Source organism: Bubalus kerabau, chromosome 20 (assembly GCF_029407905.1).
Source record: "Bubalus kerabau isolate K-KA32 ecotype Philippines breed swamp buffalo chromosome 20, PCC_UOA_SB_1v2, whole genome shotgun sequence".
NCBI classification, from domain to species: Eukaryota; Metazoa; Chordata; class Mammalia; order Artiodactyla; family Bovidae; genus Bubalus; species Bubalus kerabau.
Genome location: NC_073643.1, coordinates 41,795,980 through 41,940,158, shown reverse-complemented (window position 1 = coordinate 41,940,158; position 144,179 = coordinate 41,795,980). Strand labels below are relative to the sequence as shown.

Sequence of the window (144,179 nt, the reverse complement as noted above, 5' to 3'; positions counted from 1 at the left end):
GTACGTGTGTGTACATTGGAGAAGAAAAATAATTCCTTACGCTCTTTGGGTATCTGGAGGGGCCTAAGGATTAAACTGACATAAGATGTATCAGTAGAATAAAATAAAATTTCAATAAGATATAAACTTTACTGAATTTTTACATGTATGTGGGAGTCTTCACAAGAGAACGAAGACCTGAAGAAATGGCCAGGGCAAAAAACTTTTATACCTTTGACAAAGAAAAAATAAATTTGTGAAGAACTGAAAAGACAAAGGGATTTGGGCTATGGGGAGTTAATGGTGAAGGGATAATTAGGAAGATATAGGCTAGATTAACAAGGTTTGTTTATACAGCCTTCAAGGCCTTAAATTCCCTATAGCTAATGATAAGGATGTCTTCTATCCCAGTACAGGGAGGGTATCTTTCACCTGGGAGATTTATCTCCTGCTTTCAGGAGGACAAAGGAGGGTCAGAATGTCCTTCTTCTTGCACTGGCTATTTCCTAAGTACCTTTCCTTTTAAACAACCAACATGCCAAAGAGGCATGTCTTGGAGTGACAAGTTCTGAACCCCTTCTATCTATACATCCAGGACAAATGCTAATGTGGACAAGATGCAGGCAACTGATATAAATCCTAAGAAAATTCAGATCCTAGTCCTAGCAAACTGGGTATTCTAGTCGTGTCACCTCCCTCTCCAATGGACTTAACAAGGTGCTGTCTCAGTCCTTTTGCTCACTCAATAATTTCTGAAAGACTTCGATATGTTGAGCATTGTCCAGACATAGCAGCTACAATGGTAAATGAACCTCACCATCCCCAAACCAATCGTACCTTTAATCTGTCAGAGAAGCTAGCCAAGGAACAAGATGCTACAAGTGTGCTAAGTGTGATGGAAAATGCAGAGCCTTCTGAAAGGCTTTTACATGCTAGTTCTCAAGGGGTTGACACCGTCCCATGAGATGACTTCTTGGAATCATGAGGGACTGATTCTCATCAATGTGGAATATAACTAGTATTTTCTCAAGGGCTCCAGAGATGCCAACATGTTCTTCAACGTGCAGGAGAGGCCCACACAGCGCAAGACGGTCCTGTATCCCTCATGACTTTCAAACATCCCACTATACATTCACATAAATGAAAAAAAAAAAAAAAAGATTATGCTTATCTCTTTTATATATCAGCCCAATGTATATTTTACAAATTTAATTTTCATTGAATTTTTCAAGAATGAAACTAGCACATTAAACTGAAGAAAGTTTGTACCTTGTTTTGTTCAACCAACAGTTCACTATTTCAGAAAACCCCATCACTGACAGCAATAGGGCTTATGATACTCAGTCTACCAATATATCTACCTAAAGAAACAAAAGACCTATATACAGAAAACTATAAAACACTGATGAAAGAAATCAAAGAGGACACAAATAGATGGAGAAATATACCATGTTCATGGATTGGAAGAATCAATATAATGAAAATGAGTATACTACCCAAAGTAATCTATCGATTCAATGCAATTCCTATCAAGCTACCAATGGTATTTTTCACAGAACTAGAACAAATAATTTCACAATTTGTATGGAAATACAAAAAACCTCAAATAGCCAAAGCAATCTTGAGAAAGAAGAATGGAACTGGAGTCAACCTGCCTGACTTCAGGCTCTACTACAAAGCCACAGTCATCAAGACAGTATGGTACTGGCACAAAGACAGAAATATAGATCAATGGAACGAAATAGAAAGCCCAGAGATAAAGCCACGCACCTATGGACACCTTATCTTTGACAAAGGAGGCGAGAATATACAATGGAGAAAAGACAATCTCTTTAACAAGTGATGCTGGGAAAACTGGTCAACCACTTGTAAAAGAATGAAACTAGAGCACTTTCTAACACCATACACAAAAATAAATTCAAAATGGATTAAAGATCTAAACGTAAGACCAGAAACTATAAAACTCCTAGAGGAAAACATAAGCAAAATATTCTCCAACATAAATCACAGCAGGATCCTCTATGACCCACCACCCAGAATATTGGAAATAAAAGCAAAAATAAACAAATGGGACCTAATAAAACTTAAAAGCTTTTGTACAACGAAGGAAACTATAAGGAAGGTGAAAAGACAGCCTTCAGAATGGGAGAAAATAATACCAAATGAAGCAACTGACAAAGAATTAATCTCAAAATTATACAAGCAGCTCCTGCATCTCAATTCCAGAAAAATAAACAACCCAATCAAAAAATGGGCCAAAGAACTAAACAGACATTTCTCCAAAGAAGACATACAGATGGCCAACACACACATGAAAAGATGCTCAACATCATTCATTATCAGGGAAATGCAAATCAAAACCACAATGAGGTACCATCTCACAACGGTCAGAATGGCTGCTATCCAGAAGTCTACAAACAATAAATGCTGGAGAGGGTGTAGAGAAAAGGGAACCCTCTTACACTGTTGGTGGGAATGCAAACTAATACAGCCACTATGGAGAACAGTGTGGAAATTCCTTAAAACACTGGAAATAGAACTGCCATATAACCCAGCAATCCCACTGCTGGGCTTACACACTGAGGAAACCAGAATTGAAAGAGACACGTGTACCCCAGTGTTCATCACAGCACTGTTTATAATAGCCAGGACATGGAAGCAACCTAGATGTCCATCAGCAGACGAATGGATGAGAAAGCTGTGGTACATGTACGCAACAGAGTATTACTCAGCCATGAAAAAGAATACATTTGAATCAGTTCTAATGAGGTGGATGAAACTGGAGCCTATTATACAGGGTGAAGTAAGCCAGAAAGAAAAACACCAACACAGTAACTAACGCATACATATGGAATTTAGAAAGATGGTAACAATAACCCTATATGCAAGACAGCAAAAGAGACACAGATGTATAGAACAGTCTTTTGGACTTTGTGGGAGAAGGTAAGGGTGGGATGATTTGAGAGAATAGCATTGAAACATGTATATTATCATATGTGAAAAAGATTGCCAGTTCAGGTTAGATGCATGAGACAGGATGTCAGGGCTGGTGCACTGGGATGACCCAGAGGGATGGGATGGGGAGGGAGGTGGGAGGGGGGTTCAGGACGGGGAACACATGTACACCTATGGCTGATTCATGTCAATGTATGGCAAAAACCACTACAATATTGTAAAGTAATTAGCCTCCAATTAAATAAATAAAATAAAAAGGAAAAAAAAACATAAAAAAAAACAACAACTGCATTATATGTGATATATATATGTGAGAGAGAAATAAGTTTAGCACCAAATACTATTAAATCAGCTGTGACACATGACACTCAGGGATATCACCAAACTGCATTCATGGAGAGTATCTTTAAATATTTCATCTTCTGGCTGTAATATATACCTTTTAAAAATTCTGCAGCATGATGAAAAGTGTATACTGTAGCAACTACTGAATAAAATTATTTACTTATTTTGGATTTTCTCCTTTTTTCTCAGTCTTACACTGAAACTGTCCCTAGAGGTCTCCCACACAATTTCTTTATGACTTATATTACTCCATTCCCTGTTCCCTGTGGCCTACTGAAGGGCATTCTAAGAACAAGAAACAAAATATATGCCTAAACCTGAGGGAGGATTTCAAGATTACAGGTATTTTCCGTGGGATTCTTCAATACCATCCAGTCCCTTATCATAACATAGGGAATTATTTTGCAACTATCCATACAAATAAGTCCAATTCATTTCTAGGAATGGCATACTTGCTTATGTTTTCTACTTCCAAATTGTGTAATTAATCTTAAAATGTTAGCCTTATTTCAACTAAGATTATTTCTCTTTTTTTCTCATCATATACATTATTATTTGTCCTAACACTAGTTTTTTATTCTAATGTCCCCCATACCTCTTAATTCTGTACTCCTTCCACAGAATGGTTTCTGATCTTAAATCTAATTTATTAAGATGAAGTAGATATCAGCATTGGCAGTTGTGTCAGTATTAACACTGAAATACTTATTTTATTGTAAGTTACTTCCCTTCTCTTATGCCTTCACATTACAAGTTAAGTCATTAAATCATTTTTTAAAAGTATGTGGCAGATAAGTAATATTATCACTGAATTTCATTTTATGATAAGAAAGACGACATAAAATATTTCTTGTAAAAAAAAGGTAGTGTACCTGATGGGATTAAACAGTTGAATCGAATCTGGAGCAGTGGTTGTTTCAGCTGAAATTTAGAGGATGGGTAAGAACTAACTGAAGAAGGAGAGATTAGGGAAGACAGGAAGAGAGGCCAAACCATCTAAAGAGAATTTCCTTTTGGGAAAAACAATGATAAAAAAGAGAGCAGAGAAATTGAGTTGGAAAAATGGTTGCTAAAAGGTGATGAGTAAAGCACTGAAGGCACAGAGATGGTTTTTGCTGATAAAAACCAAAAACACTAAATTTTACATTTTAATAGATTCAACTGTAAAAAGGCTGTTTAATTTTAATAAGTTCAAGTGTTTTGAAATACATATTGGAAGAATACTTGTTTCCAGTTAGGGGGATAAAACAAAGTTACCTTTTAAAATACAATTTAAGTTTAAAAAAAGTTTTCTTTCTCTTTTAGTAAATATTAGTATAGGTAGGACAAAAATACAATAAATATATAGCTTCTGAATGACTGAATTTGGGGATGCCCTAAGTACAGCATAGAGGTCAAGGGAAGGGAGACGATTTGAGACAAGATAGGCAAAGGAAGCCAAGTCCTGCAGACCGAAGTAGTATTTCAGGTCTTTATCTTAGAAGCAATGGAAGGCCCTTAAAGGAGTTTAAACTGAGGAATGACAAGATAGTATCTGTGCTTTTACGAGATCAGTATAGCATCAATGTGGGAAACAGACTGGGAGTAGACTAGATGGCTGTGAGTCATCCACTGAGACAGTTGCTGCCATTGTCTAAATAAGAGACAGTGGTGGCTCAAACCAGGTGATAACAACAGAGATGAAAAGGAATTTGAAAGGATCTAAAATGCCATGAATTGGAAGACCATTGGCTTAATGAGAGCTTTTCAAGCATGGAGACATGACATTAAATGAGCACATCAATGGGAAGATATCATTATTTCAGAAACAGTAAAATATGGAAAATCATTATTTCAGAAACAGTAAAATATGAAGGATATATAATTTTTAGGGGCTAGAAAATGGGGTGTGGAGACCAATCAAATGACTGATGATAGCAAACAACCTGTTGGAAAAAGTTGAAATTGTCAGGCTTCCCTGTCCTCAGAATTTCAAACATCAAGCAATTTGGCTTTATTTGCTTTCTGTCTTTAATTGACATGACAGATGGTTTTGGTGATGGGGATGGAGTCTAAAATTGAGACGGTCACTGGAGAAAATAAGAACAAGAAATCTCTTCTCAAGTAAAGATACATTTGGGAAAGGAATGCTGACCTGCTGGCCTTCTAATATCAGAGGCCTAAAACTTGTAAGTTGAAGTTTACTTCCAGGAAGCAATGTTCACAGCACTCTGAAAGTCAAGGCCTGGTTGTTGCTATTATTAAGACGATGATTTATAGCCAATGCCCATGAGCTAGGCCTCGAGGTTTGTTTACAATTTACAGGAAGAAGAGTGTAGCCTTAAATTATGGTGAGCAACCCTTGAAGTGAAAAAAAAAAAAAAGATTATGTAAATATATACATATTACCTTTTAAGTTTATTGCTTAGGGCCCAAGGGGGAAAAACACATTGTAGAACTATACACATCTCCTCTGTGCAAAGCTGTTTCTCAAGATATTCTCAATATATTCTTTGACTCTGCTCCAATCATTAGAAAATTTCAATTACTCTATTTGTTTTGTAACTGCCCATCATCTTAAAAATCCCAAACTGGTTTGATTTAAAAAATTAAATACAGTGCATTTTCATGGGGGCAGTGGGGTGGATCATCAGGCTCATATGAGGCAGATCCATCTAGCCAGGAATACCTGGTTATTCACGAAAGCCATTTCTCATCAGGTCCAAAGAAACCTCCCAGAACAGTAGGACCGTTTACACTAGATATTACTGGAGTAGCAACTGACATTAAGAAGTATATTAGAGCTTCCTGGGACAATATCACAGAAAATCTCTGGATGACAGATGACATGATAATGTAGAAGGAGGAACCTTCAGAATCAGAGTAAGAGTGAGTAAAAGTCACTCATTCTTGTCCTACTCTATGCGACACCATGGGTTGTAGCCCACCAGGCTCCTCTGTCCATGGAATTTTCCAGGCATGAATACTGAGTGGTTTGCCATTCCCTTCTCCAGGGGATCTTTCCGACCAAGGGATCGAACCCAGGTCTCCTGCACTGCAGGCAGATTCTTTACCGTCTAGGCCACCAGGGAAGAAGGGAGAGGTAAAGCCCCTCTTTCAACAGTTTTAAAAGTATATAAAGAGGAAATCATATGTACAGTAAAGCCTTGAAAAGCTGAGAAATTTTGTTATTTTTTCCTCTGCCTGCAGTAGCCTTCTGGTGTTAGTACTGCAGTGCATTTGCTTGCCCGTAATATTCTCAACACTAACAAGATCAGAGGAAATGATTTATTCCACCCCCTCTCCTGCTACTTCTGAACGGCTGCGGGTGTCCTTGGGGACACGGGATTTCTGAATTGCTTTTGGCCATCTGATATTGGAGCTCTGCAGCCTTCCCTTAGAATGAGCCAGGAAAAAAATCAAAATAATTACATTAATGCTGGGAATCAAAGTTTATTGACTCTCCCTTGAGGTGAAAAAACCAAAAAGCTGGTTACAAAAGTTGCCAGCTTATTTAATGATACCACTGCCTCCTCCCCGGTCTTGTCAAAACAGCTTTTGAGAGCATTTTCAAATAAAGCCACCTCTGATGTGCTCCAATTCGATAGCTTATCTATTCCCTTTTAAATAAAAGCTAGCACCCATCATCTCTCTTCCACATTCAGATCTCCTCAAAGGGAAGGCCCGACAGGCTCTCTTCCCCTGCCAAGACACTGCCAAAGGCAATTCTCCAGGGCAATCTCCCTGTCATCATTTCCGCTCCCCTCAGGAAGGTTCTGCCTCATTGAATATTCTTCTAAGTCAATGAGAGAACCGCATGCCTCCCCAAAGTAGCAGTCTGCATCTATTGCAGAATTCATGGCTGCTAGTGAAACTTGGAGCAGCTGGTTTCCTTCACTTGCCCACAATTCTTTGCAACCCCTAAAGAATTGGAGGGAACTCAAGTGCACCCATTTCATAGATAAGCCCACAAACCCAAAGATTAAGCATCTTGTTGATATTCATACCCTTCACAGTATATAGCTAAGGCTCTGACAAATAACAGATACTAAATAAAAGATTTCTTGGCCAATAAGGATCAATATTTTCCTCCATTTGTTTCATTTATCTTCTCCTTTTATTTCTTTGTTCAAATATTTTCAAACAAGGCCAGAACATCACAGCATTTCATCCCAGATTTCTTCAGGCAGTATGCTGTGCAGGAAGAAGTCAACACCGCAGGCCTGAGGCTGCTATCCTTAGGAAAGTCCTGCTCTCAAAGTTGACTCTTGGCTGGCATGTAAGAACCTGGATTTCAGAAGGCCACCACCATTCCCAGGACTGATCAGAGTGGCTCATTTGACCTAAACTGTTTGTGGAAACAATATATATATTTTAATATTTATTTATTTGGCTTTGCTAGGTCTTAGTTGTTGCACACAGGATCTTTGTTGTATCACAAGGGATCTTTTGTTGAGGTGCACGGACTCTCTAGTTGTGGTGAGCAGCCTCAGCAGTTGTGGCATGAGGGCTCAGCTGCTCCTCGCCATGTGGGATCCTATTATTACAATAGCTCCCTGACCAGGGATCCAACCCACACCCCTGGCATTGCAAGGCAGACTCCCCACTGGACCACCAGGGTCCCCAGTATACTTTTAGGATATACTTCCTTCCCTTTTGGGAGTCTGGAGTTGTGGACCAGCCCGCAGAGAAACTGCTGGTGACTGAAGCGTCCTGTCAGACGCTTCCCCTGTTGTCACAGTTAGCACCATCCCTGAGTGACCCCTTTGGGAGACACACACTGAACCTAGTGCCTGTCTCCTCAGACTTCACTCCGTATGGCTTTTCCTTTGGCTGATTTTGCTTTCCTTCATTCTGCTATAATAAATCGTAGCCACAAGTAGACGACATACCGAGTCCTGTGAGTATTCCTAGCAAATCACTGACTCTGGGGGAGGTCTTGGGACCCCGACCCATTTGCTTACCATTCAACTTAAAGTTCACTTCTTCACAGAAACTTCGCTGACCATGGAGAGATACCAAACTAGGGGAGACTCCTGTTGCCCACTATCATTGCAGCCTGAGTGTCTCCATCACAGCATTTATCAAAACGGTCCCAAATATTGTAGAATTTATTTATGTATGGTTAATCTCCCCACCCAAGTATCTAAGCTCCCTAAAAGCAACAACTCTGTTTGGTTCACTATGGTATCCTTAGTAATGAGTGTTGATCGTATGAAATTTGAAAAGATCCAGGAAAATACCAAGCCCTCCCTCCCAGTAAGATTTAAGAGCCACAGTTTCGGTTTAAGAGGTATATTTTCTGGGACTTCCCTGGTGGTCCAGTGGCTAAGACTCCTCACTCCCAATACAGGAGGCCAAGGTTCAGTCCCTGGTCAGGGAACTAGATCCCACAAGCCTCAACTAAGAGTTTGCATGGCACAACTAAGACTTGGCATAGCCAATAAATAAGCTTTTTTTTTTAAGAAGTATATTTTCTATGATGTCCCCTGTATTTTACTCATTCATTTACCAAATACCACACACTTATTTATGTAATCCTTATTATGTCTAATCCAGGTTAATATCTACTTCATTACCATAATTTTATAATTAGCAAGATAATCCCAATGCTTCATCTTCTAGAAATGGGGGCACATATCTATATAGGGGCTCCCCTCTTGAAACTGGTGACTAATACAATTATTTGCAACACTATGTAGGACCCTCTTTTTCACTCGAGAATCCTCTGGGGGTTTTAATTCAAACAGAGGCTCTTGTGATGATTCTTATGTGTTCACTTAAGTTTGAGAACCACTGACCTGGGTTACTCTCAAAAGTAGGACACCTATAAGTAAGAAAACACACAGACATAACTCTTCTGCTGAATTTTTTAAAAGATGCATGTACCACAGGCTAAAATGTGAAGCAAATTATGCTAAGCACATTCCACTATTGAAACACCACATGACAACAGATAGAATAAATATATATTCCTTTAAAGAAAAGAAGTGAGCTGCTTGTATGGTGTAAGGGAGACATCTATATATATACAGACTGTCTTGTGCATTTAATGTGTGTGCAGAAATGGGTCAAGTAGACTTTTTTTTTCATGGTAGATGAAAATAAAATGTGATGGGACATACTTAGATAGCAACTGGCAAGCTTTTTTTTTTAAGTTTGAGCATTCACATACTCTATCTCAACTGGCAGATTCACTTCTAGGTATATATTAATACCCATGAGAAACTTCAGCACATATGTCAAAGTCCATCAGAGAAAGGCCACTAGCAATACACTGGTAGTCCAAGTTAAGTGTTTCAACTTACTACAGCAAAGGAGAAGGCACCCCAGAGGAATCTTGGGAGCATCTCCACAATGGGAAGTTACTGGGACCTTCTAGGAGCTGAGAGATCACGGTAGACTGTAGTTGGCCTGGAAGTAGTGACCACGATCACTCAGAGAAAGGCAGTGAAAGTCAGAAGAGAGGGACATTTAGCAGGCCATGTTTACTTTCCTACATATGTACCAGGAAATGTGTGTAAGAACTTTCAGAGTGGTACCATTCATACCAGAAAAAAAGAAAGGAAAAGAAAAACAAGCAGATCAAATGGGGTAAAGAATCCGCCTGCCAATGCAGGAGATGCAGGTTCGATTCCTGGGTTGGGAAGATCTCCTGGAGAAGGAAATCCACTGGAGTGGCAACTCACTCCAGTATTAATGCCTGGAGAAATCCCATGGACAGAGGAGCCAGGCAAGCTACAGTGCATGGGATCACAAAAGAGTCAGATATGACTTAGTGACTAAACAGCAACATATATAAAAACTTTAATTAAAATAAAAAAGCAAGGAATGATAGAAGGTTAGGTTATGTCATAGAAGGAGGAAGAGATAGGATTAAAAAAAGGCACACATTTGGATATCAATTATTGATATATTTGTTCTTAGGTTTATGACTATGCGTTAAGTATGAAATCAATCAATCCATCAGAATAAGGTTAATTCATGAACCAAGGATCACAGTGCAAAATGAACCTAGGACTATAATTAATCTATCTCTGTGACCAGAGATCCAAATTGCTTTTAAAACCAAAAAGATCACAAGGTAGTCATTCTTACCACCTTTTCTTCTCAGGCACATATTCTCCACTTAGCATTTTCAGCCATGACACACTAGGTGCCAGTTGTGTTTGTACAGCAGCTACAATAAACACGACTTTTTATTAAATGCAAATGTCACCACAAAGCAGAATCAACTATTGACTCTGTGCAACCTCTCATCAACAGAACCATCAATATGCCAAGCAAGGCACAGGATTTATTATCTATCCACATCTTTCAGAAAGCTTCCTGAAACACAACTCATTTTCATAATTGGTAACCAAATAAAACCCCAGGCATCCAGAAGAACACAAGACTTTTCAGGTAACTGAAAATTAAAGAGCGATGTCTAATTAAGTCCATAGTGATACACACACATGGGCATTTCATCTCTTGTTCCTTGATGAAGGCAATCCTTGCTACCTTCTCCATTTTACAAATACGGCATCACCTCTGACATAAAGGCCAGGATACTTCACACAGTCTTCATTTGCTCACTCCTTTTACCTTTTCCATATCATTAATCACTTTAGAAATGTCTTTATCTTCAATGATATTTTATTTTGAGGACATTTTATAAAATAGCAATAACAGGTCGAAGTTCAATATAGCAATAACATACATAAGAATTAAAAGAATGAGTGCTTTTTAGCAAATATGAACAGAGTCAAATGATCCCTATTTTTAAAAGGCTCTATAAGCTGTGTCAGGGGTGGGGTTGGAGGATGAGGGAATCTCACTGTCAGATACCATGAAACAACATAAAATTAAACTCGAGCAATCTACTAGATGACCTAACAATTGTGATGGTTGAATGGCTAAAAAAATGTAAACTAGGAAACGTCTGTTGATATTGGACACCAATTCAACATTGCTGCTAATTTTTTAGACCCAAGTGTGACTGCCCAACACGAACTATTACCCCTTAAGGGGGAAAAAAACAAATTCAGATTTCATCAATCCTGGATAGAGTTCCTAAATCTTCAGCTTTTTTCAAGTGCCTCATGTGATTCCATCTGGTTGGAGAACCAAGCTTTGAGAAATGAGTCGTGATCCACCATCAGGCAGGAATCGCACACATGGGATTCATCTACTCAAGGTAAAAAAAATGAGCGATATCTATTCCTTTGTAAAGACAGGACTTATGAGGCACAAGGAAATTAGGAAGCCCATTTTTTTCAGTAATCACTGTTACATGACAGTCCTTGTAGCATGTTAAGATGGCTATTATTGATGACTCTTATTACCTTCTCCTATGCAGTAAAACATAGGAATGTACAGTGGAGGAGATAAAAATATTCAAAAACAAAAAATGAAAAGAAAAATAATAGTAGTCATGTCCACTTATTATTTATGTAGATTGACTACCATAAGGAATGGTGAAATGCCTTTTTCAAAGAAACACTGTGGCTTTAAATTGGGTTAACTCAATGATTGCAGCCATGAAACAAGTGACTATAGAGATGTAAAGGACAGGACACTTTCCTACATTTCTCTTTTGCCTTTTATTTTCCCTACGGTCTTAAATGCTTTTTCTCCTTGGAATGGATGAAGTTATAAAGTTTGCCTTACATAAAAGCTTTGCCTGAAAGATTGGTAATCATGCACTTTGCTACTGAATTGTCCAGTCTATTCAATCTAAAAAAGGCTCTTCTCTTTTGTTCAGGCAGGATTATCTCCTTTGCAGAGTATAACAGAAATATCTGGATATAAAATTGAAAAATTGTTCATAAACATTATGGAAGGCTTTTTGAGCTATTTACTATTAGAGGTCTGATTTACCAAAGAGTAAGATGCCTTTTTCTGGGTTGGGGATTTTTTTTTTTAACTTTTTTCTTTTAACTAAATCACCCATAGTTTAAAAAAAATGATACACATTTCACAGCACTTTCACCCATGATTACAGGCAGAAAGAAACAAATTGCTATTTTCAAAAGATATTTCTAATATCTTCTACTACATTTGGAGAAAAAAAAAATATATATATATATATATATCAGCAGCACTATCTTCTGTAGGTAACTTACTTACTTTGCAATTTCTGTATTTAAGTCTTTATGCTGAACCAGCCAGTGAAATACATTATTCCACTGGTAGAAGTTCTCTAGCAGAAACAAAACTAGAAATAGCACGTATTACTGAGAAGTCAGACACATTAATGCTAATCCAAAAAAAAGAAACAAAAAACAAACCAAGACTCTCAAGCTAGAGGTTAATAACACAACTCAATCAAAACCAGTGACATTTTTTATCAAACATTTGTGAAATTGCAGTTTTGAACTCTGACCTGCTACAAATTAAATTAAAAGGTGCTGTTCTAATTCCATCTCCTGGTACAATGCAGCACTGATACAGAAAACAGGGAGCCTACACTGAACACACCCGGTTTACAATGGAAAAAGGAGGGTGATGCTTCCATTCTCCATAAGGAAGTTTTTAACACATGGTTCCTGAGTGGATTTGTCAATTAAAGGGTTACAGTAGCTGTCAATGCTGGTTTAACATTTCAATAAAGCAAATCATCAATTTAAACTCACCCGCACCAGTCTTCCTGTTAATTGACTAAATGATTATCCCTCTCCTGGTCAAGGGTCCACCTGACACACTTGAAGAAATTCTTCTTTGTTGTGAACCATCTGCAGGCTGTGCCAGACCTCAACTTGGCAAAACTACTTTGGTTTTTCAGGTTCACTGGAAAGGTGTCTGTCTTTGTTCTCAGAGGGGCTCCTGAATGAAAGCCAAGTTCTACTCTCACTTTCTGAGCGCCTTCTCTCAAAGAGTTTTTTTCCTTGCTTTCCACCAGAAAAGAACAAGTCCTATAGAACATTCATTAGACCTGTGTTTAAAGGGATTTAGCAAGGGGTGACAGGCTGGACATGCATCGTGGTGTGTCATAGTCAACGTGGAGTATAAATGGTCTGGCAGTAAATTTTGGGGTGTCCAAAATACAAGCCAGAAGCCTTTTGAGATCAAATCCAGCTAGCCCTAAATAATAAAAGTATATTCATGACCAAAGCACTTGCAGGGAAAAATAAATATGTTTCCATGGAAAACTATGCATTATCTAGATTATAAAGGAGACCTCCTCCCAGCTATCAGAGTCTTATTCACTGAGAGTTATTTTACAACTCTGTAAATTATAGATAACTGAAAGCAATGCAAGGTAATTCTTGTCTCTGATTCTTGTACTGTAAATTCTGCCCTGCCCATTGGATGTTCAGGTTACTCCACTCCCATTACTAGAAACCACTTTGCCTACATTTGTAAATTCACTTCAGTATTTCTGATCTGCAAAAGTGTCCTTCTGGCTTCTTTTGGGACTGGTTATAACATTGACTAGCTTTCTCACTCTCAATCAAATACAATTTTTAATAAACATTCATTTTATATTAGTATGAGAGTCATGATCTCACATTTTTTTTTTTAGAATTACCCTTTAATTCATGTGTTGATCTTAGAATAGAGATATCCAATTTAGAATATTAAGTTTTATCACTATGTTATGTCCCTTCTTCTGGTAGCCTCTGCACATGCCATTCCTGTGCCTGGATTGTTCTTTCCTCATCCCCAGTCTAGCCTCTGTATCTACTTAATTCCTCATTTTCCATCAGATTTTGGCTCACTCGTTATTCCCACAAACAAGCTTTCCTTGACCATCCCTCCTCTCCAAACAGGTTAAACTGCCACCCATCCCACCCCCGCCCCATTACATGCTCTTCTGGCACCATGTACCTCTTCTTGGTAGAACTGACCTTTATTTATCTGAGTTTTCTAATATTTGTTTTCCCCACTAGAATAAATATTCCCTGATGGCAGAGAGGTAGCACTAGTGGTAAAGAACCCATTTGTCAATACAGGAGACACAAGTTCGATCTCTGGGTCAGGAAGATCCCCTGGAGGATGAAATAGCAACCTACTCCAGTATTCTTGCCTGGAGAATCCCATGGATAGAGGAGCCTGGTGGGCTACAGTTCAGAGTCACAAAGAGTAGAATCAACTGAGCAACTAAACATACACTCACATACACAGATGGCAGAGACTGTATCTGGTTTTACATACCACTGTGCCCCCCAGGGTCACTCAGGTGCCTGGCACATATGGGGCTCAAATATAGGCAGAAAATGTATGCAAAAAATTTCTGTATGCATCAGTGAGGCAATATATCCAGGGATTAGTGAATGGAATGGGCTATGAAGACTTCTGTTACAATTCAGAAGAACAGATCTGGACCAAAGCCAACCAAAGAGAAGTAAAAAGGAGATACTATACTGTGATGTTAGTGCCAGTGATTTGGAAAACCATGGAGACAACTCATTAGGATAGCCCAGTGGTACTCCTTTGGAGTTTAGAAAGGACCTACATGAAATGAGAACCTCTCTGATATTCCTCTCCTCTCCTCCAAAGAGTTCTAAAATCCAAGAAAACCTGAGAATTCCTGGGTATTTCGAAACAGAATAAAGGCAAAGAATAAAAAGGGACCAGCTTGAGTCTGTGATGGAACAGAAAGCAGCAGCAGGGTAGAGAAGAACGGTTCTTAAAACATGGTCCTTACACTACCAATATCACTTGGAAATTCCCAGGCCTCACCTCAGGCCTACTAAAATCTGCAGTCTTGGAGGAAGAGGTAACTATCACCCATAGCTAAGCCCTACAGGTAAAAGTTAGAGAACCACTATCAAAGTTAAGAGAACCACTGGCACAGAATAAACATAAGCCCCAGAGTCACCCACTCGCCTCTCATTATAGCTATGAGACCCTGGGCAAGTGGCTTAAAGTCTCTAAGCCTGAGTTTATTCAGCAGGAAGTGTTAGTTGCTCAGTCGAATCCAACTCTTCCCAACCCCATGGACCGTAGGCTGCCAGGCTCCTCTGCCCATGCAATTCTCCAGGCAAGAATACTGGAGTGGGTTGCCATGCTCTTCTCCAGGGTATCTTACTGATCCAGGGATCAAACCTGGGTGTCCTGTATTGCAGGCAGATTCTTTACCGTTTGAGCTACCAGGGAAGCCCACTCAGCAGGATAATAATAGCAAAATGAATCTCATAGGATTGTCATGACAATATTTAAGTAATATTTATAAACTGCATACCAATGTGACTGACAAAATATGGATACTAATTAAATGATAGCTGCTATTGTATATTCCCATTAATGTCATCATTATGATTCTTAAGGCCTAGAAACTCAGAGAAGGAAAAAGCTGTGTAGTCCTTTGACCTAGTACAATCAACAGGGCTTGCACTGGGATCTTAGAAATGGGCCAGAAAGGATTCAAAACTGGGTACTATATCTGTCTTCTAGTTGATACCATCATTTTTTGGGTCAGCGATTCATGACAAAATATACAACTTAAATGGGTACAGTGCTTATGAGGTTACACAGCCGCTGGCACACACACACTATTTGATCTTCATAGAAAATCTGAAAGCTGTTATTTCATTCAAACAAGTTAGTGGACTTACCCAAGGTCACATTGTAGTACTCCAAGTCATCTGCATACCTAGAACTTCAAACCAGATATTCTGACTTGAAATTCAGTGCTTTTTTCCCTCTACTCCTCACAGCCTACCCTTCTGTCTGTGTTCATATCACTTTCCCAAGGAACACACTCACTAGACACACTGTAGAAAAAAATGAGACTGACATGCTTTAGAGAGCTTCCTGGACCCTGGCATATGGTTCTTCTGATTGTCTTCACTTATAAGCTTCACACTAAAAGTTCAGTTCAGTCGCTCAGTCGTGTCTGACTCTTTGAGACCCCATGAACCGCAGCACACAAGGCCTCCCTGTCCATCACCAACTCCCGGAGTCCACCCAAACCCATGTCCACTGTGTCAGTGATGCCATCCAGTCATCTTATCCTCTGTCGTCCCCTACTCCTCCTGCCCTCAGTCTTTCCCAGCATCAGGGTCTTTTCAAATGAGTCAGCTCTCAGCATCAAGTGGCCAAAGTACTGGAGTTTTAGCTTCAACATCAGTCCCTAAAATGAACACCCAGGGCTGATCTCCTTCAGAATGGACTGGTTGGATCTCCTTGCAGTCCAAGGGACTCTCAAGAGTCTTCTCCAAAACCACAGTTCAAAAGCATCCATTCTTTGGTGCTCAGCTTTCTTCACAGTCCGACTCTCACATCCATACATGACTACTGGAAAAACCATAGCCTTGACTAGATGGACCTTTGTTGGCAAAGTGATGTCTCTGCTTTTCAATATGCTGTCTAGGTTGGTCATAACTTTCCTTCTAAGGAGCAAGCATCTTTTAATTTAATGGCTGCAATCACCATCTGCAGTGATTTTGGAGCCCAGAAAAATAAAGTCAGCCACTGTTTCCACTGTTTCCCCATCTATTTGCCATGAAGTGATGGGACCAGATGCCATGATCTTAGTTTTCTGAATGTTGAGCTTTAAGCCAACTTTTTCACTCTCCTCTTTCATTTTCATCAAGAGGGTCTTCAGTTCTTCTTCACTTTCTGCCATAAGGGTGGTGTCATCTGCATATCTGAGGTTACTGATATTTCTCCCAGCAATCCTGATTCTAGCTTGTGCTTCCTCCAGCCAAGTGTTTCTCATGATGTACTCTGCATAGAAGTTAAATAAACAGGGTGACAATATACAGCCTTGATGTACTCCTTTTCCTATTTAGAACCAGTCTGTTGTTCCATGTCCAGTTCTAACTGTTGCTTCCTGACCTGCATATAGGTTTCTCTAGATGCAGGTCAGGTGGTCTGTATTCCCATCGCTTTCAGGATTTTCCACAGTTTATTGTAATCCACACAGTCAAAGGCTTTGGCATAGTCAATAAAGCAGAAAGAGATGCTTTTCTGGAACTCTCTTGCTTTTTCCATGATCCAACAGATGTTGGCAATTTGATCTCTGGTTCCTCTGCCTTTTCTAAAACCAGCTCAAACATCTGGAAGTTCACAGTTCGCATATTCCTGAAGACTTGCTTGGAGAATTTTGAGCATTACTTTACTAGCAGGTGAGATGAGTGTAATTGTGTGGTAGTTTGAGCATTCTTTGTTGTTACCTTTGGGATTGGGATGAAAACTGACCTTTTCCAGTCCTGTGGCCACTGCTGAGTTTTCCAAATGTGCTGGCATATTGAGTGCATCACATTCACAGCATCATCTTTCAGGATTTGAAAGAGCTCAACTGGAATTCCATCACTTCCACTAGCTTTGTTCGTAGTGATGCTTCTTAAGGCCCATCTGACTTCACATTCCAGGATGTCCGGCTCTAGGTGAATGTGAGTGATCACACCTTTGTGATTATCTGGGTCATGAAGATCTTTTTTGTATAGTTCTGTGTATTCTTGCCACCTCTCTTAATATCTTCTGCTTCTGTTAGGTCCATACCATTTCTGTCCTTTATTGAGCCCATCTTTGCATGAAATGTTCCTTTGGTATCTCTAATTTTCTTGAAGAGATCTCTAGTCTTTCCCATTCTCTTGTTTTCCTCTATTTCTTCGCATTGATCTCTGAGGAAGGCTTTCTTATCTCTCCTTGCTATTCTTTGGAACTCTGCATTCAAATGGGTATATCTTTCCTTTTCTCCTTTGCTTTTCACTTCTCTTCTTTTCACAGCTATCTGTAAGGCCTCCTCGGACAGCCATTTGGTTTTTTGCATTTCTTTTTCTTGGATATGGTCTTGCTCCCTGTCTCCTGTACAATGTCATGAACCTCTGTCCGGCGCATGAGCACGGCGGCTGCGACAGCACAAGAGCGGAGCCGAGAGGAGCTACCCCACGTCCACAGTAAGGAGCAGTGGCTGCACTTTGCTGGAGAGGCAGTGAAGAGATACCCGACGTCCAAGGTAAGAGAAACCCAAGTAAGATGGTAGGCACTGAAAGAGGGCGTCAGAGGGCAGACACACTGAAACCACAATCACAGACAACTACCCAATCTGATCACACTGACCACAGCCTTGTCTATCTCAATGAAACTAAGCCATGCCCTGTGGGGCCACCCAAGACAGACGGGTCATGGCAGAGAGGTCTGACAGAATGTGGTCCACTAGAGAAGGGAATGGCAAACCACTTCTGTGTTCTTGTCTCAAGAACCCCATGAACAGTATGAAAAGGCAAAAAGATAGGACACTGAAAAATGAATTCCCCAGGTCAGTAGGTGCCCAACATGCTACTGGAGATCAGTGGAGAAATAACTCCAGAAAGAATGAAGGGATGGAGCCAAAGCAAAAACAACACCCAGTTGTGGATGGGACTGGTGATAGAAGCAAGATTCAATGCTGTAAAGAAAGAGCAATATTGCATAGGAACCTGGAATGTTAGGTTCATGAATCAAGGCAAATTGGAAGTGGCCAAACAGGAGACGGCAAGAGTGAACATCGACATTCTAGGAATCAGCTAACTAAGATAGACTGGAATGGGTGAATTTAACTCAGATGACCATTATATCTACTACTGAGGGCAGGAATCCCTTAGAAGAAATGGAGTGGCCATCATAGTCAACAACAGAGTCTGAAATGCAGCACTTGGATGCAATCTCAAAACCGACAAAATGATCTTTGTTCGTTTCCAAGGCAAACCGTTCAATATCATGGTAATCCAAGCCTATGCCCCAACCAGTAATGCTGAAGAAGCTGAATTTGAATGGTTCTACGAAGACCTACAAGACCTTCTAGAACTAACACCCAAAAAAGATGTCCTTTTCATTATAGGGACTGGAATGCAAAAGTAGGAAGTCAAGAAATACCTGGAGTAACAGACAAATTTGGTCTTGGAGTGCAGAATGAAGCAGGGCAAAGGCTAACAAAGTTCTGGCAAGAGAACGCACTGGTCATAGCAAACACCCTCTTCCAACAACACAAGAGAAGAGTCTACACATGGACATCACCAGATGGTCAACACTGAAATCAGATTGATTATTCTTTGCAGCCAAAGATGGAGAAGCTCTATACAGTCAGCAAAAATAAGACCGGTAGTGGACTGTGGCTCAGATCATGAACTCCTTATTGCCAAATTCAGACTTAAATTGAAGAAAGTGGGGAAAACCACTAGACTATTCACATTGAAAGGAGCAGTCCATATTTTTAAACTCCTTAGTAGCAATCATTGGTCCCCTCTGCTATATGTTTTATTTTTAATACAGACACTTACTTCATGCTGTACTCAAATTGATTTGACACCAGCCTTTTAAAAGCTGAATTTGCCAAAGATACACTGTATTACAGAAAGCTATGGAGCATCTTCTCTGCTCCTAAAATATGGTCATTTTAAAAACTGTGATCTATTCATTCTGACAATGATTATTCATAAAGCACCTCCACCTTGCCTGGCACTGTATGAGGAGACACTGGACACACAACAATGAATTTTCAAGCAGATGTGCTGCTCACCATCCTGAGAGAGTACAGGAATCAGACAGTAAGCCAACAAGCAAAGTATAAGAGCCTCAGATTGTGGTAGGTGCCCAGTGTGAAGCAACAACAGCCAAATGATAAAGAAGTGGCCACCTACATGTCTGGAGAAAGCCAAGAAAGCAACTCTGGATATCGTGGTCAGAAAAACCCCGTTACAAGAAAAAAAAGAGAAATACTATGGCTTCCCTGGTGGTCCAGTGGCTAAGACTCTGCATTCCCAATGCAGGGGGCCCAGTTTCCATCCCAGGTCAGGGAATTAGATCCCACATGCCACAACTAAAGATTCTGCATGCCGCAACTAAGGCCCAATGCAACCAAATAAATAAATAAAAAAATTTTAAAGGATATTAAAGTATATCTTGACACAGAAAGCCTATGGTGGAAATCCATGGAATATGACCTGAGAGGACGGATGAGTTAGGGGTGGTTTGTCTGGTTAACATGAGGATTCAATCCAGAGGCTTTCTTGAACAGACTCTCCTAGTATGAGTATAATTTATATCCCTAACTTTATCAAATATACTTTATACTTATTTAATATAAATATAAAAGTTGGATGTTTGTGAATATTCAATTCATAATATAATGAAACAGCTATTGCCCCCAAACCTGCTTGTATACACACTAAAAGAAATAAGGTACCATGAGGTAGACCTGAACAGAGGGGAGAAATAAACAGTTATTTGGTGCTTTTTGTGTGAAACTTCATGTTTTGACATAATTTATTTAGTCCATAAAAAGTTCTGAGTTTAGGTACCATCACATTTTAAAAGGAAGAAATCTGACTTCAGTGAGGTAAGCTTATTTGCCCAAGCTCTCTCAACAAATAAATGACAGAACAGAAAAACTGATAAAATATAAGGTAAACATAAAGATCTGACATACATCCAGCAACTGTGTCGTGTCCATTCTGCAAAGCCAGGCTCAGCCAACTAGGGCTCAAGGACCAAATTTGGGCTGAAACAAACGGAGATTGGTATTTATATTTTTAAATGATTGAAAAGAAAATTTGAAAGAAGAATAATATAGGTACTTCTCTAGTGCCCTATGGGTGTAGTTCGATCGCTAGTCAGAGAGGTAAGACACAAGATGCTTCACAGCCAAAATAGCAAAACAGAAGCAATGTTATAACAAATTTAACAAAGACTTGAAAAATGGCCCAGATCAAAAAAAAAAAAAAAACTTAACAAAAATAATATATCATGACATGTGAAAGTTGCATAAAATTAAAATTAAGTGCCCATAAATTAAATTTCACTGGAACACAGTCACACTACCTCTTGTCTTAATTGCTTTCATTCTACAAGTAGAGTTGTGCAATTGAAAGGACATGTTGAGTCCCAAAGCCTAAAATATTAACTGTCTGGCCCTTTATTGAAACAGTTTGCAAACCCCTGAGATAGAAAAGAATCCACAGAAATAAAAGTAACAAACACACTTGGAAATGTTAATTCAAGTATGACTATAAAAACATATGCAAATAATGACTATAAAACATCTCTAAAGGAATTTAACCTAATGGCAGTTGTCTGAGGCACCATACACTCTCCCAGCTTCACTGGGAGGTTCATTTTTCCAGCCTCAAGTAGGCAGTGGTAAGTCAATCTCATCACAGGGATTTATCACATCTCAACTTGAGCAGCTGCCTTCCAACTCACATTCACAGAAAGGAAGCAACACAACGTGTCCACTCCATATTCATTTGCACAACTTGGTTCTTAAACAATAGGAGTTTAGTTCCAGCCATGGTTTCAAACCGTTTCTGTTCATTTCCAACTATATTGTCTTCTCTAAATATTTTCTGGTTCAAGTATTTTCTGGTTCAGATGCTATTTATGAAAATGAATTCTTGTAAATAGCCCAATCTGGATAGATAATCAATTCACACCATCAAGTTCAATTTTTACAGTACAGGGGAAAATATTACTTTTCCTTTCCAGTCTTCAGGCTACAAGGTTGAAGGCTAGAGGCCACATGCTATATAAAACACCTCCAGTTTTTCAAATGTCTTGTGACAATACCTAATACTGATCTCCATGCTTCTTTGTCACTTACTTGTGTACTGTCATCCTCAAATATTGGGTCATTTTAGACTTTTCAAAGATTTAAGTCACAAGGTAATACTTAGGGCATACACCTTAAGTTGAAGATGGCCTTCATCTTGTAAGATTAAAAAAAAAAAAAAAAATGTTGCACTTCAGTAGAAAACTAGGCATCATCTGTAGCATACCCTTCCCAGCTGTCTGATTCTAGCCCTGTTCATGACCTCTGAACTACACTGCACCACTTTGTAAGTTGTAAGTGACTGATAGATAGATAAATTTTGTTCTGACAGTTAAGTGTTTTAATTTAATTTTGTTCTGACAGTTAAGAAGGATCCACAGGTAAATAACTTCTTCAAAGAAAAATGTAAAATAAGTCAAAAGCTGTTTCAAGCTTTGTGGAAAACCAGTTTTATCTTGATCTGCGACTCACCTCAATATTGGTTTACTCTATAAACATTTGTTCTATTATAATTTTTCCTTTAATCCAGTTATAACACCTGCCCAGTTTCCTCATACCGTATAAGCAAAATAAAATCTTTAGCACATCCTCACTTTTATACCTACATGAGAATATGTTTACCTTTTTCTGAAAATTATTTTTTAACAACCTAAAAGGTTGGTGCAAACTCAGATTCATTTCAAATGCTATTTTTAAAAACTTCAAATTTTGAGTGATATTCACCTTGAAGGTGAATTTAGTTGTAATATTAAATTAGTTAAAACCACACAGAAAAGTGAAATGTAATGAGGAATGTCTTTTTTGTCCCTTTCTAATGCTTTTGATGGAGAAGGATATGGCAACCCACTCCAGTAATCTTGCCTCAGAAATCCCATGGACAGAGGAGCCTGGCAGGCTATGTAGTCCATGGGGTGGCAAAAGAGTCGGACATGACTTAGTTTTTTATGGGCTTCCCAGGTGGCTCAGTGGTAAAGAATCTGCCTGTCAATGCATAAGACGTGGGTTCAATCCCTGGGCAGGAAGATCCCCTGGAGAAGGATATGGGAATCCACTCCAGTAGTCTTGCCTGGGAAATCCCATGGACAGAGGAGCCTGGTGGGCTACAGTCCATGGGGTTGCAAAAGAGTTGGATACAACTTGGTGACTAAACAATAAAAAATATCAGCTTTTGAACTGATACAAAGTGAAAATTATGCAGAAGGGCAAGAAACAGGTGTTAAACAACAATTATTCTGACATTTCTTACAACAAGGGAGACTTTATGCAGGACTACTGCAGTACAGGAGAGAAACCAGGCTCAACTCCAAATACAGCAACGACAGCTGGAGATTATAGCCAAGGAGCAAAGTGAGGAGCTCAGCATGTAGAAAACCAGCAGTAGGAAACATCAAGAGTAGGGAGATTCTTGCTAAACTGGCTTAACAACATTCATGATTAGGATAGGCCAAAGACCTAGATATCAAAGGTGGGAGATGAGAATCATCGAATATCACTTAGCAGGATTCTTCCTAAAACTGGCTAGGTAGGTCAAAGACAGGATGGGGGCCATGACCAAGAAGGCAGCTGAGAGGATCCTCACTGAAGTCTAGTCAAGGAGAGAGTCTTCATCACAGGCAATTTTATAAGAGAACAATTTAACAATTTTTGTACTCAAGGAATTTACAGTGTAACAAAAGAGAGAAATAAATCACCTAACTTGGCCATACTACCTTGGCTTTAATTTGAAATTAATTTATTCCCAGAAGGATCCACAGGTAAATAACTTCTTCAAAGAAAAATGTAAAATAAGTCAAAAGCTGTTTCAAGCTCTGTAATCTTAAAGACTAAAATAATAATTCGATAGTATGCTAGCTGATAGACAGCATCACTGACTCATTGGACATAAATTTGAGTAAACTCCAGGAGATAGTGGAGGACAGAGGAGCCTGGCATGCTACAATCTGTGGGGTCACAAAGAGTTAGACATGACTTAGTGACTAAAGAACAACAACAAAAATGCCAACTTAAGTACATTATATGTCTAACCAAGGGTTTGATAAAATATACTGAAACAAAAACAAAGCATATGTTATTTATCCTACTTTTCATATAGGCCAAAAATAACACTGTTGGCCACCAAATTCACCATCCCTGCCTGAAGAACAGGGTGGTTGTGGATATTTGTGAAACACAAACAACACTGTATCTATGAAATCAAACAACACTACACACTTTATTTATACAGAATGGCAATAGAGTTCTACAAGTTTTGTTTCTCAAAGTGTGCTCTGCCCCTGCAACCTGGGAGACTGCTAGGAATGCTAAATCAGAATCTGCACTGTAACAAGATCCCCAGATAAGTTTTATGCACATTAAAGTTTGAGAAACACTGACCTGGAACTGTGGGATAACATATCTAGCCCTAAAATTGCTACTGTTAGCACATGCCATTAATTGTCCCTTTTTTATATAGGTGACATCTTTTGAGACAAAGGAAGAGTAAGAAAAAAATTTTTCAGGTAGCCTGCATTCTTAGCCTGAGGATGGAAGTTTCATGTTGATCACCTGGTCTTATAAAATCCAAGTCATGAGGAAAAGGGAGAAGTTGCAAACACAGGTAGATTATGCACTCTTAGAATTTTATTAGTGGAAGATTGAAAATATCTAAATTACACATACAGTGTATATACTCAGTAGAGTAATGGTTAAGTAAGTTTGGACACAACTATACAAGAGAACATAATGAAAGCATTAAAAAGAATAAGATTGTTCTTGTACCATTACACAATGATCTAAGACGTGCAATATGCTAAGGTAATCTTAGCTTTGAAAATCCAAAGGAAAACAGTGCAAGGGCAGCACAGCATATACAGTGAGTTATCCTTCATGTAAGGAAAATATCTAAGTGTGCACATACATAGAACATTTCTGGAAAAACGTAAGAGCACAGGGTCTGCCTCCTAAAAAGCTGAGGCATGAGAGACAGAAGTGGAGGTGGACTGACTTCCCATTGGGCATCTTACAACACTTTTTTTAAATTACGTGACTATATTACTCAATTAAAAAAATATATTTATTCTGAGCATTGACGAATTCCTTAAAGGAGACACAGTCCAATTCCTAAGGGAACACAGGAATCCTTCCCTCAGTTTCCCAGATAGGTGGTCATCTGTGTCCAAACACTTTCAGTGACAAAATCAAAGTATCTAGAATTCATTCTGACACTGAGCTAATGCCCTAGAATGCTGGCCCGCCACCCCACGTCCCTATCCCTAACCCCTCTCCACCCTGTGCTGATGATAGTTCTCTGTAATACAGAGTAAGGTTCTTCCTCTGTCAGCTCCTAACAACATGTGCATGAAGTTTTTGTAGTTTTCCTGAATAAGAGGTCACAAATAAGAGCTGGCAGGGCAGGCAGGCAATGCAAATGAGTAAATCAGGGCTAGGCAAGACAACACAGGCAGTGCACCCCTTCACATGGAGACAAGGACGTGATGGGAGTGAGCATCATGGCCAGGAGACTGGGAGAGGCAGCAACAGTTCTTCTCCAAGGAAAATAATGCCATGGAAGAAAGATGCCCAGTGTTGCCATATCTTCCCAGGACTTTAGAAACAAAAAATGTATTTTAAATACCTCAACTTTTAAATATTGACAACTAAACTAATTATTCACAACACTGTGCAAACCAAACAAAATATATGTGCACTTGTGGCCTGCGGGCCACCACTTTACCATGCATTCTGCCATCTCCCCTCCAGGTAGCACAAGAACTTCTCTTTTCATTATATTCTGGTTGGATTTTATGGAAAACAAAATAATCTCTTTTCAAAAAAATGTTGTCAGTTGTACTTTGATTTGGTTTGGCAATTTACTAGTCCAGCTAGATAGTTCAGTTGCCAGTAACTGCTTGCCTAAGGATTGAAAACAAACACTGTTTGTGTGTGTGTGTGTGTGTGTGTGTGTGGATTGTTCTAAAGACCTTTGATATTTATTATTGTCTTTGGTGTCAGGAACTGCAAGGTATTTTCCATGGACAGTATTTCACAGTTGAATATATGTGTACAGAGCCCATTATACTGCTGGGGTTTATTTGCAAAACATGATTTTCATTTCCCAACAAGCTTTCAGTGGAAGAACATTTCATAGAGGAAATACAAATTTCCTACCACTCTACCCAGTGAAAACCTAAAGAGACTATTAGGCTATAAAAAAGGAAATTGAGGGATAAATTTAACACTTAAAAGTGACTCTTGTAGCAGGAGGTTTGGGCACCCAGCCAGGTTAAGGAGAAGTAGCTTTACACACACATCACAATGGCAGCCACATCTCTGATATTCACTACTCCTTGTTGAAGCCCAGTAACCACGGAGTCTTCACAGCCAGTGTGTCCCTCCTAACTTGCCATCTACTTATTGTCACAGTGCCCTCGACTCTTAACTGTAAAACTGTTTCCTCTAAACGAACGGCAATGGAAAACAGGACCCTAGCGGTTGAATCCTGACCAGCACCATTTGAGGGGGACCCCACAACCCTTGCATAAAGTTGATGGAGGTTGAGGTGGGACCCACTACCAAAGGCTGGATGCAGATAAGTGGCTAAAGGAAACTGCATTTGCTAGAAAAGGTACCAATGTACACCTTTCCCCAAAGATCCATGGACTCAGGACTGCATTGTTTATACTTCCTACTCTCCTTTAAGTAACATAAAAACATATTAGGAAACTCTAGATCTCATGGTACATATGAAATATGCTTATACTGACTGTGACCTAACTCAAAAGTAAATACAACTAACAACTCTCTCAGAGTCTCAAAGCCAAGAATTACCATGATAAAACAATTAAATTGCAATTCTGAGGAAGGAGACATTTAATTATAGATATAATTTATGTAAGTAAATATAATCCCTTTAAATTTCTAAACAAATAGGCATGTCATTAAATATAAAGCATCAGGAAAGGATTTCAGAACCTGTACAATTGTGTACATTGGCAAATATGAGCTATAGAGAGTTTGCTCCCAGGGGGAAAAAAAACCTCAAGATTCTATCTTTACAGCCCAATGTTGGTTAACTTCCAAATGAAAACACTTGATTTGGCATGTATTGTCTGTACAAAGTGGATTTTTCACATGATACAGTCACGCCAAATTTTGTGTTCTGTTAAGACACTGGTATATCTTTCAATCTTTTCTACTTGTTAATTTCAGGAGGTGATTTGCAAACATTTCTCAGAATATTTTGGTATTTTAAACATCTTGTAAATGTTATGTCTATATAAATTAAGTGAACAATTAGGATGTCACCATACAATTCTATGCACCTACTTACAAAGGGATGCCTGAGAGGGTCCCGTTATCCAAAGTGGCCTATGTATCAGTTTTTCTAAAGCATTAGAGGTGGGAGTCAGACAGCTCCCTCCAAGTCCTGATGGAAAGCAGTCTATGATCTTACAAAAACCACAAAAGCACATCTTTCTGTGTTTCATTTCCTTATCTGTGAAATGTAACCTAGCAGACCCAGATCCTAGCAGGCTGCTGTGAAACCCACAAGAAAGAATGACAAAACAATAAAGAACATGACAAAGATAAGATTACCTACTGTTACTGTGGGAGGAAGGCGAAAGAAAAACAAACCACTAAGGCATATAGAAACCTTATAGTCTCTTACACAAAGCACATCTTAAAAATGCAAGCAAAATAATTAAATGCAGTTCAAGCAACTTAAACGTATATTCTCTCTTCAAAAAGTGTCACATGGGTAAAATACATTCCTAACCCAGCACAAACTCTCCTAAAACCTCTCTCTGCCCCTCTCTGGCACTCTCATATCTTCCATCTAGATAGTCGCTTGACCCTTCCCTCGAAGTCATTGAACAGTTCTAAAATTTTTTAATTATTAAATAACGAACACATAACAGGTACTATCAACTCAGTTTGATCTTACAACATAGGTAACTAATTAATCTACATTCCCAAACTAATGTGTTTGTGACATCCCTTGAAAAAGCAGTAGCCAAAGTCTCTCTTCATCTTTGTAAAAGCCAATTGGAGTTGACAAATACCAGTATCTCGCAGTGTTCAACAAAATGACTGGCAGGCAATAAATGTTTAGATAAGTGACAGAAGTACAGAATGAAAAAGATTGACTTTAGTTTTAGATTTCCTTAAATCTCGGGACATTCTTGACCAAGGACTCAAACTCCTACCTGAACAGCTATCTCCAGAGTCTGAGCCACTGAGATCCATGGTGATAAAAAGTGTAGTTGAACTCATCAAATAACAGATCAGCAACTCATGCCCCACTGATGATGGGTCAATGCTGCAATCATCTTATTCCAAAGATAGCATAAAGATTTACACAGATGTCAAGGCTACACGTTGCTCTGCTGCCAGGGAGCTTCCTGTGTGAGTCATACAAAGAAATCAACACCTCGGGAAACACAGCTTTCTGGAAAACATCAATACCTCTTCTTTTCATTAAAACATTTTTTAATGGCTCTTTCACTGCAAAGACTTATTTTTAGAGGCCATGAATCCTGAAATTATTCTTTTTAAGAACAACCTTGAACGCTTTATCTTTTATAAAACGTTCTTTTTGTCCAGTTCACTTAAGAATCTGTAGTATGGGCTTCCCTGGTGGCTCAGTGGTAAAGACTCTGCCTTCCAGTGCAGAAGACATGGGTTTGATCCTTGATCTGGGAAGATCTCACATGCCATGAAGCAACAAAGCCCACGTAACACAACTACTGAAGCCTGCATGCCTAGAGCCCGTGCTTCACAAGAGAAGCCACCACATGAGAAGCCTGCACACCGCAACTAGAAAGTAGCCCCTGCTCGCCACAACTAGAGAAAGCCCACACAGCAACGAAGACCCAGGACAGCCAAAATAAAAAAATTTTTAAAACGACTCTGTAGTATCGACATTCTTGAAACTTGATTCCACAGCTTATTCCAACTAGATGTCTTCTTTAGCTTTCCAGATATCATCTAACCAGTAATATTCTCAGTGACCCAGCAGCATATTTGGAATAGTTGGAGAAAGACTGACATGATGCTGATGAAGCTTTATCTTCAGGGCTCCAACTGCATGGATGCCAGGAATGCTGGGAGTCAGTGGTCTAGGTGGCAGGAGATACGAAGAAGCATTTTTATGCAAGCATTTCTGGTAAAGAGATCATGACAGAAACGGAACCAAATCATCTAACTGAACCACTGAAACAAGTACCTTTGTGTCTAATTTTGTATTCCTAATTTGTTTTTCCTTGAATACATGTATATGTATGGCTGAGTCCCTTTGCTATCTACCTGAAACTATTACAACATTGTTAAATGGCTATACTCCAATACAAAATAAAATGGATTTTAAAAATAAATTCTTTTTTTATCTTTGTTTTCCAAATAATAATAGTTCTTCTTTTTCTTGAAGAAGATTCTACAAACTATACAAGCATCTGATCCCACAAAACCTGAATCTGCCCTATACAGAAGAGGGAATATAAAAGTACTTCTCTATTTAGTACTCTCCATTGCTCAATCTATAAAGAAAATCCTGATCTTCAAAACTGAAAAAATAAATAAATAAATAAAGGCAAGGGGATGGGGAAAGGTGATTTTAAATGTACATCTTTAAGACTGCTGACTTCACTATGTATTTTCCAATACCAAAATATAAAATAAACCTAAATCTGCAGATCTTGGTCCCTTTGACATTTCTCCCCAACAGCCTAAAACTTCCAGATTGATGGGTCATCTGGGTTCTGAAAAGGACTATGCATTATTACTGTTCCCCACAACATCAAGCCTAAGTGATTTCTTTTATGTTTAGACTCATGAACATAAAAAGTAAACATTTCTCACATGACTGATAGGTTTGCCTTTAACAAAAACAGCCCTGGACCCAAATTATTACAAAACAGATCAGCAGCCCCACTGGACTCTGAAGCAATGTATTTAGGTAGTCCAACACTACATTTTGTCAAAAAACTCTGACAACCTAATAACCAGATTGTCATCAGACAGACATTGAAAAATGATGCTGGTTTTGTTTCAGCATTAAAATTCTACTGCTTCCTGGAGCTTTTCTTTGCTTCAAAAAAAAAATTTTTTTTTTAATCTGTGAGGGTTGCTTCCCATTGATCTGGATGGTGTTTAAATGGTCCTGTTGTGCTTGAGGGATGGAGGAGGGAGTTTTGTTTTTATTTAAAGTTTAAGAAAGAACTGTATAGAGGACCACCGGCTTGATTTGAATTATTTAAATTCTATGTGTTATAAGGAATGGTACAAAAGGCAATGCTTGTAACAGTACTAACTAGTATCTATTAAGCATTTAGGTGCTGCTAGACACCGTGTTCATTCTCTGTCTTACCGGACTTCTTCCAACAACCATCAGTGAGAGGTGCAGGAGCTCATGGAGGCTACAGAAGCCAGACTTCACCCCAATCTGGGTCTTAGCCACGGCAGTGTACTGCTGAGAAGAAAGGGTTTCACTTGGTTTTTCTTTTAAACTTGGTTTTGATGAGAGTAGAGAGGGGTGCTAGGGTTGAGAGATGTTCTTTTCAAGAAAATTATTATATAATTGACTTCCCAAAAGAAGGTTATCCAGTGCACAGTCTGAGATGTAAACCAGTCCACACAACCCATAATATGACACTGAAAGAGAAAATGTTATAGATTCTTCACACAGATAAGCAATTAAAAAGAAATATTAAGATATAGCCCTAGGTTTCAAAATACTATAGCTTCCATTTAATTAGTCAATTATAAGAAGTTATCCACTAACCTGTACAAGAATAAACCTTAGGGAGAACATTTCTTAGATGACCTTTGGAACCTTAATACCCAAAAAAATCTTACAGTTTTATCTATTAGGATATAAATGTGTTATTCCATGTAAATTACTATCAAATTTGCACGTGCAAACTGTGTGACTAAACTAGTCAGTAATAATTAAATGACACCAATTTTTTTCACAATGTATGAAAATACCCCAGACAATTTAAATACCCAGTCAACCAATCCAGCATTATAATTCTATGGAGCTTTAAATTTTCCAAAGTATTTTTCCATCATATGGTTTCATGTGATACCCATGAGCCTATATTCTTTCCTAAGCATGAAAAAAAATTATTCCAAATTTATGAACATACATTGGAGAAGGAAATGGCAACCCACTCCACTGTTCTTGCCTGGAGAATCCCAGGGACGAGGGAGCCTGGTGGGCTGCTGTCTATGGGGTCGCACAGAGTCGGACACGACTGAAGCAACTTAGCAGCAGCATGAACATACATGTTAAGCAAAAGAAGCCATTACACAAAGAAGTCCATACTGTATGATTCCATTCCTATAAAATTCAAAACCATGGCAAAACCAAATTGTGATGTCAGTCAAGATAGTGTTGGCATGGTTGGAAGCAAGGAAGTAACTGGAAGATGGCATGTGAGGGTCATGTTCTACATCTTATTCTGAACGCTAGTTCCTTAAGTGTGATCACTGTGAAAATTCATGAAGATATATACTCTGGATTTGCAAGTATATAAATCCCGTGTGTTATATTTCTGTAAAAGGTTGACATGAAACAATCACACTCTCTTCCTTCAGCAGCTTGTCAGCCAGAAGAACAAACACACCAGGCAAGAAGGTGAGCAGTCTGAAAACACGTAGAAGTTTGACTTTGCTGACTACGGAGCTGCTGCCAGAAAGCTAAAACCTCTTAGCATTCCTTTCCCATGCAGTGTCAAACAGTTCATACAGCAATCCCGTGTATTAATTCCTGTGACTGAAAGTGAGAAGAGGCCCATAGTCAATTACACCTATGTTTGCTAAGATTTAGGCCTTTAATGGCTCAGTGGGCAACTCATAGCAATGAAGTGAACTTTGAAGTAACAGCTCACTAACAATTGCGTTTAAATATAAACACTTTACATTTTTAGAAACACCAGGGCTGATTAGGTTTATTTTACTTTAAAGTCATAGATAAGAAGATAAACAGATTTTTCATTTTTTTCTCTGTCAAAAGTCAATTCATTAAATAGTAGGTTAAAACTCGCTTTGTTTTCTTTTTCCATAAATATGAAATACAAAGACAATGGGAATCCTACTTCCATTTCTCTTATCCAAATCAGATTTCAGTTTTTAGGGAACACGGTTCTGAGCTCTGTTTTGCATGTCTTCCAAGACTAAATATCAAGGCTATGCTTAAATAGCTATCTAGAGAAATCCAACGCTATTCCAAGAAGTTACAATTGATCTGGTCAGAAAAGTACCAAGCAATCTATTAGTTGATTCAGTTGCCCTGTTTTTACTTAAAGCATGGCTTCCAAGGTGGCTCAGCAGTAAAGAATCCTCCTGTCTATGCAGGAGATGCAGGTTCAATCCCTGGGTTTGGAAAAATCTCTAGGAGAAGGAAATGACAATCCACTCCAGTACTCTTGCCTGGGAAATTCTATGGACAGAAAGAGCCTGACAGGCTACAGTCCATGGGGTCGCAAAAAGTCAGACTGACTGAGCATGCACGCAGGGAGACCACAAGAACTACGGAACAGGGACCTTATCAATAATGTTAACAGCTGTATGCCCAGCAGAACTGCAGAACTGATACTGCATGATTCCATTCACCAGGCTTGATGCCAAGTGAAGGGTAATGAGTTACCATTTTAGGCTTAAGTTCCTTTAAGTTATCTGTGTAATATTTTTATAAGATATATGATTTTCAAGTAAGTTTATTTCCACAATTTTTCAGTAATTTGGATTATTTTCCCTTACTCAAACATCCCTTACTCAAAAATAAGTGAACAATACTAAGTTAAAGTAATATTCTTAGCTCTACCAAACACCTTTTGGTGACACAGCTGCCTAAATTATCTGAAAGTAATTAATTGTTCTTTGCCAACAGAAAGGATTTGGCCCCCAAACTTTATAAAACCCCAACCAAGTAATGACTAAGAATGTTGATAATAATAACTCTATCTACCTTTCCTTTTTTTTCTTTCTGTCTCTTGCTCATCAACTATCAGGAATCTTTAACAAATAAATAAACAAATACATACTGTGGAAATGTCAATGTTTATCTCTACAAAAAGAGTAAAGAATTACTTTGTGTAGTAATAACCTCTCCCCTAGATTAGGAAAAAATGTTAAAACAGACCTTCAGGAATGAGCAATCTTTCTGATGCTTCCAGGAAGACCCGATCAAATAAATATCTTGTGGGACTGGAAAATCCAGAATCACAGGGCTGAAAGGAGCCCACAATTTTACCTGACCAATCCTGTGCAGAACATCAGCAAGTTTCATTTAATTCCACTATTTTTTTCATTAAAAAAAAAAAAAAACTGAAGTATAGTTGATTTATAATGCTCTACTAGCTTCAGGTATACAACAAAGTGATTCAGGATATATATATGCATATATATGTGTAAATATGTACACACACATATATATTCTTTTTCAAATTCTTTTCCATTATAAGTTATTACAAGATATTGAATATTGTTCCCTGTGCTATACAGTAGGCCCTTGTTTATCTATTTTATATATAGTAGTATGTATATGCTAATACAAAATTCATAATTTATCCCCCATTTCCTATTCTGTTTGGTAATCACAAATTTGTTTTCTATGTTTGTGAGTCTATGTTTTGTAAATAAGTTCATTTGTATCATTTTTTAAGATTCCACATATAAGTGATATCATATGATATTTGTCTTTCTCTAAGCTGCTTCACTTAGTATGATAATCTCTAGGTCCATCCATGTTGCTGTAAATGGCATTATTTCATTCTTTTTGATGGCCAAGTAATATTCTACTGTGTGTATATGTGTGTGTGTGTGTGACATATACCATGTCTTCTTATCCATTTATCTGTCGATGTACATTTAGGTTACCTACACACACACACACACACACACACACACATTACTCAGCCATCAAAAAGAATTAAATAAATGCCATTTGCAGCAAGATGGATGAACCTAGAGATTATCATACTAAGTGAAGCAACTTAGCCATATTTTCGCTAATATAAATAGTGCTGCTTATGAATACGGGGATGCATGTATTTTTTTGAATTAGAGTTTTGGTCTTTTCTGGATATATGCCCAGGAGTGGAATTGTTGGATCATATGGTAACTCTATTTTTAGTATTCTAAGGAACCGCTATACTGTTCTCCATAGTGGCTGCACTAATTTACTTTTCCACCAACAGTGTAAGGGGTTCCCTTTTCTCCACACCATCTCCAGCATTTATTGTCTGTGGACTTTTTCATGATAATTCCACCATTTAAGGTTGCTCTTATTCCCGAGTTCCCCACTCTGAGCTCTGCCTTAAGACAGACCCACTCAAACACCAAAAACCCTACCAAGTAGTCTAATGCTAGCAAGCCCCTGAATCCCACCATATTGGGTCCATTACAAATTACAGTCATTTGTTCTCTATCATGGCTTAGTTGTTATTTCAGAGAAAAATCTCTGTTTGGGCAATTTTTCCTGTCATTCAGAAAAAAAGTTCAGGAATAAACTCAGGTACTACTTTGGATACATGAAATAAACATTCTATTTCTATTCTATAATTTTATGGTTAGATGGTTTCTACTATTCATTCTGCTGCTTTAGATACCATGTCTATTTTGTATACTCAAACCAGCATTGGTCCATGCACACATGAGCATTTAATGAAGAATCTTGTGACTACAAGCCTCATAGCTACACCAAAATGAATGCTACAGAGAAGGAATCACTTTCTCTGAAATGTAATCATTAAGAGAAAAGCCTGGAGTGACACAAGTGATCTGTAACACAGGTGAATTATAATCCTGTAGTATGAAGCACGGAGAAGGCAATGGCACCCCAGTCCAGCACACTTGCCTGGATAATCCCATGGACGGAGGAGCCTGGTAGGCTGCAGTCCATGGGGTCACTAAGAGTTGGACACAGCTGAGTGACTTCCCTTTCACTTTTCACTTTCATGCATTGGAGAAGGAAATGGCAACCCACTCCACTGCTCTTGCCTGGAGAATCCCAGGGACGGGGGAGCCTGGTGGGCTGCCGTCTGTGGGGTCGCACAGAGTCGGACACGACTGAAGTGACTTAGCAGCAGCATGAACCAAGTGGCCACCTAGAAGTGAGACTTCAGGGGTGTTCTCTCCACCCTGATCAATGCAGCTCTCTTCCTATGAGTTAAAGTCTGAAATGCAAATACAGCCAGGGAACCTGTTCTAAAACTTCAGTCATTCACATACTCCTTTTGTGATGCTTACATGACCTGTGAACCAATATTCTGTCATTAATACTATATTTTTCTTTTAATCAATTTGATTTTGCCAAGCTCATTTTTTTGAAAGACAGCTTCATATCGCCAGTGTAAACATCCAGCATCACTTGTGTTTAGTCAATATCACTTGCCATAAATGGAAGAAAATCTAAGAAAAAGTAATGCAACCAATCAAAAATGTGTCCACTCACATACTATGTAAAATCATCTCATGTATCACATGAAATACTGTAATAAATTGGTCTAAATTCGCACTAAAGAGTAAACGAGTGATATCAGTGTTGTCAACACCCCTCTATCTTGCTTCTGATTAACAGAAGACAGACCACCAAAAAGAGGTAGGAAGGGTGCTGAGAATTCGAAGGAGAATGGGTGAAGGTTGACTGCTTGGGGAAGAGTGGGGTGAATGCCACAAGCTATGAGAAGTAAAGGGACAAACAAGCAGGCTGTTTCCCACTCCATAAGTATTTATTTCTGGGGCTGTCCCTGAATGTGTCATAAAGGAAGTCTGCTGTAGTATTTGATATGAAGGTCCTTCCTCCACTTCTATGCACCATCTCTTTTAGACATACAAGTCTGAGCTCTCAAATCACCCATCACAAAGAAATCGCATGCTGTTAATAGGTTTCTTCATTGTGGCTGACAATGCAGAACAAATGCCCATCCCTGTGCTAAAACCAAATTTCTGGAATACTAACAGGGGTTCCCAATAGGAGAAGACACATTAGCTAGAGGTCACCCCAATAACTCCGAGAGCAAGCTCCTGAATTCTGCTGCTTCTTGCCACGTTCACCACAAAGGGCCGTATATTCTTACTCTGCCTGGATAGCCTCCTCTCCAATCAAATTCTCAATTCTCTGATTATTTTTCTGTTACTTTTAACACCTAACTCTCATTAAAGTAGATGTCAATCTACAGAAAAATAAAGGGCATGAATCTGAATGAATCAATCATAATGAGTGAATAAAAGAATGCATGACTATAGACCAGCTTTGCAGAAAAGAACACTGCCTAAGACCTGTCACCAAATTATCTCAGCTTTGTCCAAAGTTACCAGGAAAAGAGCATGAAATCCATCAGTATGCCTTTTCAGAGAAAAGACAAGTTCTCCTTCCCTTACCCTAACTGGACAAAGATATACTGCAGTTTCTCTCTTTTAAAGTCCTTTTGGGACTTTCCTGATGGTCCAGTGGTTAGGACTTCCGGTTTACACTGCAGGGGACACAGGCTTGATACCTTTTTGAGGAACTAAGATCCCTCCTGCTGCACAGTGTGGCCAAAAAGTAAAAAAAAAAATATATATATATATATATATATATTTTTTTTTTTTTAATAAAGTGCCTCCTTTTCACAAGTTGTACAATTTTGGTCAAGCTACTTAACTTCTCTGATCTTCCATTCCTTCACCCATTAAATTCTGAAGAATAGTATCTGCCCCATGAATTGCAGTAAAGATTAAATAAGAGAATTCAAGAAAAGTGACCTCCACATTGCCTGGAGTATATTGTAAGCTTAAATATGCTGACTACATTTTCGGACTATATCACAATACCATGATAAATATCAATGTAAATATCAATATCAATGGTGTGATGATTCCATGTTGTTACAATGTAATACCCATATGCTTTCATTTACTGTCCTAGTATTAATATCTTCCCTGTTTGTCAGCATCAGTGTTTTTAATGTTTATATGGAGAATGAAACAGGGTAGCAGTCTTATTGGTATGACGGGCACCAAATCATATGCCAAGAGTTCTTCATGAATACACCTGTCTTACAAATTATTTATCTATTTGGCTGCTTTGGGCCTTAGTTGTGGCATGCAAACTCTTAGTTGCAGCATGTGGGATCTAGTTCCCTGACCCAGGGACTGAACCTGGACCCCTGTTGGAAGCATGGCGTCTTAGCCACTGGACCTCCAAAGAAGTCCCCATGAATGCATCTTAACCAATATGTCCTGGGTTGATGATGACCACAATGTATTCCCATTTTGAAGGCCCCTGCATTTTTTACCTCTTTCTTGCTCTGAATCTCCTACCCGTCTAATACTCATAGAACTTCCGTCATTTAAAATCAGAGGCATGAGCAACTGCAGCCACAGAAGGGGAGGTTTAGGATCTAACGCCTGTAGTATTTTTCAGACAAAAAACACTCTCCCAATGCTTCTACCCAGGAGATGGTAAACTACTCTGACATCTCAGCTGTTGCCCCTCCAAGCAGATTCACACACCTCTCGGCTAACACCCCCATTGGGTAGGCATCTTATTACGTTTACAGTTATTCATTATGACTGACTATACACAAGTAGTGCCTTTGGTGTCAAACCGAATGGCCCTGAAGACCCCCAGTCCAAGACAGCTGGAAGATACAGACACACATTAAATAAGACACAGGCAGGAGAATCACATTCACTTCTTGGAGATGGAGAGAGACTGAAGCGACCTGCTAAAGACCTCCAGAGCTCCCGGGTGGGGACACCCACAGCTAGCAGAGTGGGATCAAAAATCTAAGGTGCTTCACGGTTAGACAGCTTGCCAGAACAGCTTCCGTGGGTGTCTGCAAGCAAGTATTGGCATGGAAATATACATGAACTGTTTTGCAGGGGAATCATCTCAAACCAGAAGGATCAATATGCAATCTAAGTGCCAGGGCACATTCTTGAACCTCTGAGCTAATGCACACCTATGGCGACTGCAGATACCTCTCTGGAAGATTCTTTCCAAGAACACAAAGGAGAAAAGTGCCCTTCACCATCTGTGATCATCTGAATCAAGAGTCTTTGTGTGTGTGGGGTGGGGGGTGGGATGTATTGGGGAGGGAATAATGACCTGAAGAGATGACCTCTAGTCCTCAGAATCCACCATAACGAACACTCTGTGTTTAAAGGGGAACTTGCATTTCCTCAAAAGGCATTTAGACAGAGTCACGTACTTGGGAGTGAATCTAAGAACTCTAGAAAGAGCAGCACATTTCCCCACTGACGCAGCTGTACTGAAAAATCAACCCGTGGCTCAAGGGGAAATGAGAAAACACAACTGGTGATTTCAAGCACGGCATCCAATCTTCATTTTTGTGATCCCTCAATTCTCGGTTCAAGTATACACAGACTTTTTTCTTTCCCTGAAGTAGGAAAAGGATTAAGTAGGCAGGACACTTTCAGAGTTCTGTGTAGCACATGTTCACAAGCTATCCTTCTGTAGCATTTGTGGATTCATTCTGTCCCGGGGACCAGCCCCGGCTGATCCAGGGTATTCGAAGGAGAGACGGCTAGGTGAGGGTCAGGGAATAACTGCTTAATTACACTTTAATTAAGGATACAAAGAGTAATAGAATAAGGATAGCTCAGTGAGGAAATTCAGTGGAGAAAAGTGGCTGAAATAAGGATAGCTCAGTAGGAAAATTCAGTGGAGAAAAGAAACTGAGTGGCTTGGTTTACGCGGAAAATCAATATAACCCGTGACACCAGGTTAGCTCTGACCACGGAGGCCGCAGGCGCCCTCTCGAATAGCGGAAGGTGCCCCACCTTAGACACCTTCTCGAGTGGGTCTTAGAAGCCCAGGCAAATAAATGGTCGCAGAGGACATCCACGCTCCAGATGGACGCTCAGCCGGAAGTTAAAGGGAAGAATGACATGGGGAGACCAAGTTTCAGTGAACAAGGCCCGCAGTTTATTTTCCAAAGTAGTTTTTATACCTAAAGTTGTGCATAGAGGATAATGGGGGAAGGGGTGGAGTCATGCAAGGACAGCAGTTCCTGGTCCTAATCGAAGCCAGGCTTTCAAACTTATCATATGCAAAAGTTCAGGTGATTGACATCATCTTCTTGCCCGGAGGCCTGTTAACATTTTAAGAAACTTATTTTTCTCTAAAGGTGATTATTCCAAAGTCAGGCACCAGCCTTCCAAAAAGCATTGGACAAAGCTGCATTTTACATTTCTATTCACCCATTATATCAATCAATACACTGCCAAAGACACAGTAGGTAAGGAGTATGGAGACTTAGCAGCAAACATTGGCCCAACAAGTGAAAAACCCTTCACCAATACATTTTCTAATCAATCTTTTAACTACTCAAAGGAATCTGTGTTTAGGCAGTTTAGAACATCTCCTGCCTCTCACAGTTGGGAGGCTCTGAACAATCACATGTGGCCGGAAAAACCTATTCAGGCAGGCTAGAGGATTTCCAAAGGAGTTTGTAGGTTAAACACTGTCACACCCAGGAATTATTAACTGGAGCTGTGAGCTAACTCTTTTTTCAGAGAGAGGTAGTGGGGGACAGCCCCCCGTAAAGTCAGAGGTGTAGGTGAAAGCACAAAGCAGAAAGTAGGCAGACTCTGGTTTTGGGGGTAGATGCTCGAGAATTTCCAGGGGGACTCCTGAGGCTCGATCCCGCCTTTGCGTATGCCGAGCCTCCTTCCTCATGACCTTTGTCATGGGCGGAGTGCCTCACGCTGGCTCCCGGCAGTGATAGAATTCCAGTTGAGCTATTCCAGATCCTCACTCAATATGCAATATGCCGGCTCCCAGCAATTCTGGAGTAGGGTTAAGCCGGAGCAAAGTAATTTGGCATGCTTGCATTTGCTTTATCAGGAGGAGCAAGTTCCAGTCTGCAGGGGCTGCCCTGACCTGAGTGGCAGAGAAGCTTCCTGGAACCCTGAGGGGGAATGCTGATTATTTTCCTTAAAAAGGATGCTCAAGCTGAGCCCTCTTCCCTGCAAAACAGGAAATGAGCTTCACACAAATCATCCTCAGGAAAGTGGTGGCCTGGGGAAAAGGAGTGATTATTATCATACAAACTTAATTTCTGACCAACTTCAACAATCACCTTGCAGTATCTGCCCTGCTACACAACCTTGGGGTTGGCATTCCAATCCAGCCCAGCCTAAAGACTGCATCCAGCAGCAGATGGGCTTTCCAAATCTGTATATCCACTTCTTTTTTAAAAACAATTTATTTATTTTGGCTGGGCTGGAACTTCGTTGCTGCTTGGGCTTTTCTCTAGTTGCACCGAGCAGGAGCTACTTTCTAGATGCAGTGCATGGCTTCTCATTGACGTGCCTTCTCTTTTTTCAAAGCAGAGGCTCTTGGGCTGCAGGCTCAGTAGTTGAGGTTCCTAGGCCCTGGAGCACAGGCTCAATAGTTGTGGTGCACAGGCTTAGTTGCTTTGCACCATGTGGGATCTTCCCAGATCTGGGAATGAACTGGTGTCTCCTGCATTGGCAGGTGGATTCTTTACCACTGAGCCACCAGAGAAGCCCTGTACATCCACTTCTATATGCTCTATCAACATGCGGGAATACAGTGCAGTCCTTAAGGATGATGTGGTAGAAGAATTTTTATCGTTCACAATACAATATTAAGTGGAAAAAGCAGCATGTACAGTTTTTCTAAAAGATGTATCTACATGGAGAACTGATTGGAAAGAAATATTCACAAATACCATAGGTGTACACCTCCGAGCAGAAGGGTTATAAGAAGTTTCTATTTTCTTCTGTTTTGCTGATATGTTTTCCCAAATATTCTAAAATGTAAATGTATTACCTTTATAATATGAATAAAGTAACTATAAGGTGATTTAAAGATATATTAATAGACTAGTGAGGGTGACATCACCAAGATGGCAACATAGGTTGTTCATGACATTGCTCTGCTGGTAAAGCAGAGGGTGGGACAGGGTGGAGGTGGGAGGGAGGCATAAGAGGGGATGGACCTGTGTATGCATTCATGTTGTTTCATGGCAGAAACCAACACAACATTGCAAAGCAATTATCCTCCAATAAAACATTTTAAAAAGAACAACTAACAACTATTCAAGAATAAGACACCACTCAGAGAATCCTAGAACTTGACAGGGATGAGGCTGAAGCATACTCCATGTACCACAGAGACCAATAGAGATTGCATAAGAAGGTAAGAGAAGTAGCTACACGTTGACCACACTGCCCCTCCCCTAGGCCAGCATAGCATCACATGGAGAGGTCTCCCCTGAGTTTCCAGTTCCTCCAGTGGGAAGGTGAACACAGTGGGTACAACCAGCATCCTAAGCATTGTGGATCACTTTACAAGAGCTCCTACTCAACCTCACACCATGGAGACTGCAGGGGAATCTTCAGGGCTCAGTCAGTGGGAACCTGACTGTGATAGAGATGGAAGAGGGGCTTGTAACAACCAGCACAGAGATCTTGGCAGACCAAGTTCATACCTGCAATGCCCAAGTAGTAAATCCAGAGGCTCTGCCCATGTGCAGAACCAAGCAGAGAGCACACCCTGATCAGGGAACTCCCACAGAGTACAGATCTGTTGATCTTCAAATGAGGAATTCTACTAGCCCTAAAGCCCAGTTTGCCCACACCCAGACAAAGAACTGAATCACAGCCCCATCCACTGTGGAGAGCATCTTCTGGTCTCATCTGACCAGAAGGGCTGGAGAAAACTGCAAGCTGAGCAGCCCAGCTGTGCTCAAGCCAAGAGGCAGGCAAGCAGAACTGACTGACCTCAGAAAAAGCTAATACCAGGCACAAAGAATTACCATGCTATGGACAAGCAGGAGGGTTAACTCACAGCCAAGGCTGAGGGTAGCTCACTGCCCCTCCCAGCCAAAGAGCTGGTTTAGGAAACTGAGAGAAGCCTGGAGTGATCCCCTCCTGCTTCAAATCAGGCAAGGGATTTTGGCCACTTTGGAACATGGTATTCTGCTAAATCTGATCAGAAGAGCTAGAGGTAACTCTTGGAAGCTATGTAGCCCAGTAGCACTTGAACCAAGAGGTAGGTAGAGCCAATAGTTTGCAGAGCAAAGCCAGTGGCCCTGTTCAGTCAGAGAACTTGGGGTGCAAGTTAGCTCGAATTAACATAACAAAGAGCTCTAGCAGCTTTAGAGCTGCTTCCCCCACTGCACCCAGGCAGGAACTCTGATTCATAGCTCTGCTCCTTGCTGAACACAGCCATTAGCCTCTCCAATCAGGGAATCTACCCAGAGCACACAGGAAGATGCAGAGCCCATTCAATAGCCCCACGAATACTGGTGTTAGCACAGCCCTTGGCACCCCCCCATCTGCAGAGCAAAACTGGGGGCTTAACCTGACCAAGGCTATATTTCACACTCTGGACTGATTCAGATCCCCAAACAATGAGCTGTACAGGCACTGGGTCCTATCCTGCTACCCTGCCAGAGCAAGGAAGCTAATTCACAGCCCTGTGAATTAGGGCACAACTATTCAATAGTTGTGCCAACCATCAATCTAGTAAGCCTGACCAGTGAGTCCAGGCAACAGTGGAGACAAGCAGATAGCCTCACTCCTAAGCCAGCAGTCCTATCCAACTGTTCTCAACCAGTTGTTCTCAGCTCATCCCCATTCCCATCCTCAGAGGTCAAACAGTTGCCCTGCCCAAAAACAGATCATAATAGTAGGTCCAAAATGCCCAAGGACATCACTTGCAGACATACTCAGAAACCCAAATGGAGCTGACTGGTGAAAAACCATCTGTGCCAAATCAAGCCTGTAAAGTCCAGAAAAGGAGTCTGATTACTCAAATAAGCAGATACTGACATAAAGAATTAAGGATCAAGAAACCCAAATAAATATGACACCACCAGAATAATTTAAAAATAGCAAGATAAAAGAGAGAAGTTACATACAAAGGAACTTTCAAAAGATTATGGGCAGATTTATCAACAGAAAATTTTAGACCAACAAAAAAAATGGGATCACAAAATCAAAATATTGAAAGAAAATAATTGTCAACCAGGAATTCTATGTCCAATGAAGCTGTCCTTCACAAAGGAGAGATAAACACTTCATAACAAATAAAAGTTCATTACCACTAAACCTGCCTTACAAGAAATGCTAAAAGTAGTTCATTGAGTGCAAGTAAAAGAACACTAATTAACATTATAAAAACAAAGAAAGGTGGTATGAATCTCACTGGTGATGATAAATATACAGTCACAGATTCTGTAAGTGATAGTGGTGCATAATTCATTTAAAAACCTTAATTTAAAAGTTTTCCTTTAAGGCAGCAAAAATAACCAAAAGCATAATAAGCTGTTATTAGTTAGTATATAAAATGTGAAGGGGAAGAGAAGTAAAAGTGTAAAGTTTATGAATTCTACTCAGGTTAAAATGTTATCAGTTTAAAATAGGGTGCTATTTGTTTAAGATATTTTATCTAAGCCTCAAGGTAGTCACAAGGGAAAATCCTATAATAATCATAAAAAGGAACACAATAAAGAACTTAAAACATACTGATATCAAAAGACATTAAAGATTAAAAAAAAATCAGAATAAGAAACAAGGAAAAATGAATCTACAAACCAACCAGAAAATACTGAACAAAATGGCAATAGGTCCTTCAGTTCTGTTCAGTTCAGTCACGCAGTCGTATCCGATTCTTTGCGACCCCATGAATCGCAGCATGCCAGGCCTCCCTGTCAATCACCAACTCCTGGAGTTCACTCAAACTCATGTCCATCGAGTCGGTGATGCCATCCAGCCATCTCATCCTCTGTCGTCCCCTTCTCCTCCTGCCCCCAATCTCTCCCAGCATCAGGGTCTTTTCTAATGAGTCAACTCTTCACATGAGGTGGCCAAAGTATTGGAGTTTCAACCTCAGCATCAGTCCTTCCAGTGAACACCCAGGACAGATTTCCTTTAGAATGGACTGGTTGGATCTCCTTACAGTCCAAGGGACTCTCAAGAGTCTTCTCCAACACCACAGTTCAAAAGAATCAATTCTTCAGCGCTCAGCTTTCTTTATAGTCCAACTCTCACATCTATACATGACCACTGAAAAACCATAGCCCTAACTAGATGGCCCTTTGTTGGCAAAGTAATGTCTCTGCTTTTGAATATGCTATCTAGGTTGGTCATAACTTTCCTTCCAAGGAGTAGCGTCTTCTAATCTCATGGCTGCAATCACCATCTGCAGTGATTTTGGAGCCCAAAAAATTAAGTCTGTTACTGTTTCCCCATCTATTTCCCATGAACTGATGGGACCAGATGCCGTGATCTTAGTTTTCTGAATGTTGAGCTTTAAGCCAACTTTTTCACTCTCCTCTTTCACTTTCATCAACAGGCTTTTTAGTTCCTCTTTGCTTTCTGCCATAAGGGTGGGTGTCATCTGCATATCTGAGGTTATTGATATTTCTCCTGGCAATCCTGATTCCAGCTTGTGCTTCTTCGAGCCCCACGTTTCTCACGATGTGATCACTCACCTAGAGCCAGACATCTTAGAATGCATATAAGTTAAATAAGCAGGGTGACACTATACAGCCTTGATGAACTCCTTTTCCTATTTGGAACCAGTCTGTAGTTCCATGTCCAGTTCTAACTATTGTTTCCTGATCTGCATACAGATTTCTCAAGATGCAGGTCAGGTGGTCTGGTATTCCCATTTCTTGAAGAATTCTCCACAGTTTATTGTGATCCACACAGTCAAAGGCTTTGGCATAGTCAATAAAGCAGAAATAGATGATTTTCTGGAACTCTCTTGCTTTTTCTATGATCCAATGGATGTTGGCAATTTGATTTCTGGTTCCTCTGCCTTTTCTAAAACCAGCTTGAACATCTGGAAATTCATGGTTCACAAACTGCTGAAGCCTGGCTTGGAGAATTTTGAGCATTATTTTACTAGAGTGTGAGATAAGTGCAATTGTGTGGTAGTTTGAGCATTCTTTGGCATTGCCTTTCTTTGGGATTAGAATGAAAACTGACCTTCTCCAGTCCTGTGGCCACTGCTGAGTTTTCCAAATTTGCTGGCATATTGAGTGCAGCATTTTCACAGCATTGTCTTCCAGGATTTGAAATAGCTCAACTGGAATGCCATCACCTCCACTAGCTTTGTTCATAGTGATGCTTTCTAAGGCCCACCTGACTTCACATTCCAAGATGTCTGGCTCTAGGTGAGTGATCACACCATCGTGATTATCTGGGTCATGAAGATCTTTTTTGTACAGTTCTGTGTATTCCTGCCACCTCTTCTTAATATCTTCTGCTTCTGTTAGGTCCATACCATTTCTGTCCTTTATCGAGCCCATCTTTGAATGAAATGTTCCCTTGGTATCTCTGATTTTCTTGAAGAGATCTCTAGTCTTTCCCATTCTGTTGTTTTCCTCTATTTCTTTGCATTGATCGCTGAGGAAGGGCTTTTTTATGTCTCCTTGCTATTCTTTGGAACTCTGCATTCAGATGTTTATATCTTTCCTTTTCTCCTTTGCTTTTCGCTTCTCTTCTTTTCACAGCTATTTGTAAGGCCTCCTCAGACAGCCATTTTGCTTTTTTGCATTTCTTTTCCATAGGGATGATCTTGATCCCTGTCTCCTGTACAATGTCATGAGCCTCATTCCATAGTTCATCAGGCACTCTATCTAGTCCCGTAAATCTTCCACTTCCACTATATAATCATAAGCGATTTGATTTAGGTCATACCTGAATGGTCTAGTGGTTTTCCCCACTTTCTTCAATTTAAGTCTGAATTTGGCAATAAGGAGCTCATGATCTGAGCCACAGTCAGCTCCTGGTCTTGTTTTTGTTGACTGTATAGAGCTTCTCCATCTTTGGCTACAAAGAGTATAATCAATCTGATTTCGGTGTTGACCATTTGGTGATGTCCATGTATAGAGTCTTCTCTTGTGTTGTTGGAAGAGGGTCCTTGCTATGACCAGTGCATTCTCTTGGCAAAATTCTATTAGCCTCTGCCCTGCTTCATTCCGTATTCCAAGGCCTAATTTGCCTGTTAGCCCAGGCAAATAGGTCCTTACTTATCAACAATTACTTTAAACATAAATGAATTAAATTCTCCAGTTAAAAGATACAGAATGGCTGAATGGATAAAAAACAAGATTTAACAATATGATGCTTTCAAGAGGCTCACTTTAGCCTTTAAAATATTCACAGACTAAGAGTGGGGGGAAAAAAAAACAGAAAAAACATTTCAAGAAACTGGTAACTATAAAAAAGCAAAACAAAACAGAGATAGTTATACAGCTGTCCCTCAGTATCCACAAGGAATTGTGTTTAGGACACTTGCAAGGATATCAAAATCCAAGGACACTGAAGTTCCTTATATAAAATGGCTTCAGTTCAGTCACTCAGCCGTGTCCAACTCTTTGCAACCCCATGGACTGCAGCACGCCAGGCCTCCCCATCCATCACCAACTCCCAGAGTTCACCCAAACTCATGTCCATGAGTCAGTGATGCCATCCAACCATCTCATCCTCTGTCGTCCCCTGATCCCCCTGCCTTCAATCTTTCCCAGCATCAGGGTCCTTTCAAATGAGTCAGTTCTTCACATCAGGTAGCCAAAGTATTGGAGTTTCAGCTTCAACATCAGTCCTTCCAATGAATATTCAAGACTGATTTCCTTCAGGATGGACTGGTTGGATCTCCTTGCAGTACAAGGAACTCTCAAGAATCTTCTCCAACATCACAGTCCAAAAGCATCAATTCTTTGGCATAAATAAAAATAACCCATTGTAAAATGGGTTAATAAAATGGCATAGTATTTGCATATTACCTACACACATATTCCCATATATTGATACTTTAAATCAATTCTAGATTATTTAAAATACCTAATACAATGTAAATGCTATGTAAATAATTGCTGCCACACAGCAAATTCCTTCCTGATTTCAAGCTATACTATACAGCTAAAGTCATTAAAACAGTTGTTTTTATGGTATTGGCCATAAAAGTAGACCAATGGAGAAGAATTGAGAGCCCAGAAATAAATCCAAGCATATATGGAAAACTAATATTGATATTTGACAAGGGAGCCAAAAATACTCAATGGAAAAGACAGTCTCTTCGATAAATGCTGCCAGGATAATGCACATGTATAAGAATGAAACTGAACCCGTATCTTATACAATCCACAAAAGTCAACTCAAAATGGACTTAAGACTTAGATGTAAAACCTGAAATAATGAAACTGCTAGAAAAAAATATAAGAACAAAACTCCTTGACACAGGTTGTATTAGTGATTTTTTTAGATATGAAACCTAACGTATAAGCAACAAAATAAAAAATAAGCACGTGAGAATACATCAAACAAAAATGTTTCTGCACAGCAAAAGAAACCATCAAGAAAAAGAAAGACAACCTACTGAATGGGAAAAACTATTCACAAACCATATATCTGCTTAGGTTTAATATCCAAAATATATAAAAGAATTCATATAATTCAATTGCAAAAAGTCAAACAAACCAATTAAAAAATGGGCAAAGTAACTGAACAGATATTTCTCCAAAGAAGATATACAAAAGGCCAATGGGTACTTGAAAAGATGTATGGTATTACTAGTCATTGCTGCTGCTGCTAAGTCACTTTAGTCGTGTCCGACTCTGTGCGACCCCATAGACAGCAGCCCAGCAGGCTCCCTCGTCCCTGGGATTCTCCAGGCAAGAACACTGGAGTGGTTTGCCATTTCCTTCTCCAATGCATGAAAGTGAAAAGTGAAAGTGAAATCGCTCAGTCGTGTCTGACTCTTCACGACCCCATGGACTGCAGCCTACCAGGCTCCTCCGTCCATGGGATTTTCCAGGCAAGAGTACTGGAGTGGGGTGCCATTACTAGTCATTAGGAAAATGCAAATTAAAACCATGAGACATCACCTCACACATGTTAGAATGGACATTGTCAAAAAGATGAACAATAACACATGCTGACATGCATGTAGAAAAACAGGGTACACTTGGGTACTACTGGTGGGATTTGAAATTGGTATAACCATTATACAAAACAGTATGAAGAAGACTGAAAAAAAATTAAAATTGACCTACTATGATGCAGGAATATTACTTTTAGAAATATATCCAAAGGAAACAAAAATACTAACTTGAAAATATATCTTCACCCTCATTTTCATACCAGCATTATTTATAATACCCAAGACATGGTAACAATTTAAGTGCCCATCCATGTATATATGGTATATTTATACAATAAAATATTATTCAGTCATAAAAAAAATAGAAAATCCTACCATTTGCAACACCATGGATAGACCTTGAAGGCATTATTGCTAATGAAATAAGTCAGAGAGAGAAATAAAAATGCTGTATGATTTCACTTATATGTGCAATCTTAAAAAAAATAAAACTCATAGAAATAGGGACCGGACTTGTGACTATTAGAGGTGACGGATTAGGGGAGAGGAGGAATTGGAGGATGATGGTCAAAGGTACAAACTTCCAGTTATAAGTTAGTACTAGAGATACAACATACAACATGATGAATAGAGATAACGCTGCTGTACAATACATGGGAAAATTAAGAGAGTAAATCTTAAAGTTCTCATCACAAGGAGAATTTTTTCTTTTTTTCTTTTTATTGAGAAGATATGTGTTACTGAACCTATTGTGATAATCATTTCAAAATATATGTACATCAAACCATCCTGCTTTATGCCTTAAACTTATCTGTGATGTCAATTATTTTTAAATAAAACCGGGGAGGGGGGGAAGATACAGATTGGCATTCTAAAAAGTGTTTTTTATTCACAAAACAAAGAAGCATTCTCATTAAAATAATATAATTGGCTTACACCATTGAGAAAAAGCTCTCATATATATTATCACTACTGCTAACTATCGGGTTACCATGTGAATGTAGAGTTCCAAAGAATAGCAAGGAGAGATAAGAAAGCCTTCCTCAGTGATTAGTGCAAATAAAGGGAAACAATAGAATGGGAAAGACTAGAGATCTCCTCAAGAAAATTAGAGATACCAAGGGAACATTTCATGCAAAGAGGGCACAATAAAGGACAGAAATGGTATGGACCTAACAGAAGCAGAAGATATTAAGAAGAGGTGGCAAGAATACACAGAAGAACTGTACGAAAAAGATCTTCACAACCCAGGTAATCACGATGGTGTGATCACTCACCTAGAGCCAGACATCCTGGAATGCGAAGTCAAGTGGGCCTTAGGAAGCATCTCTACGAACAAAGCTAATGGAGGTGATGGAATTCCAGTTGAGCTATTTCAAATACTGGAAGACAATGCTGTGAAAATGCTGCACTCAATATGCCAGCAAATTTGGAAAACTCAGCAGTGGCCACAGGGCTAGAAAAGGTCAGTTTTCATTCCAATCCCAAAGAAAGGCAATGCCAAAGAATGCTCAAACTACCACACAATTGCACTTATCTCACACTCTAGTAAAATAATGCTCAAAATTCTCCAAGCCAGGCTTCAGCAGTTTGTGAACCATGAACTTCCAGATGTTCAAGCTGGTTTTAGAAAAGGCAGAGGAACCAGAAATCAAATTGCCAACATCCACTGGATCATAGAAAAAGCAAGAGTTCCAGAAAAATATCTGTTTCTGCTTTATTGACTATGCCAAAGCCTTTGACTGTGTGAATCATAATAAACTGTGGAAGATTCTTCAAGAGATGGGAATACCAGACCACCTGACCTGCCTCTTGAGAAATGCAGGTCAAGAAGCTACAGTTAGAACTGGACATGGAACAACAGACTGGTTCCAAATAGGGAAAGGAGTACGTCAAGGCTGTATATTGTCACCTTGCTTATTTAACTTATATGCAGAGTACATCATGAGAAATGCTGGACTGGATGAAGCACCAGCTGGAATCAAGATTGCTAGGAGAAATATCAATAACCTCAGATATGCAGAGAACCCCACCCTTATGGCAGAAAGTAAAGAGGAACTAAAAAGCCTCTTGATGAAAGTGAAAGAGGAGAGGGAAAATGTTGGCTTAAAGCTCAACATTCAGAAAACTAGGATCATGATATCCAGTCCCATCACTTCATGGGAAATAGATGGGGAAACAGTGGAAACAGTGTCAGACTTTATTTTTTGGGGCTCCAAAATCACTGCAGATGGTGACTGCAGCCATGAGATTAAAAGACACTTACTCCTTGTAAAGAAAGTTATGACCAACCTAGACAGCATATTAAAAAGCAGAGACATTACTTTGTCAACAAAGGTCCATCTAGTCAAGGCTTTGGTTTTTCCAGTAGTCATGTATGGATGTGAGAGTTGGACTATAAAGAAAGCTGAGCGCTGAAGAATTGATTCTTTTGAACTGTGGTGTTGGAGAAGACTCTTGAGAGTCCCTTGGACAGCAAGGAGATCCAATCAGTCCATCCTAAAGGAGATCAGTCCTGGGTGTTCATTGGAAGGACTGATGCTGAAGCTGAAACTCCAATACTTTGGCCACCTAATGCGAAGAGCTGACTCATTTGAAAAGACCCTGATGCTGGAAAAGATTGAAGGCAGGAGGAGAAGGGGACGACAGAGCATGAAATGGTTTAGTGGCATCACTGACTCAATGGACATGAGTTTGGGTAAACTCCAGGAGTTGGTGATGAACAGGGAGGCCTGGCATGCTGCGATTCATGGGGTTGCAAAGAGTCAGACATGACTGAGCGACTGAATTGAACTGAACTGAACTATTGGGTTGGCCAAAAGTTCTCAGGTTTTCCATGTTACATGGAAACTTGAATGAAATTTTGACCGGCCCAATACTTCTTAAGTATGTGCTGTATGCAGTACTCTGCAGTAGGCATCAGCGCTCAGCTATATTACTCAGCTAGTAACTAAGTTATTTACATCATCAGGACTCTACCAGTGGTATTAAAATTGGAGAACCTAAAAAGCAGCATTTAACAGGAGTGTTAATCCATTCACCTGCCCTATATTCCACCTTCTCGGAAAATCTCTCCTAATCCCACTGAATAGGACTAAGTAGAACTAAGTAGGCAGCCAGTCAGGTGACCTTGTGCCCAGAACTCAGGGGACTCCATCAAAGGTGGGCATCTGACCTCAGCAAACCATTCAGATACTCTCCCAGGAAAGAGGAACTGGGATGTTGTAACTCCAGCAAGTCTCTACCACCCTCTTGAATGGGGCAGAGGGAGCTGTAGGGGCAGTCAGGGTGGATGGGACTATGCAGGGGACCAGCCAGTACAGGAAGCAGAGAAGAGAGGCTATGCAGTTCCCCAGACAGTCACTGTGCTTTAGGATAGAGACACTGAGACTCAATATGGAGCAGACATGTTTATCCATTTATCTGTCCTGCTCCTATTAACTCTTGAGGGTCAAGCACTTCCTGGTCCATTGCCTCAGGAAGCCCTCAGTCCAGCCTGCCCTCAAATCATTAAGCTGTCCTGTGGTTTTATAGCAAGGGTCCTATCTTTTGTTGTTTTGGGGTTTTTTTGCTGTTCACTTTGTTTCTTGAAACTTCCCTGGTAACTCAGATGGTAAAGCATCTGCCTATAATGTGGATGACCCTGGTTCAATCCCTGGGTCAGGATGATCTCCTGGAGAAGGAAAAGGCAACCCTCTCCAGTATTCTTACCTGGAAAATCCCATGGACAGAAGAGCATGATAGGCTACAGTCCATGGGATTGCAAGGACTCAGACAATACTGAGCGACTTCACTTTCTTTCTTTGTTTCTTGAAAACAAATGACACCTAAGACATAGTTACAAGGATCAAAACTATAAACCCTCTTTCCCCATTCTGCATGACTGATTGTCACACACACACACACACACACACACACATACATATACATCCCCTTATTCTTCTTTCAGGTCTTAACTAAAATGTCATTAATTCAAAGAAGCCCTCCCAGATCACGCCATAGGAGGAGGTTTGCTCTGTTTTGCCTCTGTTGTTTCCTGTATAGGACTTAACATAATTTTTAATAATGCATGCGTTGTTTGTTTAATAGTTATGCTCGGTCTCCCTCCCTAGGGTGTAAACTCATCAGCAGGGACCATGTTTCTTACACTTCATAAGGCACATTCCTGGCACACCACAGGAAGTCAGTGGCATTGAGTGCATAGCTTAGTCTCATACACAAGTACATATTCATTTATTTGATATACAAATAATTACTGAGCACTTAAAATTTGCAAGATTTGGTCCTTTCTCAACAAGGCAATAAAGAAGGGCATTAGGTATATATGCAAAGACAGGAAACATCCACACAGCAGACATAGCTAAGGGTCTATTGAACAGTATCCCCTCTTATACCTTACAGGTAAAACCCCAATTTTATTTATTGGGGTGTCATATCTCCACAAAGCCAAGTGCCTAAGCAAAATGAGATTATCCCACTCAGGAGTAAATCCTGATTAGTTGAAACCAGAAAATGGGTTATAGCTACTCAGATATCCACCCCTTTAGTCCCTAGGGCAGCCAGTCAGGAAGAGTCAGATCAGCCAGAATCCCCACCCACACCCTCCACACACACACACACACACACACACACCCAGTCACCTCCAGCTGTAAGCAGCCTATTCCGTTTACTTAATGTTCTGACCAAATGTTATCATTTTCTATGTGTACCATGACATGAACAAACTTAGATTGGAAAGCACCAATCTAAGGCAATCAAGTTAATCCCATCCCACGTGCCAGTGTCTGACTTCAGAAGTAGATAGCTGCAGTCAGCCAAATGCAACCCAAGGAGAAGCCCGCTGGAGCGGTTACCAGAAAGGGCCCTTGCATTTAAAAAGGACAGACAGTCCTTTATAAGAACAGGCAGTCTATTATACCAGTGGATGCTACTGTATGGGGGATAGCCCCCCAAAATGAAGCAGCCATATTAGAACCATGAGGGCAGCTAGTCTGAGGACCAAGTCAGTGCACTGAAGACAGCAGAGGAAAAAAATAAAGCAAGAAATGAAGGCTTTAAGGACATTGTTGAGCTGCTGAATTAACAAAACCTGAAACTGCCTCCCTCAGGATGTTAAGCTCCTTGAGAAAATTCATTTTCTTTATTCTGATGGGTTTTATTTTGTGTTCAAATGTAAGTGAGTAGAGAGGTTCACAAAATAACTGACAATGCTCAGCAATCTGTCAACAGCCGAGTGCTCAAAATCCTTCCCCTACTGCACAGTGACAACCATCAAAGGCACCCTGGTGGGTCCCCAGTTGCTTGGTACCAGGGAAAAGTGGATTGAGGTTGGATTCCAGACACTCAGAGTCAGCATTCTGTAATGCCTTTCCATCAATCATGACATCCATGGGGCTCAGCAGGTAGACATGGAGAGTGTAGTTAGCTTCTTTTTTTTAATTCCCTTATTGTTTAAACCATTTTGAGTAGACTTTTTGATTATTTGCTGCCAAAACCATCTTCACCGATAAATCTAGCTTCATATAATTAGCAGCAAATTAATGTGACCTCCTTTGAGCAAATGCCTCTGGAGAAAATGGTCTAGAGATTCATAATTCTGCCCACATCCCTCCAAATCTTCAGATGATGGGTCTTAAGTGAACTTTTCCCCAAAAGGAAGACAACTGAGATGCCAGGGAAAGTATTAACCCCGTGATCCTCCGACACACTCTCTCCATCATGAGAGTCATAAAGCACCTTGCGAATGCTGACGCATCACCTTGTCTCAGTGGCAAATTTGGGGCAGCATAATTTAAAGAGATCAATTTGCGCATTTTGTTATCCCTCCTGTGTATATTCTTCCCTTTCTCATCTCAAGAACTTCGACAGACTTTGCATTCTGCACTGGGGGCATGTCCAAAAGCAGAAAGCACTAGAAGTATTCTCCAACCTTTAGAACTCCAACCTTCACTAGTTTCTTGTTTGTTTGTTTGTTTTTTCCCCAAAAGCCTAAATTCATGGTGCTAGATACCAGCAGAAAAGACAGGAATAAAGACAAATTTCGATTGTTCTGTTTCATTTAAACTGTTCTGTTTCCTTTTATCTTATTTCCATAAAATCAGACTTTCTCAAGACTGAGGAGAGGTTAGAGGTTTTCCAGTTCCTTCAAGTTGTGAAGGTTGGTACCCTGTTTACTAACAGAAAGTCTAGAGAAGTGATAAGACCTTTCTGTGGGAATTGTGAGAGGATGCTGGGAAAATAAATACTGAAGCCCTGAAGACACAGTGAAAGACCCTGTGTCTGTGGCCTTTGTACTGACAGCAGGGTCACCTGATACTGCACAGAAAGAGCTTCCCAGGGTGCCCGGTGTGGACAAGAATTAGAAGGGCTTTTCCTGACTGTTCTATGCAAGGGCAGACATGCAGCACTTCTGCATCAATGACACTAAGTGAGCCGAAACCCTAAACACTACTGATTAAAATTCATGCATGTAACATTCAAAACAATTTTTCAAAATTAAACCTTTAACTCAGAATGCAAACTAGGTTTGTATTTTTAACTGGCTTGACATGTCATGAGCTCTCAAAGGACACCATTCTATCAGGCCAAGTTCAATGTATTACAAGTCCTGCTACCTTAAAAAAGGAAAATTAACTGTGACATAGACAGTTCCATAGCTGATGAATACTACAGAACATTTTCAAAATGTCCAAATACAAGGCAATAAAAGAATTTTTATTTTAATTTTATTTTGATTTTATTATTAATTTTATTTTAATAAAAGAATTATTTTAATTTTCTCTAAATAATGCCACACCCACGCATGAGAAATGACTATATTTCCCTCAATGTGCCGGGAATTAATGAAAATTAAATATAGAGAAAAGAAGTGCCCTAGATACAAGGCACTTTATATGGTTTGAGATTCCCAAATAACACAAAAGCATTTTCAAGTTACACATGGGATATGAAGTGAAAATGTTCTTGGAGAAAATCTTCTCTAATAATACTTACCTACTTCAGAGGGTGCTGGGAAGCTCTATTAACACTTTTAGATCTTCAAATAAAAGAACTGTAGAAATGCAAAGTATTATTATTATAGTTCTGAAATAATTTCACACCTAGGGATGAGAAAACCCCAGGCAGAATTTTACTGCTTCTCTCCTGCCAGATAAACAAGAAATGCCACAAGCATCAGGGAGATGGGGAGCATGGAAATCAAACAGAACAAAGACATAAAAAATTCTCCTTTATTTGAGCTTTGTATTTCTCCAGATGTCACCGTTGGGAACTCTCAGGAAAAAAAAAAAAAAGGAGTCCCTTTAAGGTCAGGGTTAAGTACAGGTACAATATTCTCATGGCCATTATAACAGATAAAGCAACAAACAGCTGAGCTGAAAAAATTACCCTGTCCACTTCTATGGGCACAGTTCCTCCCAGAGCACTTGCCAAACTTAAAAATGACTGGATAAACTGTTACCTGAATCACCCACCAGTGTGATCTCACCTAAGAGGTCAAAAAGCAGCTGCTTTTTTGGATACAGAATTTCTACTCAGCTCCTGAGAGCACTGTGCAAAACTGTCATTTGTTGCTGCCGATGGAGGTGGTGGTGATGCTGGTGGGGATGGTGATGTTGACGATCATGATGGTAATGAAGGTGATTCCGATAATGGTAGGGTTATACAACTGAAGTTCTCAAAACCTGATCGATGCAATCAAATGGAATCTGTATTTTAAAAATACAGATTCTTGATCCCCTGCCCAGAACTACTGATTCTGAATCTTGGAAGATAGAACTCAAGTCTGATTTTATTGGTTTGGGGGGGGGGGTTCTTGTTTTTTTTTTTAAATGTAGCCATTAGGATAACAGCTGACCTGACAGTGTTTGTAAATAATGTCATGATTAGGAAAGGAGGCTTTGTAGGCAGACTCAGTTCAGTTCAGTTCAGTTCAGTCGCTTAGTTGTGCCCAACTCTTTTCGACCCCATGAATCGCAGCACACCAGGCCTCCCTGTCCATCACCAACTCCCAGAGTCTACCCAAACTCATGTCCATCGAGTTGGTGATGCCAACCAGCCATCTCATCCTCTGTCATCCCCTTCTCCTCTTGCCCCCAATCCCTCCCAGCATCAGGGTCTTTTCCAATGAGTCAACTCTTCACATCAGGTGGCCAAAGTATTGGAGTTTCAGCTTCAGCATCAGTCCTTCCAGTGAACACCCAGGACTGATCTCCTTTAGGATGGACTGGTTGGATCTCCTTGCAGTCCAAGGGACTCTCAAGAGTCTTCTCCAACACCACAGTGCAAAAGAATCAATTCTTCAGCGCTCAGCTTTCTTCACAGTCCAACTCTCACATCCATAAATGACCACTGAAAAAACCATAGCCTTGACTAGATGGACCTTTGTTGGCAAAGTAATGTCTCTGATTTTTAATATGCTGTCTAGGTTGGTCAGAGTAGGCAGACTAGCTGGAGTCTAATTCCAAATCTAACGCTTAATAGCTGTGTGACTCTAGGCAAAATACTTAAGACTTCCTCAGTTTCGACAACCATAAAACAGAAATGCCATTACTACCTACCTCATAAGGTAAGCAATGTTTTAAAAGCATATGTTAATTCCAAAGAAGACAAAAGGTTATATGTTAAAGAAGACATTCAGTTCAGTTCAGTTCAGCGGCTCTGTCGTGTCCGACTCTTTGCGACCCCATGAATCCCAGCACGCCAGGCCTCCCTGTCCATCACCAACTCCCAACTCTAATAACATAACAATGTAAATATTATATCAATTTAAACAAAAAAAAAATTGTAATATACTCATTTTAGGAGGCTGTAGTGACCAAAGGAGTGGAAGTGTCAAAGAGCTACTGCTAAACTTGTAATATCAGGGAAAAAAACGTAAAAGCATGTTACTCAAAACAGAGAGAGAAATGCCAGAAGTATCAGAGTTTCAAGTTGCAATTTAGGGAAGTTAGAAGAGGAGGGGGTGTGGTTTTTCAATATTTGCTTTTTAGTGCTGTTTTACCCAAATGATGTAGGCATGTTGCTATGATAAAAATAAAAACGGATTTTAAAAGATAATTCACCATGTGTATAAACATAATCCTGGATATTTGTATATACTAGGAATAACATAGTTTTTCAATTTACCAAAATTTGCTTTTCAAAAAACTGATTGATATAATCCCTCCAAGTGTACCACCAAAATGTCCAGTTTATAGTAAGTAAACATTTACTACGTTCCTGGCATACTGTAAGTCCTAGAAAGACATTTGTTGAATTGAATTGAGAGTGGCAGAAAGAAATACAAAGAAGTTCCTCTGTGCTATCAAGTTCACATCAGGGTAAAGACAGCACCTTCACCTGGGGTAACTGGGGTGAATATAATGAAGGGTGTGGGCAAGGTTAAGGGAAACCGGGAAGAGACAGCCAGCAGCCGGCGGTTAGCGGAAATAAACTGTTCTCCCCCAGACTTAGAGGGGCAAACGGAAGGAGCAGTTACCAAATGGTGGAAAGAGCTGCAGCTGCAGGCAGAAGCTAGGCCCTTGACAGGAACCCTGGTGGCGTTGCTTAGAGGAATACAGCCAGTGCTCCAAGGAAGGCAGGGGACAATATTTCAACCTTGCATTCTCGGGTTTTCACCCCATGCCTTCCACAGACTACTCCAGGGAAAACCAGAGAGCAAGGGAGCCTGGGGAATGCTGACAATTGAAGCTAACCTCCTGGGACACAGAGCCTTTCAGAGGAATGAGAGCTGGAGGCACAGAATTCCAGCACAAGCACTATGCAGAGTTTTGTTTCTATTTTTCTTTTTTATTCCCCCCCTCCCCCACTTTCCTATTCAGTCTCATAAAATAAGCCTTCGAATTTTCAATGTTTAATAAATATATACCATAACAATCACAAAAATAATACTTGGATATTACATAACACTTTAGTTCCCTAAGCACTTTCACATATATTATTATCCTGAGAAAAGCCCTATTCAGTAGATAGGATAAAGGTTATCCTATTTTACAGGTGAGGAAACTGAGACTGTAAAAAAAAATGTTGGGTTTCTTGCCCAAAGTCATAAAGCTAGCAAGAGGCAGAGCCCAAACTAGAAAGCATGTTTCCTAACACTTCAGCTAAGGTTCTTTCCACTACACAATGCTGCCATGCTATTTATTCACAGTAGGAGTGCAAAATTGATGTTCCTGTGAAAAAAAATCATTAACCAGATTTGTTCTAGGCACCACACAGAACACAGGAGTAGTCAGCAAACAGGATTCAGGGGGAAATAGAGCAAACTTGTCCATTCCATTCTCGGGAATCACGAGTAACGTCAGAGACCTAAGTAATAAGCAGAAGAGACCAGGGATAAGTAGAAGGAAATCACGGTCCCTTCACAATCCCCATGTCACAAAGAGATCTGGGCCCCAGAAACTGAAAGGATGACCTCCTGGCTTCTCAATTCCAACTCTCCCCCCACATACACACATATCCTTTGAGAGCTTGATAAACTGCCAAAAGTGATTTATTTTTACCAAATACAAGAGTAGTGAAGAGTCCAGCAAGAGCCCATTTTTGAAATAATTGAGAACTGTTCACCTTATCTAATCTACTGCAAAATGTTCAGCTTTTTATACATGATGGAAGAAAGTAGTGACTGGTATTTTAACTGTAAACTTATAATCATGCCCCATTTATTCCAAATTTAACTCCCTAATGTGTAAAGTACTCTGTCACTTAGTTCTGTGACTGCAAGCAACAGAAACCAAATGACTAATGTAAGAAGGATTACAGGAAGGAAATTTGAGGCTCAGCAAATCCATGAAAGACTGGAAAATAAGGGTAGGAGACCATCAGTGACCAAGACAGAAGTGGAAGCCAGGAAATGGGAATGGCTACAGTGGTCTCATGGGAGGTACTGTCAGGACAGAATGCCCGCTGGGAGAAAGGAGAATCCTTTAGCTCAAGATGCAACTTCCAGAGAGGAAGCACCCATTGACCCAAGCTTGTGGTCATGCACCTATCCTGAGGCTGAATGTAGGGCCCTGAGTAAGGTCTCTGAGTACAGTTCCAATTAGTATAATTATGTCAAAAGAAAATAAAATGTAGTTAAAAGGAGAAAACAAATACATCGAGAAACAAAAAGGGGGAGGAGCAAAGAAGTCGTCTAAACTTACCAAGGCTTTCTTCAAAAATGCCTACATGTAACTAGGTAGCAAGAGATCACTTGCTTCTTAAGACTATATTAGTTAGTAGCTGCCCACACACAGCGACAGACAGTGATTACCCTCATGTCTACAAAACTTCAACTGTTTACTTACAGAGGCCTCACTTGTCTTATTAACCAAAAGTTATCTTTTCACTCCACTCCTAAAGCCAAAGCAGAATTCACCCTTCTTTAGTAACATGATAGTTTTCAAAACGTTATCCTGACACTTCCAAAGAGAATAGACACCTCAAAACACCTAAAGAATAAATTCATAAGGATGCACATGATGATGATGATGACAGTAATATTCACAAGAGCAGCAGCAGCTAATAGCTCTTGAGACTTATCATGGACCAGGACCTGTTCCAAGCCCTCAACACATCATAATTCATTTAATCTCTACAACAGCTTTAGGAGTAAAATAGTATTATTATCCCCATTTCACAAACTAAGAAACTGAGACACAGAGCAGGTGAATAATTTGCACATGGTCCAATAACTCATGAAAGTCAAACCAGAACTAAACCTATGCCTGACTCCAGAATAGCAGAATAACAAAAGGTTTTCATTGAGAGTACAGGAAATAAAACTATACCATTGTGAAAGCATTTTCCAGGAAGAAAGAGAGCACCATAACTGTAGCTAAAGATCGCAAGGTTCTGAAGGATGCTACAGCATCACTAACTTCAACAATTTATGAGAATTTATTTCTAAAAGCTATCAAATATGGCTTTTTTCCAAGATGTGGCTCAGTGGTCCAGAGATATGTAAGTTACATGGCCGAAAATAAGAATCATCCTTATCTTAAGATATTTTTTTCTTCACTGGTGGCAAACCATTACAGAAAAATCCCAAGCCAACCAGCTGTCATGCATTTGAGTTTAGTCATCCCAAAGCAAACAACCCTCAAAAGAGTATTTTTATAGCTCACGTTTTGATTATTCAAAAGGGATTTTCTCCAATTTCCCTGTAAAATTGCCCTCAAAATAAACATTTAAAAATCAGCTCCAGAAGTAGATTTGTCACAAAGTTAGGAATAACTTAAAGTATAAGGTAAATCACAATGGCTTTTCCAACTTGAACTAAAGTGGTCATGGTCATGATTGCTGTAATAAAAATGACAGGAAAAAACCTATAATTGTCAAAAACATAATTGATGATGAAAACAAATGTAAAATTATGGCATATTTCACCCTGGCCACCAAAGACTCTTGATGAAACTGCAGCCCTATAATTCCCCAGAATGAATTCTTTAAATTAAAATACTTCATGCAGAACAGAAATTAAACAATGAATCAAAGAACAATGCTGTACAGAAATATGCTTAAAAATATACCTAGGAAAGAGGAAACAATTACATTTTTCCATGTAAAAACCAACTCGATTGTAATGTTTCACAGGAGGCTGAGGAGGTACTTTCTCCATTGCTTTGAACTTGGAAGTTCATTTCCTGTAACTCACTTAGTGCCCACAGTGACTGGGAGGAATGAAATTAGCTACACCAAACTGGCTGGCTTTCTCCTTTCGACAAAACCAGCTCCTCTCCACAACAGCACATCTGACTTTCATGATAAATCTCATGCAACCCAATTGAAATGCCACTTTGCATTTTATCTTAAACGCTTTATTCGGCCAGCTGGTTTTACTTAACTATTGACCAGAAGTGGTACAAGTGCATTCTTTTTCCATCTAGCATTAATCTTAGTAAACTTAGTGCCACTGGAATGTCTTAACTGCTGAGAAGAAAGCAAAAGTCAGCAAGCATACAATTGCATTTGGCCACCCTCAGCACATCATTTTATTTCCTCCTTCTCCCTTCTAACTATTGCTCAGCACTTTTGCCTGTGACGGAGGACAAGCAGGTGGTTAAGGAAGTTGTCCTGTCAGCTATATCTTTAATCCGAGTGTTTAAATCTCTGAATAAAAGAAAAATCAATGTTGTAAAGGCAATGTTTGTCAAGGCCATGTAATAAATACACTTACCTTTACAGACTGTTCTCAATGGATTTCCCTTCTTTGCTGAGCTTCAAAGCTACAAAGAGATAAAAACGAAAGCACTGAGTTATCTGCGAGTAAAACAGCAAATGTTTTCTCTCCATGTCTCTAAGTAGAATTTCCATATGCCATTATACATGATGCTAGCCAAATAAACCACTAATAATATTCGTGCCTCATACCTCCTGCACAAAAGGCCAATGAGAGACAAGGTTGTAAACTGAAAACAGCACACACATCCACCCAGGATTGACTCACACAAACCTGGCCAAATCTACAGTCTAATCTTTGGAGGTATGAAGTCCTTAACAGAAGGGAGTGAACTTCTCAACAGAAGCCTTATAAAGTGAAGAGATGAAAATCAAATCAAACATTATGCAGCACACTTGATTTGACCAAGCATTTTGTATTATTTAGCACCATCTTTCCTGCACACTCAATTTCCATTTCCCTGGAAGTTTTACTTGGAATAGCCTCTTCCATTTATATGAGGTGTATGTGTTAAGTCGCTCAGTCATGTCTGGCTTTTTGCAACTCCATGGACTGTAGCCCACCAGGCTCCAGTGTCCATGGGGTTTTTCCAGCAAGAACACTGGAGTGGGTAGCCATTCCCTCCACCAGGGAATCTTCCCTACCCAAGGATCGAACCTCTGTCTCCTGCGTCTCCGGCACTGCATACAGATTCTTTACCACTGAGCCATACCAGGTGCATGGCCATCCCAAACCAGACCTCACCACTTGCCTCTATGAGTATATGTGTGCAAGCTTACACATACAATCCTCCTTTCTCAAGATAAGAGTGTAGCCTTCTCTCAGTAGAGAGAAACTCACAAAACAAAGTAAGCTACATTTGGCATTTTCAAATCAAATCTAGACATGTTAAATTAAGCTGCCTGTGACCAAAACAATGCACTAACCGCACACAAGTCAACATGATAGGAAAGGTGGTAAAGCATAGTTGCTAAACAGTAGTAAGAATTTAAGCTTTCAAGGGGCTGATTCTATAATGGTCCACCATTACTCATATGTTCATTCCATAATTAAAAATAAATGGTGGAGCTTCCCTGGTGGTGCAATTGTTAAGAACATGCCTTGCAATATCGAATATCAGTTCGATCCCTGGTCTAGGAAGATCCCACATGCTGCAAAGCAACTAAGCCCATGCAACACGACCACTGAGCCAGCCCTCTAGAGCCTGCAAGCCACAACTACCAAGTCCATGTGCTGCAACTACTGAAACCTGAGCGGCTACAACCTGTGCTTTGAAACAAGAGAAGCCACCACAATGAGAAGCCTACACATGACAAAGAGTAGCCCCTGCTCGCTGCAACTAGAGAAAGCCCGCATGCAGCAGCAAAGGCCCACCATAGCCAAAAAGTAAAGAGATTTTTTTTTAATTACAAATAAATAAGTAAATGGTGACCTAGTTGCTAAGATTCTGAGCTCCAAGTGCAGGGGGCATGGGTTCTATCCCTGGTCAGGGAAGTAGATCCCACATGCCACAGTTAAGAGTTTGCATGCTGCAACTAAAGATTCCACATGCTGCAACTACGACCCAGTGTAGCCAACTAAATAAATACTTTTTTAAAAGAAAGATCACTCTGTATTAAAAAAAAAAAAAAATAGAATATGCCTATTTCCCTCATTTGTGTCTAGGTCCTAACGTCTCTCAAGGTGCAGCAACTGGGAATGGTCAACAACTCCATGGTTTTCTGATGTTTCTTTTTTTTTCCTTCAGTGTCCTAAGTAACTGCTTCAGGCCCTACTGGGCTATTTTTCTTCACAGCCCCCATCAAACCATAGAACCCATCATCGCAGATGCATGACCACCAAAGAACAAGGCCAGACTTGGGGGCTATGATGTAAACTTTAGACTGTTAATGCAGGAGATAAGCTGCCTCTATAGAACATCAAAATTTCTCCTTCCACATACAGATGGTCAACAAACACATGAAAAGATGCTCAATATTGTTCACTATTAGAGAAATGCAAATCAAAACTACAGTTATGTATAACCTCACACCAGTCAGAAAGGCCATCATTTAAAAAAATCTACAAACAATAAATACTGGAGAGGATTTGGAGAAAAGGGAAGTCTTTTGCGCTGTTGGGGGAATATAAATTGATAACAATCATTATGGAAAACGGTATGGGGATTTCTTAAAATAATAGGAATAGAACTACCATATGCCCCAACAATCCCACTACAGAGCATGTACCCCCAAGAAAAACCACAATTGAAAGAGACACATGTACCCCAATATTCATTGCACAGTACTTTTTATAATAGCTAGGACAAGGAAGAAACCAAGATGCTCGTCAAAAGATGAATGGATAGAGAAGCTGTGGTATATATATACAATGGAATATTCCTCAGCCATGAAAAGCAAGGCATTTGAGTCAGTTCTAATGAGGTGGATGAACCTAGAGCCTATTATACAGAGTGAAGTAAGTCAGAAAGAAAAACAAATATCCTATATTAATGCATACATGTGAAATCTAGAAAGATGGCAATGATGAACTTATTTTCAGGGCAGCAATGGAGATGAAGACATAGAGAACAGACTTATGGACACAGTGCGGGAAGAAAAGGGTGGGATAAATGGAGAGAGTAGCATGGAAACATATACATTACCCTATGTAAAATAGATAGCCAGTGGGAATTTGCTATGTGACTCAGAAAACTCAAACCGGGGCTCTGTGACAACTTAGAGGGGTGGGAAAGGGAGGCAAGAAGCAGGGAGGTACAAGAGGGAGGAGACATACGTATACCTACGGCTGATTCATGTTGATGTATGGCAGAAACCAACACAATATTATAAACTAATTATCCTTCAATTAAAAATAGTTTTTAAAAAACTAAAAGAAAAAATTGTGGTACATATATATAACAGAATATTACTCAACTATAAAAAGAATGCATTTGAGTCAGCCCTAATTAGGTGGATGAACCTAGAGCCTATTGTACAGAGTGAAGTAAGTCAGAAAGAGAAAGACAAATATTGTAGATTAACGCATGTGTATGGAATCTAGAAAGATGGTACTGCTGCTGCTGCTAAGTCACTTCAGTCGTGTCCAACTCTGTGCAACCCTGTAGACGGCAGCCCACCAGGCTCCCCCATCCCTGGGATTCTCCAGGCAAGAACACTGGAGTGGGTTGCCATTTCCTTCTCCAATGCATGAAAGTGAAAAGTGAAAGTGAAGTCGCTCAGTCGTGTCCGACTCTTAGCGACCCCACGTACTGTAGCCCACCAGGCTCCTCCATCCATAGGATTTTCCAGGCAAGAGTACTGGAGTGGGGTGCCATTGCCTTCTCAGGGCAGCAATGAAGAGGCAGACACAGAGAACAGGCTTGTGGACACAGTAGGGGAAGGATAGGATGGGATGACTAAAAAGAGTAGCATGGAAATATATAACCACCATATGTAAAATAGATAGCCAGTGGGAATTTGCTCTGTGACACAGGGAGTTCAACCCAGTGCTCTGTTACAATGTTGAGGGGTGGGATGGGGTAGGAGATGGGAGGGAGGTTCAAGAAGGAGGGGACATATGCATACCTGTGGCCGAGTCATGTTGATACTTGATAGAAACCAGCACAAAATTGCGGAGAAGGCAATGGCACCCCACTCCAGTACTCTTGCCTGGAGAATCCCATGGATGGAGGAGCCTGGAAGGCTGCAGTCCTTGGGGTTGCTAAGAGTCGGACACGACTGAGCGACTTCACTTTCACTTTTCACTTTCATGCATTGGAGAAGGAAATGGCAACCCACTCCAGTGTTCTTGCCTGGAGAATCCCAGGGACGGGGGAGCCTGGTGGGCTGCTGTCTATGGGGTCGCACAGAGTCGGACACGACTGAAGTGACTTAGCAGCAGCAGCAGCAGCACAAAATTGTAAAGCAATTATCCTTCCATAAAAAAAATTTTTTTTAATTTCTCCTTCCCCCTAGGCTATGTGGATTGAAATAGTGTTGAAAGAAACATAATTTGGGGAAGACTAGATAAAACAAAATACTACATTTTGTAAAACCTGAGAGATTTATGGCCTAACAGCACAGAGATTAAGCAGTATCCCTTTCTACTCCAACCACATAGAAATGCTTAACAAAGTACAGTATAGCTTAAAAGAAAGAGATAAGATCAATATGAAAAAAAAAAAGAGTGCAGATTTTCTAGAATGAAAGATATGAATCCTCTTGGAAAGAGCATACCAAGACCTCAACAAGCTAAATGAAAGCAAATCTACCAGTAGATACAACAAAAGGAAACCATAGCACCAGAGATAGAAAGAAAGCCTTAAAGTGAACCAGTGAGAACAACCTGCCTCCCAGTTTCTGAGAAACTAGGCTCCACTTGCTTGAATACCTTGTCTTGCATAAAATAATCATGAATGACAGAAAAAAAACCAGCAAGGCAGCAGTGAAATAACGTGTCTTAAGTTCCAAAAGGAAAAAAGTTCAGGGAAAACTCTATAGCCATGCTAAACCGATTATCATTCAACAATGACAGCTGGGTTATTTAAAAAAAAAAGTTGTTTCCTGCTCACAGTAGTTTACTTTTGCTGAGAGGAATACTCAAAGATATCCTTGAATAAGAAGGAATTGATTTCAGAAGGAAGGAAAGAAGAACAAAAAGCAATGCTCACCAAATTATATTAGCATGTATGGTGGTAAATCTAGTAAATTCAATAACAAATAATGGATATTGGATAATAATTAATAAAGACTGGTTGTAAAAAAAAAAAAAAAACCTATAATAACAACCAGTTTTAAGGGTTTTCAAATAAGATGAAATAAGTGAAGAATCTTCCCGTAGTGCAGGAGCCGCAGGAGCCGCGGGTTCAATCACTGGGTAGGGAAGATCCCCTGGAGGAGGGCATGGCAACACACGCCAGTATTCTTGCCTGGAAAATCTGATGGACTGAGGAGCCTGGAGAGCTGAGGTCCACAGGGTCACAAAGAGTCGGACACTTCTGAAGTGACTGAGCATGCACAAATGGTTGGCTGGAATTATACAGAACAAAGGAGCAGAGGATGAATTGTTTAGGAGCAAGAGATTCTGATTCGGTTGCTAAAGATACGCATTAAAGCTACTGATGAACTTGTTAAGGAATATTGGCATTTCTTTCTCTGTGTACATAACCAAAGATATCCTTTCATATATGCTCAAAGAGAAATGTTTAGATCATCAATGTTAGGATGCCAAGAGACACTGAAGACAATGGAAACATCTATCAGTGAATAAACATATTTACATTTGTACAGATTCTTACAATGGAATATTATACAGCTTCAAGAAATCAATGAACCTGTTACAGACATCAACATGTATGCCCTCAAAATTATGATGTAAAACAAAAGAAACATGTCACAGAAGACTGTATATATTATTCCACATATAAAATGTTCAAAAAGGCAAAAATAAATACTATCTTGTTTTGAAATACAACATGAAAGTGGCAAAAACTATGAAGAAAAGCAAGAGAATGAATGATGTATACAGAATTCAGGCTATAGTTATCTTGAGAGCAAGGGAAGAGTTTGTAAGGATGGAATTCTCTAAAAGGATTCTGGAATGTGACAATGCTCTGCTTCTTGGCTTGGGGAGTGGTATCTGGATGTTTGGCTTATTATTGTCTTTAAACTGCAGATATACATTTTCAAAAATTATTTTATATGCATATTATATTTCACAGTTTTAAAACACATAAGAGTAATCATCAAAAGAAAAGAAACATTCAAACCAGTGAAGGGAACAATCTAGAGAATAGAAAACACAACCAATTCTCTTTTTTTAGAAAATTGGAATAGAATGGAGAAAGAAGCAAAGGAAAGCACAGTAAATAGAAAACACAAATGTCGGGACCAGCCCAACAACAAACAGGCCTGTAAAATAAGTTTAAACGTGTCAGTAATCAGAGTAAGCAGACTAAATGCATCTATTAAAATAATTTCTTTTCAAAATGAATGTTTAAAAACCTTGCTATCTGATGTTTGTAAGAAACACATCTAAAACAGAGATTTTGAAAGGAAAAGTATAGAAAACTATACACCAAGCAAATAGGAACTGAAAGAAAGTTGGTAGAAATTAGTTAATATTCGGCAAAGAACAAGTTAGCAATAATAGAATAGGTATTTGCATTGGCTCTGTATTGATTCAGTTCAAACTACTTAAAATGACTTCATAATAATCATTTAATATCTATTATGGTTTCTAGGGAACAAGAATTCTGATGCGACAACGCCTGAGGCCTCAGGTGGAAGACCTGAAAACTGGGGCATGGAATCATCTGAAGGTTCATTCCCTCAAGCGTCAGCCAGGCGCTGAGGGTTAGTGAGGCCGTAGCTGGGGCCATCAGCTGAATACCTCTGGAGGCCCCTACATGTGGTGTGAGTCTCATCACAAAATGGTGGCTGGGTTGAAGCTGTTACCGTCATGGCAGTCTCCAGTTGCTGCAGCCTCCAAGTACAGCAACCTGTGGTGATGGCCCTCCACTGCCATCTGTCACAGCGGGGAGAGGGGTGGGGGAAGAGATTCACTGCTGCTTCAAGGCCTGGGCGCTTCCAAAACTGCCACTGCTACCAGTGGGCGGCTGTGACGAGAGGTCTGGAGTTCTGCGAGACGCAGCCCTGGGTCTGTCCCTCAGCTCACCTGCCGGCAAGGTCAGGTTCTCGAAGGCCTTGGGGAGAAGGCAGAGACCCGCCGCCCACCACACTCTCTGTCCCGAGGACCACTGTCAGGCTGACTGAACAAGAACTCTGCCATGCTAATGGTCTCCCGCTAATGGTCACACAGAAGGGTCTCGTGCAAACTGTCTCGCGATATTGGTCTCGCGCAGAAAGTCCATGCTAACGCCTCTCACCCTCACAGCTTCACTCCAGCTCCACCCCTTTTACAATGTGAAGGTCACTGAGGAACTGAAATGAGAACTGTTTTGTGATCTGAGACAGAATTCAGTTTGGAATCCGTTAAGAGACAAGTGGAAATCATTAAAATGAAGAGTGAGTAAGGACAGTATTAGGCACATTCAGATATGAAGGGCAGGCAAGAAAGTAGCATCTAGAGGAGGACAAAGGACTCAAAGAGGGTTTCTCTGCACTGTCTGTAAACTGTACCGGCTGAGCAGGTGTCAAGGTGATGAGAAGATTCAGTTGAGATCAGGAGGCTGAAAGCAGAAGAGTGAGAAAGAATAGCTGATACAGGGCTCGTTCCCAGAAAGGTAAAGGGCCAGGAGGTGGGACTGGTCTTAAAACAGAGCTTTGTTCTCACCTTAATCATATAGTGCCTTACAGTAGGCACGCATGCTTTCTTTTCTTAAAGTTTTTTTTTTTTTTTTATTTGACTGCGTTGGGTCTTAGCTATGGCACACAGTATCTTTAGTTATGGCATGCGAAATCTTAGTCGTGGCGTATGGGTTCTAGTTCCTTGACCATGGATGGAAGCTGGGCCCCCTGCATTGGGAGCAAGGAAGCCACCAGACAACCAGGGAAGTCCCTATTGTCTTAAATTATTACTTTCTTCTGTATTTATGTTTTATGATCTTAATTAACGTCTAAACTCTTTAAAATCTATGGCTTTTATCATTCAAGCCAACCTCACACTGCCTACCTAATCTGAGCCCCAGATTCTATACTAGCACCAGTCAGTCAGCCAATACTTGTTGAATAAACAAGAACAGTTGACCGTTGAACAAGTGTTTGAACTGCATTGGTCCATTTATACATGGATTTTTTTTTTTCAGTAAGTATGTACTACAGTACTATATGATCCATGGTTATTGAATCCACAGAAACCCAGATACGGGCACACTCACAGAAGGCCGACAATAGTTATACACAAATATATACGACTCAGTCTCCCTAAGCCCTTCTTGTTCAAGAGTCACCTGCACAGTGGACTCCACAGTTTTTGTATATATCTCTGATACTCAAACATTTGTCCATATACCTGTGCTAGATATCTGAAGTAGGACAGATCAAGATCAGAAAACTTCTTCTAGTGCCCAAAGTACTTATCCCTGGACAAAGGTCAAGCATATCTGCTCAAACTTGTCCTCTCTTTCCCATGTTTGTCTTGACCCCAAAATTCAAGGACCTAACCTTCTAACGGAGAAGGCAATGGCACCCCACTCCAGTACTCTTGCCTGGAAAATCCCATGGACGGAGGAGCCTGGTAGGCTGCAGTCCTTGGGGTTGCTAAGAGTCGGACACGACTGAGCGACTTCACTTTCACTTTTCACTTTCATGCATTGGAGAAGGAAATGGCAACCCACTCCAGTGTTCTTGCCTGGAGAATCCCAGGGACGGGGGAGCCTGGTGGGCTGCCGTCTATGGGGTCGCACAGAGTCAGACACGACTGAAGTGACTTAGCAGCAGCAGCAGCAGCAACCTTCAAACGGCCATGAGAACATTTTCACCTGCAGCTACAACGCCTTCTCCCATTTACACCTCCCACTCCCCTCCTATGTAATTTATCCCCATTTTGTTCTAGAGCAGGTGGACTCTGTAACCTTCATGTGACCTCGTGCAAGACACAGACTAGATTTAAATGGATCCAAAGAACTTTAGGGTTTGGCTGCTCCTAAAAGACATGATCACGGAGGCAGAGAGGCACAGACCAGTAACACAACTCATTTATCTTAGTGGCTTTTCAGAGGATCAGTTCAGTCGCTCTGCTGCTGCTGCTGCTAAGTCGCTTCAGTCGTGTCTGACTCTGTGCGACCCCATGGACTGCAGCCCACCAGGCTCCCCCGTCCCTGGGATTCTCCAGGTAAGAACACTGGAGTGGGTTGCCATTTCCTTCTCCAATGCATGAAAGTGAAAAGTGAAAGTGAAGTTGCTCAGTTGTGTCTGACTTAACGACCCCATGGACTGCATCCTACCAGGCTCCCCTGTCCATGGGGTTTTCCAAGCAAAAGTACTGGAGTGGGGTGCTATTGCCTTCTCTGAGTCGCTCAGTCATGTCCAACTCTTTGCGACCCCATGAATGGCAGCACGCCAGGCCTCCCTGTCCATCACCAACTCCCGGAGTTCACTCAAACTCATGACCATCGAGTCAGTGATGACATCCAGCCATCTCATCTTCTGTCATCCCCTTCTCCTCCTGCCCTCAATCCCTCTCAGCATCAAAGTCTTTTCCAATGAGTCAACTCTTCACATGAGGTGGCTGGCCAAAGTACTGGAGTTTCAGCCTCAGCATCAGTCCTTCCAAAGAAATCCCAGGGCTGATCTCCTTCAGAATGGACTGGTTGGATCTCCTTGCAGTCCAAGGGATTCTCAAGAGTCTTCTCCAACACCACAGTTCAAAAGCATCAATTCTTCGGCACTCAGCTTTCTTCACAGTCCAATTCTCACATCCATACATGACTACTGGAAAAACCAAAGCCTTGACTAGACGAACCTTTGTTGGCAAAGTAATGTTTCCGCTTTTCAATATGCTATCTAGGTTGGTCATAACTTTCCTTCCAAGGAGTAAGCGTTTTTTAATTTCATGGCTGCAATCACCATCTGCAGTGATTTTGGAGCCCAAAAAAATAAAGTCTGACACTGTTTCCACTGTTTCCCCATCTATTTCCCATGAAGTGATGGGACCAGATGCCATGAATCTTAGTTTTCTGAATGTTGAGCTTTAAGCCAACTTTTTCACTCTCCTCTTTCACTTTCATCAAGAGGATTTTTAGTTCCTCTTCACTTTCTGCCATAAGGGTGGTGTCCTCTGCATATCTGAGGTTATTGATATTTCTCCCAGCAATCTTGATTCCAGCTTGTGCTTCTTCCAGCCCAGCGTTTCTCATGATGTACTCTGCATATAAGTTAAATAAGTAGGGTGACAATATACAGCCTTGATGTACTCCTTTTACTATTTGGAATCAGTCTGTTGTTCCATGTCAGTTCTAACTTGCTTCCTGACCTGTATATAGGTTTCTCAAGAGGCAGGCCAGGTGGTCTGGTATTCTATCTCTTTCAGAATTTTCCACAGTTTATTGTGATCCACACAGTCAAAGGCTTTGGCATAGTCAATAAAGCAGAAATAGATGTTTTTCTGGAACTCCCTTGCTTTTTCCATGATCCACAGCTGCCCAGAAAATCTTTATCACCCCAAGCCCCCTCACTCCATTATCCAGTCCCCAGCTCCCTTAAAAACTGGTCTGAATTTAAAGAAACATTTTTCTCAAATATTAAAAAAAAAAAAACACCCTCTTTTGTCTATGACTTATCTTCCTACAATTAAAACCTATCTCTGGGAACCATCAGTTGCACCTTCGTTAAGGCAGCATTGCCTGGAACGGAGCAATCTGCCTTCACCGTTGCATTCTGCAGTCCTCACCTGACTCAAGTGCCACATTAAGCGATTGGTTATCGACCTTTAAGTTTTTTAACAATTATGTACATACCTAAGAAAGAAGTCTGTTCACCCAAGAATGAAGACACAAGAATAAATGAAGACAATGAATAAATCAGCCCTGGTTTCCAGTTCTTATGTTCAGTGAGCTGTTACTGCAGACAAATTATTGCAACATTCTTTCAAATGACAGTTTTCAACTAAGAGAAGATTCTTAAACCATTTTCTACATATTGGTGAAAACCAGGCCGTTGGAAAACATAGCCTTGGTTAAACTATCTGATGATAAATGATTATTTTAAACATATGGAGTTATTTGAGAATCTGCATACTGATTTAGCTCAGTGGTAGCTCAGTCGGTAAGGAATCTGCCCACAATGCAGGCAGGAGACCCGGGTTCAATTCCTGGGTCCCCTGGAGAAAGAAATGGCAACCCACTCCAGTATTCTTGCTGGAAAAATCCCATGGACAGAGGAGCCTGACCGGCTACCGTCCATGGGGTCACAAGAGTCAGACACAACTTAGTGACTCATCTCATCATTACCATACTGATTTAACCCTCACAAAAACAGCAGAAAAGATCCCCAAAACCTGACACTTCTCAGATATATTCTCGGAAGTTTTATTTCAATGTATATGTGTGTGTTTCTTATATTTTCAGAATTTGTGAAACTGATATATTTAGAGTTGAGAGAGGAGATCAGAACATTCCTTAGTTTTGGGGTTTTTTTAAAAATATTTGTAGTTATTTGACTACATTGGGTCTTGCAGCTCTTGGGATCTTTTCAATTAATTATGGCTGCTCTGGGTCTTTGTTGCTTCTCATAGGCTTTCTGTAGTTGTGGCAAGTGGGGGCTACTTTCTAATTGCAGTGTGCATCATCGTGACCTCTCACTGCAGCTTGCAGGCTCTAGAGCACAAGCTCAGTAGTTGTGGTGTGTGGGCTTAGTTTGCCTCAAGGCATGTGGAATCCTCCCAGATCAGGGATCGAACATGTGTCCCTGCACTTGCAGGCAGATTCTTACCTCTGGACCACCAGGGAAGTCCAGCACTTGGGGACTTGCAACATTAGTTGCAACTTGTGGCATGCAAACACATAGTTGTGGCATGTACGGGATGTTCCATGTTTGTTTGTGACATGTGGGAGCGTGCAGCATCTTTACTTGTGGCCTGCGGACTCTAAGCTGCACACAGGCTCTAGTTCCCTGACCAGGGATGGAACCCAGGCTCCCTGCAATGGGAGTGTGGAGTCTTAGCCTATGGACCACTAGGGAAGTCTCCATTCCTTAGTTTTGTCATTAACATGGATAATTGTCAATTCAGTTCAGTCACTCAGTCATGTCCGACTCTTTGTGACCCCATGAATCACAGCACACCAGGCCTTCCTGTCCATCACCAACTCCCAGAGTTCACTCAAACTCACGACCATCGAGTCGGTGATGCCATCCAGCCATTTCATCCTCTGTCGTCCCCTTGTCCTCCTGCCCCCAATCCCTCCCAACATCAGAGTTTTTTCAAACGAGTCAACTCTTGGCATGAGGTGGCCAAAGTACTGGAGTTTCAGCTTTAGAATCATTCCTTCCAAAGAACACCCAGGACCCATCTCCTTTAGAATGGATTGGTTGGATCTCCTTGCAGTCCAAGGGACTCTCAAGAGTCTTCTCCAACACCACAGTTCAAAAGCATCAATTCTTCGGCACTCAGCTTTCTTCACAGTCCAACTCTCACATCCATACATGACCACAGGAAAAACCATAGCCTTGACTAGACGGATATTTGTTGGCAAAGTAATGTCTCTGCTTTTGAATATGCTGTCTAGGTTGGTCATAACTTTCCTTCCAAGGAGTAAGCGTCTTTTAATTTCATGGCTGCAGTCACCATCTGCAGTGATTTTGGAACTATTGTTGTCACGGATAACAATACTATCAAAATGTACATGAAAGTTTTTCCATTAGACTCTAAGTTCAACAAAGGTACAGACCACATTTTTCTTTTTGTCAGTACCTCATTTTTATCTTAAACAAAAGCACTGAATATAGTAGCCTTTCATACGCAGCTGATACAGGCCACACCTTTCATGTACCTTGTTGAATCCACATCCTCCAGGACAGTATCAAGCATGTAACACTTAAGGAAATTTGCTTAAAGAAATTATGTTTGTGTCATTATTAAAACTGAAAACTGACTGAAAATTCTTTAGTTTTTTATTTTTGTTCCCTTTTTTCATTTTCTCAATTTGTACTCTAGGTTTTTTTAAGATGAAAAGGTATCTCTCTACAGAAGTCTATACTTCAATGGCCTGAGACACACACAAACACGTAAACACACAAAATATAACACAACTCATCCTCACTGCACTTGTTCAATGCTGTAATATTTGCTAGGCATTGGAAAAATAAATTTGCTAAGTAGCATGAGCCCTGGAAAATCATTAGGTGACATCTGGGGAGCAGAATACCAATCAACCAATAATTAGCATCTTAACATTCAGAGAGTTCGAGACAAATCAAATTCCATGAGATCTCAGGGAGCATAACCCTGGCCAAGTTGGCGCCCTGGCTATGGGGAGTCACTGGATTTGTCTGACCACAAGACAGGGCTGGAGGTACCGTGGCTAGTTTAATCCTGGGAGGAGACACTCTGACAATGTGACATTTGCACAGGGATGCCCTAATGTGGCCTCAGTGTGTTTTCTTAGAATGAGATGACATTTCAAGTCAAATAGCTCTGTTCCCAATAGCACAAACCCTTCCTGAACTCTAAGAACCTGAATTGGAGAAAAAGGGGTTCATCTCAGAAAGAAACTAAGGTTGTACAGAAGCAATGTTAAAATAATCAACTTTTAAGTAAGGTTAAACCAGACATTCAGTGTTTAGCCTCATTCATTATTATTCCATTTCATAGACCTCAGATGACCTTAGTCTAAAAAACAGTTCTCATTTGAGCAAAACCCTATTCCTGAAGTATCCATACGGGATACTTTTCAATGAACACAGAACCTCATTACAAAATCATGCTACCAAGAAGTGTGGGGAGTGAGTGTCAGTGCACCCTGCCTCCGCCAGACCCTGCTGCCTGCAACTGCTGTCCACATGCGAGTCCATCCAAGAATGTGGGGTCACTGCTGCTCCGAATGCCTCCTGCCTATCTAAGGTCACCTTTTCTACATGGCTGATTCATTCCAAAGGAAGAAACAGAGAGGCTGGAGAACACCAATTCCCCATTTGGTTTTGCAGCTATCTACGTGACTTGAACTCATCCTTTAAGAGCAATCCAGAATGGAGGGCCCTACCTCCAAACAGCCGCCAGTCCTCGGGATAAAATGCTCTGCTTCCACCATGTGGCCTGCATGTGCCTGGTTTGCTAGCACCTCCACCCAAAGCCGGGGTGGCTGTTCTGGCGGCCCCCACTCCACTCCACTGCAGGGTCAGGCGGCAGCTTGCCCTCCTCCTGGCTCCTGGCCCAAGGCTTGAATGGCCTGGCCACGTCACTGCCGAGAGGGAGTCTGGTTGTGCCCTCCTCTGAACTCTCCATCTGGAAGATTCTCTGGCCTGCTTCCCTCTCGTTTTTAATCTGACAGACACTGCTGGACCGGGAAACTCAGAGCGGAACAAAGTTCATCTTCTCTTCCCCGCTTCTCGGCTGGCATAATTGCAGGGGCAGAACGAGGTTTGCAGGGACCAGGATGCCAGGAATTAAATGAGGGTCCCTGACCACTGGACCACATTGGCCCTGCCTTCCAAAGTCTTAATTAGTCCTCTTCTGCTTGGCACACCCACTTGCCTTTGGAACCCAGAGAGGTGGCCGGGTAAGATGCCATGCTCACAGCAAGTATTCAACAAAATATTGGTTGAGAATGGTGGTCACAAATGCCTGCTGGCTCAGGGCTTTGCAGCAACAGTCAGTTTTAAGGTCTGGGCCCCAGCGGCAAGATTTCTGCTCCTCTTTCTAATGCAGACAGTTCAAGCAGCAGTATTCTGAGCAATATTCAGCCACCAGCTCAATTTGGAAGCAAAATGATCTTAACAAACGATGGCAGACTTGACAGACAGGCTGTTGAGCCTGGGGACCGAAATAAAGGACAGAAAGAAAAAGAAAGGAAGGGTTGATGGTAAATGGAAGAGAAGAAAATGAACACTGCAAAGAGAATTGAGCAGGATTACAGGACAAGAGAGCTCAGTTCTACAAGTCTGAAATGAGCTGGAAACATAACAACAGACTCAGAGGTGGAAACAACAGCGTGGGGGGGAAGTCACACAGAAAGGGGACAGAGCCCGGCAGCTTTTGGGATTTTTGATGCTGGGACACACTTGGGCTAGAGGAGTGGAAGATGCAACAGTAAGGAACATTTGAGAGGCTTCAAAAGACAATGACTCTTAATTCTGTCTTGTTTTGCCCCTCCTGAACTGTAGTGATACACCAAAATTTGCTATTTTTCTAAGAGGACCTTGACAGATACAATGGAAACTCTGAGTACATTTTTCCCCTCTGAATTCATTATCTCTGGCCCTTATCCACAGGCCTATTGCAGACTAAATTGGATTTTGGATCACTGGTACTGAGGCACTGCAATTAATTAACAATAGAAACATAATATTTATATCCCAGCCTAACAACATCTGACAATTAAACTATTCTGCCAGTCGGGCAAATTCCATTCAACAAATTTTCATTTTAATGAACATGACAGGCCACAGTTTACATGACAGGCCAAGAAGCAGAGCAGAGGTGATCTCTCAGCATGTGCTTTTAAGGCCTGGCCACGCTGCAGGAGAAACAAGTGGGGGAAACTGTCAGAATAACAGAAAAACCAGATCCCCAGTTCTGCTCAGACACACCAAGGACACATGTCCCCTCAACAAAGATTCTGGTACAAAACTGTCCTGTGAGCTCAAAGTGAAACACCTATTGCCCCTGATGACCCAGTGGATGATTTTTCTTTCTTTGGGCTGTTGACATTTTCTTCAGGGTACTAAGCTCCTTCAGTCCTTCCTAATTAAAAAGTGATAAACGTTTTGCAAGGCAACCAGTAATGTGCAAAGTACACAAGAGTTGGAACTGATGCAGCTTTTTCAGTTGGCACAAGACTGGCCTTCCTTATTTTGCCAGATGGTGTGTCTCAGTAAGTCCCCAATCCCTGACTCAAGCGAGGGACACTGTCAATATGATGCTGAAGCAGAGTCTTCTTAAATGCTATCTTATTTTGCATGTTTAAACTAACACCAAGAAGGCCTAACATTTTCTTCTTGCTGAAACTTTCATAGTTAAAGAAGTTTTCATTTTCCTGTGACTCATTATTCAAGCAGACATAAGATGGTTTTTCACTGACTATCTGTTTCTCATACCTTTTAAGCTTCTCTCTAATTGCCTTGCTCTTTCTACACTTTCCTTTATATCCACCATTTTGGGGTAGTATATATGGGTTTAGAGAAATCCACACTATGTCACCTGACCAGTAATCCATAGCAGAGTAATAGGAGGTCAGGCTATGAGATCTAGTGTTTGCTATTGGTTTTCAGCAAATTTACATGGTTCTGTTGAGGATGGAAATTTCTCCTCAAGTGTACCAACAACAAATGTCAACAGGAGCCCTTTTTATTGGAAAGGTTGTATATTTCTATTTCACATATTTAAAACACTCTTTAACTTAGTTTTTACATCAATTTAAAAGAATTGAAATAAAGTTTCACTTTAAAAGTAAAGACGTCTTTGGAATATGGATCTGGTTCCAATCTCGGCAAGTGAAGTAGCCACCTTCACAGTGATCTCTCTTCAAGCTATAACCCTGAATAGATCCAAAATGATAACTATGCTCCATGTCATTTCTAGATATGGTCACGATATAGGAACATTAAGTCCTGAAAGGAGAACAGCGTTTTCATTATTATAACCAAATTTACAATCAGCAAGTTTCAATCAAGTCAACAACATATATGTAGTGTGTGGACACACGCACACAAATACGAGTTATAATAAAAATCAGGTTTTTTGAGTTCTTTACACACATACCCTCATGTATAACACTATAGTACTGATATGAACTCAATTACATATTGAAGAAAGGATGATTAGAGTTACCTGGTTTTCCTAATAGGCAAAGTCCAAAGTCACAAGCAGTAAGTGGAAGAGGCGAGGTGCAAATCCAAGTCTGCCTCCCCCCAGAGCCTATGCTCTACACAACCCAGTGGCATATGACGGCATCCGCAAGGGAGACAGCATGAAGGAATTGATTTCTTTTGGCAGTAGTCAAAATATCTTTAAAATATCAGGTATAAAACATTTTCAGTCCACCAGATGCTTATTTAATTTTGAAAAATCAATTTTTATGAAGCTGCTCTGAGAAGCAGTTTTGTGTTTGTTAATGCCTGGTTATATTCTTGAAAAAGTAGAAGCTTGATGGCAAAAAAAAAAAAATACATTTCTTAAAGTTAAGAAGAAAAACAAGACCCTAACCGGATTGAATTGATAATGTTTGACAGAACACAAATGAATAGAATCTGTAACTTTAACAGGGCTTTGCAGGAGGCATGTTCTAAAACAGTCATATTAAATTCAGAACACAAAAGATTTAACATGCTTATTGCTGTAAACAAAGGCATTTGGTTAAATGAAAGTTCCATCAAAGCTTAATAACCAAATTCAAGTGAACACAAAGTAAGGGGTTATATACTTTCTGCGGTTTCAGTAATAGCTAATCTAATAATGGTAAATGGAGGGTTATTGTTGATTCCTTTGCCTCTGTTTCATAAATTAGATAAAGCAACCTGGCAGTTACAGTACTTTAGAGTTTTATTCGACTAAGTGATTTGAAAGCTATCTTGAAATATAACGAAGTCATGACGTGAATGACTGCTGAACTGTACCTTGTACATTAGTATTTTCGACCAGTGCTAAGTAAGAAGCTTCCTGGGAACTAAAACTGTTCTACAGAGCTCTATTTGTATGTACAGGACCAATGATTTAGAAGGCAAAGTGTTGTTGACACAGGATTATCTGATATTCCGTTGCACCAGGACCAAGCTTGTAAAACACAGACTAGAAGAGCAGTCAAGTGTTATTATTTCTTCTGATCCAAAACAGGAACAATAGAATTTCTCTGGTTAATGGTTTTTCATAGCACATTTCCAGGTTTCTACTACGCTTTATTGATCTGGAATACTAAAATGGTTTTCTTTCCTGGCTAAAGAATACACAAAGCCTATGTCCTGCGTCCGGTGGGAAACACTTCCAAAGGCCCATGGTGGTGGCATCTCAACAGGCAACTAAGGGGTGGTAACATGAACCAAGGCATCTTCCTTACTGAAAAAATGTTCTGGTCGAATCCTGGGCCTTTTGATCACAGAAAATGCTTCCAGAGCCTTTGCACTTGGAGACACGACACCTGTGGTTCTGAGAGCCGATGAGCTGCCCTTCACAAAAGCAGTCTATTTTCCTGCATTGTCCCCCTGTGCCCTGAAACGGTTACTTTCAATTACTCTGATAGCCCAGGAAGAAAAATATCCCTCTCTTCATATTTCATTCACATAATAAGAATCTGCAAGCTGTTCTGTATGACAGATGAGGACTGTGAGCTGAAGCAACTTGTTCCGCCTGTCAGCCTCCAAGAACCCACAGCAATGAGATACAATCGTGATGACATTACTAGAGAAGAAGTGGGTCAAATACATGGTCACTTTAAAACAGAATGTCAACTGTTCTTTCTTCTTCAGTAATTTGATGCAGTGGTACCCTACCCCCACCCCAAAAAAAGAAAAAGGAAAATAGGAGCTCATTGCTATTAGCTTGGTGTGCGTGCACACACACACACAAACACAAAGAAATGCAAATATTGTTAAAATTATCGTTTCACATAAGCCCTTAAATGACTTTTGTCAACATGAGTCAACAAAAATTCACTAAGCATCTTCTATGGGCCAGACACTGATGTAGGGAAAGTGTTGAAAACAGACACAGCCCCTGCCTCATAGAGTTTACAGTCTGGGAATAAAGGACAAGTTGTAGCAAGGTGATTGAAAGTGATGTAATGAAATTTTCAAATGAAGTACAAGGGGGCTTATAAAACAAGAACTAACAGTCTTACCAGTCAGAATAAGTTATCCTGTAGAAGAGACCTTTAAGCTAAGACCTCAGGTAGAAATAGTAGCCAAGTAATGAGTGAGGGGGAGGCATTCCAAGCAAAGGACTTACTCTACAAAATGTTTCCTTTCAAACAAATTGGGCTTTAAGAGGCAGAAGTATAATGGAATAAATGAAGCCATGGAGTCCACCCCTGGGAATTATTATCTTTTTCTTGTTTTAACCTCTAGTTTAAAAAATTGATTAAAAGAAAAAAAATTAAAGCATTAGTATGCCTCTAGTATGCCTTGGTCCTATCTCATTATGTACAGGCAAAAGTTAGTCATAATGACATCTTGCCGATCTAAATGTTATGGTGGATTTTACTTTAAAAAAAAAATCTAATTTGTCTTGGTTAAAACTCATGGGTTATTTTTAAAAACATGTTTTGACAGCAGTGAAACTTGCAGCACATACAACACCAAGAGCATAAATTTGTCCAGGGTACAAGTACATGAAAATTAACACAAGTAGTTGGTAAATGGGAGTTAAAAAAAAAACACTGTTACCAACTTCTGGCCACAACAGGTAAAACTGAGAAGAAAAAAAACTCTCTTCTCTAACACTTGGTCATGAAAATTCTGATTCATTCTTGCAAAAATTGTACTGGATCATCACTCACATCTGTTAAAAAATACAACTGTTTTCCATGGATTGAACAAAATGGAATGGAGAGAAGCAATGCTTGCCCTTTCTACTAAACCCCAGAATGTGACATTTGGACCATTTTTCTTTCCAAATTCAAAATCCATCCCCAGAATCCAAAATCAATAAAATTTGTGTTAGCATAACTGAGGCTGTATTTGGCCCTAAAAACTCAAGGACTAAGTAAGTCTACTAGTATGGCAGAGTTTTCCTGTGTTTTTTTCTTTGTGTTTGGCTATTAACTACCAGAAATGACCTTTAGCATCTGCTCTAAAGTAAATACAACCTAGAAGTACTTTAAAAAATATGGAGTACAAACCATGAGAATTAAAAGTCCCTTTCTACCCCATTACTTACATCTTACCAAGAGTTCAGTCTAGAAGTCATGAAGAAGAAGACTGACCAAATGAGAAAGTACCTACAGGATGGCAACCGGAACAGTGGGGCTTCTGAACTTCACATAAGGAACAACTGAAGTACCTGGGCAATATTCACCTGCTGCTGCTGCTGCTGCTAAGTCGATTCAGTCGTGTTCGACTCTGTGCGACCCCATAGACGGCAGCCCACCAGGCTCCCCCGTCCCTGGGATTCTCCAGGCAAGAACACTGGAGTGGGTTGCCATTTCCTTCTCCAATGCATGAAAGGGAAAAGTGAAAGTGAAGTCGCTCAGTCGTGTCTGACTCTTCGCGACCCCATGGTCTGCAGCCTACCAGGCTCCTCCATCCATGGGATTCTACCAGGCTCCTCCGTCCATGGGATTTTCCAGGCAAGAGTAACAGAGTGGGGTGCCACTGCCTTCTCAAAGAGATATGAAAACTGCTTCCATAACTTCTATGGAAATTCAGTGATTAAAGCCATTTCATTTTACTGAGTACTTCCTCTGTACAGTGCAAAGAAGAAACAACACTGAGTGAATAAGCCTTAGTCCTTTACTACCATGTGGAATAGAAAATGGACTTTCTCTGCAGCATTTCTCAGGATATGATCTACCAGGGAAGAGCACAGACTCTGGAATCAGAGCCCTAGACTCAAAGCCTGTTGTGAGCTAAATGATAGCCCCCCAAAGATATATCTCCATCAAATCTCTGGAGCCTGCAAGTGTTACCTGTTTCAGAAAAAGGATTTTTGCAGATGGAGTTACGAATCTTGACATGAGGTCATTTTGGATTATCTGGGTGGGCCCTAAGAATAATGACTAGTGTTCTTGTAAGAGAAAGACAGAGATTTGACACAGAAGAGGAGAGAAAATACAGAGAAGGGCAAGTGAAGGACATTTGTTATGGAGCCACAAGCCAAAGGATGCTCAGAGCCATCTGAAGCAGGAAGAGGCAAGGAAGGATTCTTCCCTAGAGCCTCTCAAGGGAGCATACAATACATCTGGCATTCTGTAACAATGAATTCATCACAAAGCAACATAAGACATAATTTTCTATAGGAGCCATCATCCCTTGGATGAGAATGGAGGGGTTACTCTTTACCCAAACTAAAACATGAAAATATCTCACAATCACAAGTAGGAGACAAGGACAAACCAGCAGTTCTTCAAAGAGGATAAACCTACCTGCACAATTCCCTCCCCTCTTAGATAAGAATATTTCAGGCACTGCCAACTACACCTGGGAGGCTAAGTCAAAATGTGCAGCTAGCCAGGCAGTAGGTCTAGGAAATTCAGATAAAGCTGCTTACTCCTATTTGTGGTCTAGCTGCAGGGCCAGAATAAAATGGTTCACTTGGGCCTGGTTTCCCTAAAAAGACACAGGATTCAAATACACCTAGACAGGAGAACAGACAAATACAACTATGGAATATTCACATAATGGAACATATACAGCAGTCAAACCAAATAAAGCAAGATACAGAACAGTGTGCTATTTTTTGTGTAAGAAAGGAAGGGAAATAATTTATATATATATTTGCCTGAATGCATTAAGAAATACTGAAAGGATGCAAAAAAACCTAGTCAGAGTGGTTAACATAAGAGAAATGGGGGCAGACATGAGAGTATGGGGACAGGAACAAGAGTAAAATTTCACTTTATGCCTTTTGTATTGTTTAGGTTTTTGAATCAGACAAATATACTACCAACTCAAAAAAAAAAGTCCATTAAAAATAAGAAATTAAAAAATGGTTATAACAATTCATGTTGCTGGTAGTAAGTAAAATAGTCCATTTGAAGAGGGCAGTTTGATAATATAAATCAAGGACCATAAAATTGGCATTTCCTTGGGCCCACTGATTCCACTTCTGAAAGGAATTTATCTAAGGATATAAGATTTGTGTACACACACACACATTCACACAGATGTTCAATGCAGTATTATTTGTCACAAATTTTTTTTTCAAATCTACATGTAAAATAATAGCAATTCAGTGAAATAAATCATCAAACATTCAAATAAATGTGGGATATCCAGCTGTTAAAAATTATACTATAAAATACAGACTGTAAAGACTACTCAGAGATACAGAAAAATAATATGCATAGTGTATTTTTTAAATTATTCATAGAATTTCCAGTGAAATCTTTAAACCATCTACCCAGTGCAAAGCAGTGAGATAGGTGCCAATTTTAAAAGCCAGTTATGAGGCAGTACATAAATTTTAAATCCCACTTTTTGTGCGTTTTTAACTAAACTAGAAAGATAAACACCAAAATGAGAGTAGTGATTACCTCTGGATGGTAAGATTGTAGGTGAGATATATTTTCTATAGTGAACATATATTACTTTTGCAAAAAGAGAAAAAGCACCACTTTCTAAAATCAGGCTAACAACTCCCAGAATCAAAAATGTGTCTCATTCATCTGTCTCACACCCCTTCCCTGACTCCCAGAACACAAACATGATACCTGCCTCACCCACAGCCATCTTGTGACCATTTAGAAAAGACCAAGAACACTGTAGACACACTCTCCTTAACATCTCTGAGCTGCTGAACTATTCCAAATTTCTTTTATGTATGTGTGTATATATATATATATATATATATATATTTTTTTTTTTTTTTTTTTTTTTTTTTTTTCATTTGGCTGCACTGGGTCTTAGTTGTGGCAGGCGGGATCTTTAGTTGTAGCATGTGAGAACACTTGATTGCACATTGTGGGATCTAGCTCCCTGATCAGGGATTGAACCCAGGCCTCCTGCATTGCAAACAGTCTTAGCCACTGAACCATCACAGAAGCCCCCCAGATTTCTTATTACGTGGAAGAAATAATTCCCTACATTTTAAAGCCACCATAAGTCAAGTTTTCTGTTACTTGCAGCTGAAAGAATTTGGAGCTGACAGTTAAAGTATTAAATACAGGATATGTTAAGGCTGGTACCAGAAACCCAACATGTTTATTTTGATCCATGAGTAGACTCTGATGACTGATGTTGTTAACGTCCCACCAGCTTCCTGATCCGTAGTTTTTTCTCTGAAGTTCCTGGGAAATGGAGCCCAGGAGATGCTGTTAGTGGGGATTCTAGGTGCACAGGGGAGCACTGCCTGCAGTGAAGGAAAACCAAACAGTTACTCCTACAGCTTACCATATAACTCAGCATTTCCAATTCTGAGAATATATCCTAAGAAAAGAATCATAGATATGATTATAAATATATGCAAATATTCCTCACTAACATACATCAGAGAGCTTCCCAGATGGCCCAGTGATTAAAAAATCATGCCTGCCAATTCAGATGTGGGTTCAATCCCTGTATTGGGAAGATCCCCTGCAGGAGGAAATGGCAACCCACTCCAGTATTCTTGCCTGGAGAATCCCAAGGACAGAGGGAGCCTGGTGGGCTACAGTCCATGGAATTGCAAAGAGGCAGACACAACTTCGTGACTAAACAACAACAACAAACATATATTGGAAGCAGAGGTGGGGAAACCTACTATTAAACAATTAGGGTAAGTTGCAGGTTCTAACAGAAAGAGTACTTCAGTAAACAGATAACACAACAATATATAACCTGTGATCCCAAATTAGAAAACTAACAGAAAAAATACACATATGCAATAAAAAAAGATGGAAAGGGTATTCATTAAAATATTGATAGTGCTATCATAAGGGGACAAAATGCCAATATTACTTTATTTTTTGAGCATTTTTGTCTTTTTTTGTTTTCGAAAATGAATTAATTTTCTTATGCAGTTGGTAAGAAAAAAAAATTTTTTTTTTTTCAAATAGCACCTTCTGATATAGTAATCTGGGCCCTCTGACCAAGATACTGGCCCCATCAACAGTAACTCTGTCTAGCATTTGTCTGCAGATCCAAAGGAGTTAACAAGAAACAATTTATTTTTGTGTTTTAAAAATAGGCTGATGCCAACAGCTGCAAGCTAAGCTACAGAGAGAGATAAAGAAATCTTGTTTCCAAGTGAATTTGCATTATATAAATGCAATATGTTTTAATTCCATAAATACAGTTTTGATGCTGCCAATTTGAGAAAAATATTGATATTTCCTTAAATAAGTCTATTCCATATTGAAATTCATCCCCTTACATAAAATGGAATGATCCTGCAAACAATAAGAATGAATATTAATCTGCTATGTCATTGGTAAAAAGCAAGTCCATTTATATCCTTGTCTTGGTCCATCAGACTTCATTAATACAGAAAGAGTAGCCACCCAGCAGGTTTGACCTCTTGACTAGCTGAGGACGGGTAGAGCTCAAGCTCTCTCCCATGTCAAATGATAGGGTCCATGTCTCAGCACTACCACTTGCCAGCTGGGTGTCCTGAAGCATATATTTAACCTCTCTGTTTCAGTTTTCTCATCTGTAAAAAATAGAGAAGAGTATCTATTCCCTAGAGTTGCTGTGAGGATGAAATGAGAGAATCCCCACAAGGGCTTAGTTTAGGGCCTGGCCCATAGTAACCTGATAAAAAGTAAGGTCTCTTCTAACTAATATATGTCATCCATATGTGGAAATACATCATGGACCTGGAACATTAGTTTTTTTGTTTTTCACTTTTAGCAAAATAATTCTTGTTAATTAATAGTTCAAATAGTTTAGCTCAAATGGAAATACATAGACTTTGGGGGGGGGGAATCTCTTGCTTCCTTTCTTCCGACTTTCCAGCTGTCAACCCAGAAGTATCATGTTCCACTGTTTTAGTTGTCTCCTATTTTTCCATTTCTCCACTGTATCTATATTACCTTTGTTCCCAGTTTTATTGAGAGATAATTGATATATATCACTGTATGAATTTAAGGTGTACAGCATGGTGGTTTGATTTACATCTACTGTGAAATGATAACCATAAGTAGATTTAGTTAGCATGCATTATCTCATAAAAATACAATAAAAAGAAAAAAACCAAATTTCTCCTTGTGATGAGAACTTAGTGTCTACTCTATTAAAAACCTTCCCATATACCATAGAGCTCTGCCAACTATAATCATCATGTTCTGCATTATAACCCTAATACTTATTTATTGTACAATTGAAGTTTGCACCTTTGATAATGACAAATCTGATCTTTTCCTGTGAGTTTGGTGTAGGTTTGCAATGGGGGAGGGGTGCAGCTTTCCTTTTTTTCTTTTTTTAACATTCCACATGTAAATGAGATCATACAGGATTTGTCCTTGTCTGACTTTATTTCACTTAGTATAATGCCTTCAAGATCCATTAATGTATCAGAAATGGTAGAATTTCTTCATTTTTTATGGCTGAATAATATTCCATTGTATTATAATACCAAAATTTCTTGTGGCCACTCTGGTTGTTTCCCTATCTTGGCTATTATAATGCTGCTATGAACATGGGAATGTAGATACCTTTTCCAGTTAGTGTTTTTGTTTCCTGTGTATGTATATGGAACATTTGATGCTAAAGAGACTACAGCATCCAGGTTTAAGAGTTCATGTTGGATACATATAGCTTACTTCTAAGTACAGTTTTGACATTGTTTACTGTTCCCTATGATAAATGAGATGCTTAGGGAAAATGTGGAATCTTTTAGACAACTGGGAAATGTGCTTCAGCACGTGTATTAGAGAAGGTAATTACTCCCAATCACCTTTTCTTATCTAGTTCTTTTTTTAAGATATTGCAACTAATTTAAAAAAAAAATGATGGCAAAAATAACTGCTACTGTGTATCTGGTATTTTATACCAGGAAGCATCCCATGTGTTTTCATGTATTATCTCATTTAACCCTCACAATTAACCAATAAGATAGATTCTCTTATTATCTCTATTTTTTAGAAAGAAAAAACTGAATCATAAAGAGATGGAAAAGTGCTGAGTCAAGATATAAACATAATAATTACAGTAACAACATAATAACATAATAATGACATCAAAACAGCAGCATCATTAAATTCCTGTGATGTGTCAAACAGCACTGAATGCTTTCACAATCATCTCCTATTTACAACAACCTTGTACTATTTCCATTTAGTGGATGAGAAAACTGAGTACTTAAGTAAATTAGCTAAGGCAAGATGCAGGTCTGTCTGGCCTCAAAGACTGCCTCACCAGGCAAATGCCTTGGCAGAGGGTAGCGGGAAGGCTTATCAGATCCCTGAAGCTCACCACCTGGTCATAGGATGTTGGAGAGCCCAGGACTTCAGAATTATCAGATCCAAGTCCCTCACTTGAAAGGTGTGGAAAGGGAGGCCCAGAGAGAGAGAGGACAAAACTTGCATAAGGCAGTGAAAGAGCCAGAACTAAAACCCAGGTCTCCCGACCTCCACCAGGACTGTGTTTTTGTGGTGACGTGGTGAGGCCCTCTCACGCTGAGTCAGCCATCTCAGACACTGAAAGCAGGAAGGGGGGACCCTGACAGCTGCAGAGGATGGCACCAGTCTGTCATCTCTCCCTCTGCTCCCTCCTGATCATACGGGATGATGTACATGGTCCTGGCACAGTCAGAACTAGATAGAGTAGAGAAGCAAAGCCAGGAGGCACCCTGGTGCCCTTCTATAATCTACCCAGAGCCAACTTCCCAACATGATTCTCCTAAAATAGATAAAAATCAATGGAGAAGGATTGGTTCAGGCATATCTGGGTCTCCCTTAGAGACATAAAACACAACAAAGCCCAGGTCTTTGAATCAACAAATCCCCTGAATTTTTTCTGACTAAATGCACATCTTTCCTAGTTTGTGTACTGGATAAAACAAACTGCCTTATACAGAAATCTTAAAAAGAGACTTTTGGAGGTGTTGAATTAAAATTCATTCAGGATTATGTAATCCTTGAAATACAACGGTTGTTTGCTCTGCTTTGATTTCTAAGCTTTCCTTTGATGACAAATATTAATATTTATCATTTTTCTGATGTTGGGCTAATGAGAATCTTAAGTGTCTCACTTCTTAAGTGAGAAGGCATTTAAATACTACAGCATGGTAGATGTGTTTTCTAACTTACAGTTCTTTGTATTGAATGTCAACCAGCATTTATTTTTTTGTGTGCTGAATCCTGGATAGTTGTTCACCAACATTTTTGGTAAACTTTATATGGCGGGAACCACTAGCCTTTCCATTTATTTCATTGCCAAATATGAGACTTCCCCCCAAAATGCAATAAAATGAGAAACATCTAGCTATGACCTTCAAAGTGAAAACTAGTATAACTACTTGACAGGAAGTAGACAGAGCAAAATTCTAGATTTAATGACAGTGCCCACAGGTAATTTATTGAGTGCTGACTACACATCAGGCACTGTGCAAGGCAGTTTTTATATCAACACATCTCACTGAATCCTCACAAAACCTCTTGAGTTAAGTAGTACTATCATCTTTGTTTTACAGAAAAACGACTCAGAGAGGTTGAGTACTTTGCTCAAGATTACACAGCTAATGAGAAGGAAAGCCAGCAGTCAGCACTCAGAACCAAACAGTAGGCTCTTCTCCATACTCCCTCCCTATGAGCCCCTCCTGACTCCCCAGCATTTGACAATTCTTATTACCCGCACAACATCAATGACCCATCTGTTTGGAGCAGCAGCCACAGCATGACCCAGACTTTCAGATCTTGATGGTAATGAGGAGCCAAAACTCATTCTGTCTACCATGGGCCAGGCGATAGGACCAATGAGGTCCCTGCCCTTGGGGAGCAAACTTTCTCAAGAGGGAAAAGAGATAATATTAACGCAATATATAAGGTGTAATCTCCAATAAGGAGAGGAAATGAGTTTCTGTACATGTTCAGAGAAATGATAAGAGGAACTTAGGTCTGAAACTGCTGTAGATTTTACTTACTATACTCCCCATTCTGGTATGACTTAAATCAAATCCCTTATGATTATGCAGTGGAAGTGACAAATAGATTCAAAGGATTAGATCTGATAAGACAGAGTGCCTGAAGAACTATGGACGAAGATTTGTGACATTGTACATGAGAAAGTGATCAAGACCATCCCGAAGAAAAAGAAATGCAAAAAGGCAAAATGGTTGTCTGATGAGGCCTTACAAATAGTTGAGAAAACAAGAGAAGCAAAAGGCAAAGGAGAAAAGGAAAGATACACCCATCTGAATGCAGAGTTCCAAACAATAGCAAGAAGAGATAAGAAAGCCTTCCTCAGTGATCAATGCAAAGAAATTGAGGAAAACAATAGAATAGGAAAGACTATAGAGATCTCTTCAAGAAAATTAGAGATACCAAGGGAACATTTCATGAAAAGATGAGCACAATAAAGGACAGAAATGGTATGGACCTAACAGAAGCAAAAGACATTAAGAAGAGTTGGCAAGAATACACAGAAGAACTATACAAAAAAGATTTCAATGACACAGATAACCATGATGGTATGATCACTCACCTAGAGCCAGACATCCTGGAATGTGAAGTCAAGTGGGCCTTAGGAAGCATCACTACAAACAAAACTAGTGGAGGTGATGGAATTCCAGTTGAGCTATTTCAAATCCTGAAAGATGATGCTGTGAAAGTGCTGCACTTAATATGCCAGCAAATCTGGAAAACTCAGCAGTGGCCACAGGACTGGAAAAGGTCAGTTTTCATTCCAATCCCAAAGAAAGGCAATGCCAAAGAATGTTCAAACTACTGCACAACTGCAATTATGCTAGCAAAGTAATGCTCAAAATTCTCCAAGCCAGGCTCCAACAGTACATGAACCGAGAACTTCCAGATTTCAAGCTAGATTTAGAAAAGGCAGAAGAACCAGATATCAAATTGCCAACATCCACTGGATCACAGAAAAAGCAAGAGTTCCAGGAAAACAACTACTTTTGCCTTATTGACTACACCAAAGCCTTTGACTGTGTGGATCACAACAAACTGTGGAAAATTCTTAAAGATATGGCAGTACCAGACCACCTGACCGGCTGCCTCCTGAGAAATCTGTATGCAGGTCAAAAAGCAACAGTTAGAATCAGACATGGAACAATGGACTGGTTCCAACTTGGGAAAGGAGTTCGTCAAGGCTGTATATTGTCTTGATGAAGGTGAAAGAGGAGAGTAAAAAAGCTAGCTTAAAACTCAACATTCAAAAAACGAAGATCATGGCAGCCAGTCTCATCATTTGATTGCAAACAGATGCGGAAACAATGGACACAGTGACAGACTTTATTTTGGGGGGCTCCAAAATCACTGCAGATGCTGACTGCAGCCATGAAATTAAAAGACACTTGCTACTTGGGAGAAAAGCTATGACCAACCTAGATAGCATGCTAAAAAGCAGAGACATTACTTTGTTGACAAAGGTCCATCTGATCAAAGCTATGGTTTTTCCAGTAGTCATGTATGGATGTGAGAGATGGATCATAAAGAAAGCTGAGCTGAAGAACTGATGCTTTAGAACTGTGGTGTTGGAGAAGGCTCTTGAGAGTCCCTTGGACTGCAAGGAGATCCAACCATTCCATCCTAAAAGCAATCATTCCTGAATATTCACTGGAAGGACTGATGCTGAAGCTGAAATGCCAATACTTTGGCCACCTGATGTGAAGAACTGACTCAGTGGAAAAGACCCTGATGCTGGGAAAGATTGAAGGTAGGAGGAGAAGGGGACGACAGAGGATGAGATGGTTGGATGGTGTCACTGACTCAATGGACATGAGTTTGAGTAAGTTCCAGGAGTTGGTGATGGAAAGAGAAGCCTGGCGTGCTGCAGTCCATGGGCTCACAAAGAGTTGGACATGACTGACCCACTGAACTGAACTGATACTCCCCATGCAACCAGGACTTGGCTAACCAGAGAAGGAATAGAGGATGGCCCAAAAGTAATGGGGTTCAGTGCAAAGTACAACACTGAATTCCAGATTAGGGGCCTGGTGTGCGTGTGTGCTAGCTGCTTCACTCGCGTCCAACTCTTTGTGACCCTATGGACTGTAGCCCACCAGGCTCCTCTGTCCAGGGGATTCTCCAGGCAAGAATACTGGAGTAGGTTGTCATGCCCTTCTACAGGGGATCTTCCTGCACCAGGATTAAACCCAGGTCTCATGTCTTCTGCATTGGCAGGCAGGTTCTTTAACACTAGCACCACCTGGGAAGCCCAAGGACCTGACATGGACCACATACCCTGCACAGGGGCCACAAGCTGAGGAGGCAGCATCAGCAAAATAGCCACGACTCCTGCCTTCTTGGAGCTTACAGTTGAGAGGGAAGAGAGGCACTGATCAAAAATTAAGAGTTGAAATGAAAGCTATAAAAAAGTTTAAGAGGACATTCCTTCAAAGAAGACATATAGAGATGGCCAACAGGCACAGGAAAAGATGCTCAGCACTCCTAATTATTAGAGAAATGCAAATCAAAACTACAGTGAGGTATCACCTCACACTGGCGAAACAGCAATCATCAAAAAATCTACAAATAATAAATGCCAAAGAGGGTGTGGAGAAAAAAGAACTCTCCTGCATTGTTGGTGGGAATGTAAATTGGTGCAGCCACTATTAAGAACAGTAGGGAGAATCCTTAAAAAGCTAAAAATAGAGTCACGATACAATCCAATAATTCCACTCTTGGGCATATATCCAAATAAAACTATAATTTAAAAAGATACATGCACCCGTGTGTTCATAGCAGTACTGTGCACAACAGCCAAAACAAGGAAACAATCTAAGTGTTCATTGACAGATGAGTGGATAAACAAGATGTGGTTCATATACGTAATGGAATACTGCTGCTGCTGCTAAGTCTCTTCAGTCATGTGCGACTCTGTGCGACCCCATAGACGGCAGCCCACCAGGCTCCCCCATCCCTGGGATTCTCCAGGCAAGAACACTGGAGTGGGTTGCCATTTCCTTCTCCAATGCATGAAAGTGAAAAGTGAAAGTGAAGTTGCTCAATCATATCTGACTCTTAGTGACCCCATGGACTGCAGCCTATCAGGCTCCTCCGTCCATGGGATTTTCCAGGCAAGAGTACTGGAGTGAGGTGCCATTGCCTTCTCCAGCAATGGAATACTACTCAGCCATAAAAAAGAATGAAACACTGTTATTTGCAGCAGTACGGATGGATCTAGTCACTAAGTGAAGTAAGTCAGAAAGACAAATAGATAATATCACTTACATGTGGAATTTAAAATATGACATAAATGAACTTTCTTGAAATAGAAGCACTCATAAACATTGAGAACAGACTTGTGGTTGTCAAGGGAGAGGGGATGTGGGAAAGGAATGGAGTGGGAGTTTGGGGTTAGCAGATGCAAACTATTATATATAGAATGGATAGACAACAAGGTCCTACTGTATAGCATGGGGAACTATATTCAATATTCTGTGATAAACCATAATGAAAAAAATACAAAAAAAAATAATATAAATATATATATAAGAATGTAATTTAACTTATTTAACTTACATGCAGAGTACATCATGAGAAATTCTGGGCTGGATGAAGCACAAGCTGGAATCAAGATTGCCAGGAGAAATATCAATAACCTCAGATATGCAGATGACACCACCCTTATGGCAGAAAGTGAAGAGGAACTAAAAAGCCTCTTGATGAAAGTGAAAGAGGAGAGTGAAAAAGTTGGCTTAAAGCTCAACATTCAGAAAATGAAGATCATGGCGTCTGGTTCCATCACTTCATGGGAAATAGATGGGGAAACAATGTCAGACTTTATTTTTGGGAGCTCCAAGATCACTGCAGATGGTGACTGCAGCCATGAAATTAAAAGACGCTTACTCATTGGAAGGAAAGTTATGACCAACCTAGATAGCATATTCAAAAGCAGAGACATTACTTTGCCAACAGAGGTCCATCCGATCAAAGCTATTGTTTTTCCTGTAGTCATGTATGGATGTGAGAGTTGGACTATAAAGAAATCTGAGCACCGAAGCAGTGATGCTTTTGCACTGTGGTACTGGAGAAGACTCTTGAGAGTCCGTCGAACTGCAAGGAGATCCAACCATTCCATCCTAAAGGAAATCAGTCCTGAATATTCATTGGAAGGACTGATGCTAAACTGAAACCCCAATACTCTGGACACCTGATGTGAAGAAATGACTCATTGGAAAGGACCCTGATGCTGGGAAAGATTGAAGGTGGGAGGAGAAAGGGATGACAGAGGATCAGATAGTTGGATGGTGTCACTGACTCTATGGACATGAGTTTGAGTAAGTTCCGGGAGTTGGTGATGGACAGGGAAGCCTGGCGTGCTGCAGTCCATGGGGTTGCGAAGAGTCGGACACGACTCAGAGACTGAACTGAACTGAAGAATGTAATATTTATATATATAAATATTGTTACATTTTACCTACTTCCCAGGTGGTGCTAGTGGTAAAAAATCTGATTGCTAATGCAGGAGACCTAAGAGACACAAGTTCAATCCCTGGGATAGGAAGATCCTCTGAAGAAGGGAATGGCAACCCACTCCAGTATTCTTGCCTGGAGAATCCCAGGACAGAGGAGTCTGGTAGGTCACAAACGGTCGGACACAACTATATATATATATATATATATATCTGAATCATTTTGCTGTAGAGCAGAAATTAACCTAACATTGTAAATCAACTCTATTTTAACTTAAAAAAATAGTATGGCAACACAGCAGAAGCTATAAGGATCTGGAACACTGCTATTCCAAGTGTGACCCATGGTTCCACATCTGCAGCACCTGGGAGCTAGCTAGAAGTGCAGAAGCTTCTGGCCAAACCACGCTTGCATATAATTCCAGGAAGGCCCTGACACACAAGGGCTGGACTCAGCTGTTTCATCTGCACTAGGAAGCCAAACACAGCTAATTCCTCTGGGCCAGGGAGACCTTGGTCTGTTGCCTTGTTGGAAGTTCAAGAGATGAGAGGAAGTGGCAGCTTAGAGGAAGCATTCTGTCCTTAGAGGAAGCATTCTGTCCTGCAGACAGAGGCCAAGAGAGGGCCTCAGCTGCAGATTTATCTGTGGCCGCTGTCTACTGGCCTTGCTTTCACCCCCTCAGCTGGCAGAACCCAGCAACTGGGAGCCACCTGTTGTTTTTGTAGCCCCAGCATCACTTCCCTGTTGATGAAGGCATCAACACTTCACATTAATCAGGCCTCTTTGTGTGTAGAGCCATGTAAGCTGTGCCCAGCACAACCTCAGAGGCACCATCTACATGCATATTTGTGGAATGAAAAACTGAAAAACAACCTTCCCTTCCCCTCTACCCAACCATCCTCTTGTTGATTTACCCCTTCCGTACCCTCCGCATTTGTTTCTCTCTTTGTCTCCCTTGTGTCTCTGTCTCTCTCTCCCGCTTTTCCCTGACCTCCTGCAGATTACTACCTCTTCCTTCACTAGGCTTGTTCCTGGAAGAGGTTGGACAGAAACTGACGGTACTTCAGGGTTTAGAGAAACAATCTTATTCTAGCAGGTTCTAGCCCCTTCCTCTGCCTGTCCTCAGGGCTCCAAGTACACACACAAAATCCAGCCTCGAGGCATCACTCAAGCATCTACTGACATGACCAAATAGGTTCTGTCCTGCAGTGGACGTGGAGGGAAATAGCAATGAGTTTGTTGTTTTGTTTTGTTTTTTTTAACTGAAGACACACAAAGGAGACTTCACATCTTGCAGAAAATAAAAATTTTGTTCTTATCACATAAAACAAACTTAGCAATTAAATGACTGCAAACCATACTCTCCTCCAGCCTGTGCCCAACTAAAATATGCATGCATTAAACCTCACAAGGAAGCACTGATACTTCAACATTATCTATGATGGGTTTTAGTTCCAAGAGCTGTGAGCCTGAGAAACTGAAAAATATACTGAATTTTAATGGAACTCTGATTGTTAATAAAAAGAAATAGATCCATAATGAGGAACACTAGTAAACACAAAATGATTCGGAGTCTTTTAAGTTCCAGGATACGGTCAATGAGTGCCTTTTGTGAACCTCTTAACCAGTTTCTCCATTCTCTTTTCTTTTCCTTCTTATTTATCATTATAAGAAAACCTTAGGATACATGTAAATTCACCCAAAATATGTAATATTTAAATTGAATTAAACCCTCCAGCAAATCATTTTTCCCTTACTTTTCCCTCAAATTTAGAAAGAGCTTAGATTTTTTTGCCATCAAATTCAGAGTCAATTGCTGCAAGAAATATACTTCTTTGCCCATAAAGCTCAAATTTTTACAAATGATTGGAATAAGTTCAGCACTTCACATGTGAGACATGAGCAAAAGCAGTGGAATTAAAGGAAGCCTATTTCACCTAGTATTCAAAACATGATAAGGAAACATGGAGCAGGATGCAAAATGTGGTTTTTTACTAGTAACACCAAGAATAAAACCAAAGCTGCCATGTACTGAATGCCAGTTACTGTATCAAGCACAATAACCCTTTCCAGGGGTGACCTCATTCAAAATTTAAAACATGATTAAAGCAACAGAAATTACTACCCCCCATTTCACAGAGAATAAGGAAATTGAGGCTCAAAGACATTAGGTCACTTTCCCCAATGTCACACAGCAAGTAAGTGATAAAACCAAGTTTAGAATCCAGGTCTTCTGCTCTCTAGAGTCCATTCTCTTAATCACCATGATCTCTCACCTAGAACACTGAAGAGTCTCCTAAGTACCTGCTTGCTACTCAAAGTATAGTCCATGGACCAGCAACATCAGCCTGTTAGAAACACTGAATTTCTGGCCCATTCCAGATCTGCTGAATCAGTCTCTACATTTTAGAATTAGCAGGAGATTCAAATGTACGTTAAAAAAACACAGGCCTATCTGCTTTTCTCACATCAACTATGACCTCTCACAAATTCATCATATATACTGCACCCAAACTCTTTAAAAAATAAATCAAATAATTTTATTTGTCCCCTTAAGATTTCCCTGGTAGCTCAACTGGTAAAGAATCCACCTGCAATGCAGAAGACCCCGGTTCCATTTCTGGGTTGGAAAGATCCCCTGGAGAAGGGATAGGCTTACCCACTCAGGTATTCTTGGGCTTCCCTGGTGGCTCAGCTAGCAAAGAATCCTCCTGCAATGAGGAAGACCTGGGTTCAATCCCTGGGTTGAGAAGATCCCCTGGAGAAGGGAACTGCTACCCACTCCAGTATTCTGGCCTGAATGTGGACTGTATAGTCCATGGGGTCACAAAGAGTTGGACACAACTGAATGACTTTAAAAAAAAAAAAAGATGTTTAAATGGTCTCACAAATACCTTTGAATAAAGTCTGAAATTCTTTTACAATACAGGTAACTGAACTCGGCAAACTATCACCCATGCCTGCCTCTGCAGCCTCATCTCTCCCTTTCAATGATTTGTATTTCCCAAGCACAGAGACCTTTTTGCTTATCAAGTCCCAACACACTCTATCCTCCTTCCTTCTCTCCTTCAAGTTCTTCACTGCTTAGGATATACAACCAGGATCACCTCTGTATCAGTAGCATTCAAGGCTGTATCTCCAATACATAGCAGTGCAGTGCCTGGCACAGAGCTAGAAGCAGGATAAATGTGCTCAGTAATTACATTAAGATAACTCGACTGGGGGCCTTGACTGTTTCCTTCATTCATCTTCTCTTTGCTCTTGCTATGATCTTCATTTTGTTGGTGGTGCTTTAATATTTATTTAATTGGCTGCGCTGGGCCTTAGTTGCAGCACGTAGGATCTTTAGTTGCAGCATACAGGACTCTTAGTTGTGGCATGCGGGATCTAATCCCCTGAAAACCAGGGATTAAACCCAGGCCCTTTGCACTGACTGTGGAATCTTAGTCACGGAACCCCAGGGAAATCCCCTACGATCCTCATTCTGTTTCTCCTTTCCTGTCCCCTATATCACTGGTTTTCTGGGACTTCCCTAGTGGTCCAGGGGTTAAATCTCTGCGTTTCCACGGCAGGGGGTGTCAGTTCAATGCCTAGTAGGGGAATTAAGATCCCACACACTGCCTGGCCAAAAAGAAAAAGAGCAAACCCCTTTTCTGTCAGTAACCTCATGACCATTGAAGTTGTCAGCTTTAGAAAGCAGCACTGCCGTGTCCACATGGCCATTGCCCTGGGCTTACTCATCAGCTAGATGACAACTGCTTCACTTTAACCCTGAGACTCCTGAGATAGGCCCAGTCCTTTCTAGAAGTGGACACAAGGCCCCACTGACAGTCAGCCGCTTTTCAACCCCAGATTTCACATATAGATGAAACCAGAGATCAGGCACCTCTCAGCAGGCAATGCAGAGCCAAAAGCTTCACTATCTGCCTACACAAGAGAGTTTCACTGGGCTGACAAGATGGGTTATCAAGAGTTGCAGTTAACTACACTTTTTTTCTAAAGATTTATTTATTTTTGGTTCTACTGGGTCTTTGCCTGCATGCAGGCTTTCTCTAGTTGTGGCTGGGGGTGGGGGTGTCTCCTCTTTGTTGCAATGCATGGGCTTCTCACTGCAGTGGCTTCTCTTGTTGTAAAACACAGGCTGTAGGCGCATGGCCTTCTTGGTTGCAGCACAGGGGCTCAGTAACTGTGGCTCCTGGGCTCCAGAGCACTGGCTCAGTAGTTGTGGCACACGGGGCTTAGTTGCTCTGTGGCATGTGGGAACCTGAACAACCAGGAACCAAACCTGTGAGCCCTGCATTGGCAGGCAGATTCTCAACCACTAGACCACCAGGGAAGCCCTAACTTCAGATTTTATATGTGTTCACCAAGCTTGCTACTCTAAGAAAACAAATGACAGACACTTTCATAAAATAGGGATCTACCTCTAGTTTAAATCTTGAGTAAATATATTTTCATAAACAACTTTACATTAATAATAACAAAAATAAGATCTATTCATCTATTGAATAGAAGCTATTGAGTGCCTGAAAATATACTCAAAGCTTTAAACACACTATCTTATTTCATTTTTATCATCACTTTATAAGGTACAAGTGCTTATTATCCCTATTTTACAGAAGAGGAAACCAAAGGTTTAGTAACATGCTGAAGAGGAAGGGCTGGGATTTGAATCACAGGCCTACAGACTACTCTCTGTGCTCTGCTATTTGAATCACTTTCTCATCTTAGAAGTCACAGACCTGGACATTCCCAAAGAAACAATCCCTCAGAGGATGACCTCAAAGGCTGAAATTTTTCTCTGCAATGTAGACATTGAAAGCAACCTGCTACAGCTTATATTTCAAAGCTGCACTTCAACATTAAAAGAGAAAACTGAGATTCAAGGGGGAAATGTGGGAACAGAGCTCAAAGGTGCTTATGAATGCAATTCCACAAATACTTTTTCAGTGTCCACCAGTGGTCAAGCAGTATGCTGGAAGATGATTGATCAGACTGTCATTTAGAAAAAAGCTGGTGGGACAGGGGTGATGAGCAGAGCATGTCCCATAGTGACTATCTCAGGAATGTTTAGCCAGTAATTTAAAAAACTGCTGCTTTAATTTTTATATGTATTTATTAATATTTGGCTATGCGTGGTCTTAGCTGTGGCATGCAAGATCTAGTTCCCTGATCAGGGGATGAACCCGGGCACCCTGCTTTGGGAGCGCAGACTTTCAGTCACTGGACCACCAGGGAAGTCTCTAAAACTGCTACTTCATTATCTAATCATGAAGAAACCATCTTTCAGACAGGACAGGTGAGAGTCACCTACTTTATTATCTGTGAATACATAACTGAAAGGACCAATGTGTCTTCTAAAACAAAAGTTTTGTATAATTCAAACAACTCATGTGTTCATTTATGATAACCTGTATTAAAGGATTCGATTTCAAATGTATGTGAATGCAAACACAATGTCAGATTTTGTTATCATGTCTCAAAGGACAAAAGAGAAAAAAATAACAGCCAAAACAAGACTAAATTCCCAAAATACAAAAGGAACATCCTGAAGCTGCATGTACATAAAAAGACAGGGACACAGAAACATTTCCTAAAGCATTCCACCAAAAATTACAGGAACAAGGCAAGGACAAGGGTACTAGGTAAAAGAAAGCATGAGCCTAAAAGGTTACATCATACAGTACTATTGGGGCTTCCCTCATGGTCAGACAGTGAAGAATCTGCCTGCAATGCAGGAGACCCAGGTTCGACCCCTGGGTTGGGAAGATGCCCTGGTGAAGGAAATGGCAATCTACTCCAGTATTCTTCCTGGAGAATCCCATGGACAGAGGAGCCTGGTGGGCTACAGTCCATAGGATCAAAAAGAGTCGGACATGAATGAACGACTGATACCACCACGGCTACTACTACTACTACAGGACTATGAGGCCTCCAGAACCCTGTCTCCTTGCATAACCAGAATATTTCTGACAAAGGCATGATATGAGGTCTGTGAAACATGATGTACCTCACTCCCCTCATTTTTTTTACTTCCCTAATTTTTAAAATGAAAAAGTTAATTAGTTTATAAGGTCATTCTAGCCCTACCCCTTAGCTACTTTTCATCCATAAGGCCCTGTATCTCAAGAGAGATGAGCATATAAAAATACTCAAAAAACATTTATTGAATTAATGAAATATTACAATCTTACCAATAATAAGGGCGGGCGCAAGGAGGGCCAAGAGGAGCTACTCCATGTTCAAGGTCAGGAGGGACGGCCGTGAGAAGGTACCCCTCATCCAAGGTAAGGAGCAGTGGCTGTGCTTTGCTGGAGCAGCTGTGAAGAGATACCCCACGTCCAAGGTAAAAGAAATCCAAGTGAGACGGTAGGTGTTGTGAGAGGGCATCAGAAGGCAGACACCCTGAAACCATAATCACAGAAAACTAGCCAATCTGATCACACGGACCACAGCCTTGTTTAACTCAATGAAACTAAGCCATGCCATATGGGCCCACATTTCATTATAGGGGACTGGAATGCAAAAGTAGGAAGTCAAGAAACATCTGGGGTAACAGGCAAATTTGGCCTTGGAATACGGAATGAAGCAGGGCAAAGGCTAATAGAGTTTTGCCAAGAGAACGCACTGGTCATAACAAACACCCTCTTCCAACAACACAAGAGAAGACTCTACACATGGACATCACCAGATGGTCAACACCAAAATCAGATTGATTATATTCTTTGCAGCCAAAGATGGAGAAGCTCTGTACAGTCAGCAAAAACAAGACTGGGAGCTGACTGTGGCTCAGATCATGAACTCCTTATTGCTAAATTCAGGCTTAAATTGAAGAAAGTAGGGAAAATCACTAGACCATTCAGGTATGACCTAAATCGAATCCCTTATGATTATACAGTGGAAGTGAGAAATAGATTTAAAGGACTAGATCTGATAGACAGAGTGCCTGATGAACTATGGACGGAGGTTCGTGACATTGTACAGGAGACAGGGATCAAGACCATCCCCCTGGAAAAGAAATGCAAAAAAGTAAAAAGGCTGTCTGGGAGGCCTTACAAATAGCTGGGAAAAGAAGAGAAGTGAAAAGCAAAGGAGAAAAGGAAAGATACAAGCATCTGAATGCAGAGTTCCAAAGAATAGCAAGGAGACATAAGAAAGCCTTCCTCAGCGATCAATGCAAAGAAATAGAGGAAAACAAGAGAATGGGAAAGCCTAGAGAGCTCTTCAAGAAAATTAGAGATACCAAGGGAACATTTCATGCAAAGATGGGCACAATAAAGGACAGAAATGGTATGGACCTAACAGAAGCAGAAGATATTAAGAGAGGTGGCAAGAATACACAGAAGAACTATACAAAAAAGATCTTCACAACAAAGAGAATCACGATGGTGTGATCACTCACCTAGAGCCAGACATCCTGGAATGTGAAGTCAAGTGGGCCTTAGAAAGCATCACTACGAACAAAGTTAGCAGAGGTGATGGCATTCCAGTTGAGCTATTTCAAATCCTGAAAGATGATGCTGTGAATGTGATGCACTCAATATGCCAGCACATTTGGAAAACTCAGCAGTGGCCACAGGACTGGAAAAGGTCAGTTTTCATCCCAATCCCAAAGAAAGGCAATGCCAAAGAATGCTCAAACTACTGCACAATTGCACTCATCTCACACGCTGTAAAGTCATGCTCAAAATTCTCCAAGCCAGGCTTCAGCAATACATGAACCATGAACTTCCAGATGTTCAAGCTGGTTTTAGAAAAGGCAGAGGAATCAGAGATCAAACTGCCAACATCTGCTGGATCATGGAAAAAGCAAGAGAGTTCCAGAAAAACATCTATTTCTGCTTTATTGACTATGCCAAAGCCTTTGACTGTGTGGATCACAATAAACTGTGGAAAATTCTGAAAGAGACGGGAATACCGGACCACCTGACCTGCCTCTTGAGAAACCTATATGCAGGTCAGGAAGCAACAGTTACAACTGGACATAGAATAACAGACTGGTTCCAAATAGGAAAAGGAGTACATCAAGGCTGTATATTGTCACCCTGCTTATTTAACTTATATGCAGAGTACATAATGAGAAACGCGAGGCTAGAAGAAGCACAAGCTGGAATCAAGATTGCCGGGAGAAATATCAATAAGCTCAGATATGCAGATGACACCACCCTTATGGCAGAAAGTGAAGAGGAACTCAAAAGCCTCTTGATGAAAGTGAAAGAGGAGAGGGAAAAAGTTGGCTTAAAGCTCAACATTCAGAAAACTAAGATCATGGCATCTGGTCCCATCACTTTATGGGAAATAGATGGGGAAACAGTGGAAACAGTGTCAGACTTTATTTTGGGGGCTCAAAATCACTGCAGATGGTGATTGCAGTCATGAAATTAAAAGACACTTACTCCTTGGAAGGAAAGTTATGACCAACCTAGATAGCATATTCAAAAGCAGAGACATTACTTTGCCAACAAAGGTGCGTCTAGTCAAGGCTATGGTTTTTCCAGTGGTCATGTATGGATGTGAGAGTCGGACTGTGAAGAAAGCTGAGTGCCAAAGAACTGATGCTTTTGAACTATGGTGTTGAAGAAGACGCTTGAGAGTCCCTTGGACTGCAAGGAGATCCAACCAGTCCATTCTAAAAGAGATCAGTCCTGGGTGTTCATTGGAAGGACTGGTGCTGAAACTGAAACTCCAATACCTGGCCACCTCATGCAAACAGTTGACTCATTGGAAAACACCCTGATGCTGGGAGGGATCGGGGACAGGAGGAGAAGGGGACGACAGAGGATGAGATGGCTGGATGGCATCACCGACTCGATGGACATGAGTAAACTCCGGGAGTTGGTGTTGGACAGGGAGGCCTAGCGTGCTGTGTTTCTTGGGGTCGCAAAGAGTCGGACATGACTAAGCGACTGAACTGAACTGACCTGACCAATAATAAGAAACAAGACTTCACAACAATCGGTACTGGTCTGTGGCCTAAAAGAACAAGTTAGGAGAGAAACCGTTATCTAAACAGCTTCACATCTGGTGTTCCTGCTAGTTGACTGTTGGTAGAATGAAAATAACCCAGGACTTGGAAAGAAAACATTTAGGTCTAGTCTCATGTCTGACACAAACTGACTGTGTGACCTCTGGCAAACTGCTTTACTACCTGGGCCAGTTACCTGTTCTCTAAAATAAGGGTATTATAAAACTATTTATAGCTAACATTTGTGAAATGTGTACTATATGACAGGAACTGTTCTGATTTTTGCCTCAGATAAATGAAGCGATACCATTTAGTGTCTAACTACAGAGACAACATGGTATAATGGAAAGATTCCATACTCTCAAAGGATGGGCTCCCTGTACGTTTTTCTAAGCAGAAACTGTCAAGAAGACAGGGTTACAATGTTGGTACTTCTATTCACTTCAATTCACTAGCAAGAGAAGGGGACGACAGAGGATAAGTTGATTGGATGGCATTACCGACTCAATGCACATGAGACTGAGCAAGTTTGGCAAGTTGGTGATGGATTGGGAAGCCTGGCACGCTGCAGTCCATGGGTCCCCTGGGGTGCAGAGTCGGACACGACTGAGAGACTGAACTGAACTGAACTGATTCACTAGATGAGTTAACTTCGCCACATTGCTTAATTTTCCTAACCTTAGATTTCTAACATGGAAAATGCACATGACAATGGCCGTTCCTCTCATATAGCTCTTGAGAAGATTAAACTATAATAACTAAAAGTAATGTATATTTATAAAACAGATATTACATTTTATTACTAGATGTGTGACCTCAGACTTCATCTTCGCAAGTTTTTTTACTCATCTACAGATGTGAGATATAGTATTCACTATTTGCAAACATGCATATCCCTACCTAGTATACTTAGAAGAGCGTATACAATAATCTCCTATACTTAGTACTTGAAGAACGTAAACAATCAACAAAAACACATTTTTACTAAACCTATCTCAATAGACTCGGCTCAAGATTGGCAGCCAAAAACGCAGCGCCAAGTGGAAGCTGTAGTTCCGCGTCAAGGAGCTGCTCCACTCAACGGCCGAAGTGAAACTTCATCTACCAGGAGACACCTCACCAAGCCAAATGGCAGGCTGGGAGGTGGAGTACCAGCCCTCCGGGAAGCAAGAAGAGGGACTGCAACTCCCAGAAGCCTCCGCGGTTCGGGCCGCAGGCGAGAAGATGGAGCCAGAAAGTGGAGAGTTCGGGTACACCACCTTAACAGATGCGCGTTGGGGCGGCCTGCGGCAGTCTGGGACCCGGCAAGTTTCAGAGCCTTTCTAAAACAACCTCTGGCCGTATTTTGTGCTGGTTTGCAGCACGTTTTTCAGAGACCCACAGTAATAAAGCTGTAAGTTTGCAAGGGGCAAGCTTTCACAGGCAAGACTTCATTTACATTTAAACTCCTGGCAACTCCTTAGGCCACTTGGGCAGGGAGCGTTGAGCTCTTTTTTCCTAGGTATGCACTGTGAGTGGCTGGTCATACAGCAAAGGCAGAATTTGATCCTAGAGAGGAGGCTGCAAATCCAGCTCGTTTCACTGACCGACCTTTTTTTCCCTACATGAACATACCTTTAAAATTCCCACATGTTTTCCTACATTAAGCCATAAAAAGATGTAAGGAAGTCCAACAAAGTACTGATTTTTCTCCTCTTATAATGAATTATTTTGTGTTTCTTAAATATTAAATGTAAAACTGTCTCCCAAAATATTGCCTGCCCGGTACCCTGCTCGGCTCTTCTGGACACGTGTTCAAACCACCCCCCTCCACCGCGGGAACCAAGAGCTGGGTGTTTTAACACTGACTGTTAGCTGTTGCAGCAGAAGGTCCTGCTACTTAACAATGAAACTGAAAACGATCTAAAGTGACCAGTGCCAACTATACCACCAGGACCGGGAGCTGGGGCCTCCCTGGAACCGCTGGCGTGACCCCATGCCTCAGTTTACCCACTTGTAAAATACAGCAGAAGAGGGGCAGGTTGGGGTTAGGGCCAATCCTCAGGAACAAGCCATGTAAAGGCTCGGTGACGTGGGAAGGTCCTCCGGACAGACCCCCACCACGTCCCAACTAGCTGCAAGGACCCAGTTAAGACTCCGCCCCACTGGGCCGCCGGAGTAAGGACCAGACGCGTGTGGAAACCCCGGCCTGCGCCACAGAAACGCTGTTCGACTTGGGCTTGCCCACAGCCCCTACCTTCCAAGATCTTGGCAGCTGAGAAGTAAAGGCAGAGGGAGGGAGCGCGGGGCAGGAACAGCGCCGGGGCTTGTGCCCACGGGGTTGGCTGCCTGAGGTTCCCGGGAGCAGAGGGCAAAAAGTCCCGCGACTGGACAAACAGAGCAGGGACTACAACTCCCAAATGCCTGTACAGTATGGAAGGGACCCAAGATGGCTACCCGTCCGGGGACAGGGTCGCGGGCCAATAGGCGCAGAGCACGCGCCTACACCGGGCCAATCAGAAGCTATAGTAACAAAATCCCTGTTTAGGGGCCGGGAACACTGTCCCTCTCTGAAGAGAAGCTGAGGTGAGAATCTCCTCATTAAGAGTTTCGTCATAGTTCACGCAGTTTTTTTTTTAACCAAATGTAAAAAGTAACATCATTCTTTAGGCTGTGCTATATTTTTGTTTCCTTCTTTCCTCCCAAATGCGTTCAACTTACTCCCCTCACTATTCCTCACTGTCTGAATTTCCTCTCACTTCCTCGCCTCATTCCGGACCTTTTTGATTCCTAAAGCTTTTTCTTTTGTTTCTCTCAGAACGCGGCCCTCAGTCCTTACTTTGATCCAGTTTATGAGTTTCCCTGGTATCTTAACTAAAATTGTATCACAGACCCCCTTGTCCATTCCTTTCTTCTTTTTTGTATGTTATTTTTCTCCTTAGTTCTTGCCCTTAACCAAGCATTGTAAATAATTTCTCTTTTTTATCATCGTGTCCCCTAGAATGAGGGCTTAGTTTGGTAAAGAATCCGCCTGCAATGCAGGAGACTTCGGTTCTATTCCTGTGTCCGGAAGATCCCCTGGAGAAGGAATAGGCTACCCACTCCAGTATTCTTGGGCTTCCCTTGTGGCTCAGTTGGTAAAGAACCCGCCTGCAATGGGGGAGACCTGGCTTCGATCCCTGGGTTGGGAAGATCCCCTAGAGAAGGGAAAGGCTACCCACTGTAGTATTCTGGCCTAGAGAATTCCATGGACTGTATAATCCATGGGGTCGCAAAGAGCTGGACAGGACTGAACGATTTTCACTCATTCAAGCCCTTAGAATGAAAGATCTGCTTTAGATTTGGCACTTTTTTCTGATCATTGCACTGTTTCTAGCACTGTTTCTACTGGAAGTATAAATACAATATCAGTAATACATGTAGTGTAACATTTTATATGTATTAAATTTATATAAATTACAATGTAAATTTATATATTCTAATTATGTTTATATACTATGAAATTTGTATTATAATCATTTTATATATTATATATAAACACCCATACTATATATTACACACAGTATATATATATAGTCCACACTCAGTAAATGTATTTTGAGGAATTGAATTATTCTCTATTCTCGCTTGCTTAGGTACAGATAAATTAAATTTGTCTGTGACCATCGTGGGGCCCTTGTGCTTGCTCTGTCTGAATTCAGAATGAATCTTTTGTGTATTCTGTGTCCAGTGCCGTGTAGGTACTGGAGAAAATGAATCATTCTCAGTTCCTAACCTTTAGATGCTCCTGGTCTAGTGGAGGATGAGAAACAAACTTGACTTTAAAATAAATGCAATTGAAACTTGCAGAAGAGCTAAATAGTTTTCACACAGTCATTCAGCTCATAAACAGGGACTAGGATCCTGGCCTCCAGACTATACTATGCTGCTTTTTATAAAAACCTCTTCTTTAATATTGCCTCCTTCCCTTTCCTCCCAGTCCTACTACCTAGGAAAAAGAGATTTTTTGCCAGTCATCTTTTACATTTAAAAGGGAGAAACAAAGAGCAGTTACACTTGGACAAACACTTGGATTTGTCCCTGCTTTCTCTGACACCATTTTCTTTGCTACTTTTTTTTTCTCACTTTTTTCTGTGGCCTGCTTCATTACATGCAGGTGATTACACCAGGTCTTAGATCTCTCATCCTTTCTGATGTTTGAACCCCACAGAGAGTAGCAAGGTGTCCTACAAAATGTCCTGGTGTGAAATACTGATGTCTTAGGAAGCTTGACTCAGAGACTGTCACAGTGGATTATGGTCAGTTTACGGAGTATCACACAGACACCATGGCCACATAAAATAATAGAGAATTGTGGGAAAACTATGTGAAATTGAAAACAATTACAGATAAACAGCAGGAATGTGATCAATATGTGTACAGACTAATTTCTTGCATAGGGATTAAAACCCCTGTTCAGGCTTCCTAACCTAATCTTATGTTAATTTGGGATTGTTTCCTATAATATGACAGTTCTTTGTAGCTTTTATGAGCATAGGCTCAGCTCAGCAGTCCCAGCTTTTCTGAGGCTGATTGGCATGAGACATTTCAACACAAATGTCAGCAGCCAGACTAAACCTGGAAGAAATCACTGAACCATATGAAACTGGAAAGCTCAACAGCTAGACTCTTCTCCTGAGGAAGTATCAGCCTTTAATCATTGCATCTTCTACTTAGCAATCAAATGCGAATATCATGAACAGACTTTGAATCTAAACAGTGATATCTAATAATTATTAAAGCATTGTCAAGCAACCTAGTATGAACATATACATGTTCAGCTGTGGATCATGACCTTCAGCAGTACATTTACAAAAAGCTTTAGGTATGGCACTTGCCTTGGAACCAGGGCATCCATGTGTCAAGACCGTCAGTGAGGCGATGACAGTTTGATCTGTAGCTTCATTAATAATCACCTAGAGATGGCATCTTACTTTGTGTTCTCCAACAAATATATCCTGAGAGAGGTATTCAAGTGCAAGTAGTTTATTTAGGAAGTAATTGTAGGAAACACCAATGAGAGAATAGAAAAGTGAAATGGGGAAGGGAAGACAGACATTAAGGTGCGCTATCAAGCATGTTACTGCTCAAGTGATCAGAGCTTAATCTTCCAGGACAACTCTGGGAAATAATGTAGAACCCAGGCCTTAGACTGAGCTGTCCCACCAAAGGGACAAAGAACTGAGTTACTGGGTTGTTTAAATGCCATCTCCCACCAGTCAAAAATTAGGAGCTGTTTTCAGGGGCTGTGAAGTCCGTGGTTCCTTATCATATTGTATAAAAAGGGCAAATTTGCTCAGTGACCTGAGGAAGCCAGAGATGCAGGTGCTGCCACATACTGATGGGGCACCAGTAGTTTCTGCTACAGGTGGCTTTGGTTCACCACAAGCTTTTGTCACTGAGACTAGCAGAATAAGAGTAATTCAAAATTAAATAAATACATATAAAAAGAACCAAACAAATGGACCCAAAAAAAAAAAAAAAAAAAAACCCCAAGCAGCCTGTATACCTCATCATGTGAGCAATTAAAATAGACAGTACTTTGTAAACCCTCACTAAGAAACAGACAAAAACTACAGCAAAAAACACTTCTACACTGGGAAAACTCTGCAGACTTAAGAAGAGGCTTTAGAGGGACTAGGGTTTAGTAGAGAGGGGAGGAAGGAGATCAAGAAAAGGGAAAAAGAAATATTGCTGGAGACAATGCATTGTTTTCTTCATGATGTTGAAAAAGACACAAGGTTTTTGAAAAGTTAGCTTTAAGTGCATAGGCTGTGTCGTTAGACCTAAAAGACAGTTTTTTCCTCACTTTTATGGAAATATCATTGACAGACATCACCATATAAATTTAAGGTTTACAGCATAATGGTTTGACTTACATTTATTGTGAAATGATCACCACAATATGTTCAGCGAACATTCATCTTCTCACATAGATATAATAAAAATAAAAGAAAGAAAAGAGGGCAAAAATTATCCTTGTGATGAGAACTCTGTTTTACTTTCTTAACAACTTTGCTATATATCATACAATAGCATTAGCAGTAGTCATGTTCTGCATTACTAATTTATCTTGTGACTGAGAGTTTGTACCTTTTGAACATCTTTCTCCAGTTCCCCCTCTCCCAAACCCCTGCCTGTAGTAGCTATAAATTTGATCTTTTTGTATGAATTTGGTGTGGGGTTTTTATTGTTTGGGTTTTTTTTTAAGATTCCACATATAACTGAGATAATAGAATTTTGCCTCTGTCTGACTTATTTCACTTAGCATACTGCCCTCAAGGTCCATCCATGTTGTCACAAATAGTGTTTTCTTGTGTTTTTAATGATTGAATAATATTCCATTGTATGTGCATCCATATATACATATGGATATGTATGTATATAAAAACTTCTTTATCTGTTTCTCCATTGAAGAACATATAGATTGTTTCCATGTCTTGCCTATTGTAAATAATGCTGCTATGAACATGGGAATGCATATATCTTTTTGAGTTAGTGTTTTCATTTCCTTTGGATACATTCCCAGAAGTAGAATTGCTGGATCATATGGTAGTTCAATTTTTAATTTTTTGAGGATCCTCCATACTGTTTTCCATATGGCTTTACCAGTTTACAGTCCCACCCACAGTGCACAGGGTTCTCTCATCACATCCTCACCAGCATTTTTTACCTGTTGTCTTTTCGTTGATGGCCATTATGAAAGGTATGAGGTGATACCTCATTGCGGTTGTGATTTGCATTTCCCTAATGACTAATGATGTTGAGTACCTATTCATGTATCTGTTGGCCTTTTGTATGTGTTCTTTGGAGAAATGTAGAGGACAATTTTATGAAAACTTTCTGTGGGTTGTGCCATAATAGCACTTCTTCATAGCAAGTATCTTTACTTGAAATTACCGTCCCTTTTTACTTGGCTTTCTGTTTATCGTCTGTCACCTCCAAATAGAATGTGAGCCTCTGAAGGCAAAAACTTTGTTTTTGTCTTATTCAGTGGTAAGCAATCAATAAATATGTATAAAAGAATGACTATATTATTGCTACCAAAGCAAACAGGGTAAGTACTAGAAGGGCCCAACATTTGTACTGGGTTGGCCAAAAAGTTCTTTTGGCCAGCAAACTTTTTGGCCAACTCAGAACCACTCATTGCATTCAGCTAAGCCATAAAGTGAAGCAGCAAACGTAACCCAGCAATAACCTCTCATTATCACAAACCTTAGGACCATCCTGATGTGTATAAACCCTGGTTGTCACACACACTTCTGCTTTAGTCAAACACTCCGACAGCTCACAGGACCTACAAAGAAATCTTTACCATGAAAACAGAATTTCAGAACTGGAAAGGCCTACAGGTCAAAGTGTTGAACCCCCTACATAATTCATCTCAGCCATATATTGCAGTTATAATGCAGACTTTTGGACAAGAATCTTAAGGGTATTTTTTTAACTGGAAAAAAATCATATCTAATAGGAAAATATAGTATTTGAATAAAGAAAAATGATGCATTGTTTTTGTAATAAGAGTATAAAAAGGTTGGGAAACTCAGCTGTACTCAGATGTTCCTGCCTCCTTCACAAATTTCTCACCTCATAATCACTCAGCTTTTTGAGTGCTATTGGAGAATTCTGATTGTTAATAAGAGCCACCTGAAAATTCTAAAATTTTCCCCTATCTTTTTTTTTAATTCTCTCATCATATTTATCCATTTGTTGTTCTGTATTAGATATATTCCTTGTTCATCAGATTTGTTCATCAGATATTTGGAGAGTAGTCTATTCCCTATAGTTAGTGAACATATGCATGTTGTCTCCTTTTAACTATGCCTCATAAATAATCACATTTAATCCTTCTTACTGCCATCCTTTGCAATCATCTTCCAGTTATCTAGAACATAAGGTGCATAAAACTAAGCTCAGTGTCCAAGCTGTGATCTCACTAGGGTGGCTCAGAGATAAGCTATGATTTTTCATCAGTCTCCTTCAAGAAATTATGCCTCTAAACATATTCCCCTGGTTTCACTGCAGCTTTAAAGGCATTTCTTCATTCTAGAGGATAAAATCCACTGCAAGCATTTCTTAAAAATTAAAAAGTATATTTCCTTAGTAGAGAATTTACTTCAGAATGGGATACAACTTCAATTCAGCTTACTTTTTCATGGATTGAGGGTTTCTCTGGGCCAGTCACTGTGCAAGGGGACAGGAATCACCAGATAATCAGACGCAGTCCCTGGCGTTATACTTGATTGGAGGCCATAAACACGTAAATACATGAGCATAGCAATGTGATACAATAGAAGTCAATACCAGAATGAATCAATCCTGCTACATACAGTGGAGGAGAAAGGGGGTTCTAGGCAGAAGCAAAGGTAGCATATGGCAAGTGCCAAAGCTCAGACAGTAGATTCACCAGGCCCAAATCTAGAATGGAGTTAGGGCAATGGGGAAAGAGGCTGGAAGTATCCCAAGGGTCAGCTTATGGGAGTTAGATAGGCATCCTTTTTAATTTGCCATAAGAGCAACTGAGAGTCTTGTAACTATTAAATAAACTGCTAGACTCAGAGGCAAAAGAAAAATTGAATTTGATACTTATTGAGCACCTGCTGTATATCAGGCATTGTTCTAAGTTCTAGGAATGCAGTGGTAAATAAGTAATAAAAAACGTTTCCTACTCATATGTAACTTCTAGTGGAAAAGATAGACTATACACTAGTAAAAACAATTCATGATATGTCATAAATTTTGATTTTTTTTAATGCTATGAAAAATAAGCAGTGTAAGGGACTAAATGATGGATGGCCTTTTCTTGGATAGGGTGGTCAGAAAGGCCCCTTTGAAGAGGAGTCACTTGAACAAACATCTCAGTAAAGGGAGGAAGCCAACCAGAAGGGAATCTGTGGAAGAATTCCAGGCAGAGGAATCAGTGTAAAGGCCTTAAATGGGAACAAGCTTGACAGGGTGGAAGAAGAGCAGGGAGGCCCATGTGGCTGGAGGAAAATAAACGAGAGGAAAAGTCATAACAGATGAGGTCAAGGGTCACAAGAAGCCAGATTGTAGACCATGGTAAGATCTTCAGGGAAAATGTTGAACTATTTCATAAATATATTTGCCAGATGGTATATATGGAATGATCTATTAATGAAAGTGAAAGTGGAGAGTGAAAAAGTTGGCTTAAAGCTCAACATTCAGAAAACTAAGATCATGGCAGCCAGTCCCATCACTTCATGGGAAATAGATGGGGAAACAGTGGAAACAGTGTCAGACTTTATTTTTTTGGGCTCCAAGATCACTGCAGATGGTGACTGCAGCCATGAAATTAAAAGACACTTACTCCTTGGAAGGAAAGTTATGACCAACCTAGATAGCATATTGAAAAGCAGAGACATTACTTTGTCAATAAAGGTGCGTCTAGTCAAGGCTATGGTTTTTCCAGTGGTCATGTATGGATGTGAGAGTTGGGATGTGAAGAAGGCTGAGTGCCGAAGAATTGATGCTTTTGAACTGTGGTGTTGGAGAAGACTCTTGAGAGTCCCTTGGACTGCAAGGAGATCCAACCAGTCCATTCTGAAGGTGATCAGCCCTGGGATTTCTTTGGAGAGAATGATGCTAAAGCTGAAACTCCAGTACTTTGGCCACCTCATGCGAAGAGTTGACTCATTAGAAAAGACTCTGATGCTGGGAAGGATTGGGGGCAGGAGGAGAAGGGGACGACAGAGGATGAGATGGCTGGATGGCATCACTGACTCAATGGACGTGAGTCTGAGTGAACTCCGGGAGTTTGTGATGGACAGGGAGGCCTGGCGTGCTGCAGTTCATGGGGTCGCAAAGAGTCAGACATGACTGAGCGACTGAACTGAACTGATTAATATAAACAAAAGGACTATGTGTTACAAAATTATCAAGATCCATAATCACTCATCCAAAATTCTGTGGACAGGTCAGTTTTGAAAATGATTTTTTTGGGGGGCGGTTATTTGAAAGGTAATATATGCTCATAGTACCTAGTGTTTAACACTCCGGAACAGTCTTAGGATAGCACCCTGTCATCAAACATTAATACTTCTGCAATGAAACACATACAGGATAAACAAACACTATAAGTACCCCCATTGGTTTTCAGCCCTTTTTGGAATTCAGAATTACAGATATATTAGATTGTGGATTTGTGCTTGTACGTGTATGGAAAACTGCTGCTGCTGCTAAGTCGCTTCAGTTGTGTCCAACTTTGTACAACCCCATAGACAGCAGCCCACCAGGCTCCGCCATCCCTGGGACTCTCCAGGCAAGAATACTGGGAGTGGGTTGCCATCTCCATCTCCAGTGCATGCCTGCTAAGTCGCTTCAGTCGTGTCCAACTCTGTGTGATGCTATAGACAGCAGCCCACCAGGCTCCTCTGTCCACGGGATTCTCTAGGCAAGAATACTGGAGTGGGTTGCCGTTTCCTGCTCTGAAAAACTTCTGAGAGCATCCCAAATGTCTTTGAATAATGATTGGAGCGATAAGATTGGATTGGTGGCATAAGTATCTTTTATTTACTTTATAATGTTTGTTTTGTGATTTCTGAACTTTCTTTTTTAACCATACATTAGTTATGTCATTGAAGTAATACTTGTTTAAATTAAAAATAAAATGTGGATATTAGTGTTTTTACTCATGTAGTTTTTGGGTAGTCAACAATATGGATGGCATGAAGGGAAAATATTTTAAACAAAAATGTAATAGAAAAGATTTCAAATATACATTACAAAATTGCCTTTAAATTTGAGTATTTTGGTCATGACATTCAGCTTTTACTGTGTCCTCTGTATGCTTTTCATATTTTCATCTTTTAAATGATTTTGTAAGGGATAGGAAAAATCTGTATTAAATGTATTTTTTAAATTTATGGTAAGTCATATTTCCTCATGTTTCAAGAAGTTTCTTCTGTTTCCATATAGAACATGGTCCATTCTCGGGACTTGTGGTTGTTTCTGTTTTGTTTTTAAAGCAAATCTGTGGGGGGTTTGTCTGTTTTGATAACAGGATGTCATGCTTGTGATAAATACTTGCCTGAAAGAGACTTACAATGTACAAGCCCCTAAAATATTTAGACATTTTAAAATTGCAATTTGCAACCTCCCTATTTCCTACCACTCTCCCCCAACAAAAATTCAGAGAGATGTATTTAACAGAAGCCATGTTTCATGGTGAATGTTATTGGCTGTGTGACTGAAAACTGTAATTAGCCATGCCTCACTGATTCATACATGAATCTTTTTGAGGTTTATTATTCCACCGGAATGTTAATGAACATGAATACAAAATACTCTGAGAGATTTTCTTTTTATCTTTGTAAAGTATATATGGTAAGGGGGGAAAATTATTTAAAATAATTAATGAAAAAATATTTTATGTATATAACTAGATCCTTTATTTTTTTGAATAGTAAATAAGACTGCATAATTTATTGAAGCCTCTTCTCTATGTACAATGACTTTACATACATTAATTAAAAAAACTTCAGGACCCCTACCATGTAAATGTTAATAAAACCCAGGAGTCCTAACTTTTCTGACCTTCACTTTAGTTTCCAGATGAGACTCTAGCCAACTAAGATGCTTCTACATCTTTGTCAACAAAATGTCCATGAAACCAACATTCAGAGTTCAGATGTCATTTATGAGTAGCATTCTCTCATGAACCTAGTTGAAAATAAAAGTAATTTAGGGAAAATGATATTTCAGCACTGCCTTAATCTAGGAGGGATTTTCTTATTGAGAAAATTAAACCAAACACAAACTGGAAGTATGACTTAACTGGGCCTGCTTCTGCATTTAGGGTCACCAAAGCATACTGTAAATGGAAATCAGATTGCTTTAGAATCCAAGAACAAACTCTACTTTTGACCTTTAGAAAGCTCATGATGTATATGCCCACAAAATAAACAAAATAATTTCAAAGTAAATTCGTTGAGTGCACCTGACCTTTGAAACAGAGCAGATGATGTTAATCAGATTTGTACAACTTTAATCTAGCTCAGCCTCCATCTCTCCATGTAGTTTTTAAAAATCATAAAGAAGAGTCTCACAAAAGGGAATCTTTCAAATCAGAATAGATTAAAAAATGGAACAGGATGTATGACCTTGCTTCAAACAATGAAGTACAATTCAGACATGTAAGCAAGTGAGCATTATGACTATAAACCAATATACTATGCTCTTGAGGAAAAGTGACTTTTAAAAAATATTAACCTAAGAACACTGTAGGCAGTTCTCCATATTATGATAAAATGTGGTTTGAGTCCTGATGATGTGTAAAGTACCTTTGGGGAATTTTGAGTTGAAAATGGCCTGCATATTTTAAAAAGGTGTTCCATCTGATCATTGCATCTGTTTTTCCCCAACCATATCATTTCTGGACCTCAAATGTTTGAGCAATGGCCTTTCTACATGTTAAGTAACTTGGTAGATGCATGCTTATCTTCCCAAGATTACCTCCTTTGAGTAATCAACCCTGGCCTGTAACACAGTAATCCTTCTCAATCCAAAGTGTCTCTGATGGGACTAACCACATGTGTTCCTTCCCAAAGGAGCAGGTGAAGGGGGTGTTCAGAGGAAACAAGCTTGGCCAAACAAGCTACTTGGCCACATGATTGGTTCAGAGATCTGCGTATGGCCCAAGCGGAGCCAATTCCTTCAGACATTTCATCAGAGACCATGAAAGATGGTCCCTCCTTTTCTTTGCTCACAAGTTATACCATATTTACTATGTGGGGCTGCTGCCTTCTTGCCCACCTAGGAATTAAGTCAAACAGGGACACACAGAGATGAAGAGAGATGAAAAGAGCCCAGGTGGTATTGCATCCCAGACTCCATCTTTACCTGAAGCTACCCCTTTGATTTGCCAGTTAAATGAGACTTATCTTACTTAAGTTGGTTTGCGTTAGGTTTTTGTTGCTTGCAGCCATAACTAATTCATAAAGTTCAGCTTATAAATAAACTCTTAAACTAACCAGAAAAGGATAGTGAAATGAAAAATAAGCAGATTGCTTTAGAAAGTCAAGAAATCCAAACACATCAACCTCTGCTCTACCAGCACCAAAACCGTGCAAGAAACACAGTGTAGTCATTTGAAGAACTGGAGATATTTAGCCTAAAAAAAGAGAAGATTCAAAAATAAATTTAAAAAATAAAAAATTTTTTAAATAAATAAAAAGAGAAGACTCAATATGTTCTTGCTGGGCTCAACCATGGGAAGATCTATTTTGTGAAAAAGGAGTTGAATTCATTCAGTAGAATTAAAACTCAGACCCACAAGTGCTTGTCACTGAGAGAAATTTTCTATTCAACATGAGGGATAAATTTCTAACAATGAAAGTTATCATAGAAAACATAATGTGACACTCTACCAGCAACACCACTTCTTTTGCTAAATGAGTGGTCAGACAAAATGACATCTAAAATCTTGTCTAACTGTGACTCCCTGATTCAAAGTTTGGTCATGATAATTATATTCATAATTTGTCATAAATCACCTCAACCTTTCAGCAAATCAAAAATCAATATGAGTCAATTGTACAAAAGGAGGCATAGAGGAAGGAAAGTGTCAGAGAAGATTTCCTTGAGGGGATGATACTTGCAGTTTTAAATACAAATGGGACTTGGTTTATATCGCACAAACCATGAAACTATTTGCCCCTGTAATAGGTTACTTTAAAATATTAAATATATATATATATAATGACAATATATTAAAGAGTACTATTGTAAATAAGTAATTTTCCATATCCTTTTCTTAAATTTTACTTACTTACTTTTATTTTTGTCTGTGCTAGGTATTCGTTGCTGCCTGGGCTTTTTTCTCTAGTTGTGGCTAGCGGGGCTATTCTCAAGTTGTGGTGCTCAGGCTTCTCAACAGTTGTGACTCCCAGGGTCGAGAGCACAAACTCAGTAGTTTTGGCGCATGGGCTTAGTTTCTACGCAGCATGTGAGGATCTTCCCAAACCAGCAATTGAAACCATGTTTCATGCATTGGCAGAATCCACCACTGAGCCACCAAGGAAACCCTCCCGTGTCTTCAGTATGTTTTGAGGCATATAGCTGCCTATAAATAAGCATTAACAAAGCAATTATTTATAGACCCTCTCAGCTGATGAATGTGAGCCCCCCACTATTGCACTTTACCATTCAACTTTGAGTAGAGTACCAGTGTTCTGAGTACTAGAAATTTATTTTGTATCCTCAAAAGCATCTTTGACATGCAGTACTTAACCATACATAACCAAGTGACAGCGCCATGCTAAAATGCAAGTACTGAAGTTCAGGGTGCCTTCAAGGAGTGTTTGAGAAGACAGAATCGGGCAAATTGGGACTTACAGATATCTTTTTGGCACTATGAAGGGAAGTGTAAACACAGCTGTAGCCAAGGAGTTTCAACAAAAATTTTATGAAAGTTATTTGGAAGAAATTGTTATCGGAAGGCACATTGAGATTCAGGGGTTTTACAGAGAGCAGAAGTGTAGCTGCCATGTGAGGGGCTGGAACAGGTCTCCATGGGGACAATGATAAGGTCTAGTACAGTGCTGATCACAGTAGTACACTTCCATTTTCAGAAATGGAACACTCCTTCCATCTCCTGCCTTCTCTCTAAACAGGCTTTGTGAGTGCTATAAACCAAGAGGGGAAAGGCATTCAAGAAAGAATAGCATGTGGAAAAGAAAAGAAATGTGAAGCAGGCATTTTAGAGAACTGTAAATGACTTAATTTTCTCAAGAGGAGGATATGGGAAAGAGGGTGAAAATGAGACTGGAAATGTAAGCAAAAGATTATTATGGAAGGGCTGATAAAATTCCCTAGACCAAGGACTTGACCTGCTAAAGGATGGGGGACCAGTGATTGGCCTTAGTATGCAAGTGATTCGATGAAGTTTGAATTTTAGAGATAAATCTTTCTAGCGGCACTGTGGGGTCTTAATTGGAATTGGGATATGGCTCCAGGAAGATGAGTGAGGAAGTCATTGTTAAGAGTTAGACAATTTTTTGACCTGACAAATGACTAAATAATGATAATAATAATACTCACTGCAGTAGCATAATAAATGGGTAAACTTCCCAAAAGCTATTTGAAATATGCAAGTCAACTAAAAACATTTTTCTTTGGATTAACCAAAAGATCATACCCTCTGACCCAATCATGCTATTTCCAGGAATTGACAGTTAAGAGAATAGAGGTACAGACAAAATTATACGCTCAGTGATGTTTCTTCCTACAGTTTTGTTTCTGAAAAATTAGAAATTATTTTAATGTTCAACAAAACAGCAATGGTTAAATAAATGAAATAAGCTACTGTCATTTAAAATGTTTCTAAAAATGTTCAATGACATGGATAATTGCCCAAGGAATACTATTAAATGAAAGTTCAGAGAACAAGATTAAATACATGGTATAAGCTCAGTCTTCAAAAAATTATATACATTTGAAAACTGAGAAACACATAAGACTGTAATTGCTGCTTATCCTCAGGTGGCGAAATTATTGATGATTTTCATTTTCAACTTTCTGTCATTCTGTATCTTTGATATACTCTCATGAACATGTATTACTCTTGCAAACAAGTATAAGTTTAAATTGTTTGAAATCACCTTCTGTGGACTGAAGTGTGCCCCCTAAGCCATTCATATGATGAGATCCTACCCCTCAATAGATGATATTGGAAGTCAGGTTTTCGAGAGATAATTAGGTTTAAAAAAGATCATAAAGGTGAGGTCTGCATGATGGGATTCAGTTCAATTCAGTTCAGTCTCTCAGTCATGTCCAACTCTGTGACCCCATGGACTGCAGCACACCAGGCTTCCCTGTCCATCACCAACTCCCTAAGTTTGCTCAAACTCATGTCCATCGAGGCAGTGATGCCATGCAACCATCTCATCTTCTGTCGCCCCCTTCTCCTCCTACTTTCAATCTTTCCCAGCATCTGTGTCTTTTCAAATGAGTCAGTTCTTCGCATCAGGTGGCCAGAGTATTGGAGTTTCAGATTCAGCATCAGTCCTTCCAAACAATATTCAGGACTGATTTCCGTTAGGATAGACTGGTTTGATCTCCTTGCAGTCCAAAGGACTGTCAAGAGTCTTCTCCAACACCACAGTTCAAAAGCATCAATTCTTTGGTGCTCATCTTTCTTTATAGTCCAACTCTCACATCCAGGATAGACTGGTTTGATCTCCTTGCAGTCCAAAGGACTGTCAAGAGTCTTCTCCAACACCACAGTTCAAAAGCATCAATTCTTTGGTGCTCATCTTTCTTTATAGTCCAACTCTCACATCCATACATGACTACTGGAAAAACTATAGCTTTGACTAGATGGACTTTTGTCGGCAAAGTAGTGTCTCTGCTTTTTAATATGCTGTCTAGGTTGGTCATAGCTTTTTTTCCAAGGAACATATTTATTTTAATTTCATGGCTACACTCACCATCTGCAGTGACTTTGGAGCCCCCCAAAATAAAGTCTGTCACTGTTTCCATTGTTTTCCTATCTATTTGCCATGAAGTGATGGGACCAGATGCCATGATCTTAGTTTTCTGAATGTTGAGTTTTAAGCCAACTTTTTCATTTTTTGAATGTAAGTTTTAAGCCAACTTTTTCACTTTCCTCTTTCACTTACATCAAGAGGCTCTTTATTCTTCTTTGCTTTCTACCATAAGGGTGGTGTCATCTGCGTATCTGAGGTTATTGATTTTTCTCCCGGCAATCCTGCTTCCAGCTTGTGGCTCATCCAGCCCAGCATTTTGCATGATGTACTCTGCATATAAGCTAAATAAGCAGAGGACGGGACTTCCCTGGTGTTCCTGTGGTTAAGACTTCATCTTTCAATGCAGGGGGTATGGGTTTGATTCCTGGCTGGAGATTCCACATACCTCTCAGCCAAAAAACCAAGACATTAAAAAAAAAAATGAAACAATATTTGTAACAAACCCAATTAAGATTTTGGGGGAAAAAAAGGAGAAAAGGAAGAGACACCACAATACTTTCTCTCTGCATGCACTCAGAGAAGAAGTCACATGAGCACAGTGAGATTATGGCCACCTACAAGTCAGGAAGAGATCCTCACCAGAACCCAACCACTGTAATACCTTAATATTGGACTTCTAGCATCCAGAACTATGAGAAAATGAGCCACTATTGTTTAAGCCACTTAGTCTATGGTATTTTGGTTATGGCTACTAAGCTGACGAATACACTGCTAAAACTGACTCCAGAAAATGGCAATGCCATATATGACTCGACCTACTTAAAAGAAAAATCAAACAAGAGATAGTCATTGAAAATGCCCTTGAAATGGATGCTAAGGGTCAGAACTAAAGCAATAACAATCAAGATGAAAATGCAAAGGATATTAAGATAATCATGATGGAGTAGTGTTAGTGAATAAGAAAGAACATCTAGAAAATGAATCCAAAGCTTTTACACTAAGAAACTGGGTGACGGCAATGGTATTCAAGACAAGAAATATTCAGGAAAACCTGTTTGGGAACTAGCCTCTAAAATGCCCCACAGTAAGTCCATAAATCCAAAATAACTCTAAACAGTAGAGTTCTAAACATGTAACAACTGATTAATCACATTAATGTTTGGACGCATGACAGAAAAAAGGAGAAAAAGAATGCAATGGACTGAATGTTTCTATCTCTCCAAAATTCATATATTGAAATCCTAACTCTCAGGAAGTGGATCAGGAAGTGGAGGAAATTAGGACATAAGGGTAGAACCCTCCTGATTGGGATTAGTGCCCTTATAAAAGGAATTCCAGAGACCTCTCTAGCCCTCTCTTTCCATCATGTAAGGCTACAGAAAGTTGGTAGTCTGAAGACTGGAAGAAAACCTTACAGGACCCAACCATACAGGCATGTAATCTTGGACTTACAGCCTCTAGAACTGTGTGAAACAAATTTCTGTTATTTATAAGCGACACAGTTTATGACAGTTTGTTACAGCAGCCTGAACTAAGACACAGAAGATGTAATAAAGAGAATCAGTCCATTTAAGCCTGAGTATACAGACCATGATGTCTCGTCTCTAGTATGGAACTAGAATAATCCTATAAATACATACACACACAAACACACACATCCCAGATTTTACAAAACTAACTCATATTCTTTTCATCCCAGGGCTCAATGAAAGATAGAAGGAATTTGTGAATTTCTGGAATACACAGTATGCCTGATGAGAATGAAATCAGAAAAGTCTGGGGTGTTCTTCAGAGATCACTTTATTAATAATTTAAAAATGAAACTCTTACATTGCCAAATGTCAGCAAAGGTTCACAAGAAACATTTCTGTCTCTGGATAAGACCACAAAAGCTAAGAAAGAAGAGGCAGGAAGGCCACCAAGTTAAACCACTGCCCATATAAGGAGGGATTGGATCTTGCAACTCTCTAATTTACTCAAGTCTAGTTTCATTTGTGGAGAAGGCAATGGCACCCCACTGCAGTACTCCTGCCTGGAAAATCCCATGGATGGAGGAGCCTGGAAGGCTGCAGTCCGTGGAGTCGCGAAGAGTCAGACACAACTGAGCAACTTCACTTTCACTTTTCACTTTCATGCATTGGAGAAGGAAATGGCAACCCACTCCAGTGTTCTTGGCTGGAGAATCCCAGGAACGGGGGAGCCTGGTGGGCTGCCGTCTATGGGGTCGCACAGAGTCAGACACGACTGAAGCGACTTAGCAGCAGCAGCAGTTTCATTCGACCTCTTCAGCCACCCAGCTCTCATGGCGCTTGGTTCAAAGACTACCTAATTAGGTACAACAAATAAGAATTTCCCTTCCAGAGCGTGACTGGTTTTTCTTTATTTTATATCATTTCATAATTCACTTTGATATTCCTTGTACTACTTCCATAAAATTTGCAGCTTTCAAATAATGGAAGATAGTTAGCATTATCATGTACATTCCATTTAACTAAATCATAATTGGGCAGCTTTAACCTCTTTTTTTTAACATATATATAAGATTTTCTTTAATTTAAATTTATTTATTTTAATTGGAGGCTAATTACTTTACAATATTCTATTGGTTTTGCCATACATCAACATGAATCCACCATGTGTGTACACGTGCTCCCCATCCTGAACCCCCTCCCTCCTCCCTCCCTGTACCATCCCTCTGGGTCATCCCAGTGCACCAGCCCCAAGCATCCTGTATCCTGCATCGAACCTGGACTGGCGGTTCGTTTCTTATATGATATACATGTTTCAATGCCATTCTCCCAAATCATCCCACCCTCTCCCTCTCCCACAGAGTCCAAAAGACTATTCTATTTAACCTCTTTTAAAAAGAAATAGAAAGATTATCTTTGACCTTATATCTTAACTGTAATTAAGATATCATCTCCAGTGTTTTTCTCTAGCAAATCAATAAATAAAATATGAATTTATACAACAAATTCATTCATACTGAAAAGTAAATAACAGTATTTTTCATCATTCTTTTGCAGTCAAACAGAAGGACTCCTGGCTGTGTAACCTTTAGAAAAACATTTAACCTTTCTATGATTTGGCTTTCTAATCTGTAGTAGGGCAATAGTTCCTATTTTTAAGATTGTTTTGAGGACCAGTGAGATTATATGACTCTCTTTCTACAACACAAGTAGTATTATCTGTAATGTCTGTCAGGTATGAATAAAATTATTTGGATTTCCTTTTTCAAAAAGTTAATATTTCATTAGTGCCTCATCACCTAAAACCCTTATAAAAAGTTTTTGTTGAATTCTTTTTGGATTTTGAATGATGAGCAGCTACCAAGTTGCAGTTTCCCAGGATGCAGTGGGCAGCACCATGATAGGAGGTGTGCAGAAATATACATGTATGCACACGTGCATGACTACATATACATATACATACACTTGCATATATGCAAAAACACCAACAATGGAGTGTGGTGAAGAAAGACAGATTTATACTGAGGCAGATTCAGTTCAGTCATTCAGTCATGTCAGACTCTTTGCAACCCCATGAACTGCAGTACTCCAGGCCTCCTTGTTCATCACCAACTCCCAGAGTTTACCCAAACTCATGTCCATTGAGTCGGTGATGCCATCCAACCATCTCATCCTCTGTTGTCCCCTTCTCCTCCTGCCTTCAATCTTTCCCAGCATCAGGGTCTTTTCAAATGAGTCAGTTCTTCGCTTCAGGTGGCCAGAGTATTGGAGTTTCAGATTCAGCATCAGTCCTTCCAATGAACACTCAGGACTGATCTCCTTTAGGATGGACTAGTTGGATCTCCTTGGAGTCCAAGGGACTCTCAAGAGTCTTCTCCAACACCACAGTTCAAAAGCATCAATTCTTTGGCACTCAGATTTCTTTATAGTCCAACTCTCAGATCCATACATGACTACTGGAAAAACCATAGCCTTGACTAGATGGATCTTTGTTGGCAAAGTAATGTCTCTGCTTTTTAGTATGCTGTCTAGGTTGGTCATAACTTTCCTTCCAAAGAGTAAGTATCTTTTAATATCATGGCTGCAGTCACCGTCTTCGGTGATTTTGGAGCCCAAAAAATAAAGTCTGACACTGTTTCCACTGTTTCCCCATCTATTTGTCATGAAGTGATGGGACCGGATGCCATGGTCTTAGTTTTCTGAATGTTGAGTTTTAAGCCAACTTTTTCACTCTCCACTTTCACTTTCATCAACAGGTTCTTTAGTTCTTCTTCGCTTTCTGCCATAAGGGTGGTGTCATCTGCATATCTGAGATTATTCATATTTCTCCCAGCAATCTGGATTCCAGCTTGTGCTTTCTCCAGTCCAGCATTTCTCATGATGTACTCTGCATAGAAGTTAAATAAGCAGGGTGACAATATACAGCCTTGACGTACTCCTTTTCCTATTTGGAACCAGTCTGTTGTTCCATGTCCAGTTCTAACTGTTGCTTCCTGACCTACATACAGATTTCTCAAGAGGCAAGGCAGGTGGTCTGGGATTCCCATCTCTTTCAGAATTTTCCACAGTTTATTGTGATCTACACAGTCAAAGGCTTTGGCATAGTCAGATTACTTGTATATTTATCTATTTGGTTGTTCTGGTTTGAGGAAGACATGGTTGTTCCTGTACACAGCCATTGTTGTTGTTTAGTTGCTAGCTTGTGTCTGACTCTTTGTGACCCATGGACTGTAGCTCACCAGGCTCCTCTGTCCATGGAATTTGCTAGGCAAGAATACTGGAGTGGGTTGCCATTGCCTTTTCCAGGGGATCTTCCTGACCCAGGGATTGAACCCGAGGCTCCTACTGCGTCTCCTGCATTGCAGATGGATTCTTTATCACTGAGCCACTGGGGAAGTCCCGTATACAGTCGTAACTAAGGGGGGAAAAAAAAGATGGTTCCTCTGTGAGCTGCCCCTTCTGCTGCCAAAGCATCTATTGCAAACGGTTTATTCCTTTGCCTCTTCTCTTTACAGTCTTATTTCTCATTCCCCTGAAAGAAAGCTAAATTCATGAGGGACAGAAGAGTGAACTAGAAGAGCTCTGAAGGATCTGAAGCCCCTTTGATTTGCCCTCAAAAACAAACACTGCTACTTCTAGCTATAAAACTATGGCTAAGTTGCTGACTTTATCTGAGCTTAGTTTACCCTTTTGCAAAATGGAAACAAAGAGACAACTCACCTCCATACAATTATATTGAGTATTCAGTGCTATAACATGTGAAACACAGTGCCTAGCACACAGTAAGCCCTTAAGGAAAGGTGGTGCTGGTGGTTGCCTGAGACAGGATATGGGCTCCAGCTGTTACAATGAATAGCAAAGACTGAAATAGAACAAAGGTTTAATTAAACAAGACAGAATTGTTATTTCTCCTCACACAGAACTGACATGGAAACTCTGTGGCTCCTTTTTTTTTTTTTAAGGTGGAAATATACTTTTATTCAACATAGATTCTTAATTGCTATTTTGTAAATTTATAAAATCTTAATTGGATTTTATAAATTTCAGCCTTTATACCCCTCCTTTGTCTCTCTTTTTTAAAATTTATTTATTTTTATTGGAGGCTAATTACGCTACAATATTGTGGTGGTCTGTGGCTCCTTTTGTCTTGTCTTTTTGCATAATGAAGTGGTAGCTTCCTTCTCTGAGTTCAAAATGGCCACTCCAGTTTCTGCCATCTTGTCCACATTTCACAAAGGGAAGGTGAAAAGAGGTTGGGTAGTCATGTGTTCATCTATTTTTCTAGCTATATATTTTTATGTAATAAACAAAAAAGTGACATAGAACACAATTAATCATCTGTCATGGATTCTGTACCTTCATGACAAGCCATCCTGAAGGGCACAGCCAGGACGGCTTGTCTCTTTGTTCCACGATGTCCAGTACCTTGTCTGGGAAGAATCAAATGTTGGAGGTGAGTCAGTGGCTGAGGGCTTTAGTCATCTCCGCTGCTGCTACGTCACTTCAGTCATGTCCAACTCTGTGCAACCCCATAAACGGCAGCCCACCAGGCTCCCCCGTCCCTGGGATTCTCCAGGCAAGAACACTGGAGTGGGTTTCCACTGCCTCCTCCAATGCATGAAAGTGAAAAGTGAAAGTGAAGTCTCTCAGTCATGTCCGACTCTTTGCTACCCCATGGACTGCAGCCTACCAGGCTCCTCCGCCCATGGGATTTTCCAGGCAAGAGTACTGGAGTGGGGTGCCATTGCCTTCTCCAGTTAGTCATCTCTAGGGCTTCCTAATTGCTATCTCTGACAGTGGATGCTGGCTACCAGCTGGGACCTCAGCTGAGGTTACTAGCCAGGACACCTCCATGTGGCTTCTCCTTGTGTCCTCTTGGGCTTCTTAAGTGTATAGTTGCTGGGTTCTACGAGAGAGCAATTCAAAGAGAACCAGATGGAAGCTTCACCTTTTTTATGATCTAGCCTCAGGCATAAATAAATAGCCACACTTCCACTGCAGTCACAAACCTGTCCAAACTAAAGAGGGGGAACATAAACCCCATCTCTCAAAGGGCAGGTGTCAAAGTCACAGTGAAATAAGATCATAGAGATAGGAGATGGTAGTGATCATTTTTGGAAATACATTTTGGAAATCATTTTGAGACAATCAGCCTGTGAATGACACAGCAAGTTTATGGTAGTTAATATTTGTTCATTCATACTTTTAAGTGATACTTGTTTGTATCTTTTAGCTGTGTCGTGTCTTAGTCGTGGCTTATGAGACCTCCCTTGCACCATGCCAGATCTTTTACTGCAACACGTGGACTCTGGTTGAGGTACGCAGGCTTAGTAGTTGCACTGCATAGGCTTAGTTGCTCTGCCAGCATGTGGGATTTTAGTTCCCCAACCAGGGATCAAACCTACATCCCCTGCATTGCAAAGTGGAGCCTTACTACTGGACCTCCAGTGGTTAAGTCCCTTAACTGATATTTTTTGAGTGCTCGCAATTGTGAGGCACTGTTCCAGGTTCTAGGGATACAGGATGAACAAAACCGAGTCCCTGCCCTCATGGGTAAATATATTCTAGTGGGAGAGACAGACAATGAAAAAATATATATTAAACTGTTGAGTAGCAATGAATGCTACAAAGAAATTAAAACAGAGTGAAGGTATGGAAAATGACAGCATGTAATGTTATGTAGATAGTATGGTAAGAAAAGACTTTCTAAGGAAGTGATAGGTCAACAGCAACCTCAGTGGTTAGACGGACCAGCCATGCAAGAGCTGGGAGAAGAAAATTCTAGGCAGAGGTAATTTCCCAAGTAAAGATCTGAGGTGGAATACATTTGGCTTCTCGTAGCCCAGCAATGTACACATATACACATGTACTTCTCATAGTACATAGACACATGTATTTCTCATAGTACACATCAGATCAGATCAGTCACTCAGTCATGTCCAACTCTTTGCGACCCCGTGAATCACAGTACGCCAGGCCGTACACATAGGAGTGGAATATAAAGATTCTGTAGATGAGAATCAGAGCCTACCAACAAGAAGGTTTTTTTAAAAAAAAAAAAGCTCATTGTGGTCACTATGTGAGAGACTAAGCATAAAAGTAGAGGTTATTCTAGTAGTCCAAGCAAAAGGTGGGAGGGTCACCCTGGAGATGAGAAGTAGCAGCAGATTTGGAATCTGTTTGAAAGGTAGGGGCAACAGGACTTATTGATGGATCAGGTGTGCAGTATGAAAGATAGAGGAACATAGAGGATGACTATTAGGTTTGAGGCTCTGCTTTGCAATGGAAGTCTCCATAGCACATCAAAGCTAGAGGCAGTATCATACAGTGGCAGTATCCTATGCCTTGATACAGAGGCTCAAGGTCAAAGCATAAAGATTGAGACAGCCCAGCAGTGACCTTGAGTTCCTTCCATTCCCACCAAGCAAGGTCAGAACCAGCCCCACACACTGAAGTTTAGCCAGCAGAGGGAGGAACTGAGCCTCTTAGATGAGGAGAGAAGAAGGAAGCAAAGGAGTGGGCCAGGAGTATGGAAGACTATTTTTGCAGTAGCAGTGGCACAAAGGAATTGGGCCACTCCCAGAGCAAAGCACAGTGGAGCCCTGCAGGAATCAGGCCTGGTAATTCTCTCAGAATCATGGCCTTTGCTTCATTTATGCCAAGCACCCAGGGGCACTCCCTAAACACCATTGACCACAAAAGTGATGTTGTTGACTGGGCAGCACTGCCACTCATTTGACCAATTATTTATGATCGTTCAGCTGATTTCCCACTCTGGTAATAGTCTTCAATTTTACTGCAAACACAATAAGGGCACACCAACACAAATGCTTTACCACCACAAAAATAGATCTTACCTCCCACCGGATACCTTTATGCACTAAACTTGTGGCTAACAGACCCACTATCAAAGTCCCAGGTAGTGTTCTCCTGCCTGCAGATGAAGATGGTTGTAGGAAAAGTCAATAGACTGAGGTCAGCCATACCAGTGTAGGATGAAATCTACATTTTCTTTTTTAGCAATCTTAGTCCATCTACTTTTTTCCCACCATTTTATTATAACCTCCTAATATATATATACACATTCTTTTCTTTCATTTCAAATACCAAATCTCAACTGATCCAGAATGGCAGACTTACTATTTTTATGCTCTCTGTATGTCTTTCTCTTATATTTCACACTCAAGTCAAATTGAGGGGAAAAAGTTTGGAATTATATAATTCTTTAGTCATAAAATTGAATCTTTTTTCCTTAGAATGTCTTTTTCTCCCTTTCCAGATTTCCTCCTAGTGTTTATTTCCTTGGTATGCTTATGAAATGTTGTTTCTTTCCTTCTTTTTGGCTGCACTGGATCTTCACTGCTGTGCGTAGGCTTTCTCTAGTTGTGGCCATCAGGGGCTGCTCTCTCTAGTTGTGGTGCTCAGGCTTCTCATTGCAGTGGCTCCCCTTGTTGCAGAGGACAGGCTCTAGAGCTTGGACTCAGTAGTTTTGGACCATGGCTCAGTTGCTCTGAGGCATGTGAGAATCTTCCCAGACCAGAGATCAAACCTGTGTCCCCTGCATTGGCCGGCAGACTCTCAACCTCTGAACCACCAGGGAAGTTCCTGGAATGTTGTTCCTTGATGTCAAAACATTTTGCAGCTTAGATCCTACATATATCACTACCTTTCTTGACCAGCCATAACTGACAGAAAATAGAATAAGACAAGTGCCGATCCAAAAGGCTGGCTTCCCTTTGGGCTACAGTGCCATTTCTACCCCAGGCCCCTTAATTCACACATAACCAGGGAAATCAACCTCCTAATAATAATTCCAGAACACATTTCAAACAAGAACTGTGAATTCTCTAAATCTTAATATCTAGGGCCAAATGGGAAAAAAAAAGGGGATAATCCAAATACTCTCAATTGGCACAGCTAATCAATATTTGATTTATATTTCTCTGAGACATTTAAACTGTAGATTTTCTTCCCTTCCTTTGAGATTTCTCAACAAACTCTCCAAAACTACCCTATGTGTGACAAATAATCTCAACTATTTCTCCTGGATGGATGGTCTCAGCTTCACTAGTTCTCATTTAACTGTTTTTAGTTTATTTTTTAGATCAATAATTAAGGAATACCTTTCTCATCAAAATTGGCTTATTAATATTTGTGAGTGAATAAATAGCTGATTGATTCTCTAAACTTAGAGACTGAAAGTTTAGTTGTTTTAACAAATTGAGACTCTAATCCTTCAGTCAGTTCAGTTCAGTTCAGTTGCTCAGTCGTGTCCGACTCTTTGTGACCCCATGAATCGCACCACGCCAGGCCTCCCTGTCCATCAACAACTCCCGGAGTTCACCCAAACTCACATCCATCAAGTCGGTGATGTGATCCAGCCATCTCATTCTCTGTTGTCTCCTTCTCCTCCTGCCCCCAATCCCTCCCAGCATCAGGGTCTTTTCCAATGAGTCAACTCTTCGCATGAGGTGGCCAAAGTACTGGAGTTTCAGCTTTAGCATCATTCCTTCCAAAGAACACCCAGGACCCATCTCCTTTAGAATGGACTGGTTGGATCTCCTTGCAGTCCAAGGGACTCTCAAGAGTCTTCTCCAACACCACAGTTCAAAAGCATCAATTCTTCGGCGCTCAGCTTTCTTCACAGTCCAACTCCCGCATCCATACATGACCACTGGAAAAACCATAGCCTTGACTAGACGGACCTTTGTTGGCAAAGTAATGTCTCTGCTTTTGAATATGCTATCTCGGTTGGTCATAACTTTCCTTCCAAGGAATAAGCGTCTTTTAATTTCATGGCTGCAGTCACCATCTGCAGTGATTTTGGAGCCCAAAAAAATAAAGTCTGACACTGTTTCCACTGTTTCCCCATCTATTTCCCATGAAATGATGGAGTCAGATGCCATGATCTTTGTTTTCTGAATGTTGAGCTTAAGCCAACTTTTTCACTCTCTTCTTTGACTTTCATCAAGAAGCTTTTTGGTTCCTCTTCACTTTCTGCCATAAGGGTGGTGTCATCTGCATATCTGAGGTTATTGATATTTCTCCCAGCCATCTTGATTCCAGCTTGTGCTTCATCCAACCCAGCGTTTCTCATTATGTACTCTGCATAGAAGTTAAATAAGCAGGGTGACAATATACAGCCTTGACATACTCCTTTTCCTATTTGGAACCAGTCTGTTGTTCCATGTCCAGTTCTAACTGTTGCTTCCTGACCTGCATATAGGTTTCTCAAGAGGCAGGTCAGGTGGTCTGGTATTCCCGTCTCTTTCAGAATTTTCCACAGTTTATTGTGATCCACACAGTCAAAGGCTTTGGCATAGTCAATAAAGCAGAAATAGATGTTTTTCTGGAACTCTCTTGCTTTTTCCATGATCCAGCAGATGTTGGCAATTTGATCTCTGGTTCCTCTGCCTTTTCTAAAACCAGCTTGAACATCTGAAAGTTCACGGTTCATGTATTGCTGAAGCCTGGCTTGGAGAATTTTGAGCATTACTTTACTAGCGTGTGAGATGAGTGCAATTGTGCAGTAGTTTGAGCATTCTTTGGCATTGCCTTTCTTTGGGATTGGAATGAAAACTGACCTTTTCCAGTCCTGTGGCCACTGCTGAGTTTTCCAAATGTGCTGGCATATTGAGTGCAGTACTTTCACAGCATCATCTGTCAGGATTTGAAAGAGCTCAACTGGAATTCCATCACCTCCACTAGTTCTAATCCTTGCTGCTGCTGCTGCTGAGTCGCTTCAGTCGTGTCTGACTCTGTGCGACCCCATAGACGGCAGCCCACCAGGCTCCCCATCCCTGGGATTCTCCAGGCAAGAACACTGGAGTGGGTTGCCATTTCCTTCTCCAATGCATGAAAGTGAAAAGTGAAAGTGAAGTCACTCAGTCGTGTCCAACTCCTAGCGACCCCATGGACTGCAGCCTATCAGGCTCCTCCGTCCATGGGATTTTCCAGGCAAGAGTGCATCACCTCCACTAGTTCTAATCCTTACCCTTGCCTTATTTCCCTCCTACCCTAGAAGTTACTCTTATCTGCTCTACTAGAGCCTCATTGCCCTTTGAACTATGTTTCAATTTACACATTAGTCACATGCTAAAATAATAGTAAACTTTCCCTTTTCACTTTCATGCATTGGAGAAGGAAATGGCAACCCACTCCAGTGTTCTTGCCTGGAGAATCCCAGGGACAGGGGAGCCTGGTGGGCTGCCGTCTATGGGGTCGCATAGAGTCAGACATGACTGAAGCAACTTAGCAGCAGCAGCAGCAAGAAAGAAAACATAGAATCAAAGTATGATTTCCATAGTCTGTTGTTGTTTTTAAATATGTTCATAATGTTTCGATTGGGATGGACATGTGACTCACTTTCAACAAAGAGAATATGCACAGATGTCTGTGTGTGACTTTCTAGATCAGGTCATGAAAGTCATTGCCACTTCCACCTTGGATTACTTCCTTGGGAAGAACCCAGTTGCCATGGCATAAAGTCACTCAAGCAGCCATGAAGAGTATTCCAAAGACAAGAACCGAAGCTTCTGATGAACAGCCATGTAAATGAACCATCTTGGAAATGAATCTTCCAGCCGCAGTCAAGCTTTCTAATGGCTGCTGCAGCTCTGGCCAGTGCCTTCATTGCACCATAATGAGAGACCATGAGCCAGAACCACCCAGCAAAGCTGCTCCCTAATTTCTATCCCATAGAAACTATGAGATGATAAATATTTACTGTTTTAAGCTGATAAGTTTTTGGATAATTCGTTATGCAGCAGTAGATAACTAAAATAATGATTATTTCACTGATGCATTTCCTCTTCCCTATTTGATCATACATTCAGTTCAGTTCAGTTCAGTCACTCAGTTGTGTCCAACTCTTTGCAACCCCATGGACTGCAGTACACCAGGCCTCCCTGTCCATCACCAACTCCTGGAGCTTGCTCAAACTCATGTCCATCGAGTCGGTGATGCCATCCAACCATTTCATCCTCTGTCATCCCCTTCTCCTCCTGCCTTCAATCTTTCCCAGCATCAGGGTCTTTTCCAATGAGTTAGTTTTTTGAATCGGGTGGCCAAAGTATTGGAGATTCAGATTCAGCATCAATCCTTCCAATGAATATTCAGGACTGATTTCCTTTAGGATGGACTTGCTGGATCTCCTTGCTGTCCAAGGGACTCTCAAGAGTCTTCTCCAACACCACAGTTCAAAAGCATCTATTCTTCAGTGCTCAGCTTTATTTATAGTCCAACTCTTATATCCATACATCTTACACTTACATTTCTATAAGCCCCTCTAGTCATTACGGTTGACTATGGCACAGAATATCTGTGCAACATTTAATTGATTCAAAAATATATGCAAATTGTGTATTTGTTAAATTAGAAAAATATCTTTTTAAATATTTATTTGGCTGCTCCAGGTTTTATTTGTGGCACCCAGGATCTTTGATCTTCCTCGTGGCATGCAGGATCTTTAGTAGTGGCATGCAAACTCTGAGTTGCAGCTTATGGGATCTAGTTCCCCCACCAGAGATTGAACCCAGGCCCCCTGCATTGGGAGTGCATAGTCTTAGCCAATGAACCATAGGGAAGTCCCCTAAAATATTTTTTAATTATCATTTCTGATAGAAAATCCTAATAATAATTATTGTTGTTCAGTAGCTCAGTCGTGTCCGGCTCTTTGCAACCCTATGGACTGCAACAAGCCAGGCTATTGGCTATCAATGTGTCTGAGGCAATTATGTTATATTTATAAATACTATATAATTATACATTAGAAACTACATTATAATTTTATGTTATATGTTATTAAATTTTTATATTATAAAATTATTTCATTTCACACTCATCACAGCCTTTGCAATTGGCGTCTTTATCCACATTTTATAGAGGAGAAAATTAAGTCTCAGTGAAGTTGAGAAACTCGACTGCTTAATAAATGACAAAGTTGGAACTCAAAATCATATCTTGGAAGACCACATTTTGTGCTCTTTTTTATGACCACCTGAAGATTCCTACTTTAAAATCCCCACCTGATGAAAAAGTAACCCAATACATATATGTGACTTTGCATTTAAACACATACCTTATCAGACAAGGTAACTCACAGTCTTATAACAACACAGTAATCAAGAGCCTAAATTATTATATTATTGTATTCAGTTAGATTATTTTTGCATCCTTGTTAATGAGTTTGAACATATCCAATGAATGTGGGAACTGTTCCTCTTAGCTGCCCCCAAATTTACCTCTTGCAGGAAGGAAAATTCTTTTATACTTTAATGAGCTTACTGGTACCACTGTTAACCAATTTCATTCTCTATTACTCTCACATAGACTATAAAAATATTAGCAAGTTGTTGGGAAAAATTAATTCAAACATCTGTATCATGAATGGTAAAATAATGTTTCTTTAGAAATCTATCTCAATTTCTGAAATAAGCTACATGGAAATGCACTAGAATATATGGATGTTTTTTTCACCATCAAAATGATCCTTCAGTTAATTCTGCTCAAAACAAGAATAAAAGTGGAGATGCTGGTTAGAATATTTTTTTCTCAAACTACTCTATTTTTTTCACATCAAGACTGACAGTTAGCAATGGTTTCCTACATTCACTATGTTCACTGGTGAATTGTTTTCTATAATTTCTAAAAGAAGTAACCCAAAATGAAGTATTTCTAGAGAGCTATATTATTGTGTTTGTTTTTCTAACTTCACATTTTTTTAATTGAATCAAAGACTAAAGGAATTTTTAAATTTTTCAACAATGGATCTCATTGTCTTACATTTTTATTCACGCAATTCTTCATACTAACAGATTTTTTTCCTTTCAATTTGACACTCCAGACTGTTCAATTTGTTGAAAGACAGAAGACTTAAGAAACACATTAATCTGTTTTTCTGAAACTGTGGAGCTCCTATAGTCTCCTTCTAAAATATGCATAATAAAAAGTACATTAGTATTTCTGGGAAATAAAAAAAATTTCCAAGTTTAGCTATTAGATGGTTTCTTCTGCATTTCTCAGTACAGAAAAGAAAAAAAAATTAGTAACTGGAAGATCAAACTAGGAAAACCCAGTTATTGTATAGTAAATCCCTCTACCATTTTACTTGCAACTGATCATTTAAGGACATGTACCATCTTACATCTTGCTCTGGATTAATATATAAATGTCTATTTTCTTCCCCAGAACATTATAATCAGTGTATAAGCAGGGCTCTTCTTTCAGAAGTTTGGATTTTCTTTAGATCCTAACTGATATGTAAAATTAAATATCTCTCAAATTAAAAAGATCTTTTTTAGACATTTAGCCCTGTAGGATTTCAGGTGCAATGTTAACCAAAAAAGAAATGGAATTGGTCTCTATGTGAAACTTTTGAAATTTATTATTTACTCACCCATTCTTCAAAAGTCTCTATGGTAGATTAAATTATTGGTTCCAGTTCTTCACTCTCCTATGATAGAATTAACCACATAAGTGTACATTTCTCTTTTGTACATTTCTCTCCCACAGTGAGTGAAGCATGATTCTCTGCCTTGTTGATATCACATTTGGGTCATTGACATACTTGCTTTTGCCAGCGAAATATTAGCGGGGGTCATAAATGTGGTCCCATAAAATTGGCTTGCTTCTTACATTCTTGCTATCTATCATGTGAGGAACATTCTAGGGGTAGATTCTGTTTCAAATGAGGATAAGAGAAATGTGGAATAAATTTGCACCCAATATGTAGATTGAAACCAAGGTCAGCTAATGCTGACCAAGCACAGCAGAACCTTAGCCAAATGTCAGTCCATGAGCAAAACAAAATTAAATGCTTGCTATTATAAGTGCTGAGATTTGGGATAGCTTGTTTCACAGCACTATTATAGCAATAACTGTCTGTTACAGTGTCATCCCATTAGTTATATTGTCTTCATTGAAAAGATTAATAAGTTAATACATTTCAAGCCCTCAGTAAATATTGTTTGCTATTCTGTCTAGCCATAGATACGAGTATAAGCAGTAAATTGAGAGACACCAAACCCCAAATGTGCAAAGGTATGTTGCCTGCTGCGCTGCCAAAGTAGTACTATCCAGTCATACTCATAATATGATGTAGTGCATGGCACAGCTAATATCAGAGACAAATGAGTTTTATTACAGGAAAATTTAGATGTAGTACAGAAAACAAAAATCTAAGTACAACCTCAACTACTGAGAAGTGACTTTCTTAAAATCACAAGCAAAAACATTTTGTAACGGAAATAGAGTTAAAAGGTGGACATTGATATGACTTCATCTAAATATCAATTCAGCTTCAACAATCTATCTACAATAAAGTGAAGAGTTAATTTCTATTCCTGCTGTGCCCAAAGATTTATCTCTATAGTTATCTCAGCATTATTTTAAAAGTGAAAATGTTGGAAACAACATAAATGTACAATAGGGAATTAATTAAATAAATTTTGATATAGATATAGAATGGTATAGTACAAAGCCTATTGTAGAAAAATGTTGCATAATATAGAAGCATACCCATTAATATTGCTTAAGTGAAAAAAAACTATAAAATGTTATTTATGGTTTGAGTCCAAATTTTTTAAAAAGCATATACTCAAAATGTGAAAATAATGCTCAAGTGCATGCCATTATGAAACATGCAAATTACAACTAGATAAAGAACAATTTTCACTTATTGGATTTCCAAAGATCCAGCAGTCAATAACACATTATGTAAGCAGTTAAGGGAGATGGTATGTTCATCCATTGCTCATGAGAGCTATAAATTGCTACACTTTTTATAGAGGATAACTTGACAATATCTGTAAAAATTACAAGCATATCTAACCTTTGATTCAACTATCTGAATTCTAGAAATTTGTCCCCAAATACACTTTTATTATATGCGAAGTGATATATACAACAGGTATTATAGGTTGAATTGTGTCCCTCTCAAATTTTTCATATTAAAGTCCTAAACCCACTACCTCAGAACATGACCTTATTTGGAGATAGGGTCCTTAGAAGGTAATGAAGTTAAAATGAGATAATTAAGGTGGGTCCTAATTCATTATGGTACACCCCTGGTGGCTCAGATGGTAAAGAATCTGCCTGCAGTGCGGGAAATCAGGGTTCAATCCCTGGGTCGAAAAGATCTTCTGGAGAAGGGAATGGCTACCCACTCCAGTATTCTTGCCTGGACAACTACATGGAATAGAGGAGCCTGGCGGACTACAGTTCATGGGGTTGCAAAGAGTCAGACATGACTGAGCGACTAACACTAATCCATTATGACTGGTGCAAAAAGAGGAAATTTGAACACAGAGGCACACATAGAAGGAAGATGATGTGCAAAGACATAGGCGAAGATGCGTATCTACAAGCCAAGGAGAGAGGTGTGGAGCTAGATCCTTCTCTCAGAGCCTTCAGAAGGAACCAATGCTGCCAGAACTTCAATTTTAGATTTCAAGCCTCAGAACTCTGAGATAATAGATTTCTATTGATAAGCCACCCAGTTCACAGTGCTTTGACCCAGCAGCCCTAGTAAGCTAATACACAAGATCACTCATTGTAGAATTACAAAAACAGAAGATTGGAAACAAATAACCATTAATAGGGAACTGATTAAATAAATTATTTATCTGCATTATATATTGAGTGCTATACATTTTTAACAGAAGACGTATTAATATGGAAATATCTCTAAGATAGATTATAAAATGAAAAAAAAAGGCACAGGACAATTTGAATATTAAGCTACTATTTGGGTTGGGAAGAAGGAAAAAATATACATAAAGTTATTAAATCTGCTTAAAGTATCTCTGCAAGAATAAAGAACAGAGAACATTGTATCCTCCATGGAAAGGAGCTAGAGAACTGAGGTTCTGAAGGAGGAAGATTTTTAATTTTCTAACATTTTTATCTTTTGAATTTTGATCCACGAAACTGATTCAGATATAATCCATGTGTATGTGTGCATGTGTATACTATACTAGAGAAATTAATTGAAAAATACAAGCATATAATAAGACAGTGAGATACAAAGGTTTTTAAAATTCTTGTCTTCTTTTTACTTAAAGTACTACCCTGGCAATTAGATAAATGAGTATATTTTTAAAATGTTTTGTCACTTAAAAATAGGAACATAGAAACAATAAGAAGAGGACTGTTTTGTTTTGCTTTGCTTTTTAATCAATATGGTAGCTGGAAGTACACTAATATACGTACTTTAGGAAAAAACCTCCCAGCCATATTTTGACCTGAGAAAGAGAAAACAAAAACAATATTAAATAATTGTCATGGTTATTGTAAATTCCACTTGTACTAAATCAAGGAGAATCTTTTGCTTTCAATAGATACAAGTACAACAACATAGCTTAATTCATTTGCTCAAAATACATAAAGTGAAAGTTGCTCAGTTGTGTCCAACTCTTTACAACCCCATGGACTATACAGTCCATGGAATTCTCCAGGCCAGAATACTGAAGTGGGTAGCCTTTCCCTTCTTAGGAGATCTTCCCAACCCAGGGATCGAACCCAGGTCTCCTGCATTGTGGGCAGATTCTTTATCAGCTGAGCCACCAGAGAAGCCCAAGAATACTGGAGTGGGTAGCCTATCCCTTCTCCAGCAGATCTTCCCAAGCCAGGAATCAAACTGGGGTCTCCTGCATTGCAAGCAGATAAACCATTATTCATTAGGATGCCACTAAAATACAGCTGATGTGCATATACTCTGAAATTTAATCTACTTAGCACTACTTTTAAGCTAATACTACAAGTGTAGTAGTAGTGAGAGTTGGACTATAAAGAAAGCTGAGTGCCGAAGAATTGATGCTTTTGAACTGGGGTGTTGGAGAAGACTCTTGAGAGTCCCTTGGACTGCAAGGAGATCCAACCAATCAATCCTAAAGGAAATCAGTCCTGAATATTCATTGGAAGGACTGATGCTGAAGCTGAAACTCCAATACTTTGCCCACCTGATGCAAAGAACTGATTAATTGGAAAAAACCCTGATGCTGGGAAAGATTGAAGGCAGGAGGAGAAGGGGATGACAGAGGATGAGTTGGTTGGATGGTGTCACTGACTCGATGGACATGAGTTTGAGCAAGCTCCAGAAGCTGGTGACGGACTAGCGTGCTGGAGTCCATGGGGTCACAAAGAGTCAGACACGACTGAGCGACTGAACTGACTGACTACAAGTGTGAAGAAATAGAAGTCTTACCATATGTAAAATATATTAACAAACTGTATCATATCTGAAAGATTGTCTCTCAGAAGAAAGAAAGAAAATTGAGGGCAGGTAGTTGAGCCCTTATCAGTTCATTAATGAACTAGCAAACTGTTCTGTATAATAGATAACACCACAGGGCCCACAGAGCGAACGCCAGCAATGATATTATTGTACGTGGAGCAAAACAGCTCCCACAGGCATGCTCTAAGATAAACCGTGAAAAAGGAGAACTCTGAATAATGTGAATTTTAATGTTGACTTTGAAAAGATTTCATTTTTCTATAGGGTAATCTAGGTCAGCTATAGACCTTTACAGTTTTGCTAGTATTAAAGGTATATAGAAGGAAACTGCTTATTTAAAAAAAAAAAAAAACAAGACGGCACAATGTGTATTCTTTTGATTTTACAAAGCAGACAACATATCATTCATGGCCTCATATTTATCTTTAATATGCAGCTATTCAAAAACAAGGTAGTCCAAATAGGTTAGAAATAAAATCTTGTCAAACTCAGTAGAGAATTTACAGAGCACTAGGTAAGATTGGTTTTGCATTACAGGTAGATTTAACATCCCAGTTTCTTGAGTCAGATCCAAATGCTTCTCAGTTCTTCTTCTTGTCCCCCCTATAGCAACTGGAATAAAATTCTTGGCTATGTTTCAAACAAGAAGACACTTTCAGTGCCCTTTGTCATGGTTTTAAAACATGTGTACTTTTTTGACACTCTTCCCTTAAGAGATGAGGGTCTGGGTCCCCTCCTCTGAATCTACACTGCTCTTAGTGATGTTGTACCCACAAGAATGCTGGGGAAATAGTGCTGCACAATTCTGAGGCTAGGTCAAAAAGGCCACACAACTTCTGTTTTGTTTTCTTAGGATGCTTATTCTGGGAAAGCCAAGTACCATGTAAGAAATCTGACTACCTCTGAGATCACCATGCAGATGCCATGTGTAGGCAAACACAAGGTAGACAAACTTGCTGAGCTCCCAGGCAGTAGTCAACATCAACCGCAGCTGGGGGAATGAGCCATCTTGGATGTCCTGCCCAAATATCTGTGTCCCAGCCAATACCTGACTGTAATCACATGAGAGATCCCCAAATAATAGCTGCCCAACTCAACCCTTCCCTATTTCCTGACTCACCCAATAAATGAGCAAAATAAAATGATTGTTTTATGCTACTCAGTTTGGGGGAAATTTATTACAAGGCCGTAACAGTCAGTACTGCTTTACACAAACTATGAAAAAAATAGATAATGGTTCAGCCTTTTAGTGTATATAAAATCTAGGATCCATAATCAACCTTCATTCTCTAAAAAGCAGTTGTATCTTTCCAGCTCTGATACTCCTGAGTTCTCAATATTCCATTGATACTCAAATCTAGAGTTTAGGCTGGACTAGAAAAGATTGGGCTGAGATGCCAATAACTTCAAGAACAATTGTTGGTCTCATTTACCAGCCAATAAAATTGATTATTCATGAAAGCTGAACAAATGCTACTTTTGCAAGAAATCAGCACAGAGGAAGCCATCATTCAGGATATGCTCAAGGGTCTAAGAATATTGACTAGCTAGAAATACCTCACTTGAGCAGAGACATTACTCTCATGTCTTTTCTTATCCCTTAACATTTTCCATTCTCTATCTAGATTATTCAAGGTCAGAATAAAGTTGGGGTTTTTTTATTGGCCCCAAAGCACAGCCATTTCTAAGTATACAGGGCACATCTAGAGATGGCAGAGTTTATGATAAAATTTAGATAATAGCCCATGGTTCATCCATATAACTGATTGTTGAAGGACATTTAAAGCCCCAAACCTAGATTTATCCTGCATAAAAGTGGGATGGTTAGATAGATTCAATGAGCTTCACTTCTCACTTGATTTGCCAATGAAGCTAAGAACTTCCAGAGATGGGTGAGCATTTTTAAATGATAAATGACAAAGCACCTTGGCCACATCCATTTAGATAACCTCTATACAGCGCTGGAATGAACTTGGGCAAAATAGACTGAATTTTACAGTTCTGGGTCCAGTTCACTTATGACATTTATCTCATCATAATGATAAATTTTCAAGCAGATAAGCAGAGGAGCCAAACCTGTGTCTCGGCTACAAAGTGATTTTAAGAATCTTCCCTGAGTTGTAATATTCTGTATGAATGAGGTACTGCTTCAAAGATGTTCTGTTGCAAAGAAAATTCAGATTTCTTCTTTACAGACATTTTAATGATTTTCAATCACATAACCTCTTTTTAGATCACTTTCTCTACATATAATGTGAAATTCAAGTTATTGGTTAAAGAGCTTATTCAAAATTATTCAAAAAAAGAGGTTAAAATTACCAGTTTGGGTAGTTTCAGTTTGGGAAACTTTCAGATAAAGAGCCCTGTGTGATACATGCTAAGTCACTTCAGTTGTGTCTGACTCTTCGTGACCCTATAGACTGTAGCCTGCCAGGCTCCTCTGTCCATGGGTTCTTCCAGGCAAGAATACTGGAGTGGGTTGCCATGCCCTCCTCCAGAGGATCTTTGTGACCCAAGGGTCAAAACTGTGTTTCTTTCATCTCCTGCATTGGCAGGCAGGTTCTTTAGCACTAGCACTACCTGAGAAACCAGGTGATGTGATATTTATTACCTGCTTACTGCCCTTAATAACATTTATTGAGTGCCTATTGGATGTCCTTGATAACTGATGAACATATACTGTGTTTTCCTGACCTGGATTCACCTCTCCTTATACTGACAACAGAACGCTTATTTTCATTGGGGGAAATTACCCTTTCTTCATTCATATGCCATACATTTTGCACGGCGTAGACCCTGCTCCATCCCCTCCATTTCCACATGTAGACATGTATATGAGCCAGGGCTTGCCAATCAGAATATTGGGGGTAGTGAGGGTATCACAAGTGGTGAGTGATAAATAAACAGTTCCTTCAGAGGGGTAGACGCAGGTGAACACAGGGTGAACTCCATGGAGTGTGGAATTCAGGGGAGGGTGTGGAGAAAGGTAAGGGATGGTGGCCTTGGATGTCTGCTGAGGAGTTTGGAATATGTTCTGGGAGCCATGTGACAGCTTTCGACAGGGAAGATAGGAGATCGTAGATGTGTTTTTGTAAAGTAACTCAGTCTGCATTGTGGAGAATGATTTTTAGGGGCCCAAAGATAGAATCAGGGAGACAGTTGGGGAGATAGCTGTAGTTGTCTCAGATGTGATCATTATGTGCTGAACCAAGGGTCTGATAATGGGGAGGAAGAGAAGAAATGTTAAGGTGGTAAGAGCCGGCTCTGACTGAGGAGAGGAGTGAGGGGAGGAAGAAGTACACACAGGCTGCTTATTTACAAACCTTGAATTTGTTGTCAATCTCTTGGGGTGGGACTCATGTGTGGTTCTTTTCAGTATCTCTCATTTAGGAAGGGCTTGTTTGAATCCAATATAATGGGGTGCTTAGGAGCCCAGATTCCAAAGGCAAACAGCCTGTGCTTGAATCCTAGCTCTGCCAATTACTGACTGTGTGACTTATGCCTCTGGTGCCTCAGTTTCCTCATCTGCAAAATGGAGGAGATACCTGTAGCTATTTCACAGAGTAATTGGGCATACTGAAAGAGCTATTCTGTGTGTAATACTTAGGACAGTTCTGGAACATAGCAAGTACTCTGCGAGTGTTATTATTAATATAGTGTACTTGTAATATGTGACTCAGTGATAAAGAATCCACCTGCCAAGCAGGAGACATATATTTGAGCCCTGGGATGGGAAGTTCCCCTGGAGAAGTAAATGGCAAGCTACTCCTGTATTCTTGCCTGGAAAATTCCATGGACAAAGGAGCCTGGTGGAATATAGTCCATGGGGTCACAGAGTCAGACACGACTTAGTGACTAAACAGCAGCAGCATATTTTCAATAAATATTATAATAACCAATTGACATTCCCCCCAAACACATATATTCCAGGGGAAAATAAAAAGATGTCTTTTGACATGATGTTTATCTTGGTTATCTGTTTCTTGGTGCTGAAAGTTACAAGTTACTTTCTGCATATATAAGTATATATCTATTATTATTATTTTAACAAGAAAAAAGAGACAGAATGAAAAAATAGCTGCTAACAGGCCAGAGTCAAATTGGGAAAAGCAAGAAGCCAGAAGGCAAAAGCTGAAGCACAAGCTATTTAATATCTTTATTAATGATCTGAAGCACAAAGTAAATTGTACATTATTCTTATTTGCAGAAAATCATAAACAGTGAAAAATAGATCAACAGTACAGAATAATCTAGAGACCTTGGAGAGGCACACACATTTAAGTGTGATGAGTTCAATTTACAAAAACATAAAACAATACACTTTGGGGAAAATACAATGAAGCACAGACATAAACTGAGAATTCTCCTAAAGAGCAAAAAGGCTTAAGAGGATTTGGGGTGAGAGTTAATAACAAATTCACAAGAGCTTACAATGTGCTGCTAGTAGCAGAAGAAAAAGGCAGGGGAGGTAAATAGCAGAGGAGCAGTGTGAGATTACTGAAACTGAGGGAACAGAAGAATGCTATGCAATAATCTAAGCTATTCCAAATCTCCCCAGGATTTTCCAATTTCTGGTTTAGAAAAGTACCTAGCAATATATCCCTCACTATGAAAATGTATGTCTTCATCTCTGTATTCCTGAAATAGCAAGGGAACATAAAAAATAAGCCTGAGCAAATGGAAATAAACAAGACTCTTTTCATAGAGGAAATAGGGCTCCCAGATGTTAATAAAACTTGTCCTTTAGTTTAAGGAATTTGGGTGAAAAATAATGTAGCACTATTAGAAGCTAGTTAGTGTCTACAAAGATGTAATTATTACAGACGTGTTTTGCCATCACTATCTGTAAGGGAAAAATACATTTCCTTCATTTATTTATGCGGTCAGCAAATTTTATTGAGAAATAATATAAATTATAATGAAGCCAGATGTTGTACAGTGCACAGAGATAAAAAAGGAATGAGATATAGTTCTTCTGCAAGAACCATGCCCTTAAAGCTGTTCATCGTAATCCCATATGGTGAATCTACTGACAGACATACAGACAGGAATAGAGCTTTAAAACTGCATGGTGGGGACAGCAGCACAAAGCTAAGGTAGGAAATGCTCTGAGCAGCAGCAGGTCTAGGCTGAGAGATGTGAGAAGTAACACTGAAGAACCACCAGGTCCTTATGGAGTCACTTAAAGGTGTTAATCCAGGAAGGGTAAGAGCCAGTTTGGGGTTTTATGGGGGTTACTCTGCAGCCAGCACGGAGGCTGAATTTGACAGAAACAGGTTTGGAGATAAATGACATCTAATAGCCCATGTATCGGGTGTTACAAGTAACATCTGGTGTTTTTACCTGTGCTGTGTCCATGAGTGGACACCTTCCTTTAGTAAGAGCTGCTGGATTTCCCTTGGGGAAGATCCTCCCTCAGTGGCTTCAGGCTTGATGAGAAGATGTGGGCAGAAGACTCAGGCTAGGTTGACCACACTCATCCTTTCTCTCTTCCTGGAATTTGAATCATGAGGCAAGGGACAAATGAACTGAAAACAAAGGGAATTTCTTTACCCCTACAGCAATGTCCTCACGAAACCGTTTTCTTTCTCTTATTTCCCCTGCACCCCCTTACTGCCTTTCTGTGCCCCTGCTGGCCCCTCCATAGGCCTCAGCTTCTCCCCCTGGATTCTGAGACCCACTTCTTTAAGTTTTTGGTTTCAGTTAGCCAAATTCCCATTCTGTTAGCTGCAACTAAAGGAGACAAACTAATAAAGGTCTGAGAAATAGTTAAAATAACCAGGGCACAGGGGCTCCCCTGGGGGCTCGGTGGTGAAGAACTTGCCTGCCAATCCCTGATCTGGGAAGATTCCACATGCCACGGAGCAAGTAAGCCTGTGTGCCACAACTACTGAGCCTGCGCTCTGGAGCCTGGGAGCTGCAGCTACTGGGCCCATATGCCACAAGTGCTGAAGCCTGTGTGCCTAGAGCCTGTGCTCTACAACAAGAGAAACCACCGCAATGAGAAGTCTGCACATGGCAACTAGAGACTAGCCCCTGCTTGCTGCAACTGAAAAAAAGCCCAGAAAGCAATGAAGAACCAGCATAGGCAAACATAAGTAAACAAATAAAATTATTTAAAAAGGAAAAATAAGCAGGGCATAGTTTCTATATTTCAAACTATTCTTTATTAAGAAGTATGGCTAGGAATATATATATTATACATACATTCAGTTCAGTTCAGTCACTCAGTCGTGTCCCACTCTTTGTGACCCCATGAATCACAGCATGCCAGGCCTCCCTGTCCATCACCAACTCCCAGAGTTCACTCAAATTCACGTCCATTGAGTTGGTGATGCCATCTAGCCATCTCATCCTCTGTCATCCCCTTCTCCTCCTGCCCCCAATCCCTCCCAGCATCAGAGTCTTTTCCAATGAGTCAACTCTTCGCATGAGGTGGCCAAAGTACTGGAGTTTCAGCTTCAGCATCATTCCTTCCAAAGAACACCCAGGGCTGATCTCCTTTAGAATGTTTTATATATATATATATACACATACACACACATATATATGTATATATATATACACACACACACACATATATATATATAGCTATATATATATAGTTTCTAAAAGAGTATATATATATATATATATATATATATTTTTTTTTTTCCTGAAAGAGTATAGACCAAATTGCAAACATTACAAAGTTCTACAACTGGCAAAAAAAAAAAAAAAAAGCAAGCATTCATAAGCTATTTCAAATGCATCATTCCAAAAAATTATTTGTGAAATTCCTGTTTTTAAGGCACAAAGTAATTTAACGTTCAAAGATATGGGTTTTCCCAGCTAGCATTGGAAAATGTTTAAAGCTCTACTCCAAATGCCTTAAAAGCATATTGAAGGGACGTAAAATCAAGTCATATTAGAACAGTTGAACAGTGGGCTCCCCAAGCATTTTCCCTTAGGGAAAATAGGTAGAATACTTAAAATTATTTTTTCCATTAGGTATAAAAATGAATGAATTTGAAATTATTGAGTACCCAACACTGCAGCACAGAGGAATAATGTTCTGGAAGTCTTAAATTACTGACATCAGATATTTGAAAATGAATGACTGTGAAATCTGCCTACAGGTAAGACACCATGTATGCAATTATTCGTTCACTTTCAACTAGAGAGACGTGCTTTTAAAAGCTTAAGATGAAAAGTTTTTAAAATTACATTAGCCATTGTAAGTATAATTGTACAATCATGGACACAGGGCCCTTCTCTTTCTCTAATAATTGGATATTGTAAAGTGAGAGTCACACCTACCCAGGAGTTAAGTACCAGCAAGATATGTAACATCTGGCTATGCTCTTGTTTAAAAATCTTTAAGGATTCTCCATTTCCCTCAGAACTAGTTCACACTCTTTATATGTAACTTTCAAGGATGTCTGTCAATTAACAGATGTTTCAAATTCTGAGCTGAGGCATTGACCAAAATGTGCTCTCTTGCCCCTGGATCCCTTTCTTGTGTGCTCTTCCCCCACTGCCACTGTTTTCATCTGTCTGTCTGTATAAAGCCAGTCAATCC

The 144,179-nt window shown here is 40.1% G+C and overlaps 1 long non-coding RNA gene across 2 annotated transcripts; it reads right to left on the bottom strand.

The window, feature by feature from the left end:
* Positions 1 to 54,380: 54,380 nt before the first annotated feature.
* LOC129635422 (uncharacterized) lies at positions 54,381 to 104,049 on the bottom strand. 2 transcript variants are annotated; one of them, XR_008706275.1, is made up of 5 exons: positions 103,690 to 104,049; positions 98,683 to 98,808; positions 83,172 to 83,328; positions 60,733 to 60,781; positions 54,381 to 57,881 (listed from the first exon to the last, which is right to left on the bottom strand). It is a non-coding gene; the product is annotated as an uncharacterized LOC129635422 (long non-coding RNA). The 2 variants fall into 2 exon arrangements; XR_008706274.1 differs by having other exon boundaries at positions 83,165 to 83,328; positions 103,690 to 104,047.
* Positions 104,050 to 144,179: the final 40,130 nt, after the last annotated feature.